General features: G+C 43.3%; 1 protein-coding gene and 1 long non-coding RNA gene across 4 annotated transcripts; one reads left to right on the top strand and one right to left on the bottom strand.

The window, feature by feature from the left end:
- The first annotated feature begins 55479 nt into the window (after positions 1 to 55479).
- On the top strand, positions 55480 to 60010 carry LOC115460488. Its single transcript, XR_003940509.1, has 3 exons — positions 55480 to 55494; positions 56248 to 56256; positions 59927 to 60010. It is a non-coding gene; the product is annotated as an uncharacterized LOC115460488 (long non-coding RNA).
- Positions 60011 to 84265: 24255 nt separating this feature from the next.
- On the bottom strand, positions 84266 to 138532 carry LOC115481433. Of its 3 annotated transcripts, none has more exons than XM_030220545.1 (3): positions 138515 to 138532; positions 100190 to 100367; positions 84266 to 86438 (listed from the first exon to the last, which is right to left on the bottom strand). In XM_030220545.1, the coding sequence occupies exon 3, from the start codon at positions 86428 to 86430 to the stop codon at positions 85141 to 85143; it is 1290 nt and encodes a 429-aa protein (XP_030076405.1). In that variant the 5' UTR covers positions 86431 to 86438; positions 100190 to 100367; positions 138515 to 138532; the 3' UTR covers positions 84266 to 85140. The 3 variants fall into 3 exon arrangements, with proteins under 3 accessions (XP_030076405.1, XP_030076412.1, XP_030076422.1); XM_030220552.1 differs by lacking the exon at positions 138515 to 138532 and adding an exon at positions 127463 to 127857 and having other exon boundaries at positions 84266 to 86440; XM_030220562.1 differs by lacking the exons at positions 100190 to 100367; positions 138515 to 138532 and adding an exon at positions 127463 to 127858.
- Between the last annotated feature and the right edge of the window lie 3264 nt (positions 138533 to 141796).

Here is a 141796-nt window from a genome sequence, read left to right as displayed (position 1 = left end):
AGTTACATAAGTTATCAATTAAAGAGGGGTATTTTTAAATTATGGTTACTGGATTTTAAGGTTTTACACAATTGAAGACCTGCATATTTGTTGAAGAAATTGCAGTTTTCTTGCCAAAGGAGATCTCTGAGATAATCGCAAGATAAATTCTTTAGTAATTCCAGATTGGGATGTTTTTAGGACAGTGATCTGTAGGTCAAAGGCATTTAGAGTAACTATTCCTGAACACTGGAAAATGCTTTTTTAAATTTAATTAAAATTTCTATGTACTGCCCGCATGCTTGCAAGCTGTCAAAACACTGTACATTCAGGAACAGTAGGTATTTTTCAATCCCTGGATGGCTCAGTCTAGATTTGTACCTGAGGCAATGGAGGGTTAAGTTGCCTTTGGAACTGAGATACTGTTCCAAGATGATAGTTTTTAGGAGGATGTGAAGATATTTTTATTTCCAGTGGAATAGTAATTTAGGATATAGTTGAGATTGTACATCTTGTTGGATTTGATAACTTATTCTAATTGTTTTTCTGCTTACTGTTTTACAAATTATAAACCATTTTGAATGATATATATTTATATACCATCTTATCAACAAATAAATAAGTCTGCCTGACAGACATGTAAAAACAATTTTCTCTGCCTGCACTATTTTTCTGGAAAACTGATCTTTCTCTTTCTCCAGCTTACTGGCTGTACATTCTACCTCCACTAGCCCCTCTGTGATAGCACTAAATTATTTGCAAGCCACAAGTATTTGCTGACAACTCCTCCAGAATCCTGAAATTTTTAGTAAGTGTATTTCCCGGAATAGTGGTGATTTCTGTAACACTAAACTCTTCTGTGGAGGCTGGACTACTAATGCTGTAGCCATGGTAATAACCATTAATCAATGTACTTATCACCGAAGAGAGGATTGCAATGAATACCTACATCTGCACATATGCTAACATCCTGGCATGAGGCTTCTGTAGGGAGTAGTGCACAGCCCCGATTCCTTAGTATGTTATTAGGAAAGGAATAAAAAATAAAACAAAGAATGTTATAATGCCTCTGTATAGCTCCTTAGGGCAACCTCACCTTGAGTATTCTGTGCAATTTTGGTTGCTGAATCTCAAAAAGGTACAGGGGAATTAGAAAAGGTACAAAGAAGGACGACCAAATTGATAAAGGGGATGAAATGACACTCATGAGGAAAAGCTAAAGAGGTTTGGGCTCTTCAGCTTGTGGGGGGGGGGGGGGGGGGGAGAGGGGGAGAGGGGCTTTATGATAGAAACAGTATAATGAAAAACAGTTAAGGACCGTATGGTCTGTCCAGTCTTGTCCATCCATGCCATCTACTCTCCCTTCCTTTCCTCTAGAGATCTATGTACCTATCCCAAGCTTTCATAAATTGCTAGTTTTCATTTTTACCTACTCCATCAGGAGGCCGTTTCATGAAATTACCACCCTTTCCGTGAAGAAGTATTTCCTCAGGTTACTTCTGAGTCTGTTCCCTTTCACCTTCATCCTAGGCCCCCTCATTCCAGAGCTTCCTTTCAATTGAGAGAGACTTGCCTCCTGTGCATTTATGCCATGGAGGTACTTAAACATCTCTATCATATCTCCCCTCTCCCACCTTTCTTCCAAAGTATACATATCTTTAAGTCTGTGACATTTTAGTAGCTACTCTCTGGATCAACTCCATCCTGTTTATATCTTTATGAAGGTGCGGTCCCCAGAATTGTATACAATATTCTAAATGAGGTCTCACCAGAGTCTTATATAGGGGCATCATCACCACCTCCTTTTTCCTACTAGCCATTCCTCTCCCTATGCACCCAAACATTTTTAGTTTCATTTATTGGAACTTACTAGACTGCCCTAGATGCTCAGTCAGAACAGAGTGGTGTGCAGGCTAATACAAAAAACATAAAATAAGAAGTGAAAGGAACTCCAATTAATGATAGGAAACAGCAACATTCATTCCAGGAGAAGAAAACACAAAGAGTGATAAGAAGGGAGAACATAACTGTATAGGGAAAACAGGGTAGAAAACAAAACACTGTAAAAACTAGAAACTCTGTAAACTCAGGCTGGCACTTCTTGTCAATATGTCTCTCCAAAGGCTTGTTTTTAAAGAGCCAGGTCTTCAGGTTTGATTTAACATTTTAAAGAGAGAGTTCACTGCAGAGAGAAAGAGAAAGATTATTTCACATGTGGGGGAAAAAGAAAAAGAAAGTGCAGTGCCTGGTGGATTCTAGGTGAGTGAGTCTGGGTCCTGGAAGGACTAAACGGTGGTTATTTAGTGAGCAGAGGACCCTAGAAGGTGTGTACAGAACGGTGAGCCTAGAGAGAGAGACAGGACACCTATTCTGAAAACCTTACAGGTGAGTACTGCTATTTTGTATGTGATCCGTTGCTCTACAGGTAACAATGGTGACATTTACGTAAGAGTTGTGTGATTTAGAGGACAAGCTTGACAGAGTAGTTTTATAGTGGTATTTTGAAGTGTTTGTAACTGATATTGCAATAATCTAATCGAGATTTGAAGACCAAAAGAATAAGAGATTGAAATTGATGATGGTCAAAAAGATGGCAGATGGTTCTTAACTGATAGAGGGTGAAGAAACTGAGTTTTGTCAAGTGCGAAATATGGGGTAGGAAGGAGAGAAAAGAATCAAGAATCACCCTGACATAGGGGAACTGGGGAAACAGGCAATCTGAAGAGCATAATAGGTGAGGAAGGGGCTGGGTAAGAACCCAAAAACCAACAGGGGACAGTCTTGTCAATATTCAATACAAGTTGATGATCAAAAAACCACCTTGAAACTGCATCTAGGCAGATAAAGAAACGTCTACAGAAATTAGGAAAGCTGGCAAATTGGGCAACGCTATAATAGTAACATAGTAGATGACGGCAGAAAAAGACCTGCATGGTCCATCCAGTCTGCCCAAAAAGATAAACTCATATGTGCTACTTTTTGTGTATACCTTACCTTGATTTGTACCTGTCCTTTTCAGGGCACAGACCGTGTAAGTCTGCCCAGCACTATCCCCGCCTCCCAACTACCAGCCCCGCCTCCCACCACTGGCTCTGGCACTGACCGTATAAGTCTGCTCAGCATTATCCCCGCCTCCCGCCACCGGCTGTGCCACCCAATCTCGGCTAAGCTCCTTAGGATCTATTCCTTCTGAACAGGATTCCTTTATGTTTATCCCACGCGTGCTTGAATTCTGTTACCGTTTTCATTTCCACCACCTCCCGCGGGAGGGCATTCCAAGCATCCACTACTCTCTCCGTGAAAAAATACTTCCTGACATTTTTCTTGAGTCTGCCCCCCTTCAATCTCATTTCATGTCCTCTCGTTCTACCTCCTTCGCATCTCCGGAAAAGGTTCATTTGCGGATTAATACTTTTCAAATATTTGAACGTCTGTATCATATCACCCCTGTTTCTCCTTTCTTCCAGAGTATACATGTTCAGTTCATCAAGTCTCTCCTCATACGTCTTGTAACGCAAATCCCTTACCATTCTCGTAGCTTTTCTTTGCACCGCTTCAATTCTTTTTACATCCTTCGCAAGGTACGGCCTCCAAAACTAAACACAATACTCCAGGTGGGGCCTCACCAACGACTTATACAGGGGCATCAACACCCCCTTTCTTCTGCTTGTCACACCTCTCTCTATACAGCCTAACAACCTTCTAGCTACAGCCACCGCCTTGTCATTCAATTTTGCCCCAATATCGACTGGATAAATGCTATATCAGGGAGCTCTAGGGAAGTAAAAAATTTTAGATATGATAACTGCTTCTTGAAGCAGCTGGTCCAAGAACTGACAAGACAAGGTGCTATTTTAGATCTAGTCCTTAGTGGAATGCAGGGCATGGTACGAGAGGTAACAGTGTTGGATACCCAGTGATCATAACATGATCAAATTTGAGCAGATATCTGGAATGAAGTCACTAATAAAATCTTCTGTAGCAGCATTAAATTTTCGAAAGGGTGACTATGGAAAAATGAGGAAAATGTTTCAGAAAGGGTCAGCCACAAAGTTTAGGACTTTAAATAAGGTGTGGACATTGTTTAAAAATACCATCGTGGAAGCCCAGACCAGATGTGTTCCACACATTAACAAACATGGAAAGAAGAGCAAAGACAGCCAGCATGGTTAAAAGGTGAACTGAAGGAGGCTATTAGAGCCAAAAGAGCATCCTTCAAAGATTGAAAAAATGATCCAGATGAAGAAAATAAGAAGCAACATAAGCAGTATCAAGCTAGATGCAAAGAACTGATAAAGAAGGCTAAAAGATAATGTGAAGAAAAACTTGCCGTGGAGACAAAAACTGATGGTGACACCATTTTTTCAGGTACATCAGAAGCAGAAAGCCTGTGAGTGAATCAGTGGAACTATTAGATCAGGAAGGAGCAAAAGGGACTTTCAGGGAGGACAAGGCCATAGTGCAGAGACTGAATGAATTCTTTGCTTCGGTCTTTACGGAACAAAATGTAAGAGATCTACCTGTACCGGAAATGGTTTTCAAGGGTGACAATGCGGAGGAAGTGAAAGAAATATCAGTGAACCTGAAAGACGTACTGAGCCAAATTGACTAGTTAAAGAGTGATAAATCATCTGGACCAGATGACACATACCCCAGGGTACTGAAAGAACTCAAACTTGAAATTGCTGATATGTTGTTGTGTTCTATTACCTGCCATTAAAATTATCTATAGCACCTGGAGATTGGAAGGTGGCCAATGTAATGCCAATTTAAAAAAAAAAAGTTTCAGGAGTGAAATTACAGACTGGTAAGCCTGACTTCAGTGCTGGGGAAAATAGTGGAAACTATTATAAAAAATAAAATTACGGAACACATAGACAAACATGGTTTAATGGGACAGAGTCATCATGGGTTCAGCCAAGGGAAGTCTTGCCTTACCAGTTTGCTTCATTTCTTTGAAGGCGTAAATAAACATGTAGATAAAGATGAGCCAGTTGATGTAGTATATCTGGATTTTCAGAAATGTTTTGACAAAGTTCCTCATGAGAGACTCCTGAGAAAATGAGTAGAAGATGGATAAGGCTAGGGAAATGGAGCAGGAGTACAGAGGATGGGAATGGGGGACTAAGGAAGTTGGTGAAAGATGGAGGGGTAGGAGACTGGTGAAGGAGAGTGACAGAGGGGGGGGCAATGGGAGTTCTGGAGAGGAAATGAAAGGGAGATGGAAAAACTCAGTAGGTAGATGAGAAGTGAAATGAAGGCTAAGGACTAGAGGATGAGAGAAAGGGAGATAAACACAGGGAAGAGAAAAGTGGGGAAAAATATAAAATAAAAGATCAGTGCTAGACAGATGTAGAGAAGGAAATGAAGAAGACCAGAAAAGAGAGAAGAAATGGAAAAGCCAACATGGAAAAGAATTTAGGAGAAGACTGACAAATGGGGAGTGGAAGAGACTGGGACCAGCCCAATCAGAAAAATAAAGTGCTCAGACAACAAAGGTAGAAAAGAAAAAAAAAGGACTGAGATGTGCCTGCTTTGTGAAATGGGGGCAAAATCAAAAAAGCACCAAAGGCCGTCAAGCATGGGATAGTCGAGTCCTTTATTGATGAACCTGACATGGGCTGTGTTTCAGCATGAAATGCCTGCATCAGGAGTCCAACAAATTGGTCAGGGCTCTTGAAAAATTCCAAAATATAGTATCATAGCAATTGGTACCATTTTGTGGTGCCGTTTTGTGGTGGTATGCCTTTGATTCTTCTTATGTCACTTGTCAAAAAGTTCTGGTTCTCAATTGTGTTTGCTCTGATACTATATTTTGGAACTCGTATGATGAAGGCTCATGTGGATTTAGAATATATGCTTGCATTTAACACTACGACAATGCAGGGTCAGGGGTCATTAGAGCACGGCATAATGAGAGAAATTTCCTATGGTGTTGGCTTATTTCAGTTAATAAATAAATAAATGCTGACTTCATATTCAGCTCTGGAATGATGGACTGGCGGTAAGGGAGAGTCACCTGGGCCTCAGAGGGAAACTCCCTGGTTTCCCCCTTATGCTCTTTCCCCATGCCTGAGGAAAACATCAGAGCCCTCCTTACTACGTCCTCACATCAAGTCGCCATCTTGGTTCTTTGAAGATGCACCCTCAGTGTGTAATTAAACTTTGGAATTCGTTGCCAGAGAATGTGGTAAAAGCAGTTAGGTTAGCAGGGTTTAAACAGGTTTGGATAACTTCCTGGAAAAAAAAGTCCATAAGCCATTATTAAGATGGACTTGCGAAAATCCACTGCTTATTTCTAGGATAAGTAGCATAAAATCTGTTATACTGTTCTGGGATCTTGCCAGCTACTTGTGACCTGGATTTTCCACTGTTAGAAACAGGACACTGGGCTGGATGGACCTTTCTTACATGGCAGTATATTGGGAAGGCAGAATTCTCTTGCCTTCACTGATGCAAGATCCACAGTTTCTCTTTGAAATTAAGAGCACACTTCACAGTTTACAGATGCAAAAGTGCCTGCAGGCCTTCCATAGGCAATATCGGGAGGGGGTGTGTGTGCATGAGAAAATATACAAAATCTTCATCTAGTAGTAACTTCTCATTCTTCTACTTTTGATCTTCACTCTCTTGCTAGTCAGTTGGTGTCCTGGTCTGATCATTCTATGATCTGCTTTACTATACATGTTCCTATTTTGTACCATGTACCTTCAGTATCTTTGCATTTAACTAAACTCTCTATTCCAAAAGTTCTTTCAACTCCTTCCCTCTTTGGATTCTCATTTTGCATTGGAGATCACTACTTTACATTTTCTGACTAGGTTTCACTGTGGCACTCGACTCTATCCACGGCTTATGATGAATTTGCTCCTCTGGTTACTGTGGCTAAGGTGAAATCTTGTAGGCAGCCTTGGTATCACAGTGGTCTTAGGTTATTTAAACATCAGTTTTGGCAAGCTGAACATCGGTGGAGAAAATCAAAATTGCCATCTGATCTTTACCTTTGTCATGTTAGGCACCGAGTCTAATTATATAAGAACCTAAGAGTAGTCATACTGGGTCAGACCAAAGGTCCATCTAACTCAGTATCCTGTTTCCAACAGTGGCCAAGCCAGGTCATAAGTACCTGGCAGAAACCCAAATCGTGATAATATTCCATGCTACCAATCCCAGGGCAAGCAGTTGCTTCCCCATGTCTGTCTCAATAGGCTATGGACTTTTCCTCCAGGAACTTGTCCAAACCTTTTTTAAACCCAGATATGCTAACTGCTGTTACTACATCCTCCAACAAAGAGTTCCAGAGCTTAACTATTCGTTGAGTGAAAAAATATTTCCTCCTATTTGTTTTAAAAGTATTTCCATGTAACTTCCTTGAGTGTCCCCTGGTCTTTGTAGTTTTGGAATTAGTAAAAAATTGATTTACTTCTATTCGTTCTACACCACTCAGGATTTTGTAGACCTCAATCATATCTCCCCTCATCCATCTCTTTTCCAAGCTGAAGGGCCCAACCTCTTTAGCCATTCCTCATATGAGAGGAGTTTCATACCCTTTATCATTTTGGTCACTCTTGTTTGAACCTTTTCTAATTCCACTATCAGGCTTATTTTCGAAAGAGAAAGGCGCCCATCTCTCGACACAAATCGGGAGATGGGCATCCTTCTCCCAGGGTCGCCCAAATCGGCATAATTGAAAGCCGATTTTGGGCGTCCTCAACTGCTTTCCATCGTGGGGACGACCAAAGTTCCCGGGGCGTGTTGGAAGCATAGCGAAGGCGGGATTGGGGTGTGCTTAACACATAGGCGTTCTCAGCCAATAATGGAAAAAAGAAGAGCATCCCTGACGAGCACTTGGCCGACTTTACTTGGTCCATTTTTTTCTTGCGACCAAGCCTCAAAAAGGTGCCCAAACTGACCAGATGACCACCGTAGGGAATCGGGGATGACCTCCCCTTATTCCCCCAGTGGCCACCAACCCCCTCCCACCCTAAAAAAAACTTTAAAAATATTTGTTGCCAGCCTCAAATGTCATACCCAGCTCCCTGACAGCAGTATGCAAGTCCCTGGAGCAGTTTTAGTGGGTGCAGTGCACTTCAGACAGGCGGACACAGGCCCATCCCCCCCTACCTGTTACACTTGTGGTGGTAAATGTGAGCCCTTCAAAACCCACCAGACACCCACTGTACCCACATGTAGGTGCCCCCTTCATCCCTAAGGGCTATGGTAGTGGTGTACAGTTGGCGGTAGTGGGTTTTGGGGGCTCAGCACACAAGGTAAGGGAGCAATGTACCTGTGAGCATTTTATGAAGTCCACTGCAGTGCCCCCTAGGGTGCCCCATTTTCGTCCTGGCATGTCAGGGGGACCAGTGTACTACAAATGCTGGCTCCTCCCACATCCAAATGGCTTGCATTTGGACAATTTAGGCTTGGACGTCTTTGGTTTTGACAATCGCCGAAAATCAAAGATGTCCAAATCTAAGGATGTCCTTGGTATTTTCGAAACAAAAGATGGATATCCATCTTTTTTGGAAAATGACCTTTTCCCCAACTTCGAATTTGGACGTTTTACAAAGACATCCAAATTCCAACTCAGACGTTTCTTTTGAAAATTCCCCTCTATATCATTTATAAATACATTAAATAGCACTGGTCCCAGTACTGATCCCTGCACCTTCCTCTATTGAGAGAAATGACCAATTACCATCTCTGGAAAGCAAAACGAACTTATTTTATGGCCAGGGTTATTAAATCTAGTAACACAGCAAGATAACTTCATTCTATTTTTGTTTCCCTTGTTCACAATGATTCTGCTGGACCAGATTCAGCACTTCTCCCTTCTCCAACTTCATTAGCGGATGTTTTTGATGATAAGTATAAGAATTACGTTGTTCTTTACGCATTCTTTCTGCTATACTGCCTTCCTGCTCGGATGGAGTGGATTCTTCTATCCCAATTAGCTACTTGTCCTTCTTCAAAAGTATTTGTTTCATCCTCAGACATTGGTTTTGACCTCTATAAAAGTTACTTTCTGTTCCTTAGATCCGTTTCCGTCATCCCGGATCAAATTATCTAACTTACATGTATCTCCTTATTAACTGGCATTACTACATTCTAGTTTAACACTTGGTCATGTCCCTTTAGAGTAGTTTAACAGTAGCTACTTTCCAATCTTGAAAAAACCCACACTAGATTCATCTCTTCCTATGAATTACAGGCCTATCTCAAATCTGTGTTTTATATCAAAGGCAGTTGAGAAAGTTGTTTTCCTTCAGCTCAGCCAATTTGTAGTGCTAAAGCTAGTGTTACTTGCTAGGCAGTCAGGCTTTAGGGCAGCCTGCAGTACAGAAATTATTCTGGTTTCCATTCTCAGAGATATTAGGTTTAGTTTAGACACAATATCTTATTTTAGCTGTTCCATTAGATCTTTCTGCAGTCTTTGATTTGGTGGATCACTCTTTACTATTTTCACAGTTAGAATCTCGGGATTTCTGGTTCTGTTCTGCAATTGTCCCATTCATTTCTCACAATTTGTTCCTTTCATGATACATTCAATCACTCTACTTCTCCTGATAAACCCCTAGTGTGTGGGGTTCTGCTAGGCTCTATTTTTTCTCCCCTTTTGTTTAATATTTATTTAAGTCATTTAGGGGCCCTTTTACTAAGCCGTGTAGGTGTCTACATGCGCCCAACACGTGTGCCAATTCAGAACTACTGCCCAGTTACCGCAAGGCCCGGGTGGTAATTTCATTTTTACACTCGTCCACTATGCGCGCTGGAAATATATATTTCATTTTCCGGTGTGTGGCGCTAATCGGGTGGTAATCGGTATTGCATGCACACTGATGATTACCACCCAGTTAACACATGAGACCTTATCGCTAAGTGAATGTGGCGGTAAGGTCTTAGGCCCCAAATGGACGCAGACCAATTTTCATTTTGCCGCACATCCATTTTCGGCCAAAAGTAAAAAGGCCTTTTTTGCAGGGGCATTGAAAATGGACCTGCGTGCATCCATGACACACGTCTACACCAGCGCAGGCCACTTTTTGGCACACCTTAGTAAAAGGACCCTTTAGCCGCTCTTATTCAAGAGTTCTGTATCTCTTTTCACCTATATGCTGATCACATTTTATGGCTTTAGAAGGTCTCCCTTAGCCTTGATTTGCTGCCCCTTCAACGCTGCTCGCGTGCCGTTGTCCAGTGGCTCTCAGACCATTTGTGCTAAATCCTGACAAGACAGTGGCCTGTTGGTTGACTGGTCATCTTTCAATCCCTTCTGCCCTATGTCTTTCTATCTGATACTCTGATTTATGCTGTAATCAGCTTTCACTATTTAGGTGTTCTTCTCAACTCTACTCTTTCCTTTGAGCCTCGAGTATCTGCATTATGTAAAGCTCAATTTTTTCTTTTACACCAGCTGAGATTAGTTCGTCCTTTAATTGATCAAGATACTTTCCATTTAATTCTTTCTTTTTTTATGACTCGTTTGGATTATTGTAATGTTGTTTATTTAGGTATTTCTAATTCACTACTCAAAAGATTACAGACATTACAAAATACAATCATCCATCTTCTTTGTCACCTACAGAAATTTGGCCATGTCACACTTGCTTTGAAAGATCAGTATTGGTTGCAGGTTTTGTATCATATTCAATTCAAAATTTCGTATCTGTCTTTTAAGGCTTTTTGTCAGGGTACATCTTTATATCTTTCCTCGCTGACCATTCCATACTCCTCGCCACATGTATTGGGCTCCATTAATGACCATCGTATGGTCATACCAGGAACTCACTTAGCTCAATCGGAATGTACGCATCATAGTGCTTTTTTTTGCGGCTCCATACTTATGGAATTCCATACCATTGTCCATACATAGTAAATCTAATCTAAAGAAATCTAAGGCGCTATTGAAGGCATGGTTGTTCCAGTAAGGATATTCAATTGAGTGAGATGGCTCTTTTGGACTCCAGAATTTGGGAGAGAGTGTATATAACTGCCAGTTTTCCTGGGTGTTATTTTAATTGTGTGGTATCCTTGTATGCATGTTTTACTTTCCTTTTGATTATTGCAATTCTTTTCTTTGCTTTTTGTTTTATTTGTAAACCGCTTTGATCTGTCTGTCAGTTAAAGTGGTATATCAAACCATGAATCAATCATTCAATACATCATAGTATTTACCATAGGTTAACAGCAGCTGTTAGCAACATTTTGCTAACAATGCAAATGACCTCTGTGATCATCTGTGTGATAATGTTATGAGAAATTGTAATTGCATTGCAGGCTATCCAGCTTATTTTCGAAAGAGAAAGACGCCCATATTTCGACCCAAATCGGGAGATGGGCGTCTTTCTCCTGTGGACGAACAAATTGGTATAATCGAAAGCCGATTTTTGTCGTCTTCAACTGCACTCCGTCGCAGGAATGAACAAAGTTAACGGGGACGTGTCAGAGGCGTGGTGAAGGCGGGACTGGGGCGTGGTTATCGGCCGAGGAGAGATGGGCGTCTTTAGCTGATAATCGAAAAAAGAAGGGCGTTTTTGACGAGAATTTGGTCCGCTTTATTTGGACCCCTTTTTTTCAGGTCCAAGTCCCAAAAAAGTGCCCCAACTGACCACATGACCACTGGAGGGAATCGGGGATCACCTCCCCTGACTCCCCCAGTGGTCACTAACCCCCTCCCACCAAAAAAAACCCACTTTACAAACTTTTTTTCCAGCCTCTATGCCAGCCTCAAATACCGTACCCACCTCCATGACAGCAGAATGTGTTCTATCCTCTGACAGCCTTTCCCTGGTTCTGATGTGGCTCTCGGGTGAGTGTAACACCTTTTCTGTTATGCGCACTGCAGAGTCACATCAACAATGCATTGTGGTGGGTGTAGGGTATTGGGCTCCGTGATTCCACTAGCTTGTGTTACATGCTCACGATGTTGGTAGTTGGTAGGCTCTACTCCCATGGTGCTTTTCCCCCAGCTTACTGGGTCAGAGTGTGCCCTGTTTTGTTTCCGGTAGTCCATGAGGTAGTGGCCATTTTTGTAAGCCAGTTTTAGATCCTGTTAGCCACGTTACAGAACTTAGTTCTTACCTTGAATGTTGCTGAAAGAGGGCATTGTACAGTATTCTGCCAGCTCTGACCTACTGCTGATCTCAGTACCAGGGAGACTCTTTGCCAGTGGGGTACAACCTCTGATCTGCAGTTAACTGTGAGTAAACGTGCTTATTCCAATAAAGGACGTTTTCGGAGACATTAGTCAAAAGGTGTCAACTGGTGTGCCAAGGTTATACAGCAGCAACAAGTCCTAGAGGCCTGCGTGTATGCAGGTCCCTGGAGCACTTTTAGAGGGTACCGCAGTGCACTTCAGGCAGGTGGACCCAGGCCCATTCTCCCTACTTGTAACACTTGTGCTGGTAAATGGGAGGCCTCCAAAACCCACTGTACCCACATATAGGTGCCCCCTTCACCCCTAAGAGCTATGGTAGTATTGTACATTTGTGGGTAGTGGGTTTTGGGGGAGGGGGGTTAGGGGCTCAGCACCCGTGGTAAGGGACCTATGCATGTGGTAGCGTTGTCTGAAGTCCACCGCACTGACCTCTAGGGTGTCCAGTAGGTGTCCTGGCATGTCAGGGGGGCGAGTGTACTACGAATCCTGGCCTCTCCCACGACCAAATGGCTTGGATTGGGACGTTTTTGAGCTGGGCATTTTTAGTTTCCATTATCGCTAAAACAAACAAACGCCCAGCTCGGAAATGACTAAATCCATGGCATAATGGACGCACATTTTTTTCGAAAATAGGTCTGTCCCACCCCTTCACGTACCCGTTCTCAGACATAGATGCCCATGGAGATGGGCGTTCGCATTCGATTATGGACCTCTATGTGAACTTCAATTTTCTTACCATTTCTTTGGGCTTGGCTGCCATTTTTTTAAAGGGGTTGCATAGCCCCTATGACAGTCTCTCCCATTCAAGGCATAAGAGCTATAGAAGATAATGGAGGAACAATGGATTCAGGACCCCCCAGCCTCAGGCTGGCTCAAATGCTTAAGAAAAGTTCTTGGGTATCAAGTCTGGTTACCCTTGAAAAATGCAGCGAACCCCCACCCAAAAGAGAAATCTTACCACAGATTTGTAGGCCCGTAGGCGCAGGAGTGATTACCACTTGCTTCTGCTCTGCCAATGCTACATTGCAAAATGGTGCTGGCTGGTCCACCAGGATTTCGAGCTTAGGGGTTGCTGTCTCAGGGTGTGGACCCTCTTTAAAATATAGCTGTCACATGCAAAGGGAAGATCTTATATGTGTAAACGTTTTCTACAAAAGAACTTGATTTTTGTGAATTTTTTACACAGTAATAAACACCCTCCCAAAAAAACCCAGAACTTAAGAGTTTTTTTCAAGTACTAAGAAACTATTGTGCATTTTAGAATGCAAAGCCCCTTCTGAAAAAAGCAAAACAAAATGGTAATATTTTAGTACATCTTTAGCTACATTTGAAAATCAAATCTGTGAATGAATTTTAGCAATGTTCTGCAAGTGCTTAATGGCCTCCAAAAATTGTCAAGTTCTTTTAGGAATGGAAGACTCAGTTTATGGAGGGAGAGGTTTCATCTGTGCAAGTGACTGACTTTTTCAAATCCAGGTGTGCTCTTTTGAGAAGATGCTTCTAGCATCGCTTGTCTATAGGATCTTCTGCTTTTACTCTTCATTCTGTCAGTATTCAGAGCCTGCAATATCCAACAGGGGTGCCTTGGTCTGTAGTGGCAAAACTGACACAGAAGATGACTGCACCTTATGGACTAACAGTGATCTTCACTATTTTTAAAGCAGTGGCCACTTTGGCAAAAACTGAGGGACAGGACCATCACTATGCAAAAGAGCTGATGCCCTGGCCAGTGGGGCAATAGAGGGTCATGCGTATCCACAGCAGTGTGAGTAACTGAAGCAAAGCCTGCTTCCCCTAACTCATTTCACTCAGCACATTCTCTTCCTAAAAACATTCTCAGTTGCTATCCCCTCATGTTCTGTTCACCAGTCTCATTCCATTCATTGTTGTCTCTCACCTGCCTGTATCATCCTACTCCCACCCTCTCCAAATTGTCTTTCTCTCCTTTTAATTTCCCCATCATCTTTGCCAGAGACTTTCTGACTATACTATCTGTTAGACAGCTGTTCCTTTTTCTTTTGGTGCCATGTATTTCTTGGTGAATGTAAGAGAATAGCCTAGGAATTTGGGCACCAACTGGCTCTAATTCAACAGGAAAAATAAATGTTCCAGAGGCAAATGCTGGATTCAAGCCTCAGGATAAGGCCTGCTGGAGAATGTACACTGGGGTGAGAGAGTTAGGGAGCTACACTTAAGTTTGATGAGAGTAAACTATTGGCCCTGAACCACAGTTTTTTGTGTCTGAACTTTTGCAGGTGGCTATGCCTTCTTCATAGATTTTTGTGGGGCTGTGCAAAGCTGATTGCAGTTTCCATAAGGGCTGAGCACCTGTGCGTTTTGGTCCTCATGATTGTTGTTATGTGGGACATTTTGCAAGAAGTCTTGGATTTTTTTCAACGTCCCTTGAAATTTTGCTTGCAAAACCCCTTTTCCTTTTCTCTCTGTAGAGTGTGTTGCAAGATGTATTTAAGAAATTTTGTCAACTTATTGGTAATAGCTTTGCCATTTTTATAAGTGAAATTTATGTGTGATTGCTTTCATTAAGTTGGAAATGCTATATGTTTTTAGTGGTGTTATGCCTCTTTCACAGATTCCTTTTCCAGACTTTTGAATTGGTAACCACTGAGGATGACTCCAAAGGAAGGTTTTTTTTGTTGTAGTTGAAGATGTCTGATATTGATCAGATCTTGGACTGCATGACCCTCTTTGAGTATCAGAAGATTGTTCAGCATCAGTTTCTCTCCCTTTGTCATCCTTAGCCCTTATGCAAACTATTGTTCCAAACTGGCCTCTGAAATACTTTGAATTCAGATGTTCATTCAGAGGATGGATGGCTTTTGTCCTTCTCTTTACCACTGCAGCTGTCTGGGGATGGTCTTCACCTAGAGGTGCTCTATTAATTGAGTGTCTCATTTCAGTCCAGGTTTCAGGATGCTCCATACTAGAGTTGGAAGGAGGACTCTGACGTTTTGCAGCACTAACAGACTTCTGTACGTGGAGTAGTTTGTAAAGTGGAACATTTTTAATGGAAGCTATTTTTATTGGATGTTTCATTGACATCTTTGACCTATCTATTTCTTTTCTACTTTCTGTCTTTAATTTCTTCTTATCTATGGGACTCTGCAGGATGCATTTAGGAAGCTGCACACTTTGATTAGTGATGACTTTGCCACTTGTATCACTGCTTAATTCACTTGTTAATCTGGAAGTTATTAAAGAAGAATTAGTATCTGACTCATTATTTATAATAAAAGTTGAGATTTTTGACTGATAGTTGAATTTTTGTAGTGTTCCTTCTGTGTTATAGATTTGGTTCCTAAACTCCTGTTTAGGTAACCACTGAAGATAACTCCCAGTACAATGATTTTGAAGTGTACTTAAATGTGCATGAGACTGGTCAGACCTTGGACTACATGATCCCAACTGAGTACTGGAAGATTCTTCAGCATCAGTTTCTCTTTCATTATCATCCTCACCCCATTTGCAAACTATTGTTCCAAACTGACCTCTGAAGTATTTTGAATGCAGTGGTTCTTTCAGGGGATGATGGATGGCTTTTGTCCTTCTCTTTACCACTGCAGCTGTCTGGGGATGGTCTTCACCTAGAGGTGCTCTATTAATTGAGTGTCTCATTTCAGTCCAGGTTTCAGGATGCTCCATACTAGAGTTGGAAGGAGGACTCTGATAGCTGAATTTTTGTAGTGTCCCTTCTGTGTTATAGATTTGGTTCCTAAACTCCTGTTTAGGTAACCACTGAAGATAACTCCCAGTACAATGATTTTGAAGTGTACTTAAATGTGCATGAGACTGGTCAGACCTTGGACTACATGATCCCAACTGAGTACTGGAAGATTCTTCAGCATCAGTTTCTCTTTCATTATCATCCTCACCCCATTTGCAAACTATTGTTCCAAACTGACCTCTGAAGTATTTTGAATGCAGTGGTTCTTTCAGGGGATGATGGATGGCTTTTGTCCTCTTTTTCACTGCAGCTGTTTGGGGTTGTTCTTCATCCAGAGGTGCTCTATTAATAGACTGTCCGATTTCAGTCCAGGTTTCAGGATGCTCCATACTAGAGCTAGAAGGAGATCTCTGAATTTCTGTGGCAGTAACAGACTTCTGCACACAGAGTAGTTTTTGAAATTGAACTTTTTTAGTGGAAATTATTTTTGTTGTACACTTCTTTGACTTTTTATCTGATCTGTCCACTTGGTCATCATTCTTTACATTGGTTTTCACATTGACTCCTTTTGTCTGTTTGACAGTTACTGAATGAGAATCAGCAGGGATTTTGGTTTGAATATATCTCCACTTTTCAGAATTTGTCTGATGTGACACAGTTTCACCATGTTTTTCATTTTCTAGCTTAGATAATAATTTTGCCACTTCTCCTTTTATCTTATTCTCCCAAGTGGAAGTTGGACTGGGGTTGGTCAGTGTTTCTTCTTTCACTGGGAATTCACTAGTCCTGTTTAGTGGAATTGCAGGGTCAGTTGACTTCCTAGAACAGAACTGAAATAGATCTTGGGTTTGGGATGCATTCTTCTTAGAAACAGGGCAAAGAATTCTTCCTGGTGGTTCAATGAGGATGGAGTTGCTCAGTGACATCTGCATGTTTCTTAGAAGTTGATATTTTTTATTTTTTATCATACTTTCCATGTGAGCCTCCAGATCTTTTTTAATATCATTCTTAAGAACATCTAGATTGGCTAAATTGACTCTAACTTCTACTTTTGCTAAAATAGTTGCCTTGGTTGGAAGCGACCTTGGAGGTGGAGGTATGAAAGCTTTCCATGAGCTTTGAATCATTGCAGGTAGTGTCCATTCATGTTGCAATGTCTTCTTCCTCACATGCAATTCAAGACTTTCTCTTACTTCATTCGTTAAAGTAGGTGTTTTGATTTCAGCAAATTCTAGTGCAGATATATGAGATCGGATCATTGCTGGCTGAGGAGGACCTTTGAAGGTCATTGTGGTCACTGATTTGCTATATGGACAAGGAAGCCCAAACAGGAAAGTCAGATGTTTGTATCTAATGTTCTTTTCTATACATCCAAGACAACATTGTTCAAAATATGGCACAGATTTCACTCGGTTTCTTGGGCAGCATTGTGCAGGAAGGATGGATTTACTAAACAGTGGAGTTAGGGAAAGATTCACAGTTTTCAGAGACTTCCTCACAATAAAAGGAACCATCTCTGTCAAAGTCTCTACACACTTCTTGGTGATATGCATTTGTAATTTATTTATCTTTATAGATTCAAAAGACTGACAAGCACCTCTGAGAGTTGAGGGAGTGTCTGTGTTTTGTGATTTATGTATATTGAATGTTGAAGTAGGGCCTATGTTCTTAGCACTACATATAGCGGGCAGTGAGAGAATGCCTGTCTTTTGGATATTGCATGTAATGAATGGCGAGCTAAGTCCGGGGTTCTTGGTATTAAGTAGAACGAGCAGTTGCAGAGTGCCTGTGTTCTTTGGACTATGTGTAACGAATGGTGAGGTAGCACCTATGATCTTAGGGTTACATGTGAAGAATGGTAAGATAATATCTTTGTACTTGGGATTACATACAATGGATATAAAAGTTCTGAGTATCTTTCCTACACTATATCTAGTAAGATCTTCCTCGCTGGTGCCACAGGGCTGATTATATTCAGGAATAAAAGAGAGAGTGGGCTCCAAGAAAGTCTGGATCATATTGGGTAGCTTCAAATTCTGCTGCATGATTTTCTTTCTCTTACAAAATTTAACATGTTTTTGAATATCTTGGTCAATGAATGACATCTTTGAGAAAAGCACAAGAATGCCAATTTCTGTAAACGACTTTGTCTTAAATGTGGGAAGCACAGGGGCTGCAGATAGAAACATTTTCAGAGATCTTGTTGCTTTCCTTGGTGCACCCCACTCATGCTGTATTCTTCTCCTCTTGAAGTACAGCTTCCTCGCTAGGATAAGAATGTAACTGATACTCTGCTGCAAGATCTGAGCATGTTTCTCACTGATTTGCATTATGGATGTTTGAACTTTTTGAATGTTGATGGCTTTGCAACCTGTATAAATTGAAAATAATCCCCAGAAAGATAGCCAATACTTCTGCTTTATTTTATGTTCTGTAAGATTAACAATATGCTGTTCAATAAATGAAGAAAATACAATCTTGGTTTTTGTATTCATTTCTATAAGATGACCAAGGTTTATAACTGTTTCCCCTTTTATAAAAAAACTAAATTTCCAACAAATATGCTTCACTGATGGTGCTAAATTCATGAATATTTCTGTGCTTTTCTTGTCTGTCCTGATCAGGCATTCTTCCTTCACTCTAGGCTTAAGGTTCATGGAATTTGACATAAGCAGCAAGTGAGCAGTCCTCATGCCTCCTGAGTAGACGGTTTTGGTACTAATGTGAAAAGACTGTTTGCTTATTGATAAAGCTTTAGAAATAAACATCTGTTCAGGTTTCTCAGCATTTTTGGGTACCTCCCATTCCTGTTGAAAACATTTATTCTTTGAGAAAACGAGTTTGTAAAGAGGTAATTGATGCTGCAGAACCCAGTTGACCGTTTCAGAATAGTTATTTATCCATGAAATTATCTCCAATTCAGTATCTAAATATTTCTTCATTATCTGGGACCATAGTTTCTGAATGATTTTCAGCTGAATATCATTTGCATAAACATATATCCTCATTAAGCTACTGGTTTTTATTAGTACACAAGTACAATCTGAGGATGGTAGGTGGGGAGCTGCCACTTCTTTCCAGATGAGGCTGGAATGCTGTTCATCCTGCCTTGAGTCTGGAGGGACAGGTGTCATTGGTGATTCTTGTAATGTTGGGGAGATGTTCCAATTTATCTGGAAGATGTGTTCTGTCAGGTTCAGTTCTAGGTACGTCTTTATGGTTTTACTTATTAAAGAGATTTTAGGTGTTATGACAAGCTGAACTTCTTGAAGGCACTTATTTGTTTCAAACTGGGGAGGCAGTAGTCTTAAACTCCTAAGTGAGTTCTTTCTTTTACATGATAAGCTCCACTGTAATGGAAGGAGGTTAACATGGTTTGGGAAAAAGGAATTTTTAAGCTCATTAAGCTGAATTTTAGGTCCTGTGATCATATTCTCCAATGAAGGCAAATCAGGGGCCCAAGGGAAATCATGAAGATTGACCGGGACATCAACTGCTACTATCTTCTTCACTGTACTGTTATTCAAATGAGACTTCTTGACATTTTTTACTTCTTTCACTTTTTGTGGGTATTTATCAGAGCTTGGTAAATTCATAACTTGCCCCTCATGAAATAATGTATTGGTCTGAGAATGAGAGGAGATCATACATGTTTCTTGTCTGTCTTTATAATGAGGCAGGTCAAGCAATGAATAATTATTAGCAAAATGTTTCTTACGGTACTGTAGTGCTGAAATATCTGAAATTCTACCTGGCAATATTTTACTTGAATATGAACGCTGGGAGACATATGTTCCTTGTGCAGTGGGAACCAAACACTTAAATCTGCTTCCAAATTTGTTAGCAAAAGTGGAGATAACCTGATTTTTGGAAACATCTAAGGATGGAACACATGGTGTTGCTGCTTCCACTGGTGATTTTTGACCACACATTGTGGCACCAGATTCTGGTAGAATGTATGTTTGATTTGGAAATAGACGACCTATACATCCTGAAAAATTAGAGCCGTTTCTTACAGTACTGCGGGTTAATGCAGGAGCCTTACTCTTTTTGGTGGAAGCACCATTAGAAGCAACTCTAGGAGAAGCAATCCAGGAATTTGGCTCACCAGTGAATGATGAATAGGAAGATAGATAAGGAGAGCCATCCAAAGAGCATAATTCATCAGTAAATGAGGAACAGGTAGAAAGGTCAGGAGAGTTATTCTGGGACCTCAGTTCATCGGTAGATGAGGAGCAAGTAGAAAGGTCAGAAGGAGAGTCATTCCAGAGTCTCAGTTCATCAGCAGATGAGGAACAGGTAGAAAGGTTAAGGAACTCATTCCGTGGATTCAGTTTATCCATGGATGAAGACCAAAAGCCAGCATCACACATTGCTGAATGCTTTGAAGTTTCATTATTTCTCATCTGTTTAATCCCAAAATTGGTGGTGTTACTGAGCTTGCAGAAATCATTGAAACACTCTGTCCTGATGGCAGGGTTGTTACAGACAGAATGGCAATCTTCACATAACAGCTTCTTTTTCATTTTTTGGTGTTCTTCAAACGTCCTGTGGTATATCTTCTTTCTGTAACTGAGAAATCAGAAAACAGAAGTGTCATGCAATAGATTTTGCTTTAATTCCAGTTTCTCTTTATGAGGTTCTCATTGTGAGGAATTTAATGTGGACAGATGCACATAGGGAAAAATAATACTAACTGTAGGTACCTAATGCTAAGCTCCATATTAGGAATTAGCACCCAGGAAAAGGATCTAGGCATCCATGTGACAAATACATTAAAATCATTTACCTAGTGTGTGGCAGCGATCAGAAAAGCAAACAGAATGTTAGAAATTATTAGGAAAGAAATAGAGAATGTCATAATACACCTGGAAGATGTAATAGGCCAAACAAATAAGCTAAAGAACAGACGATATACTTCCCAGGGTACTGAAAGAACTCAAAAATGAAATTGCAGATTTACTATTAATAATCTGTAACCTATCATTAAAATCATCCAAGGTACCTGAAGATTGAAAAATGACCAATATGATACCAATTTTTTAAAAACCATAGATGCTAGTGTTGGGCAAAATGGAAAAAACTATTATAAAGAATAAAATTAGTGATACCTAGAGAAACATGGTTTAATGGGACAATAAACATGGATTTAGCCAAGAGAAATCATGCCTCACAAAATCTGTTATATTTTTTGAAGGTGTGAATAAACATATGGATAAAGGTGAGCCAGCTGGTTTTCAGAAAGCTTTTGACAAAGTTCCTCATCAGAGACTCCTGAGAAAGTTAATCAATAGAAATAAAACAAAATAAAACATGGTTTTGATTACCTTTAAAAGTGGACTAACACGGCTACCACACCGCTCTACTGAGAAAGCTAAAAAGCCATGGGAATAGGAGGTAATGTTCTATTGTGAATTGGGAACTGGTTAAAAGATAGATAATAGAGAATAGGATTAAATGGCCAGTTTACTCAATGGAGGGAAGTAAATAGTGGAGTCTCACAGAGATGATCTAGAAAGGGGAATAGTTAGTGAAGTGATCAAATTTGTAGATGTATTTTTTTCGCTCTTTGTTTAATGTGTTGTGTTATGGATGTTTGTAATCTGCTATGAACAAATGTACGTTTGTGGTGGCTAAACTCAAAAGAACTTTGCATCTCACTTTGACTTCATTAGACTTGGTATTTTGTGGCAAATCATACACATTAGCTGATTGGCTAGCATCATTTATTCAATTCTGTGACAATCAAGTGGGTATTCCTCTCTTCAACAGAGTCAAAGCCTGGCAGGTCATTGCTGCCAGACTCTAGAGTAACTCTCTTGAAATCTTCACTAGCATTTATCTGGTTCTTCCTTCATTCTTTCACGTCATGCTACTGCCCAAACCAGTCTTCCAGGACAGTGTCTTCATCAAGAAGTACTAGCAATCTATCTATATTATTTCTTTGCATGTATTAGGTGCTTCTTTCAACAAAGCTTAAGGCACTGTCCAATAAGTAACACAAAATACAGTAGGGCACTTTTAGGATCCTGCCAGGATTGGCTACTGTTGGAAATAGGATAGTGGCTGTACACAGTAATCTAAATGGGTCTCACAAGAGGCTTGTATAGAGTCACTATATAACGTCACTTTTCCTTCTGGCCACTCCTCTCCCTGTGCACCCAAGCATCCTTCTGGCTTTTGCTGTCATCTTTTCTGCCTGTTTGGACGCCTTAAAAATCATCTGATATGATCACCACCAAGTCCTGCTCTTATTTTGTGCACAGAGTACAATACAATACAATATAATATGCATATTTACATTCCACCCACTCCCCATCTCAGCCCAAGGCAGGTTACAAAAGAGAAACCAGTACAGTATACCGGTAAATACAAACATTTCAAATAATAGAAGTCAACAAAGAAAAGCAAATATGTGTTTTAAGAAAAAAAAATTATGAAATAAAAATGTTTTTAGTTGATGATGAAAAACCAGGTAAGAAGGTTGAGAATAGAGATCTCTAGGTAGACTATACCAAATAGACACTTGTTAAGCAAAGAAACTTTCCAATACTTTCTCATAACATAAATCGTGTACTGATTGAAAAAGCAGAGTCACACTATTTTTGTCCTCAGTTTTTAAACTAATGTTGGAAATGACAAAAGGTCGATAAGACTAACCATTAGGCTACTCTCCTCTTCTTCCTCTCCATGTGGTACTTTTAAAGATACATCCAAGTTTCTATCAAAAATAGTTACACTCTTCCAAATTAAAAAGAAATAGTATTCTCTACCTTCTATCCTAAGCTTCAAATAAGCATCAGAATAAGACTTGTACCTTCAGAAATCTTGTATATTAAACATGCCACTTTGAATATGACTCTTGCCTGAAACAGTAGCCAACATAACTGAATCAGTAAAGGTGTGACGATCACATTTACAAGACTTATAGATCAATTTAGCAGCAGTATTTTAAATAGTTGGAGTCTAGAATGTAGTTCTACAGAGAGGTCAGAATATAACACATTACAGTAGTCCAAATGCAAAAGAATTAATGCCTGAGTATAAGAAGTCAAAAGTGATCCTCATTAAAGAATAAACAAATTGAATGTAATTAATGTAGTCTGAAAAGAAACCTACTGCATTTACCTATGAGTTCTATGTACGCGTTATATCAAGGATGACTCCTAATACTTTAGTTGATTTTTCTACTGGTAAATGAAGATCTGAAGAAGGGGAAATAGAATCTGGCATAGAATCTATAAAGCAGCTCAGTCTTGGCCATGTTAAATGTCATATGGCGATGCAACATCCAGGCTGCAATATCAGACAAACAGGTTGAGATTTCAGACTGGTTTCCTGATGAAATTTCTGGTTTAGAGAGGTAGACCTGGGAGTCATCAGCATACAGATGTTACTGAAAGCCATGAGAGGAGATTAGAGCACTAAGGGAACAAATATAGAGAGAGAAGAGAAGAAGTTCAAACGGAGCATAGGCCTAGTGTCCTACCTTTTGTTACCATGCTTCTTCCTCTCTTCTTCTCCATGATATTCTTGGGTGCCTTTGAGAGCTGCAAGAGTGAATAAGGGAGCAAGGATTAATTGTTGCTTTTTTAAAGTCTCATTTTCTATAATTTTAAGATTGATAGATTAGAAAGAAGCAGAGTAGTAATACCAGTAGTCCTGTCTGTGGAGGGTAACATTTTTCATACATAGAACATAGTAGCATAGCAAATGACAGCAGATAAAGACCTGCTTAGTCCATTCAGTCTGACCAACACTTAATTCATTATCAAGCTATTATTGAGCCAATAATCCCATAGTATTATTACATTTTACTTGCTAAGTTCCACTATACAATGTCTTCTCCTCCCCTACTGAGATATACAAGACCTACACTCATATGATATGAATGTGGTATAAAATACGCATACTTGATCCGATTTAACCCTGCCATTTTCAGGGCTCAGACCGCAAAATGTCTGGTCTACACTGGCCCCAGCTACTGGATTTGCTGTTAAAACCCACTTCAGCCCATCCTGATCTGTCTTGCTATATACGGGACACAGACTGTAGAAGTCCATCCGACATTGGCCTCACGTTCCCACTGCTGGAACTGCCATTTAAGCACTACTCCTACACATCATAAATAAGTACATAAGTATTGCCATACTGGGACAGACCAAAGGTCCATCAAGCCCAGCATCCTGTTTCCAACAGTGGCCAATCCAGGTTACAAGTACCTGACAAGATCCAATATATTTTATGCTGCTTATCCCTATGAGGAAAGGCTGAAGTGGCTAGGGCTCTTCAGCTTGGAGAAAAGATGGCTGAGGGGAAATTTGATAGGGGTTTATAAAATAATCAGCGATGTGGAACGGGTAGACATAAATCGCTATCGCTTGTTTATTCTTTCCAAAAATACTTAGGACTAGGGGGCATGCAATGAAGCTACAAAGTAGTACATTTAAAACAAATCGGAGAAATATTTCTTCACTCAACATGTAATTAAACTCTGGAATTTGTTAGTTTAGTGGGTTTAAAAAAAAGCTTTGGATAGCTTCCTAAAAGAAAAGTCCATAAGCCATTATTAAGATGGAATTGGGGAAAAATCCACTGCTTCTTTCTAGGATAAGAAGCATAAAATGTTTTGTACTTTTTTGGGATCTTGCCAGATACTTGTAACCTGGATTGGCCACTGTTGGAAACAGGATTCTGGGCTTGATGGATCTTTGGTCTGTCCCAGTTTGGCAACACTTATGTTCTTATATTTACATTTCCTATATGTTAAAAAATCATCTACACACTCTCTGCCAGTGTTTGTCTAGATGCTATCTGTCTGTCTGCGCTGCTCAGCTTACTCGCGTGCAATGCTGTCAACTTCACCAAAATGTTAATTATCAGTTAAAGAAAGTAAAAAGGGAATTCATTACTAAGAAGTTTCTGACTTCTAATCTCTCTAAAGACCTTTTATCTATTTACAAGCAGACTACAACTCAAAAGGTTAACACTACTGTGGATAAATCTCCTTTGACTGAAGCTCTATGTTTTTTCTCAATAAGATAGATTCTTTGGTGTTTGTTCCCAGTTGTACTTATTTTGTCTGCAGCCCCCCCCCCCCTCCCCCCCATGCATTCTCAGGCTGGTACCTCCCAATGGTCTTCATTTGATGCGCCAACCCTTTTTTCCCTACAGAAAACTTTATTCTATGAAGATTGCGTACTGCCCATGTGATCCTCTTCCTGGTTAAGGGTACCAGAGTTAGGCTTGCTTCCAATTTTGTTATCTCTGATTAGCCATAGCTTATCTTTAGGCCAGGTTCATGACCTGTGGAAATGGGCCATAGTTCGACCTATTTTGAAAAAAAACACTCTTGACTCGACTGCTCTTAGCCATTACCGTCCTGTTTCCAATCTCTATTTTATGTCTAAAGTTCTAGAAAAAATTGTACTTAATCAGCTTACTTCCTTTTCAGAAAAAAAATTAGCTCTTCATCCTCGGCAATCTGAATTTAGCAGTGGCATATCCAGACCTGACATTTTGGGTGGGCCCAGAGCTAATATGGGTGGGCATTGTGTACATAGGTATAAGTAGCAGAAGCATAATAAAGTGGCCCTTTTACTAAAGCTTAGCACCCCCACCTTCACAATCTACATCAGCTATTCTCAACTATAATGTTCATGTAGGTAAAACACTGAACGCTGCAGTCTGTGACACAACAAAAAAAAGAGCCCAAATATCATTTATGTTGTTAAAAATAAGACATGAGGGAAATATAAAGTCCTCTTAACAGAATTTACTTTTATTTCAACATCAATTAATTTACCCCAGTTAATAAACTTACATTTTTCAGAATGGTTAACCTTTGTCTACTCTTCAACAAATCAAAAACTGTATGAAACAAAGCCCCAGATTTCTAACTAATGAAATAAGAAAAATCGCTGTCAACATCAAGATTTGTTTGTACCTACTGTGGAATCTGTAGCATACAGAACATAGCTAGAATGTTTTTCCTTGCAGCTTTCTGTAGGAACAATGTCTTGAAATTCTGGTAGCACCTCACTAATAGAAACAAAAAATCCCTTCACTGCCAGGTACATAAGTACATAAGCATCGCCATGCTGGGACAGACCAAGGGTCCATCGAGCCCAGCACCCTGTCACCGACAGCGGCCAAAAGAACAAGCAATTTGTCCCGCCCATCCTAGAAATACTGTATTGCCTCATCCATTCAATAACATTCTATGGCTTTTTCCTCCAGGAAGCCGTCCAACCCTTTTTTGAAGTCCGCTAAGTTAACTGCCTTAACCACCTTTTCCGGCAGCAAATTCCAGAGTCTAACTATGCGTTGAGTGAAGAAACATTTCCTCCAATTTGTTTTAAATTTACCACACTGCAGCTTCATCGCATGCCCCCTTGTCCTAGTATTTTTGGAAAGCGTAAACAGATGCTCCACATCGACCCGCTCCATTCCACTCATTATCTTATAGACCTCTATCATATCTCCCCTCAGCCGCCTTTTCTCCAAGCTGAAGAGCCTCAGCCTCTTCAGCCTATCCTGATAGGGAAGCCGTCCCAACCCCTGTATCATCTTTGTCGCCCTTCTCTGCACCTTTTCCAATTCCACTATGTCTTTTTTGAGGTGCGGTGACCAGAATTGAACACAATACTTGAGGTGCGGTCGCACCATGGAGCGATACAATAGCAGAATAATATCCTTATTTTTGTTTTCCATATCTTTCCTAATGATACCCAACATTCTATTTGTTTTCCTAGCCGCAGCAGCACATTGAGCAGAAGTAACTAGCGAGGTAATTATATTTGCTGATGACACAAAGTTATTCAAAGTCGTTAACTCGCGACAGGATTGTGAAAAATTACAAGAGGACCTTACGAGACTGGGAGACTGGGCGGCTAAATGGCAGATGACGTTTAATGTGAGCAAGTGCAAGGTGATGCATGTGGGAAAAAAGAACCTGAATTATAGCTACGTCATGCAAGGTTCCACGTTAGGAGTTACGGACCAAGAAAGGGATCTGGGTGTCGTCGTCGATAACACACTGAAACCTTCTGCTCAGTGTGCTGCTGCGGCTAGGAAAGCGAATAGAATGTTGGGTATTATTAGGAAAGGTATGGAAAACAGGTGTGAGGATGTTATAATGCCATTGTATCGCTCCATGGTGCGACCGCACCTTGAGTATTGTGTTCAATTCTGGTCGCCGCATCTCAAGAAAGATATAGTAGAATTGCTCATCTGTCTTCTCTGGGAATTTTGGGTACAGTCCTATCCTGGTTCACTTCTTATCTCATCACTCTTTTCAAGTTATACTCAATGATGCTGTCTCTGAACAAAAGGATCTCTGCCATGGGGTGCCCCAGGGCTCAATTCTTTCTTCTCTTTTAAATATCTTTTTGAGTCCTCTTGCTGTTCTTTTTCAGTCTTTTGGTATTTCGGTGCATTTCTATGCAGATGACATTCTTTTATTAAATCCCACTTCCCCATCCTCTTCTTCTCTTGCTCCACTCCATAATTGCCTTGAGTCAGTTGCCAGCTGTCTCAGTTAGTGTTGAATACTGATAAAACAGTTGCATGTTGGTTCTTGGGCACCCCTTTGCTCTTCCTTCTCCGGATACTCTTTTTGGGACATCTATCATTCCAGTCTCCAGTTTTCGTTATTTAGGCATTATTCTTGATGCTTCTCTTTCTTTTCTCCCACAAATTTCACATTTAACAAAGACCAGCGCTAGTCTTATGAAAACCGCTGTAGCGGTAGTCTCCTGCATTCGGCCGAATGCAGGAGACTACCGCTACAGCGGTTTTCATAAGACTAGCGCTATCTAAGCCCTGAAGCAGTTTTTTACGAAACGCTGGCCACGTTGGCTTGGAGCGCCTTAAGAAGAGTGTTTGAAGTCTTCTAGTGTTATAGATAAGTGTTTATTTTACACTTAGTTCCAATATTTTGTGGGGCAACAATTGAATGGAACCATTATATTTGTCACTATTGTGGAAATACTAATTTGGAGGTTTTTTCAGAGCCAATGATGAACAGAGGATCAATTTAAGATCCGTTTTAGCTCTAATAGACAGCTATATTGTCCAGGAGCTCTGTGAGGCTCTTTTTCCTCCATATTATAATCCCAGTATAACACACTGATTTTTCTGTATCATTCTAGTGCAAGGAAAGTGTAGTATTTTGATATATCCTTTCCTATGTTGACATGGAGTTATTTTTGTAAGTGTGATTGTGATGCTTTTCTATGCTTTAATGGAGTTCTTTTCTCTCTTTAGTTTAGCCTGTACACCGCTCTGCTCTGCTGGTCAGTTAGAGTGGTATAGAAAGTTTTGGAAATAAATAAATAAAATAAATACTTTTGCAGTTTTCAGCAGCATAGAAATTTGAAGCATTGGGGCAGGATTTACTGATAGTAGTCTATAACAATTCTGATCTCCCAGTTGTCTATAAGCTTCTTCCAGATATTGGATCTTAAATAATAAGATAATCAGTCCACCCTTACCTGCTCTAATCAACAATTCTGGATGGTCTTGTACTTGTTTCAAAACATTATACTCCTCTCTTGACATGTTATAAAACTTATTTTTTTCTCTTTAATAGATCTCGCTCAATTTTATTAAGGTCTTGTAACACCAAATTCAAAAAGTAAGAATAACAGGATACATAGGACCAGGAGGATGCCAATGTTATTTAGAAGAGACAATAGATCTATCCTTAACATCAATCCGTGAACAAAAAAATTCTTTTAACTGTAATTTTCTTACAAATCTATAAAGAGAAATGTGGGCTCCAAATGGATCATATTGTGAAAAAGAGACAAACTCTAAGCCCAAATTCAAAACCTGCTCCTGAAATGTTGTTAAAGAAAAATAGGAAATATTAATTCTGCGATCTGGTGTAAGGTCTGCCAGATTGGGGGGAACCATACGCTGCTCTGCGATTACCTCGACCCACTCTGCTCATTTGTCTGTGTTGGGATAAAAAAAATCATGCTTGCCTCTCACTGCTGATGAAAGTGAAGGAGTATCATCTTCACTATGTTCTGAATCAGAAGAGGAATCATCAAATGGTGTACCGGAGGATTTATCTGGATTCTCCAAAATTCCAGGAATAACATGTATAGAATGTTTGTACGTTTGGGAAGCTTGCCAGGTGCCCTTGGCCTGGATTGGCCGCTGTCGTGGACAGGATGCTGGGCTCGATGGACCCTTGGTCTTTTCCCAGTATGGCATTACTTATGTACTTATATTTCTTCTGTATTTGTGTATTTTATACTGTTTCAAGGATGCATGAAAATCTGATATTTTTTGTTGTAACTTAGTTACCTGCTTATCATATTCTTCATCAACCGTGTTGTTTTTTAATTGTTGTTGTAATTCCATTATTGATGACTGGATCTCGTCTTCCACAGATGTAGTAGTTTCCACAATAAGTAGCATTAGATCTAAGCTAAATAGGATTCCATTTCTCTAAAAAATCTGATCATACTTAAATAGTTTTGGAGCACTCTAAATGTGTAAACCCCGTGGAAAGTATAGATTTTTAATATACTGCGCTGTACTGCTACCATGTAATTGAGCCTGAAGCAATCTCCGATGCAAATCGTGAAGTTCAGACCAAGAAATGGATGTCTTATGATCTTGTACATCATCTAGTAGGGTCATCCGCTTTGTTATAGCAGCAAGTTGTTCTTCAGTATAACTGAAGACATCTTTATCTTGTGCCATACTACCACCATGAATCCCAATAATTGGAACAACAAAAAAAATTACCCTAGCCCTTTAAACATGAAAAACAGTTTTTTTGGGGGGGACCATCAGAGAGCAAGACGGAGTATAAATAACCTCATATGCCAATGCTTCCATTCCTCATCGGTCTGTATTTTTAAAATAATTTTATTCAGCTCAGTTCTATAAGTACTTGTCTGAACTTCTGTCAAATCTTCCACTTAAAACACAGGAAAATATATCAGCTCCTCTCATATCTTCCACATATGCACAGGGGAGCTTCCGACATCGCACTATGTTTCGCATCGCTTCATCAGGGAAACATTCTCTGCAGCAGAAACTTTCAGGCATCAGACACAATGTCTTGCAATATCAAAACAAAAACATAGATGATCCACAGTAGGCCTAGTGGTTAGGGTGGTGGACTTTGGTCCTGGGGAACTGAGTTCAATTCTCGGCACAGGCAGCTCCTTGTGACTCTGGGCAAGTCACTTAACCCTCCGTTGCCTGCCACATTGAGCCTGCCATGAGTGGGAAAGAGCGGGGTACAAATATAACAAAAATAAAAAAATATATATGTCCTTTTGGTAAAGACTTAATAGGCACCTGGTGCAGGCAATTATTTGTCAAAACATGTTGAGCTTTTGTTAACATAAGACAGGACTACACAAGGACTATTTTATCAAAGGACTTTCTGTTTTATGAAAGGTTGCTTTTAATAAACTTAATTTGGCTGTTTGACTACTGGTTGGTCCCTTTTGGCTTTTTTTCTTCTATTTCTTAGTTTTGTGTGTTCCGTGACAGCAAAGCATCTCATTCATAAGCCAAAATATGTGGATTATGATCTCAGTCTCTCAAATTACTGCTAACGTTTGCCACAGTACTTACATTGTGCCAAAGGGAGCTTCCTTCTGGAGATCATAAGGTGTAACAGGTATAGGCAACTTATTCCCAGTAACAATCTTAGATGGCTAAAATTTGCATTTGGTAAAATGTGGACTTGTAGCTGCATTGAGGGAAGATTATTTTCAGAGAGCTGATTTAAATGCGTAAAAATTTTTTAAAAATATTTCCTTTTCTGTCTGCATAGTTCACTGTTCACATGTATTGAAGCAGAATCACTGAATTGCTATACTGGGTCAGACCAAAGGTCTATCAAGCCCAGTATTGTGTTTCCAAAAGTGATCAAGTCATATCATGAGTACTTGGTAGAAACCTCAAAAGCAGCAAGATTACATGCTACCGACTCCAGGGATAAGTAGTAACTCTCTCCACGTCTACTTTAATGCCTATGGACTGTTTCTCCAGTAATATATCCAAACATCTTTTAAACAAAACTAAATTAACTGCATTTACCACATCCAACAATCAGTTCCAGAGCTTAACTATACGTTGAGTGAGTAAAATATATTTTCTCCAATTTGTTTTAAACATATTACTGTGTAACTTCATGGCATGCCCCCTAGTCTTTGTACTTTTTGAAAAAGTAAGCAATTGATTTGGGTTCATCTATTCCACTCCTCTCAGGATTTTACAGAGCTCTATCATCTCCCCTCAGTTGTCTCTTCTCTAAGCAGAAGAGCACTAACCTCTGTAGCGTTTCCTCATATACAATTTATTACATCCCATTTATCATTTTGGACACTCTTCTCTGTACCTTTTCTGATTCTGTAATATCTTTTTTAAGATGCGGTGATCAGAATTACACATAACACCACCATGGAAAGATACTGTGATATTCTTTGTTTTATTTTCTATTCCTTTTCTAATAATTCCTAGCATTCTGTTTGATTTTTTGGTTGCTGCCACACATGAGCATTATCCACAAGGATGTTAGTTCCTTTTTCCTGTGTGGTGACTCCTAATGTGAAACCTAGTATCATGTAGCTATAATTTGGGTTATTCTTCCCAAAGTGCATCACTTTGCACTTGTTTATATTAAACTTCATCTTTCATTTCCTCAATCTAACTTGGTCCTCCTGCAATTTCTCCACCTACATTTGATTTAACAACATTGAATATTTTTCTGCTATCTGCAGATTTGATCACCTCACTTGTTTTTCCTAGTTTTAAACATTTTAGAAAGCACAGATCCCCGCGGTACTCCAGTATTCACACTTGTCTATTGAGGAAATTGATCATTTAACCTTTTTCTCTCTTTTCTATTTTTTAACCAGTTCCCAATCCACAACAGAACATTACCCATTATCCCATGGCTTTTTAATTTCCTCAAGAGTCTCTTATGAAGGACTTGTCAAACGCTTTCTGAAAATCTAGATACACTATATCAAGTGTTTTACCTCTATTCAGATATTTATTCATACCTTCAAAAAATGTAGCAGATTTCGTGAGGCAAAACTTTCGAGTTTCTAGTTGTTTGTTTTTCATTTGAAATACTGCCCTTCAGTGATGTTATCTAAGCAGTTGGCTAAATCCGTTCTGGCTTTGCCCCATGAAACTATGTGTTTATTTGTGTTCAATAATGCTGTTTTTTTACAATAATTTCTGCCATTAATTGTGAAGAGGTTGTGAGAGAGCTCTTGGGAAGACTTGGCATGGTCTTTTGAGAACACTAGAGACGCTTGTGACTCTTCAGAAGCTTGAGCACACACAACAAGTATGAGTTAGTTTTCTTTTTGAAGTTCATCCTGGCCACTTTGTTATTATCTACATAATTCATTCATTAATTTTTGCATTAATAGGACTCAGAAAACCTCAGCTCACCTTTGGCTGCATTTCTACTGCACCTTTCTGGATGCTTCCACTGATGAAAAATCTATTTTTAGAGATTTAGAAAAATAGAAGTAGATATTACAAAGAAGTAACTTGCAATAATATAGACCGAAGATACCCAGTAAATGTCAGCAGATAAAGACCTGCATGGTCCATCTAGTCTGCCCAGAGCTGAACCTGCCACTCTGTGTGAGCCACAGTCACCCATGTGTAAACACTGGCAAGTCTCCACTATAGAAAGAAATGTTTTGAGAACATTACATTTTGCATTTATATTCCATAATTACCTAAAAGTTCAATGTGAATAACAGTAAAAAAAAAAAAAAAAAACCCAAAAAGAAACAGTCAATCAGACTGGGAAATTATATACAAAAACATCCAGCACATTAGATTATTATAAAATACAATGGAAAAACATTCAATTCCCAAAAAATGAGTGAATAAACCGAGTCCAGTCCCATGTGGTTGCAGCTTGTTGTGCTACTGCTGCTGCTCATCTAGAAAAGCAGTGGTGGCAACGACAGGGATGGGTGTGTGAGGGAAACGGGGACAGAGAGGAGGCATATGCTAGATTGAGGGGGGGGGAGAAACAAAGAGGGGGCTTAGGCTGGATGGAAGGGGGAGCATGAGGGAGGGCAGAGGCTGGATGAAAGTGGAGAGAGAAGGAGGACAAAGGCTGAATGAAAGTGGGGAGAGAAGGAGGACAAAGGCTGAATGAAAGTGGGGAGAGAAGGAGGACAAAGGCTGGATAAAAGTGGGGAGAGAAGGAGGACAAAGGCTGAATGAAAGTGGGGAGAGAAGGAGGACAAAGGCTGGATAAAAGTGGGGAGAGAGGGAGGACAAAGGCTGGATGAAAGTGGGAAAAGAGGGAGGGCAGAGGCTGGGTGAAAGTGGGGAGAGAGGGAGGGATGGAAAGGAAAGAGGAGGAAAGCAGATGCTGGATGAAAGGGGGAGAGAGGGAAGGCAGAGGCTGGATGGAGAGGAGAGAAGGAGGGCAGATGCTGGATGAAAGGGGGAGAGAAGGAGGGTAGATGCTGGATGAAGGAGGGTAGATGCTGGATGGAAGAGGGGAGAGAAGAAGAGCTTACATGGGAATGCAGGTGTTGGTGGCTAAAGCATGCTACTGATTTGCTTGTGCAAGCAGTATGGAGGCTTGGATCTTGGGCAGTGGGGCTTGGGCATCCCCACCAGCAAAGGTAGGGCTCAATGATTTTGGGGGTGGGGGCAGGGTGGGACTTGAGAAGAAATGTGTAGCTTAGGGGCAGAATGACCTGGGAAAGTTTGGGAGCCACTGGTTTAAATAATGATCTTGCCTCCATAGGAAGCCAATGTACAATTTTCCAAGAAACAATATTGACACACTGAAATGTGGCTATAACTCTGTATAGCAGTGGTTCCCAAACCTGTCCTGGGGGCTCCCCAGCTAGTCAGGTTTTCAGGATATCCATAATGAATATTCATGCAAGACATCTGCACACAGTGGAGGCAGTGCATGCAAATCTTTCTCATGACTGTTCATTGTGGATATCCTGAAAAACTGATTGGCTATGGACAGGTTTTGGAACCACTGCTTGAGGCAAGAGATAAGATGGTGCCCCCCATCCCGGTTACCAAGAACAGGGAGGGGGATGTTCCTCCTCAGATCTACAGTCATAGACATCTGCACACAGTGGAGGCAGTGCATGCAAATCTTTCTCATGACTGTTCATTGTGGATATCCTGAAAAACTGATTGGCTATGGACAGGTTTTGGAACCACTGCTTGAGGCAAGAGATAAGATGGTGCCCCCCATCCCGGTTACCAAGAACAGGGAGGGGGATGTTCCTCCTCAGATCTACAGTCATAGACAACAAACAGTTGTTTGTTTTGTGCCAGTTTTCTATCAATAAATCATGAAATTAGAAACAGAGAAAATAATGGCAGATAAGAACCACATGGCCCATCTGAGGCAGAGAAAGGGATAGTATGGATGGGCAGATCCAAAATGTTTGTCCCATGCCCTCTTGAATTCAAATACAAGCTTCATCTTCACCACCTCTGCCAGAACGCAGTTCCATGTTTCCACCACCCTTTTCATAAAAAGTATTTCCTTAGAGTACTCCTGAATGTATCCCCTTTCCACCTTCATGATATGTCCTCTCATTCCTCTCCTCTGACAACTTTCTTCCAAAGTATACATATTGAGATCTTTGACTTTCCCTATATGCTTTATGACAAAGGCCATTAACCATTTTAGTATTCACCCTCTGTTTTATATCTTTTTGCAAGTGCAGTCTCCACAGTTGCATACAGCACTCTAAATGGGGTCTTAGAACGTTACAAAGAACCACCATTCTTTTACTAGTCATATGCTGCAGGGATTGGTTTTTTTTAAACATTTTTGTCAGTGCTAAGGGCTGTATCTGGCAAGGTACAAACTCTGATGTCAAATCAACGATAACAACAAACTTAAGAACTCAAACTGCACCAACCCTATCTACAAACATTGAGAGAACAAGACGGGTGGCCTCTTCGAGGGCAGGAACAAGCCCCATTCTTTCCTTCCCACTGCTGCTGCTCTGGGTCAGTGCCCCTGCTTCTTTGAGGTAGCCACTGATACTTCCTGTGGCAGGTTCACAAGATTGCCGCTCAAGATCTCGGTGGCCATTTTGGAGGGCAGGTGTGCTGGCCCAGAGCAGCAGTGGCAGGCAGGAAGGGGCGGGGTTCTTTCCTGCCCCCGGAGAGGTCACTAGACCACCAGAGTGTTAAAATAGATCAGGGGAGGGCCCACCAAGGTTCGGGAGCAGGGCAGCAAGTGTGTGTGTGTGTGTGGGGGGGGGGGGGGGCAGCCAGCCACCAGTGCTCCTACGGTAGATTCTGCAGGGAAAAAGACAAATTCTGCACAGAATTCCAGCAGGTGTAAAGGGCTGAGGACGAGGTTGCCCACTCCTGCTCGACCTCTTCTTTCTCTCCTTGGTACCCACTTTGTACAATTCCCTTGGAGTAACCTATGAACATATTAGGCCCTAAAACACCAACATACCTACTTAATCAGTAACAAAACATTTATAAATTCAATGTTAACATTTTTCTACCTTTATTGTCTGGATGTTTTATTTTTCCATTATGTTGGTCACAGTTTTTCTTTGCTGAATTTCTCTATGCCTTCTGCCTCTCTCCTCCCTTCCTTTCAGCCTTTGTGCATTCCAATTTCACCCTCTCACTCTATTCATTTTCAGCTTTCACCTACTTATCAAATTTCAGTCTGCATAGTTCTTCCATTTCCCATCCCACTGCTTCACCAGCGTCCTTTTACATTTGATATTTTTAATCTACTTCCCTTACCACATTTCTACTTTCTGTACTCACTACCTTCCTCTCGTTCATCTTAGACAACCCTTCCTCTCCCACATGGTTCCACAATTTGACAACTCCTAGTACTGCATGTCACGCACACACACCCCCTCTCCCAATACTGCATCTCACTCACATAGTGTCCCCCTCCCAAAACTGCATCTCACTCACACTCCCCCAGTACTGCACACACTCACTCACACACATACACACCCCCTCCCTCCCAGTACTGCATCTCACTCATGCCCCCTCTCCCATTACTGCATCTTATTTTCTCTCATCCCGATATTGTATTTCACTCTTATCCTCTGCCCCCCCCCCCCACACAGTACTGCATCTCACTCAGAACCCTCCTCTCCCCTCCCAGTACTGCTTCTTTTTCATGCCCCCCCCCCCCCCCCCAGCCTCATCAGTCAATTTCTGGTTCCACTGGCCTTCCACCTCTTAATTGTCCAAGAATTGGTCCCCGGCTCCTGGGTCAGTCTTCTCTGAGTGTGCGGTGTCCCATTCTGTGATGTGACTTCCTGTTTCCTCAGGGGTGGGAGCCAGACTGACGCCGGAGCCAGCAGCAGCCTACAGGAATCAGCAGCCGACGACCTCTAGAGGCTAAAGGAAGGAGATTTACTGGACTGGAAGGGGGGTAAGGGAAGAAGGCCTGTTGTGCCATGGGGGCAGGGTCTAAGGGATATCTACTGCACCATGAGGGGGACGGGTAAGGAAAGGAGACCTGAAGCACCATGGGGGGGGGGGGGGGGAAGAAAAAGTGAAAGGAGTGTTAGCTGCCAGTGGAAGCAGTGCCATCACGGCTGGCAGCTAGCAAGGGATAGAACAAGATATGTGGAGTGGGCTGCAGGATACTCGCAGGCAGAAGCAGAAGGCAGTGGTTTGCTGTTGGGGCCGGCAGGAAGTGGTCCTCGGGCCAGGGCCCAGAGGAAAAGTGCTCATGCTATATGGGGGATGGGTAGCAGGGGCGGCGGCAGCAGCAGTACAAGCAGCCAGTGGTGCTGGTAGGCAAGCTAGAGTGGAGCAGTGAACAACAACTGCATATACATGTGTTGCATCTCACTCTTGCTCTTTGCTTGCTTCTCTTTTATAGGGCTGTTGTCTTTGCCATGGGTGTGGGAATTTCTCTCATTCTAATTGGTAGGTTTGCCTATAATGTCATTCCTCAAATCTGCTGCCTGAGGCCAAGGCCTCAGTTGGTCTCATTATGTGGCTGCTCCTGACTGCTATACAGGATACATTGTACTCAAACTTAGCCACATTCCTGGGGGCAGGACAGCAGCAGGTATACATAGAATTTCTAAAACCACACATGCTTCTTCGCCCCTTGTACTGTTCTAGGTAAGTATACTGCTGTAGGCAAAGTATAGTGTAACTTAAACAGCCAGCATAAACCATCCCCAAGCAGAAGCTTCACCAGTAGACTCACAATTCTTAAGCAAATCTGCTTTATTGTAGTACTCAGCATAAACAAAGAAATCCCAACTTACAATTCAGTTACTTAGAAGACAATTGTTGCTTTCTGCATATAGAGTCTGAATCTAGCCACCCCATTGGCATGGAGATGGTCAGAACCAGTGGCGTAGCGACAGGTGGGCCTTGGACTCAGGCCCACCCAAAATTGTGACACTGTTATGATCGTGGTCATAACCCCTCTCAAACTTACCTTTTTCCTGGTGGTCAGCTTTGCTGGCTTCTGTTTCTTTTGTCTGTCCTTTCTGAGCTGGCTCTCTCTCTCTCTCTCTGTGCTGGCAGCTTCTAGCAGCATGGGGCTAATTGTTTCACTTTACTACAGCTGTGTGTGTGGACTGAGTTAGCTCTACCTCTCTTTGGGTGTACTGGCTTCAAGTGCTTCACGGTACTGCATTGGTGTGGGTTGGGCCTCTATGGGTTTCAGTGTGCTCTCTGTGTTTCAGTGTGCTGTCTGGGTCTAGGGAGTGTGACATCATCAGGGAGGGCCTTGATAAGGAAGTGGTGTTCTTTCCTTCAGAGCCTTTGCGACGGTTGTGTTTGCTTTAGGTAGGGTGGTGCAGTGTGCACTTCTGACTTTGTGCCTAGTTTCCCTGCTTGCTTTTGCTAAGGTCCAGGTTAGTGTTAGCATAGTGTGCACTGGTGTCTGTGTGTTTGCTTTCCTGCTTTTCCCTTGTGGTTCCCCTGCTTTTCCATCTTGGTGGTTTTGGACGCAGTGCTGTGTGTAGGGCTTTGGAAGCTCTGTTGCTGTTAGAAGTACTTCTGGGTTTGGTGGTGTTAGGAACACTGCAGTTTGCTGTTAGAAGTACTTCTGGTTTTGGTGCTGTAGGAAGCACTGCTAGTTTGCTGTTAGAAGTTCTTCTGGTTTTGGGTGCTGTAGGAAGCACTTCAGTTTGCTGTTAGAAGTACTTCTGGGTTTGGTGCTGTTAGAGGCACTTCAGTTCGCTGTGAGAAGTACTCCAGTAGCTTGTGGGTTAGGTTAGTGCGGTGGTGCACTGCTGTAGCATGGGGGCTTAGGAAGCTCCTTTGCTAGCTTGTGTATTTAGTTCCATGCTCTGTTAGGTTAGGGCTTAGGAAGTCCCTTTGTTGAGCAGGGCTTAGGAGCTCCTGTTTAGTATAGGGCTTAGGAAGTCCTTTTGTCAGTTTACTGTTAGGAACACTCCTGCTGGTTTAGGGCTTGGGAGCACTTAGATCAGTTTAGGTTTAGTAATACTTCTGTTTCCAGTCCTGGTCGCTGTGTCATCCGGTATCCGGTAAGTCCTGCCGGCCACTCGAACCCAAGGACTCAACCCTTGGGGGGGAGGGTAGTGGCCAAGCGCAGGTGAAGCTGTACGGACCAGTCCAGTGTGCTCCAGTCCAGTGTGTTCCGGTCTGGTGTGTGTTCCAGTCTGGTGCGCTCCAGTCCAGTGTGTTCCGGTCCGGTGTGTGTTCCAGCCCTGTGTCCTCCAGTCCGGGGGATTCCAGTCCGTGTGTTCCGGCTCGCTGGGCGGTGCCTGCAGTCCCTGCTGGTGCTGGTGTGCTTGCCCAGCGTTGGTTGGTGGGTTTTGCCTGCTGCTGTCGCTCCTTGTCAGCAGCCCAAGGGCTCACGTTTGCTCCAGAGCCTGGCCCCGCGGGCTCTGAACCTGAGAACCTGACAGACACTCTTGCTGTGGCTGGTGGGGATCCTCAAACCTTGCCAGCTGAAAATCTTCCCTCCTTGGGCAGCCAGCGCTCTTCCAAATGTCAGCCAACAGCACTTGCATTGAGCTGGCGCTGAGACCGGCCCTTCTGCACATGCTCAGTTTTCACACATGCAAAAGAACTGAGCATGCACAGCCTGGACAGCAGCATCAGTGTGAGGCAAGTGCTGCTGGCTGCCGTTTGGAAGTGTGCTGGCTGCTCGAGGAGGAGGAGGAAATCTTTAGCTGGCAGGGTTTTGGGATCCCCGCCAGCTCAAGTATTTAATATTTGGTGTTTGTGAACAGGTAGGGGTGGAGAGAGGAGCAAGAGCAAACCGGAGGGGGGGGGCCGGGGCAGGGCAAATTGCATGCCCACCCACCTTGGGCTCAGGCCCACCCAAAATTAGTCATCTGGCTACGCCCCTGGTCAGAACCTCAGCCCAACTGAGAGGAAAAGCTATAACACTCAAGAAAAATAAGGGGAAGAACTCAGAGAAAATAATGGGGAATGACTTAGGTAAGTCTTGGGAAATGCCTTGAGGAGAGCTTGGAGAAAGATGAAAGACCTTGATGGAATTACAGTAGATTAAAGAGGGCAGGGCCGGTCAAACCCGGTAAGCGGGGTAAGCGCCGCAGGGGGTGCCTACCTTCAAGGGCGCTGCTGCACCGCCATACTGCGCCGCCCTTGGTGCTTTAAATCTTTAATTTACCTCAGTTCCAGCAGCTGCATCATTTGAAAGCCCTGCCCCGTCTCTAGCCTTCCCTCCCTTCGTGGTTCGTTCCACAGTCCTGCCTTCTGACGTCATTTCCTCGAGGGCGGGACTGCAGAATGAACTCATGAAGGGAGGGAAGCCTAGAGACGGGGCAAGGCTTTCAAATGACATGGCTGCTGGAATTGAGGTAAATTAAAGATTTAAAGCACCAAGGGCGGCGGGGGATGGGGGCGAAGGAGAATCGCTGGACAGGGGCAGGGTGGGAGAAGAGAGAAAGGAAATGCTGGGGAGGGGGCAGGGGCGTGCGGGTGCCGGAGGGGTGGCGTGCAGGCGCCAACTCATAGTCTGCAGGGGGCACCATAAACCCTAGGACCGGCCCTGAAAGAGGGATCAGCCGCTAGAACAGCTGCTGATCATAAAAGCATGCTAGCAAGACAGGGCTCTATCACAGCCCACAGAACCAGTGCCTAGGCTCTCTCATAGCCCACAGGAGCAGAGAGGGAGGGCTGGCCCTAGCTCAGAGCTGACAGCCAATAGGGAAAGCTCACAAGGAGTTAATTACAGGATATTGCAAACTATAGGAAAAGCAGTCCTAATACACAGTGCTATCTATTACACAAACAATAATAATCATATTAAATATACACAACAATACACCCTGTCTCCATGTATATGGGGGCAGAACACCCCTGCTTCACCCCCCTGGCTCATTTGGAAAGGAAAAAACAGAAATCGCTTCCTCTTGAGAAATGGTGCAATGTAAGAGTTAGAAAAACCTTGCTCTTACCACACAATGGCCTTTTGCTAAGCTGTGATGAGGGATTGGAAAAGTTCTAAAGTAGCATGGTTAATAAAAACTTGAGACTCCCTCTATTTCAGGAAGCAGGTGAAAGCCTGGCTCTTCTCCTAAGCCTTTAATACATAGGGTGACTAACTATACACCCATTCTGCACCTGGACTAGTTTGCTACACCCTTGTCACCTCTCGTTTAGACTACTGCAATCTGCTTCTTGCTGGCCTCCCACTTAGTCACCTCTCCCCTCTCCAGTCGGTTCAAAACTCTGCTGCCCATCTCGTCTTCCGCCAGGGTCGCTTTACTCATACTACCCCTCTCCTCAAGACCCTTCACTGGCTCCCTATCCGTTTTCGCATCCTGTTCAAACTTCTTCTACTAACCTATAAATGTACTCACTCTGCTGCTCCCCAGTATCTCTCCACACTCGTCCTTCCCTTCCCGTGCACTCCGCTCCATGGATAAATCCTTCTTATCTGTTCCCTTCTCCACTACTGCCAACTCCAGACTTTGCGCCTTCTGTCTCGCTGCACCCTACGCCTGGAATAAACTTCCTGAGCCCCTACGTCTTGCCCCATCCTTGGCCACCTTTAAATCTAGACTGAAAGCCCACCTCTTTAACATTGCTTTTGACTCGTAACCACTTGTAACCACTCGCCTCCACCTACCCTCCTCTCTTCCTTCCCGTTCACATTAATTAATTTGATTTGCTTACTTTATTTATTTTTTGTCTATTAGATTGTAAGCTCTTTGAGCATGGACTGTCTTTCTTCTATGTTTGTGCAGTGCTGCGTACGCCTTGTAGCGCTATAGAAATGCTAAATAGTAGTAGTAGTAGTACATATACTGTAACTTAGGTTAGTTCCTTGTCTCTTGCTTAACTATACAAAGAACTTGCCTCGATTTTAGCTAACCACCAAATAATCCCAACTGACTCTGTACCACGCATCTTATTCCCATCATATATCTGCTCTTGGTCCCCTAGCTATATGGTAGGCTATAGCGTAGAAAATCTTTAGCATCATATCTATGTTAGTTGAATGTTCTACTGCATGCTTATTAGGTGTATCATTAGTATTACACTAACATTGTATTATATCTCTGGTATTTGAATTCCAGTGCTGTTAAAATGTATATATTTTTGATACTGTTTCACAGTAGTTCTATTATTAGGTTTCTATTTACTATTTTAAAGTTTATTCTTGGTTATTTTATTATTGTTATGCTGTTAACAAAATTGTAAGCTTTATGTTAAACTGTACCTGCTGTACACCACCTTGGGTGAATCTCTTCATAAAGGTTGTTAATAAAGCCCAATAAATAAATAAAAAGCAATAATTGCAAAACCTACAATTTGCCTATTGATCACCTTTACAGTGATGTCTACAAGGTTTTTGAAGAAAACTAGGGATAGCCTAACCCTTGTGAGTTTCCTCAATGTAAAGAGGGACATTTTCGATAAAATGTTTGTGATACCCCATGATATGGGTATTACCAAGTCAGCAGTGATAGATTTTTCCAAAGGGCCTGGGGGGAGGGAGGTCCCTGCCAGTGGGCTAGAAAGAACATAAGAGTAGCCATACTGGGTCAGACCAATGGTCTGTCTAGCCCAGTATCCTGTTTCCAACAGTGGCCAAACCAGGTCAAAGTACCTGACAGAAACCCAAATTATGGCAATCATTGGTCAAAAACTCTTCATATGTGCAAATATGTACATATATAAAGCAGGTGTCATGTCCCCTACCTCAACGCAAGCGGCGTCCTAGGGCTGCGCGGGGTCCCGTTGACACGCACACTTGACTGGCACTGCCTGAGCCATGTGTGTGTAGTCCTCTCTGGGTTTGTTCAGAGAGCGGTGGTTGCAGGCTCCTTAATAGCTTTGCTTCCATGCACCTGTTTCTGCTCTCTCTCTCTCTCTCTGCCTGACTTCCAGGCTCCTTGAGTGCTTTGCTTCCACCCACCTGGGTCTGCTCTTCCTCTGCCTGGCTTCCCTTGCTTCTCTCCTATTGGTCTTCCAGTTTCTCCTTCCCCTGCTCTTGTCCTATGGCTGTGCCCCTTCTCCCTGCTGATGTCAGACGCCAGCACTTTCTCAGCTGAGCTCTCCTTGGACTCCATGCTTCGGCTTCTACTTTGGTAGGTGTTTCTAACTCTGTAATAGAGAGCTGCACGGCTTCCGTCCCCGCGGGAATCCCGCGGAACCCGCAGGATTCCCGCGGGGACGGAGGCAGTTCCTGCGGGGTTCCTGCGGGGATGGAAGCAGTTCTGCGGGGTTCCCGCGGGGACGGAGGCAGTTCTTGCGGGGTTCCCGCGGGGATGGAACCAGTTCTGTGGGCTTCCCGTGGAAGTGTAAGCTGCACCTGCACCAGCCTCTCATCTACTGAATACCAATTTATTTGAGTGCTGTCTCCTCCTCCTCTTCTTCCTTGCTTTAACAGCATAAATGTGGAAAGTCTTCCATTAAGGAGGTGGTAGAGTCACAAATGATGACGGAATTCAAAAAGGCGTGGGATGAACACAGAGGATCTCTAGTTAGAAAATGGAAGTTATATAAAAGCTAACCTTAAATGGCTGCATGTGTGTGGATGTGTCAAGTGACGCTTAGATGGCGACTCTGGCTGTGATGAACTAGAGCTGATACCTGGCAGACTTGTATGTTCTGTGTCTCATACATGGCAATCTGGTGTAGGATGGGCTGGAAAGGGCTTAGACAGCAACTTCAGTGGCTGGAACATGAGGACAGTGCTGGACAGACTTTTACGGTCTGTGTCCCACAAATGAGAACATGAATAGGCTGGAGTGGGCTTCGATGGCAACTCCAGCAGTTGGAACATAAGGATGGGGCCAGATAGACTCCTGTGGTCTTTGTTCCAGAAACACGAAAGAAAGACCATAATCAAGTATATAATATCACACTCGTTGATTTAATGATGAATTGATCATGAGTGTGACTATTGGGCAGAGTGGATGGACCGTTCAGGTCTATTTGCTGTCACTTACTTTGTTACTATTAATCCTCTTTGCTCCCAGGCTGGTGCACAGACCTCAGCTCTAACACAGGCACGAGAATCAGATGTCACCTGACCTACTGGCGCGTGCATGTGGCGGCCTCTCAGCACACAATCCCAGTGAATCAGAGACAAATCTTACATGTGCGCACCAGAGTGTTCCAAGTTCCAACTTCCGTTCCGTCCTTGCCTACAGTGCTGTGGCTCAAATCCAGAAAGGGAGCTGACTGGAACTTTCTTTTATGTACTATTAAATTCTTACGGGGATGGGTGGGGATGGGTTAAATTCTTGCGGGGACGGGTGGGGACGGGTTGGGATGGTTTAAATTTTTGCGGGGATGGGTGGGTACGGGTAAGATTTCAGCGGGGATGGGTGGGGACGGGTAAGATTCCAGCAGGGACGGGCGGGGATGGGTAGGATTTCTGTCCCCGTGCAACTCTCTACTCTGTAATCTGCTTCTTATCTACTGTTCCCTCGTTGCTGTACCTGGATTACCCTTCTGCCTGCCACCTGCCTACTGACTTTCACCTGTACCTGGATTACTCTCTTGCCTGCCGCCTGCCTACTGACTTTCACCTGCATCTGGATTACTCTCTTGCCTGCCTACTGACTTTCACCTGCATCTGGATTACTCTCTTACCTGCCACCTGCCTACTGACTTTCACCTGCATCTGGATTACTATCTTGCCTGCCGCCTGCCTACTGACTTTCGCCTGTACCTGGATTACTCTCTTGTCTGCCGCCTGCCTACTGACTTGCCTGTACCTGAATTACTCTCTTGCCTGCCACCTACCTACTGACTGCCGCTTGTACCTGGATTACTCTCTTGACCTGCTGCCTGCCTGGCCAATACATTCATCACCCCGCTTCCAGCTCCGTCCTGTAAGTCCTGCAGGCCACCCGCACCTAGGGGCTCAACCTCTGGGGAACGGCGCGGTCAGCACAGGTTAAACCCAGGGCTGTCCAGCCACCATGCAGAATCTGGTCCAAGTACTGGGCTCAGCAGTGCTCTACTTGGTAAAAGAACTCACAAGTCTGATAGCAGGGGACTTCTTGCTTAGGAAGATAAGTTCCCTGACAGCACTGGCGGAAAACTTTTCATGACTTTTGTTTGTATTAGTTTGCAAGTTGTGTTTGTTGCTACGTTGATGCAAACAAGACTGACAGGTTTTAGTATCAAGGTTTTCAAGCCCAAGCACTTCTTTGCTGTGTGTTATTTCATATTCTTATGGTGACATGTCAAGATTCCTGATGCAAGTCATATAAGCTGAAACACGCCCGTGTTTTTGTCATCTCCACTGTGTTGTTTGTTTGGCATTTTATTGTGGAGTTTGGTTCTTCTGTGTTCTTTTTTGTTTAGGATTGCATCTGCTGCTTGTGCAGGTTATTCCCCCCCCCCCCCCCCCATATGCATTGTTTTGCAATTGTTACTCTGAAGGAGCAAAAGGGGCACTCAGGGAGGACAAGATAGATACACAGAGCACAATAATATATAGCAAATGGTTATTTAAAAAAAATAGATGTTTTTCAGGTTTGAAAATGGCCGTGTTCACTATTGCTGTCTAATTCACGATTCAAATCGATTCGTTTTAGATGAATTGATTCGAATCGATTCATTTTGGAAAAAATAGGGAGTCCCGATTCGGGATTTTCCCACCTCCCTCCTTTCCTCTCATCCGCTGTCACCTAAGCCACTGTTGCTTACTATAGCAGGGCCCAAGGTCTCTCTATTGTTGGTGCAGGCAAGGAAGTCTCTCTATTATTTTTGGCATGCAGCCGGAACAGGAACTGACATCAAGGGGCAGGACCAGCAGCCAAACCAAGCAAGTCAATCAAGGAGGTTTAATAGACAGGATTAGAAGTGAGCCTATCTAGTCCACTGTAAGCAAGGAAGCTAATTTGGTTAATAAGTACATAAGAAATGCCACACTGGGAAAAGACCAAGGGTCCCTTGAGCCCAGCTTCCTGTCCACGACAGCGGCCAATCCAGGCCAAGGGCACCTGGCAAGCTTCCCAAACGTACAAACATTCTATACATGTTATTCCTGGAATTGTGGATTTTTCCCAAGTCCATTTAGTAGTGGTTTATGGACTTGTCTTTTAGGAAACTGTCTAACCCCTTTTAAAACTCTGTCAAGCTAACCGCCTTCACCATGTTCTCCGGCAACGAATTCCAGAGTTTAATTATGCGTTGGGTGAAGAAACATTTTCTCCAATTTGTTTTAAATTTACTACACTGTATTTTTGGAAAGCATGAACAGACGCTTCACATCCACCTGTTCCACTCCACTCATTATTTTATATACCTCTATCATGTCTCCCCTCAGCCATCTCTTCTCCAAGCTGAAAAGCCCTAGCCTCCTTAGTCTTTCTTCATAGGGAAGTCGTCCCATCCCCGCTATCATTTTAGTCGCCCTTCGCTGCACCTTTTCCAATTCTGCTATATCTTTCTTGAGATGCGGCGACCACAATTGAACACAATACTCAAGTTGCGGATGCACCATGGAGCGATATAACGACATTATGACATCCTCACACCTGTTTTCCATACCTTTCCTAATAATACCCAACATTCTATTTGCTTTCCTAGCCACAGTAGCACACTAAGCAGAAGGTTTCAGTGTATTATCGACGACGACACCCAGATCCCTTTCTTGGTCCGTAACTCCTAACGTGGAGCCTTGCATGACGTAGCTATAATTCGGGTTCTTTTTTCCCACATGCATCACCTTGCACTTGCTCACATTAAATGTCATCTGCCATTTAGCCGCCCAGTCTCCCAGTCTCGTAAGGTCCTTCTTTTATTTTTTCACAATCCTGTTGCGAGTTAACGACTTTGAATAACTTTGTGTCATCAGCAAATTTAATTACCTCGCTAGTTACTCCCATCTCTAAATCATTTATAAATATATTAAAAAGCAGCGGTCCTAGCACAGACCCCTGAGGAACCCCACTAACTACCCTTCCCCATTGTGAATACTTCCCATTTAACCCTACTCTCTGTTTCCTATCCTTCAACCAGTTTTTAATCCACAATAGGACATTTCCTCCTATCCCATGACCCTCCAATTTCCTCTGTAGCTTTTCATGAGGTACCTTGTCAAACGCCTTTTGAAAATCCAGATACACAATATCAACCGGTTCCCCTTTGTCCACATGTCCACATGTTTGTTTACTCCTTCAAAGAATTGAAGTAAATTGGTCAGGCAAGGTTTCCCCACACAAAAGCCGTGCTGACTTGGTCTTAGTAATCCATGTTCTTGGATGTGCTCTGTAATTTTGTTATTAATAATAGCCTCTACCATTTCCCCCGGCACCGACGTCAGACTCACTGGTCTATAATTTCCCGGATCTCCCCTGGAACCTTTTTTAAAAATCGGCGTTACATTGGCCACCCTCTAATCTTCCGGTACCACTCTCGATTTTAAGGATAAATTGCATATCACTAGCAGTAGTTCCGCAAGCTCATTTTTCAGTTCTATCAGTACTCTAGGATGAATACCATCCGGTCCAGGAGATTTGCTACTCTTCAGTTTGCTGAACTGCCCCATTACGTCCTCCAGGTTTACCGTGAAGTCAGTAAGTTTCTCCGACTCGTCCGCTTGAAATACCATTTCCGACACCGGTATCCCACCCAAATCTTCCTCCGTGAAGACCGAAGCAAAGAATTCATTCAATCTCTCCGCTACGTCATTGTCTTCTTTGATCACCCCTTTTACCCCTTAGTCATCCAGTGGCCCAACCCATTCTTTTGCCGGCTTCCTGCTTTTAATATACCAAAAAAATTTTTTACTATGTTTTTTTGCCTCTAATGCTATCTTTTTTTCGTAATCCCTCTTGGCCTTCTTTATCTGTGCCTTGCATTTGCTTTGACACTCCTTATGCTGTTTCTTGTTATTTTCAGATGGTTCCTTCTTCCATTTTCTGAAGGTGTTTCTTTTAGCCTTAATAGCTTCCTTCACCTCACTTTTCAACCACGCTGGCTGTCTTTTGGACTTCCGTCTTTCTTTTCTAATTTGCGGAATATGTTTGGCCTGGGCTCCAGGATGATATTTTTGAATAGCGTCCATGCCTGTTGTACAGTTTTTACCCTCTCAGTTGCCCCTCTAAGTTTTTTTTTCACCGTTCTTCTCATTTTATCATAGTCTCCTTTTTTAAAGTTAAACGCTAACATATTTGATTTCCTGTGTATAGTTACTTCAATGTTGATATCAAAACTGATCATATTATGATCACTGTTATCAAGCGGCCCCAGTACCATAACGTCCCTCACCAGATCATGCGCTCCACTAAGGACCAAGTCTAGAATTTTTCCTTCTCTTGTCGGCTCCTGCACCAGCTGCTCCATAAAGCTGTCCTTGATTTCATCAAGGAATTGTACCTCTCTAGCGTGTCCCGATGTTACATTTACCTAGTCTATATTTGGGTAATTGAAGTCACCCATTATTATTGCATTGCCTATTTTGTTTGCGTCTCTGATTTCTTTTATCATTTCTGCATCTACCTGCTCATCCTGGCGAGGCGGACGGTAGTACACTCCTATCACTGTCCTTTTCCATTTTATACATGGAATTTCAACCCACAATGATTCAAAGGTGTGATTTGTGTCCTGCTGAATTTGTAATCTATCTGAGTCAAGGCTCTCGTTAATATACAATGCTACCCCTCCACCAGTCCGGTCCACCTTATCACTACGATATACTTTATACCCTGGTATAACAGTGTCCCACTGGTTAGCCTCCTTCCACCAGGTCTCCGTAATGCCTATTATATCCAATTTTTCATTTAGTGCAATATATTCCAACTCTCCCATCTTATTTCTTAGACTCCTAGCATTTGCATATAGACATTTCAGAGTATGTTTGTTGTTCCTATTTGCATGATGCTTAGTACTTGACACTATTGATTTGCCATCTTTGATCTCTGTTTCCACTCCCCTGCGCAGCCATAATTGTCATACACTCAAAACAAAGCAAGCAAACCTGTGTGCTGCTGCTTCCATGTTGTCGTTCTTTATTGTTGGTCCATCGTAACAAGTCTAAAGCTGTTTCAGTTGGACAGGCAGTGCCTTAAAAGGTGGAGGAGAAAAGAAATAACAATTGAATATCACTAAAACAGCTTCACAAATTAATATAGCTGGTAGAAACAGCAATTATAAACTCTGTAGTTTGTGCCCATTTTTCTTCACTGTTCTTCTATATAATACAGATGGCCAGATTTCAGTGAGAATATTCTGTTTACTGATGGGTTCATCTTAACTGTTGCTGTAATCTGCCTTGGGAAACCTGCTGTTATAAAGAAAGATGATGGAAAATATTGAAATTAAATGGAAGTAGAATTAAACTCTCCTTTCATTGGGGCACATAGAATTACGTCTCCAACTGTTTTGTAGAAGTTAACCTTTTAGATACAGAAATAGATTGTTCTATTTTGAACACGTTTCATGGGCAAGCAACCCATTGGTTTATCTCTGAGCAGCAGCAATAAAATGTCAAAGAAAGGTACACCTGCTGAACGTGACTAAGATCTTGCCCAAACACTCCAATGAAACACTCCAATGAAATCATGCAAAGTCTACATATCATGAATTCCTGGGCAGATGCATTTCAGCTGAAACTTAACGCAGAGAAAACCCAATGTCTGGTACTCACCTTGCAATACAACAAGAATAAATTTATCACCATCAACACACCGAAGCTAAATCTACCAGTTTCGGACACCCTAAAAATTCTTGGAGTCACCATTGATTGACACCTAACACTTGAGAATCATGCGAAAAGCATAACTAAAAAGATGTTTCATTCAATGTGGAAACTAAAAAGATTTAGACCATTTTTTCCAAGGAGTGTCTTCCGCAATCTGGTACAGTCACTGGTACTCAGTCATCTGGACTATTGTAACTCACTCTACGCCGGTTGCAAAGAGCAAATACTTAAAAAACTCCAGACAGCCCAGAACACGGCAGCCAGACTAATATTCGGCACATCAAAATACGAAAGCGCGAAACCCCTACGAGAGAAACTACACTGGCACCCACTAAAAGAACGCATCACGTTCAAACTTTGCACCCTAGTCCATAAAATCATCCGTGGTAACGCCCCAGCCTACATGTCAGCCCTAATAGAACTACCACCCAGGAACGCAAAAGAATCTTCTCACACATTCCTTAATCTTCATCCTCCCAAGTGTAATGGTCTGAAATACAAAGTAATGCACGCACCTACCTTTTCCTATACGAGCATGCAACTCTGGAATGCGTTGCCACGTAACCTGAAAACGGTCTATGAACTGACCAATTTCCGTAAACTACTGAAAACCTATCTCTTCGACAAGATATATCACAAAGATCAACATGTGTAACTGTATAATCTTTAAAACTTCTAGAATTGTCTCATAATGTCTTTTGCTTTAACACTATCATGTATTTCACCACCATGTAACACATAACCCTCTGTAAAACCAAATGTATATTCTCTTCTATTTCCAGTACCCATGTTGAATTGTAAGCCACATTGAGCCTACAAAGAGGTGGGATAATGTGGGATACAAATGCAATAAATAAAAAAATAAATTGATGGTTTGCAGGCTTTTGAGGAAGCCACAACAGTTGCATCTGGAGAACAGTATATTACTATGTCTGTTGTCCATCCGCTGGTTGAACACCTGATTAATTCAATCGATACAACACATGAAGATCCTTTGGAAACGGGCGGTGATGTTTTTTGTTTCTTTGTACGCCAGCCACCTTTGTGCCCTCAGAAAGAATTTTTTCTGCTGCTGGACAAATTATAGCTGTAAGACGCAGTTGTCTGAAGCCAGCCAAAGTGGACAAAATGATTTTTCTTAATAAAAACTGGAAGATGTGGGACTTGAGAGCACTTTTCACATGATGTACCACTGCGTGGCATGCTCACACTAAACTTTGCCTTTGTTCAATTGCTGCTGCCTGTTTTTTTTAAACTGTGTGTTATAGCATGTGGGCCTCACTATTTCAATCAAGTTAAATCGAATCAAATTGAATCTAAAAACTAATGTTTTTGAAAATTTTTTGATTGAATCTGACAGCACTAATGTTCACTAATGGAGTTCTGCCGTTTTGTGTAAAATGTCAAAATTTGGATTTAGATGTCATATCGAAAATGGCCCTCCAGATATCACAGCATGTTTGTCATTATCTCCTTCTGAGTATTTTAAAGGCATTTTAGGTGTTTTAAATAGATTCTAATATTAATTTGGAATGTTATTATATATATACTAGTAAAAAAGGCCAGTTTCTGACACATATGAAACGGGCGCTAGCAAGGTTTTCCTCGGAGTGTGTATGTTTGGGAGAGTGTATGTGAGAGTGACTGTGTGTGAGAGAAAGAGTGAAAGTGCGAGTGTGTGTGTGTGTGAGAGAGAGAGTCTGGGTGTGAGTGTGTCTGTGAGAGCGTGTATGTGTGAGAATGAGAGTGTGTGCAAGTGCGTATGTGAGGCACAGTGTGAGAGAGAGTGTGTTTCACACAGATTCAGTGTGTGCGAGAGAGAGAGTGTGTGTGATACACAGATGCTCTGTGAGACTGAGTGTATGAAACCAAGCGAGTGTGTGAGTGATTGTGTGACACAGAGAGTGAATGTGATACACTGTGAGACATAGAGTGTGTGAGAGTGAGAGACAGAAAGACATTGTCTGTGAGAGAGAGAGTGTGTGAGAGAGTGTGTGTGTGACAGAGATACCACCCTCCCTCTCTCTCTCTGGTGTCAGGCCCCCCCTCTCTCTCTGGTACCTGAGATTCCCGCCGCTGCGCCCAAGCAATTGGTGTGCGAGTGTGTGTGTGTGTGTGTGGGGGGGGGGGGGGTAGGTGGGGTTCAGGAACCGCTGCCAGATGAGAGAGTGAGTGAGTGTGTGTGTGTGTGTATGGGGTTTCAGGAAGCGCTACCAGATGAGTGAGTGAGTGAGTGTGTGTGTTGGGGGGGGGCGGTTTATCAAGCATTGCCAGATGAGTGTGTGTGTGTGTGTATTTGGGGCGTGGGTTCAGGAAGCACTTGCAGAAGAGAGAGTGAGTGTGTGGGGGGGGGAGGGTTGAGGTAACGGGGCCAAATGAGAGTGAGTGAGTAGGTGTGTGTTTTGGGGGGGGGGGGGTAGGAACGGCTGCCAGATTAGTGAGTGAGTGTGTGTGTGTACGGGGTTTCAGGAAGCGCTGCCAGATGAGAGAGAGTGAGTGGGGGGAGGGGGGTTCAGGAAGCGCTGCCAGAGTGAGAGAGAGTGTGTGTGTGTGTGTGTTGGAGGGGTGTGGGGGTGTGTGTGTTGGGGGTTTCAGCAGGGAAGAAGAGGGGTGTGGGGGGGGGGGGTATGGAAGCGCTGCCAGTTGAGTGAGTGTGTGTGTGTGTGTGTGTGTGTGTGTGTGTAGGGGGGGGGGTTATTGAGCGTTTCCACATGAGAGTGAGTGTGTGTGTGGGGGGGGGGGGTTCAGTAAGCGCTGCCAGATGAGAGAGTGAGTGAGTGTGTGTGTGTGTGTGTGTGGTGGTGGTGGGGGAGTTCAGGAAGTGTGGCCAAATGAGAGTAAGTGTGTGTGTGTGTGTGGGGGGGGGGGGGTTCAGGAATCACTGCCAGATGAGTGAGTGTGTGTGTGGGGCGCAGTGGTTTCAGGAAGCGCTGCCAGATGAGAGAATGAGTGAGTGAGTGTGTGTGTGGGGGGGGGGGGGGCAGGGATTTCAGGAAGCACTGCCAGATGAGAGAGTGAGTGTGTGTGTGTGTTGGGGGCATTGAGGAAGTGTGGCCAAATGAGAGTGAGTAAGTGTGCGTTTGGGGGGGTGGGGCAGGAAAGGCTGCTAGATGAGTGAGTGAGTGTGTGTGGGGGGGGGGGCAGGAGTTTCAGGAAGCGCTGGCAGATGAGAGAGTGAGTGAGTGTGTGTGTGTGTGTGGTGGTGGGGGGTTGCCAGATGAGTGAGTGAGTGTGTGTGGGGGGGGGGCAGGGATTTAAGGAAGCGCTGCCAGATGAGAGAGTGAGTGTGTGTGTGTGTTTGTGGTGGTGGGGGGGCATTGAGGAAGTGTGGCCAATTGAGAGTGAGTAAGTGTTTGTGTGTGTTTGGGGGGGGGGGTTCAGGAACCGCTGCCAGATGAGTGAGTGTGTGTGGGGGGGGGGGGGCAGGGGTTTCAGGAAGCGCTGCCAGTTGAGAGAGTGTGTGTGTGTTGTATAGTTCAGTTGGGGGGGATTATACGTTGAAGAAGAACGAAGGAAGCGCAGGCTGATTTCAGGGGTGTTTCTTGTGTGCCGTCACCGCCGCCGCGCGATGCACCCCCCTCCCGCCGCCATCCCACCCTACCGTCACGTAGTTTTCCTGGCGGGGGACCCAAAATCCTGCCAGCAGAAGTCCTCTGTTGTGTGCTGTGCTGACTCCGGCGTGATCTTCAGCATTGCTAGCCTGTGCAGAGCGGGGTTCTGTGCATCTGACGTCCTGCATGTGCAGGACGTCAGACGCACAGAAGCCCTGCCTGCAGAGGCTACCAATGCTGAAGATCACGCCGGAGTGAGAAGACAGGACTTATGCTGGTGGGGTTTCGGGTTCCCCGCCGGCAAAGCTACGTGACGGCGGGTGGGTAGGGGTGGGGTGGGTGTTGCTTCTTCTGCATTTTGAATCGGGGCTTCTTTTTTTCTGCGGATTTTCGTGGGTGGCTTGGGGGGGGCAACGCGGGGGGGGGGGGGGGGTTGCGCCTCCAGCATTTTGAAGCGGGGCTTCTGTTTTTCTTAGGTTTTTCTTGGTTGGCCTGCGTGTTTCCCTACTCCTCCCCCTGCTTGGTTGCGATTCGTTCGTTGACTTTTTTGTATGTTTTCCGCCCTCGACGTCATGATGTTTCACGCGAGGGCGGGGCACAGAGTCATAGTCAGTGGGATGGCTTCACCACCATGAACTTACAAACCCTTTATCATTGTGCTGTGAGTTCAGACCCTTTGTCCTCAGAACGTTCAGGGTGCGTTTTATTATAGTAGATATATATATACACACACACACACACACACACATACACATACGTATAAGCTTTATAGGTTATATTGTTTTCTTGGTCTGTATTAACATTTAGGGGGTCTTTTACTAAAGGTTAGCTTGAGTTATCTGCAGCAGGTCCCATTTTATTCCTATGGGTCCTGCTGCAGATAACTTGAGCTAATCTTTAGTAAAAGACCCCCCTCATTTTGTTATTATCTGGACCCCTGAGGCAGGCAATTATGCTGAAACACGGTCCCATGTTGGGTCCTAGCTGTTTTGGTTTTAGCCAGCGGTTTCAAAACCTGGTCCTGGAGGCACCCCAGCAAGTCAGATTTTCAGCATATCCACAATGAATATTCATGAGGGATTTGCATGCAGTGGAGGCTGTTGCTTCAATAAACATTTGGCGCTGAGACATCCAGGCAGCAATGTCAGACAGGCAGGCTGATACTTTGGCCTGGATTTTGGCTGAGATTTCTGATGTGGAGAAGTAGATTTGGGAGTCATCAGTGTAAAGTGAACCGAGCTACTCCTCTTTCCCACTAAACCTGCCTCTCCTCTCCCCCCGTTCTCTATTTCGGTAGATAACACTCTCATCCTCCCTGTCCCGTCTGCGCGCAACCTTGGAGTCATCTTTGACTCCGCTCTCTCCTTCTCTGCTCATATTCATCAGATTGCTAAAACCTGTCGTTTCTTTCTCTATAATATTAACAAAATTTGCCCTTTCCTCTCCGAGGACGCTACCAAAACCCTTACCCACACCCTTATCACCTCTTGCCTAGACTACTGCAATTTGCTTCTCGCTGGTCTCCCGCTCAGCCATCTATCTCCTCTTCAATCTGTCCAAAACTCTGCTGCACGTCTTATATTCCGCCAGAGTCGCTATACTCACGTTAGCCCTCTCCTCAAGTCGCTTCACTGGCTCCCTATCCGCTTCCGCATACGGTTCAAACTTTTCCTTTTGACCTACAAGTGCATCCACTCTGCAGCTCCTCAGTACCTTTCCGCTCTCATCTCTCCCTACACTCCTCCCCGTGAACTCCGTTCGCTGGGTAAATGTCTCCTGTCATCCCCCTTCTCACCCACTGCTAGCTCCCGGCTCCGTTCCTTCTGTCTCGCTGCTCCCTATGCCTGGAATAGACTCCCTGAGCCAGTACGTCAGGCTCAGTCTCTGGCTGTCTTCAAGTCTAGGCTTAAAGCCCACCTCTTTGCTACTGCTTTCGACTCCTAACCATGACTCTCTTACTCAACACCCTCACTTATCACCCCTACCACTGCAATTTCCCCACTCCTAGCTGTCTGTTCGTCTGTCCAATTTAGATTGTAAGCTCGGTTGAGCAGGGACTGTCTTTTCATGTTAATTTGTACAGCGCTGCGTAAGTCTAGTAGATCTATAGAAATGTTTAATAGTAGTAATAGTAGTAAAGATGATATTGAAAACCATGGGATGAGATCAGAGTATCAAGGGAAGAAGTATAGATGGAGAAGAGAAGAGGTCCCAGGACAGATCCCTGAGGTACACCAACTGACAGTGGGATAGAAGTAGAAGAGGATCCACTAGAGTATACACTAAAGGTACGCTGGGAGAGATAAGAAGAAAACCAGGAAAGAACAGAGCCCTGAAATCCAAGTGAGGACAGTGTATTAAGGAGTAGGCTGTGATCAACAGTGTCAAAAGCAGCACATAGATCGAGAAGGATGAGGATAGAATAGAGACCTTTGGATCTGGCCAGGAACAGATCATTGGAGACTTTAGCAAGCGCTGTTTCAGCTGAATGAAGGGGGCGAAAGCCAGATTGAAGTGGATCAAGAATAGATTGAGATGAAAGAAAGCCAAGGCAACGGCGGTGAACAGCACGTTCAAGTATCTTGGATAGGAAAGGGAGGAGGGAGATGGGTGATAGTTGGAAGGACAGGTAGGGTCCAATGAAGGTTTTATACGGAGTGGTGTGACTACGGCATGTTTGAAGGCATCAGGAACAGTCGCAGTGGACAGTGAAAGATTGAGGATATGACAGATAAACGGGATGACAGTAGGAGAGATAGTGTTAAGTAGGTGGGTGGGAATAGGATCAGAGGAACAGGTAGTTAGTTTCGAGGAGGAAAGAAGATGTGTAGTTTCCTCTTCAGTGATTTCAGAAAGGAAGAAAAGGAGGCAGGGGTTGGAGGGTTGAGAGAATGGACTAAGGGAAGGAGAGGTGGAGGTGACCTGGTTGAGAATTCAAGTTTAATCTTGTGAACCTTATCATGAAAGAACTCAGCCAGAGTCTGGGGGGAAAGTGAAGGGGGGGTTGGAGGTGAAGGCACTTTGAGGAGAGAGTTCAGTGTGGCAAAGAGACGTCGAGGGTTTGAGCCAAGAGAATTTGTCAACTGGATGTAATAGTCCTGTTTGGCAAGTAAAAGAGCAGATTGGAAGGAGGTCAGCAAGAATTTGAAATGTATGAAGTCAGCATGGGCACGGGATTTCAGCCAAAGGCGTTTGGCAGAGCGGGCACAGGAACGTAGGTAGCGAATTCTAGAGGTCAGCCAAGGTTGGGATTTGGTATGTTTTACAGAACGGGGAATGAGAGGAGCGAGAGTATCCAGAGCAGAGGAGAGAATTTTATTTTTTTATTACGTTTGTACCCCGTGCTTTCCCACTCATGGCAGGCTCAATGTGGCTTACATGGGGCAATGGAGGATTAAGTAACTTGCCCAGAGTCACAAGTAGCTGCCTGTGCCTGAAGTGGGAATTGAACTCAGTTCCTCAGGACCAAAGTCCACCACCCTAACCACTAGGCCACTAGGCTAGTATTATAGGAAGAGACAGCCGGCTCAAGAAGACTATTCCAGGCATATGGTTCAGCAAGATAAAAGGTACAGAGTCTGGAATTAGCAGTGAAGGAGAAGGGTGCAGATAAGAGAGATTTACCCAGTGAACGGAGTTCCCGGGGAGGAGTGTAGGGAGAGATGAGAGTGGAGAGGTACTGAAGAGCTGCAATGTTGAAGGAATTCAGAAAGACCATTCTGGCAAGATTCAACAAATACAGGAGAATGTGAAGGTACTCCAGGATTTTCAAATAATCATGACAAAAGATAGACTTTTAGTTCAAAGGAAAATCAAACAAATTGAGAATTATAACAGAAGGCTTAATATCTCTGTTTGTTAAATTTTATGGTTTATCCAGCTATGCGCTCCCAGGATTTGTTTAAAAAATACCTTTTGTAAACTTTAAAAATTCTTTAATCCTCTATTCCACCTCTAAATAAAATTTATTATTTACTTGTTGCCTTGAAAGATTCCCAGGCTGCGGTAACAGTTGAAGGGGTTCAAAATGCTCAAGTGGATTTATACTATATTTCCACAATTCTAGAAGACTCTTCAATGTCTGAAATACCACAGCGGGCCACGGTTAGCTTTGTTTTTCAGCAAGATTTAAATGTAGTGATGAAACTTTACTTTCAAACCTCTAAAGCATTATTTTGTGGTCAGAAAATCTGGATGTACCCTGATGGTGCTAAGACTACACAAGAGAGAAGGAAGGCATTCTTGGCGTTACAAGAAACGAAGAATCTGAGAGCCACATTCTTTCTTGCATACCCTTGCAAATGTTTAGTCAAGCTAGGTGGGACTAAATACATTTTCTTCGTCCCAGAGCAGCTTAAAGCTTTCATTGACTTGGAGAAGATTATATAACTTGGGTTTAAGTATATTTTTTGTGGATATATTCATGTTAAGCTTTTTCCTTTATTGTTACTTTTTTAAAATCTCCTTATCCTTGCTTGAGTACTGCCCCTACATCTAAGGAGGACTGAGTCTGTTACAACTGAGGGATCATGGAGCCCATGGCGCCATTTGCCATAGAAGACATGGTCTGTGCGGTGCACGTGAGCATGAGGGATGCGGCAGTCATCTCTAAACTTCCTTCCTCTTGAGGGTGTGCGTGCATGCTTTCTCTCCTCTCTGGCACTATCTTTATGCTAGTGGCTCTCCATGCCATCGGAGTGTGTGGCTCCTCCCTGCGGGGACAGTTTCTCTTCTGACGTCAGACGCCTTCACCTCTTAGGGAGGGTCGACCCTGTTCTCGGGGCCTCAGGTCTGTCTGAACTTGATGCTGTCTTATGCTTGCCACCTGCCTGAACCTTAAGCTTGATCTTGATACTGTCTTCTACTGGTTGTCTGCCTGAACCTTGAGCCTGAGTTTGATACTGCCATCTGCTTGCTGCCTGCCCAAGCCTTGAGCCTGATCTTGTCACTGTCTTCTGCTGGAAATCTATCTGTATCCTTAGCCTGTTCTTGTTACTGTTAACAGCTGTTTCTTCAGTGCCCAGACCCCCTCCAAGTCCTGTCAGCCACCAGCACTCAGGGGCTCAACCGCTGGGGAATGGCGGTCATCACAGGTGAAGCACTGGGCTTTCCAACTGCTAGTCCTGGAAGAGAATTCTACTACTACTACTACTACTACTATTTAGCATTTCTATAGCGCTACAAGGCATACGCAGCGCTGCACAAACATAGAAGAAAGACAGTCCCTGCTCAAAGAGCTTACAATCTAATAGACAAAAAATAAATAAAGTAAGCAAATCAAATCAATTAATGTGAACGGGAAGGAAGAGAGGAGGGTAGGTGGAGGCGAGTGGTTACAAGTGGTTATGAGTCAAAAGCAATGTTAAAGAGGTGGGCTTTCAGTCTAGATTTAAAGGTGGCCAAGGATGGGGCAAGACGTAGGGGCTCAGGAAGTTTATTCCAGGCGTAGGGTGCAGCGAGACAGAAGGCGCGAAGTCTGGAGTTGGCAGTAGTGGAGAAGGGAACAGATAAGAAGGATTTATCCATGGAGCGGAGTGCACGGGAAGGGGTGTAGGGATGGACGAGTGTGGAGAGATACTGGGGAGCAGCAGAGTGAGTACATTTATAGGTTAGTAGAAGAAGTTTGAACAGGATGCGAAAACGGATAGGGAGCCAGTGAAGGGTCTTGAGGAGAGGGGTAGTATGAGTAAAGCGACCCTGGCGGAAGACGAGATGGGCAGCAGAGTTTTGAACCGACTGGAGAGGGGAGAGGTGACTAAGTGGGAGGCCAGCAAGAAGCAGATTGCAGTAGTCTAAACGAGAGGTGATAAGGGTGTGGATGAGGGTTTTGGTAGAGTGCTCGGAAAGAAAGGGGTGGATTTTACGGATGTTGTAAAGAAAGAAACGACAGGTCTTGGCAATCTGCTGGATATGAGCAGAGAAGGAGAGAGAAGAGTCAAAGATGACCCCAAGGTTTCGAGCTGAGGAGACAGGGAGAATGAGAGAGCCATCAACAGAAATAGAAAATGGGTACAGCTATTATGAAGTTTATGTGCTGGTAGCAGGATCCCTATAACAACAGTGATGAACAGCTGTGTTACATCTCGGTATTCAGCCTTTTGTGTACCTCCTTAATGCTGGCGGGGAAACGCCATTATAGTTAACAATAGAAGTACTCTAAGGAGCTATTAACTGCTGCAGTTGTCAAAGTTAATCGGTGATTTGTTCATGTCACTCTTCCTTGCTAGCAGACCACAGTCAGCACGAGAAACACTCCAGGGACCACCAACTGCTGCATATGTTAAAAGCATTACAGCGATCTATACATGCTATTCTGCCCTGCAGCAAACAGTATTCAAGTGCACAGCTTTATGAAGTTTGTATGCTGGTAGCCCGATCGCTATAACAACATGAAAGATACATAGAAAGAAATAAAAAGTACCTTGTGTTGTATTTATTCAATGTTAATAATAGAAGGAAAAAAACTCTTTAGGACTTCAGTGGAGAGTGTGGATTCAGCGAACGTCAATTGGGCTAGGAGCAATTTCTTCAAGATAAGTTGCCAGGGCTTTGGGAGTAGTGGTATTATTTATGGTGACTCTCATTTTAGCTGGGTATAACATTCCATATCTGGCATTGATTTGCTTCAGCTTAGGTCTGAATGCTAGGAGCTGTTTGCGAGCCTGAACAGTAGTTTTGCAGAGATCTGGTAGAAATTGTAGTTCCTGACCTTCATACTTCACAGGGGCTCGTAGTCGAACACGTTGAAAGATTTCAGAAACTTGTGGAAAGCGGAGAACTTTCATTATAATTGGTCTTGGATATCTATCTTTTGGACTTCGTTGTGTTGGGATCCTGTGGGCTCTTTCCAGCTCGAATAGTCTGTTAAATTGAATACCCAACATATCAGGGATGAATTTCTCCAAAAATTGAATCGGATCAGATCCTTCAAGATTTTCAGGTAAGCCAAGGAGTCTGATGTTATTCCTTCTTGATCTGTTGTTATTTTCTTCAATTTCCTTTTCAAGTGTATTTATCTTTTTAATTTGTTTTTTGATTGTTTTTATCTGTTCTTCTGTCGCTTCCACTTTCTGTTCCATTGTTAGAATCTTGGAGTTGAGTAGTGACAGATCTGAGCGAATAAGAGAGATGTCTTCTTTTATTTCAGTAAAACCATCTTTGGTTTCTGTCAATATATCTTTTAGTGCATGGATCTCTTCCAGTATGGCTGCTGTACTCGGATTTTCCATCTTTTCAGTTGAAGCTTTTTGAGGAGAAGGAGGTTCTCCTCTTTGCCTTTTTGAGTTTTTCCCTGATGCCATAAGTTCTTATATATGATAGCTTAATGTTGGTTTAGTTTTAATAACTTATTTTCACAATTAAACAGATTACTTTCAGGAGTCTGAGAGAGAGCTCAGTGATTATGCTGCCATCACGCTGAGAAGCTCGGTTTTCGTCATATTTAATTTCAGGTGGCGTTGAGACATCCAGGCAGCAATGTCAGACAAGCACGCTGAAACTTTGGTTTGGATGCAAGGTGAGATATCAGGGGTAGAAAGGTAGATTTGGGAGTCATCAGCATAGAGATGGTAGGAAAAGCCATGGGATAAGATTAATGAACCAAGGGAAGAAGTGTAGATAGAAAAGAGGAGGGGACCAAGAACAGAACCCTGAGGTACGCCGACAGGCAGAGGGATAGAAGTAGAAGAGGATCCACCAGAGTGAACACTAAAGGTGTGGAGGGAGAGGTAGGAAGAGAACCAGGAAAGGACAGAGCCCTGGAATCCAAGTGAGGACAGGGTATCGAGAAGTATGCTGTGATCGACAGTGTCAAAAGCAGCGGAAAGATCAAGAAGAATGAGGATGGAATATTGACCTCTGGATTTAGCCCTCAGCTTGTTTATTGCTGGTCCCGAAACAGCACAAAGGCTCACAAGTCGTGACAGAGTCTTTTTTCTTGATTATTTAATTGGTTCAATTGATGCGTAGCCCTATGTTATGTGGTCTGTATTTCTAGAGCAAGTGGATACTTGTGTGATGTATTATAAAAATTGCATAAATAAAGAATAAAAAGAAGACAACACTAATTTAAGGTTTAAAGTTGAAACATTAGAAAATCAGGCTAGGTCTTGAATTTACAAGTTATTAATTTTCCAAACATGCCTTTAAGATCACCATGAGAAGTGATTATCAGATATTTAACAAATTTTGAAGTTGCCAAAAAAGTCATTACCACCTATGATGCAAATATATTATTTACCATTATCTAAGAAGAATTTAGCAAATGAAAAACAGTCTGATATGGGAGCAGGAGTTTTAAAATGTTTCACAGATTTTGGAAACTTCTGATACAGAATTGAAAGAGCTAACAATACTGATGGTGACCTTCATTTTAAACATTGATAAATTATGTATTTTCTTTAAATACAAGGAAGATTTGTTCATGGACATTAAATTAAGGCTATATCCAGATGTCTTGAGAGAGACCCCCCCCAAAAAAATTAAGGATATATCCAGACGTCTTAAGAGAGACCCAAAAACGTAGAAAAGACTTCTTGTTGATGAGACCTGCAGTGCTCCAGTTAAGAGCTCTTTCCTTCTTAAAATGTCCTTGCAATGTGTTGTAAAGTTCAGGTCTATTAAGTATGTTTTTTTTCTATCCTGCTCAGTTATCCAGTCTCCTGGCTGTTAATAAAAAGGTTGGATCTACGTAGAGCAGATCATTTCTAGTTGTAGTATAAATCTTAGCCTTATAAGATTAATTCTAATTCAATCTTATATAGTCTTTGAATATTTCTGTATATCTTAACACTACACTGAAATGTAATCATTCTATAACATTTTGAAACAATTTGCATGTTTTTGACATCAGATTATTGTAAAATACATTATATTTAATTGCAGTCAACTATTTGTATCTGTAAGTCACATTGATCCTAAACGTTATTTGGGAAAATGCGGAATATAAATATCAAAATGAATAAATAGGTAGATAAATAAATTACTTAGATTGCTGCACTCATCCACTTTGTCTTTTTCTTTAATAGAAACATTTCTGTAGCTTAAGTGATGAACCTCACACCCACATATCGTGGACTTTAGTGGTTGAAAATATAGGTTCTAGAGTTTTCTGGGCGTTTTTTTCCTTTATCTTTTTCTGTTTTTGTATGGATTTAATCAATTTTCTGTACAAGTGGGATATGCTTGTTGTTTGTGTTTGTATTCATAACTATATAACAAATTTAAAAAAATTGGTTTAGAGCAGGCTTGTCCAAGCTATGGCCCACAGGCCAGAATCTAGCCCACTAAGTGCTTTTTTCTGGCCTTTGGAAGTTTGGCAATTCATGTGCTAATTACAATGGGATTCCTGCTTCCCCACTGCGCCAGCTCTCTGTAAGCTTGAGCCAAGTGGTGCTGAATGTTTGGCTTGATCTTGCTGGGTTTGGAGTTGTGCAAGACAAACCTGACCTGGGTTGACATGGCTCAAGCTTGCAGAGAGCTGTGTAAGTGGGGAAACAGGAATCCTGCTGTTTCTTGCTGGTGAGGTGAATCCTGCTGGTTAGGGGAAAGAGACTAGGGGCAAGATGCACTAAAGTCGTCCTTAGAGCTGTTCCATACTGAATTCCATAGCGAATCGGTAGGGAACGGCTATGCATCAGGAAAAGGGAATGCAAATGAGCTGCTCGTTGCAGCTCACTTGCATTCTCTAACCCTTCGTAAAACCGTTGGATAATCGGCCGGTAGAGCATGCGCAGAGCAGCCAAGCATTATGCTGGCTGCTCTGTGCATGTCAAATACGCGTTTCAAATATGCATGTCAATACGCTGCCCAAAGACGCCGCGCCGCTCACCCTCGTTTTTCAATCAGCTGATATCGGAGAGTGTAGTTGAAAGCGTCCTTCACAAAAATAGCCTTCCATTTTTGCCATTATTCACACCCAAATAATAAAAACGTCTTTTTTGGCCATGCATCAGTCAGCTAAGAGACCTGGAAGCCTCTGAGCCAATCACAGCGTGAATGCGCTGTGATTGGCTCAGAGACTTCCAGGTCTCTCAACTGAGTGAAGCATGGCCAAAAAGGAAGTTTTTATTATTTGGGTGTGAATAATGGCCAAAATGGAAGGCTATTTTTGTGATGGATGCTTTCAACTGCACTGTCCGATATCAGCTGATTGAAAACCCGGCCAAAATGGAAGGCTATTTTTGTGATGGACGCTTTCAACTGCACGCTCTGATATCAGCTGATTGAAAAACAGGGAGGTGAGCGGCACGGCATCTTCGGGCGGCGTATATGTCGGGCGGCGTATATGACATGCGTATTTGACAGTTTTTCAATCCAGCACAACCCCAACGAGAGGTACAACCTCTCGTTAGATTTTCTGGCGATTTCCACCGTTAAGGCAATCAGAAAAGGTTAGTGCATCTCATTACAATAGGGTTTCTGCACAATTTGCTCATCTGCATTCCGTTTTCGTTAGCTGCTACTGCCGTCAAAAATGGCTTTTAGTGCATGCCACGGTTTACTACTTGCTCGTTAAGGGCTCGTTAAGTTTATTGCATCTTGCCGTAGGTGAAGACTGGGGGAGGGACGGTACATGAGAGAGAGAGAGAGAGACTGGGTGGACTGGTGGGGGGGATGGTACATGAGAGAGAGAGACTGGGTGAAGGCTGGGGAGGGGACAATGCACCATCATATTTTGTCACTATTTGACAAAACATGTGGCAAAATACAACAGTGCGTGTTTTGGCCCTCCAAATGTTAGAAAATATAAAATATGGACCCCAATAGAAAAAGGTTGGACAACTGTGGTATATAGAGGAATGTGTGGGGTTTGTGCCAGAAAAAAAATGTATATACATACTGTAGAGAAGAAGAGGGACAGGAAAGATATGATACAAATATTTGAATCCTTGAAGATATCAATGAACCAACAAACCTTTTCCAAAAATGGAGAGGCTATGGAACTAGAGGACATGAAGAAGGGAAACTCAAAAACAACATTAGGAAATACTTTTTCAAAGAGGGGATTGTGGATGCCTGGAATTATCTTCTGCATGTGGTGGTGGCACAAAAAGCAGTGACAGAATTCAAAAAGACATGGGATAAACACAGAGGATTCCTATATAGCAAGAGGGTGAAATAGATGTATAGATCATTTAATGATTTTTATGCTTTAAAAAAGGAATAGAGGGGCATAACCTGCATTGAGCGGTGGTTATAATCTTAAAAACAAAAGAGAGGGGAGGGGTAACCTATATGGAGCAAGAAGTTCAATCCCAGCCACCTTTCTAGGCATATTGGATGGGCCATGCTGGTCTTTATCTGTCATCATTTTCTCTTACTATGTTACTTTGACTTTGTTAGACTGGGAGACTGAGCAGCCAAGTGACAGATGAAATTTAATGTGGACAAGAGCAAATGATGCATTAGTCTCTTGGAGTTCATTTTCTCTTCTTTTCATATTTAATTATCAGTTGTCACCTTGCTGAGATTTGATCAAAGAGTATTCAGATGTAACCACATGAAGGAACTCAGTAAGACTTACCAAAATAAATATACTTTTAAATGATTCTCTGCCTCTTAGACATTCCTATGTACCTTATTCAGTCTCGCTACTTACAGATGTTCTATTCCAGATGTTGTGTAGTAGAATTGATACGATAATGGCAGAAATGAGAAGAGGTAGACTCAAGTCCCAGCACAGGAAATCCATACTGTTAATGCCATTAATCAGAATTCTACCAATGCTTCTAGCAACTCCAGTTCTAATTGGTGGTGTAACAAGAGATGGAATCTACATTCATTCTTTGATGTCATTGGTTGTATGGGATGGAATTTCATGTGCACATTGGCTTCTCTGTGTTATCACTGCCTCTTAATATGAACACAGATACCTTCTACCAGATCAGTGTTCAGCTAGTGTGGCAAGTGGTGCCATTCATGGATAAACAGTGCATTACCTGGGGAATTGCCATCTTTATAGATCACCCTCGCTATTTAAGAGCAAAAGTAGTGGGGATGTGCAGTCACCCGAAAAGATGTAGGACATTGTCAGTAACATAGGTTTAATATCATTTTATAATGGAACAATAGACCACCACCCCTCTCCCTGTTTTGTGGTTTGTTTGTTTTTTGTTGTCATCAAAAGCATGAACTGAGTATAACAGTGTGAGCTGTATAGGACATCCTTGAACCCAAATCATAATTCACAGAGTAAACAACATTCACTTTAACTTAAACCCCAAAAATGTTTTAAGTATATTTGGTGTGCTCATAGATCTTCAAGGGCCATCACAGACCACACAAGTCTACCAGCTCGTCCTTTGGTTTTCAATCATCGCACAACCTTTTCTCTTTTTCTTTATTCTGTCAAAAGTGCTCAAACTTGAAGTACAGTCACAAATTTAAAATGATTCAAACATTTTTTTTGTCACTTTCTTGGATCCTGACATGGGCCAGGTTTCGCATATTGCTTTTTCAAGTCACCCAAACATTAGCTCTTTGTGTCTGTGTGTGTATTGTAAAAGGGTCCGCTTCCTCCACTCAGTGGCGTACCAAGGGGGGGGGGGGCGATCTGCCCCGGGTGCACGCCGCTGGGGGGTGCTGCGGTGCGCGCCTGGCTCCGAGTTTGCTATCTTTGCTCATTCGCTGCAGCTCCCTCTGCCCCGGAACAGGTTACTTCCTGTTCCGGGGCAGAGGGAGCTGCAGCGAATGAGTGAAGTTAGCGAACTTTTCGGAGTCGACAGGCGCGCACCGCGGCACCCCCCCAGCGGCGTGCACCCAGAGGGGGTGTCATTTCACCAGGGGGGGGGGTGTGCTGCACCCGGGGGGGGGGGGGGCGCATTGGCGATCCGCCCCGAGTGCCATCCTGGCTAGGAACGCCACTGCCTGCACTCTGGGTTGGGGCCAGCAGCTCGGTTAGGCTCACAGGTTTCCAGCAAAGAACCAGACTGCCATACGGACTTAGGACTAAAGTGCTTTATTCTCAATTCAGTTCCACTCTTAAAATTGAAATGCAGTTCACAAACAGGGTTCAGGCCAGGTTCACAATTCCAGCCAACATTCAGTTCCTTAACAGTTCAGGCCCACTTCCTTTGCACTACCTCCCCTCTCCCTCAGAAGGGCTCAGTCAAAGTTCAGCCTGCTGTTCTATACATCCCAATAATTCAACCCTTTCACAAACAGTCTCTTCAAAGGAAACCACTACTTAATGCCCCTGTCCTCTTCACACCCCCCCGGAGGACCCTGTACCAAACAGGGCTGGCAGCTTTCCTCCTACCTCACAGCACCACACCCCTGTGGCCTCTCACACTGCCTTCATGTGCTAGACAGGGCTACCTTTACATTCTCACGCTCCATGGCAGCTTACTCTCCCCCTCCCCCCCCAGGGAAGCTCCAGTGGCAGGCCCTTTCCATCCTCCACCTACTCCATGGCAGCTTCTCTCTCAATCAGTTTCCTCTCCCTCCTGGTGGCTGGGAGCCACCCAGAAATCTCTCCTCCTCTCACAGCTGGAGGGAATTATATACCGGGGATGCAGCTAAGGGACTGAGTTTCACCTCCCCTTCTCCCTCTAGTGGGGAAGGGAGTAACTGGCTCCCCTAGCACTGAGCTACTGCTCCCCCTGCTGGGGTTGGAAATCCGTTCCACCCTTTTGGGGCTACCCTCCACTCTCCTGCTTGCAAGAGCTTCTGGGGACCGTAGTTCAGGGATTTGCTACTTCTCTGTGGAGCCCCGAGTGCTAGCTTTGCCACAGTATCCCTAAAGTTAAAACAAATTAACAATATTAGCCATAATGAAAATCTTTCTTTCATAACTTTTTAAACAATATTCACAGCAGCTCATAGTAAAAACAGGAAGGACACAATACCTCAGTGCTTCAAACGAGGGACGCCAAACTAAACTGGAAATGACCTCAACCCTTTTTAACTATGAAATTACAGAGCACATCCGAGGACATGGATTACTGAGACCAAGTCAGCATGGCTTTTGTGTGGGGAAATCTTGCCTGACCAATTTACTTCAATTCTTTGAAGGAGTGAACAAACATGTGGACAAAGGGGAGTCGGTTGATATTGTGTATCTGGATTTTCAAAAGGCGTTTGACAAGGTACCTCATGAAAGGCTACAGAGGAAATTGGAGGGTCATGGGATAGGAGGAAATGTCCTATTGTGGATTAAAAACTGGTTGAAGGATAGGATACAGAGAGTGGGGTTAAATGGGCAGTATTCACAATGGAGAAGGGTAGTTAGTGGGGTTCCTCAGGGGTCCGTGCTAGGACCGCTGCTTTTTAATATATTTATAAATGATTTAGAGATGGGAGTAACTAGCGAGGTAATTAAATTTGCTGATGACACAAAGTTATTCAAAGTTGTTAAATCGCGACAGGATTGTGAAAAATTACAAGAGGACCTTACGAGACTGGGAGACTGGGCGGCTAAATGGCAGATGATGTTTAATGTTAGCAAGTGCAAGGTGATGCATGTGGGAAAAAAGAACCCGAATTATAGATACATCATGCAAGGTTCCACGTTAGGTGTTACGGACCAAGAAAGGGATCTGGGTGTCGTCGTCAATAACACACTGAAACCTTCTGCTCAGTGTGCTGCTGCGGCTAAGAAAGCGAATAGAATGTTGGGTATTATTAGGAAAGGTATGGAAAACAGGTGTGAGGATGTTATAATGCCGTTGTATCGCTCCATGGTGCGACCGCACCTTGAGATTTGTGTTCAATTCTGGTCGCCGCATCTCAAGAAAGATATAGTAGAATTGGAAAAGGTGCAGCGAAGGGCGACTAAAATGATAGCGGGGATGGGACGACTTCCCTATGAAGAAAGACTAAGGAGGCTAGGGCTTTTCAGCTTGGAGAAGAGACAGCTGAGGGGAGACATGATAGAGGTATATAAAATAATGAGTGGAGTGGAACAGGTGGATGTGAAGCGTCTGTTCACGCGTCCCAAAAATACTAGGACTAGGGGGCATGCGATGAAACTACAGTGTAGTAAATTTAAAACAAATCGGAGAAAATTTTCTTCACCCAACGTGTAATTAAACTCTGGAATTCGTTGCCGGAGAAAGTGGTGAAGGCAGTTAGCTTAGCAGAGTTTAAAAAGGGGTTGGACGGTTTCCTAAAGGACAAGTCCATAAACCGCTACTAAACGGACTTGGAAAAATCCCAAATTCCAGGAATAACATGTATAGAATGTTTGTACGTTTGGGAAGCTTGCCAGGTGCCCTTGGCCTGGATTGGCCGCTGTCGTGGACAGGATGCTGGGCTCGATGGACCCTTGGTCTTTTCCCAGTATGGCATTACTTATGTACTTATGTACTTATAAATTCAAGGCTGTGTCATACTTACACTCCATTGGTTCAATCTTACCCAATCAGCTTTCCAAAAATCATAGAAATGCACTCCACTTCTTGGTTTAAACCCTTCAGTTCAATTGTGTCCCACTTGAAAATCCATTTTTGCTCTAATCTCCAAAGTAATTTTGCCTCCTCACCTCCCCTTGGAATAATTGGAGCCTCTAGCTCAACAAAATGCAAATCTTCCATAGCATGCGCTGATGTCAACCATTGTCGTACCAGTGGTGCTTCACCATTACCACTTCTTATATGACTGAGATGTTCTATAATTCTTTTGTGAACTGATCTTATAGTCTATCCAATATACATTTTTTGACACAGGCACATAATCAAATTAACAGTTCCTGTTGTTGAACAATTTGTCTGACGCTGCAATTGAACTTTCCTGTGTAATATTGGATGCAACGCTTCCTGAGTAACTATTGCATTTGGGCAGATTTTACAATGACCGCAGGCTGTATGCCCTCTGTAACCCCCTGTTAAATTGGGATTACTAAGAAGAGTGAGTCACTGAGGAGAGTGACTGGGAGGTCCCTGGGTGGGAGGAAGCCAACCCCATGGGAGTAGCTTGGAAATAAAATGCAGAGAAAGAATGACCTAGGACTGAAGAATGACAGGGGGAGGAGATTGGAAGGAGATAAACTACAGTTATGCCCTTTTTTTTTGGGGGGGGGGGGGGGGGGAGCTTTGGTTGCCTGCAGTTTTAAGCTGCCTGCTAGTTCCCTGTCACTGACCTGGAGGAGAAAGGGAAATCCCATTTGAGAAACCATTGGTTGCAAAGGAGAGTTGTGGCACAGCAAAGCAGCAACTGTATAGAGGAGAGCTCTACTGGTGTGGGTAGAGAAGAAACCCAATCCGGGAGCATGGGAGTGAAGCCAGGGAGTGCCCATCCCAGGATCAGAGTGGTGCCAATGCAAAGGACCTTTCTGCAGGGAGGTCAGACCACAAGGGGTCTGGACCTGGAAAGCAGTGAGGAATATAGTCTTTGGGTTTGATGTCTCTGGAATAGGCATGGAGAGGAGCACTTGTCTATATATAAATAGCAGTGTAAATATCCCCCAGGAAGTACAGTTGTAAAGGTGTTCCTCATGGAACAACAGAAGTCTGAACTTAAATTATATAACAGTTATACAAATGACTATGATGAGAATTAATTCAAGTTGCTATCTGCCAGTTGCAGAAGTTCATTAAAAGTTGCATTGTTCAAGCCTCTTGAGTGCAGCGTGGTTCCTAGACTGAACAGCAGAGTGGAACCCTGAATGATAAGGTGCCTTCCAAACTTCCAGATCACTTTTCCAGACCATTGACCCACTCCCAAGCTCGACTGCATGTGTGCTGGAACAGATGAGTGTGGGAAGATTGGCCCTGGATGTAAGACTGAATTGAGAGATTTTCTTTTGTGACCCGGGTCCGGAGCTAGAATGGGGTGAGACCTGGGTTACAATTGGAAGGTTCAAAGTTTGTAACAATGTTATTTAGAAAAGAAACTGACCGAAACACTCTACTACATTATTCAAGTTTCTATCCACAACATTTGTGGAATAATTTGCCAGTGGGACAATTTCTACGGCTGGTGCGTTTATGCTCAAGATATTAACAAGAAGAAATGTTCTCCTGGTTTTGGAGTGTGGATACCCAGCAAAAATAATGAAGAAATCATATAAAAGAGTGTGCTATGCTGACAGGGATCTCTTACTGCAATCTCCCAGGAGAGAAACAGAATTGAGATTATTGTGTGTACTTCCTTATTCTGAGCAAGCATTCAAGATCAAACATATTATATTGCAACACTGGCATGTGTTACAAAACATGAAGTGTTTGCAAATAGTCCAAGATTCGCATTTGTTTGAGGCAGAAATTTCAAGGACCAATTTACTAAGTCTTATTTTATGAAGAATGTTGAAAGCAGCGTTCACGCAGGTAGAGGGCATACAGCTTGCGGTCGTTGTAAAGTCTACCCAAATGCAATAGTTACTCAGGAAGTGTTGCATCCAACATTACACAGGAAAGTTCAATTGAAGCGTCAGATAAACGAGAGTTGTTTATTTTGATTATATGCCCATGTCAAAAAATGTACATTGGGTACACTATGATCAGTTAAATTTGAATCATTTTGAAGTTCTGACTGTACCAAGTTTGAGCACATTTGATAGGAAAAAGGAAAAAGACAAAAGGTTGTGTGATGATTGAAAACCAAAGGACGAGTTCGTAGACTTGTGTGGTCTGTGATGGTCCTTGAAGATCTATGAGCACATCAAATATACATTCAAAAACATTTTTTTTGTTTAAAGTTAAGATGAATGTTGTTTAATCTGTGGGATTATGATTTGGGTTCAATGAAGTATATTTTCCCATCAAAGCAAAAACTAGTTTCTCCTGTGGTGTTTTTTTTTTTGGTTTGAGCTATATAGGAGGAACATATAAGCAGCCCCAATTTACACAGGTCATGTAGGCTGGAAAATAAATGTGGATGTGTAAATATCCATCAAAACAAACAGAGAAAAATTTAGGCAGAAAAAGACCGTAAGGCCTATCCAGTCTACCCATCCATGCCATCTACTTTCCCTATCACTCCCATAGAGTTTCTATGTACTTGTCCCAAGTTCTCTTGAATTCAGATACTGTTTTCATCTGCACCACTTCCATTGGGAGGCTGGTCCATAACTTTACAACACTGTGCTTGAAGAAGTATTTCCTCAGGTTACTTCTGAATCTATCCCTTTTCATCTTTATCCTATACCCCTTGTTTCAGAGCTTCCTTTCAATTGAAAGAGATTTGCCTCCTGTGCATTTATGCTGCATAGGTATGGCATTTAAATGTCTCTATCATATCCCCTCTCCCATCTTTCTTCCAAAGAATACATATTGAGCTCTTCAAGTCTGTCCCCATACGCTTTGTGATGAAGACCACTGACCATTTTAGTAGCTACCCTCTGGACCAACTCTACCCTGTTTATATCTTTTTTAAGGTGTGGTCTCCAGAATTGTTCACAATATTCTAAATAAGGTCTCACCAGAGTCCTATACAGGGACATCAACACCCTTTTTCGTACTGGTCATTCCTCTCCCTATGCACCACAGCATCCTTCTAGTTTTCGCTGTTGCCCTTTTTAATTGTTCGGCCAACTTAAGATCATCACATATCATTACACCCAAGTCCTGTTCCTCTTTCATACTCAAAAGTTCTTCACCCACTAAACTGTACCATTCCCTTGGGTTTTTGTAGCCCAAATGCATGGTCCTGCATTTTTTAGCATTAAATCTTAGCTGTCAAATTCCAGACCATTCCTCTAATTTCACTATGTCCTTCCTCATGTTATCCAAACCATCAGGGGTGTCTACCCTATTGCAGATTTTGGTATCATCCGCAAAGAGGAAAACCTTATAAGACAGCCCTTCAGGAATATCACTTACAAAAATGTTGAAAAGAACCTGCCCAAGATCCAAACTTTGCAGCGCACCACTGTAACATCCTCAGAATGAACTCCATTTACCGCTACCCTCTGTTGTCTTCCACTCAACCAGTTCCAAACCTAGTCACTTTAGAGCCTATACTGAGGGCACTCAGTTTTTTATAGCACTCTCCCTCGATCCAACTCTCTGGCCAACCAGTCAAAGAAATTTAATCATATTTGTCCGACAAGACCTGCCTCAAGTGAAACCATGTTGCCTCGGATACTGTAATCCATTGGATTCCAAAAACTTTTACTATTTTCTGTTTTAAAAGCATTTCCATTAATTTCTTACCACAGAAGTCAAACTTACTGGCCTGTAGTTTCCAACGTCTCCCTTACTTCCACATTTGTGGAGAAGAGACCACATCTACTCTTCTCCAGTCCTCCAGGATGAGTCCTGACTCTAGAGAAGCATTGAAAAAGTCAGCCAGTGGAACTTTTCTAAGTTCCTTCAGTATCCTCAGATGTGAAAGCCCCCCTGCGGGTGAGTTTAATGAAGAATAAAGAGAGAGAAGAAATCCTGGTAAAGTGCTTTTAAAAACATAAACAAGTTTATTCTTTCTAACGTGAACTGCCAGTTTGCTTGTCTTAGTAGAACTGCCCAGAAATGTGCTGAAATTTGTTACATTTTGCAGTTTGTTTTAAATTTACTAAGTAATGTCTTTGCATGCCCCCTAGTCCTAGTATTTTGGAAAGAGTAAACAAGTAATTCACCGCTACAATCAGTATTTTATAAACCTCTGTCATATCTCCCCTCAGCTCTCTCTTTTCCAAGCTGAAGAGCCCTAGCAGCTTTTTTCAGAATTTGTTCTTTCAGTGCTGGCTGCATGAACATTGCATGAATATTTGGAAGTGTTGAAGCTTATCTATACTCACTGCTCTGAGGAATTTATTACTTTCTTGTATGTGCAAACATTAGCACACAGCCATTATTGAAATAAAAAGTTTGGTTTTTATTGCTGCGGTAAAAATTGCCTTAGGTGTGGGAATGACCTGCATAAGAGCATAGGCGCCCAGTATAAGAGGCTTGGGGAGGCTACGCCTCCCCTGCTGCAGCAGGATGGATCAGCTATGGAGTCCCGCTGCTCTGGGGGGGGGGGGGGGATTTACCTCCATCCTCACAGCAGGAGCTGCAGTGAAAGCCTTGTGTAACCAGTTGTAGAAATTGGTTTATGGTTTAATTTGTTTACCTTACTGCTGGGAGAGCAGGGGGGGTTGGCTGGAGGTGTCCTGGGTTGCCAGGGAGATATTTAACGAGGATGACTTCCTGACCTGCACATGAGAGACTTGCACTGACACCTGAGGACAGATAGCAGCAGAATCGGATACTGGGCTGTCAGGTCTCTCGGGGAAATGTGAGCCCTTGGGCCGCTGTCACGGAGGTGGCAGCAGCAGGCAAAACCACCCAACAGGAGACAGGCAACCCTAAGACGGCTGAAGTAGACAGGACTGGAGTGGCTGGGCTGGAGCTGAAGAGGCAAGCAACAAGGAATCCAGGAACAACGTCCTACAGCAGGGTACAGGCAGAAGGCCTGGAAGCCCACAGATAAAAGGGATATACACAGATAGACTGGAGGCCCTCAGAGCAATGGGCACAGAAAGGATGAAAGCCCACAGAACAATAGACACAGAAGGGCTGAAAGCCCACAGAGCAATAATACCCAGAGCAGGAAAGCAAGAAGCCCACAGGTAAGTAATAGACTAGGCAGAAAGCCTACGAGCAATAATACCCTGAGCCAGAAGGCAAGGCCCACAGGTGATAGTAACTAGCAAAGCAGAAGGACTGGAAGCCCACAAGAAAAGACAAGGAACGCTAACTGTGCAAACAGCACACTAACCTTGGGACCTAAGGCACTGCGTAGGCATTTGGCAATGCAAAGGCACTGAAGACCAGAACACCAGTTCCTTAAGAAGGCCCTGACAGATGAGGTCACCCCTTCAGGCCACAGGCAAGGAGCATACAGAAGCCCAGAGAGACCTAACCCACACAGGTGTAGTCTATTGAGGTAATTAGTGTCAGGCTAGAAGCAGCCAGCCCACCCAGCTTGAGACAGAGCTACCTCAGGAACAGCCCACTGAAGTACAGAGAGGCCCAATACACACAAGTGTAGAGTAGTGAAGCCATTAGAGCAGCCAGCCCACAGAGACAGAGATAGAGCTAACTCAGGAACAGTAAACAGAAACCAGCACAGACACTGATTCCCAGAAATAGGGTAAGTCTGAGGGTGGTCACGACCACAGACGTGACATGGGCTAGCATGATCAGAAAAAGTCACCAGACAACAAAGGTAGAAAAGATCATTTTATTTTCATTATAGTGTTTGGAATATGTCCACTTTGAGAATCAGGTGCTCAACATTAAAAGTTTATATTTATTTACTTATTTATGGCATTTTATCACACATTAAACATGAATTAGGGTGTTTTGTGGCTCTACATGAGAACTGTGATGATATGATCCCTTGTTTCATATTGTTGACGGTCTGCATTTTCCATATGGATGGTATATTGGTGTATTAGGTTCTGCCCAGTGCAATATTTATGGTACAGTAAGGTTCTGAGTGTGTTTTTGCACAAAGTTGTGCATAGTGTTTTGCAGCTGAGCGATTGTGGTTAGAATATGCTTTGAGCAGCCACTTTATTCTTTGACATATGATACATATCTAATATCTAAATTTAATAAAAGGTATTAATTGTGACTTTTATTTATTTATTTTTTCTGTGTGTTATCAGACAATTATGGATTTAAGATCAGAAATATATTGTCAGTAACAGTTGTATTTTTCTCCATATGCTAATAAAGATATTTAAAAAAAAAGAAGCAAGAAGCTGGTAAAAAATTCAGTTGGACCACTAGATGACCAAGGGGTAAAAGGGGCACTCAGGGAAAACAAGGCAATAGTGGAGAGATTAAATTAATTCTTTGCTTCAGTCTTCACCGTGGAAGATGTGGGGGGAGATACCAGTGCTAGAAATGGTATTCAATGCTGATGAGTCAGAGAAACTAAAACAAATGCCTGTAAAAGTGGAAGATGTAATGGGGCTATTTGACACATTGAAAAGTAGCAAATGAAGCTAGATGCAAAGTATTGATAAAGAAATCTAAAAGAGAATATGAAGAGAAACTTGCCGCAGAGGCAAAAACTCACAGTAACCTTTTTCAGGTACATCAGAAGCAGAAAGCCTATGAGGGAATCTATGGGACTGTTAGATCACGAAGGAGCAAAATGGGCACTCATGGAAGGCAAGGCCATTGCGGAGAAACTGAATGAATTCTTTGCATCAGTCTTTATGGAAGAAGATGTAAGAGATCTACCTGTAGCACAAAGATAGTGGAAAAAGAACAATGTTCCAGGAGAATCAGACACAAATAAAGTCCAAGCTTCTAAAAGTCCTTATTCTCTAATAGTGCAGCAACAAATTCTAAAACACAAGAACGTAAGAACATAAGAGTAGCCATACTGGGTCAGACCAATGGTTCATCTAGCCCAGTATCCTGTTTCCAACAGTGGCCAAGCCAGGTCACAATTACCTGGCAGAAACCCAAATCATGCCAACATTCCATGCTGCCAATCCCAGGGCAAGCAGTGGCTTCCCCATGTCTGTCTCAATAGCAGACTATGCATTTTCCCTCCAGGAACTTGTCCAAACCTTTTTTTAAATCCAGATATGCTAACCACTGTTACTATATCCTCTGGCAAAGAAGAGCTTAACTATTCATTGAGTGAAAAAATATTCCTCCTATTTGTTTTAAAAGTATTTCCATGTAACTTCCTTGAGTGTCCCCTAATCTTTGTACTTTTGGAATGAGTAACAAATTGATTTACTTCTACTCATTCTGTACCACTCAGGATTTTGTAGACCTCAATCATATCTCCCCTCATCTGTCTCTTTTCCAAGCAAAAGATCCCTAAACTGTTTAGCCTTTCCTCATATGAGAGGCATTTCATTCCCTTTATCATTTTGGTCACTCTTCTTTGAACCTTTTCTAATTTGGCTATATCTTTTTTGAGATACAGCAACCAGAATTGAACATAATACTCAAGGTGAGGTCTCACCATGGAGCGATACAGAGGCATTATAGCAGCTAATCTGGGAGAGGAGACTCGTGGAGTCTTTTTAAAGGAGTTTGGATTTGACTAAGTCTGGATTTCATTACTATAAGTTTGACAACTAGTCTTTCTGGCGATCCCTGAAGAAGGCATTACGCCAAAACATGGCCCATGTAGGGTCTTGTGTGTTTATACTTCTGGTGGACCTAGATTTTATATTGCTGGTGAACTGTTGGAGTTTTTAGATTTTGTTGCTGCACTGTTGGAGAATAAAGGACTTTCAGAAGCTTTGACTTCATTTGTGTCTGATTCTCCACCTTCTTTGTGCTCTTTGACTTTCTGTGGAAGTTTTTTGCCCTGATTTTGTTTGAGAGATCTACCTGTACCAGAAATGACTTTCAAGGGTAATGGTGCAGAGGAAGTTTAATAATATTGATTAGATGGCGACCAGAACGGACTCCTGAAACGGGAGCTCCGCCGAATATCGGCAAGATCGCCCAAAGACCGCGATCCAAGTGGCCCTGCTGGTAACGAGGAGGTGGAATACCTCCTTAATGTGGGGACCACCGAAGATAGGAAACCGGAATCCAAAGTAGTGACCCACCGGGACATCATAGGGCACTACAAACCAGCAGCCCTGCGACGAGCTCCCAGACCAGAGCGAACCTCGCGGATCCCGAGTCCGCTGAGGACTCTGAGGCCGAGAAACCGAGGCTGTGGAAAGTCGGGAGAGACGCCACCTTGGCTAGACTCGGCAGGCCGGGCCACGACCGTGAACGGAGCGAGACGAGAGAGAAACGCACTAAACCAAGGCCAGAACCTACCTCGGAGCTGGCCTGGGGTGCGGAAAGGCTGTGAGCCTGTCGAGCGCACGAGAGTGTCCCGTCCAATTGGGCCTGGGCAGACCGAGCGTGACCCGGGCGTCGGACCCGAAGAAGGGCGGTGACGTGGACTCTTGATGCGGCACGGCGGTGCGCTAGCCCCTTACGCGCAGTAGGTGCACACTACTGGCGCCTGGGTAAACTGGAGAACGCTGCAGCGGACGATCGCCCCGACCGAGACACCCACGGATTTCCGAGGCGGTGTGAGGTGCGCCTACCCCTTGCACGCCGAGCGCTGCAGAATTAACCGGCTGGGGAAAGCTACAACGGATGACTGCCGATCGGAGACACTCACGGAGACTAACTGCCTTTCATCGTAGACGAACCACATGGGAACCCAGGACCACGTGATGAAGGCCAAAAAAATAAATAACTACTAAAAAACTACTAAAATTACCTGTTTGCTTTGCCTCACTGCATGCACCGATGTCAGCTAGGATTTACAGCTTATACTCTGCTTTGCTAGCACTAAATAGAAGGTAAAGAGCTGCTGTGCCACAATAGTACCACTTTCTGTTATGTCCTTCTTTGTTTATTTTGTACAGCGCTGCGTAACCCCAGTAGCGCTCTAGGAATGTTAAGTAGTAGTAGTAGTATTTAATGCAGATGCTTTAAATATCTTAAATATTGTACATAGAAGGCAACTAAGCTGCTTAGCCAAATAATACTATCTTCTATAATGATTTAATTACTATTGCCTTGCCTCGATCTAAATACAAGGCAAGTGAACAGCCTTGTTCAATTGTAAAACAAAGAAAAATTGTAACTTGCACCGCTACAGCTTTAACCTAGATGTAATTATCTCACTCTGCTTGCTTAAGACCTCCAGACAAATGAGCCACCTTGCACAGTGAGATAATTGGATCAACATATAACACTCACTGTTATGCTTTAATTGTAAATACAGGCGTGCTTGCTCTGATTAACCAAGCATGATTAGCATGAAATGTTGCCAAGCTTAAATGCAACTACAGGCCTGCTTCGCTTTGAATATAAACTTGCAGATTGCTTGCTACAGCGCCTTAAACACTGATATGAATACCAGTAAAACACTCCTAACCATTTTCTGCATCACCCTACTTTCTCACGCAAACATTACCTACGACCCAGACAACAATAACACCATAACCCACAAATTGCACAGCACTCACACACACACACAATGCCCACCCTGAAGAGCATCGATAACAAGCCAACCACAATACACCAACTCCACGCACAACCAATGAACAACTTAACAAACCAAAACAACATAGACAACAACAACCCCATTACTTACAAATCATACAACACTCACACAGACACAATGAACACCCCAAACAGCACCCATAATAACTCACCACCAACCCACCAATCATATGCACAACCTTTTGACAACCCACCAAACCAAAGACACAATAACCAATCAAGAGGAATAGCCTCCGGAAACGAGCACAATCGACAAAATGAGGAAAACAATAACAACAACAAATTCAACCACCGAAGGAACAGACAACTAATAAAAATAAACACGTCAAACCCTCCCTTGGAACCATATCGCTCAATTCATCTAGGATACATCAATGCAAGATCAGCAGTAAGGAACTCAGTAGACATACTAGACTGGATCATCGCAGATAAACTAGACCTCCTATTTATCACAGAAACCTGGCTCCATAGTCCTACAGATGCAGCCATCTTAGAAATATGCCCACCAGAATACAAAATCACCCACTGGACAAGGAATGGAATAAAAAGAGGAGGCGGAATAGCTATAATTTACAAACCCGAATTCACCATCACAATCACGGGTGAATCTACCTCCCCACAACTCGAAATTGCATCGACAAGAATCAACCATCCAAATCTAACAGGCCACCTCAACACAATCCTATTCTACAGACCTCCAGGGAAATGGCAAGACTCCCAAACACAACTCATGGATTTCATCTCGAATTCCTGCGTATCTTCCTGAAACATCCTCATACTAGGAGACATCAACTTACACCTAGAAGATGACACCTCACCAAGCACACGAGAGTTCAAAGAATTCCTAAAACTTTGGGTTCTGCAAGCACCTTACATGCAACCGACTCACGAAAAAGGACACACACTAGATATCATAACGAACAAATTTGAATCGGATTCAACTATCATGATCACGGACACAAGTTGGACACCTACACTATGGTCAGACCACCATAAAGCAAATGTCACTCTCTGCTGGCGAAAAACACACTTAAACACGACCAATAAACCCGAGCGAACAACATACACAACGAGAGGAAAAATAGACTCCACAACATTCTGGCAACAGATCTACCAGTACGAATGGACAACAAACGCTGACACCATCCAATTCCTCCAAGAATGGGATGAGCTATGTACAACAACATTAGACAAAATCGCCCCAACCCAAACCAGAACATCACACAGGAAAAAAGCAAACCCATGGTTCACCGAAGAGCTGAAAAAACTTAAAACACAAGTCAGGAAACTAGAACGAGCTTGGAACAAAAAGAAAGACAAACAAACACTAAACGACTGGAAATTACTTCGGAGAAAATACAAATACACCATAAAACAGACAAAAAGACAACACTACAAAACAATAATAGGACCAAATTACAAAGACACACATAAACTCTTCAGCCTCGTGAACAAACTGCTAGATACCACACCAGTTACAAATAACGGTAAAAACATACCAGACGTCGACAGCCTTGCGAAGTACTTCAAGGAGAAAATCATACTATTACGACACAAAATACCCGCCAGTCCCATAGACTACGCCACTCTTCTAGACTGTCTGGACCCAGAAGAAGGAGCACACCCAGCAGACAGAACCTGGACCGAGTTCGAACCACTACCAGAAGACCTCATCTCTAAAACTCTCAAAAAATATGCCAAATCCAACTGCAAACTAGACGCATGCCCAAACAGCCTCATGAAATCAGCCCCTCAACAATTCACAATTGACCTAACGAATCATGTAAATTACATGCTACAAAATGGACTCTTCCCAAAAAAAAAAAGGAAAAATCTTACTCACCCCAATTCCTAAAGATACAAAGAAAAACTTGAGCGAAATTACCAACAACAGACCAGTAGCATCCATACCACTAATAACCAAGTTAACCGAAGGGATGGTAACCAAACAACTCACAAACTATCTAAACAAACACTCAATACTGCATGATGCCCAATCCGGATTCCGGTCGAACCATAGCACAGAAACAGTACTAGTCACCCTTATGACCAAATTTAAACAAATAATAGCAACCGGGAACAATATACTCCTCCTACAATTTGACATGTCAAGCGCCTTCGACATGGTCGACCACGAAATCCTACTACACATACTTGAATACTTCGGCATTGGAGGAAATGTCCTAAGCTGGTTCAAGGGGTTCCTAACCCTGCGCTCGTATCAAGTCACATCACACTCAACCACGTCTAAGGCATGGATACCTGAATGTAGAGTTCCACAAGGATCACCCCTCTCACCAACTATTTTCAACCTAATGATGATCCCTCTAGCAAAACTCCTATCAAACCACAACCTCAATCCACATATATACGCTGATGATGTGACAATATATATCCCTTTCAAACAAGACATCAAAGAAATCTCCAACGAAATCAATCAAAGCCTACACATCATGAACACATGGGCAGACACATTCCGTCTGAAATTAAATGCAGAAAAAACTCAATGCCTGGTACTCACCTCCCAATACAACACTAACGAATTCAATGCGATAAATACACCAAACCTAAACCTTCCAATCTCAGAAATGCTAAAAATCCTTGGAGTCACTATCGACCGCCACATAACACTTGAAACCCACGCAAACAACACAACTAAGAAGATGTTCTACTGCATGTGGAAACTGAAAAGGATAAGACCACTCTTCCCAAGATTCGTCCTCCGTAACCTAGTGCAATCCCTCGTCCTCAGCCATCTGGATTTCTGCAACTCATTATACGCAGGCTGCAAAGAGCAAACACTGAGGAAACTTCAAACAGCCCAGAACACAGCAGCCAGACTCATCTTCGGAAAACCAAAATATGAAAGGGCAACACCACTACGAGAGAAACTACACTGGCTTCCACTGAAGGAACGCATCACCTTTAAGGTATGCACACTAGTCCACAAGATCATTCACGGCGAAGCCCCAGCCTACATGTCCGAGTTGATTGACCTACCACCCAGAAATGCAAGGAGATCTTCCCGAACATACCTCAACCTCCATTTCCCTACTTTCAAGGGCGTGAAATACAACACGCTACACGCGTCAACCTTTTCTCACACGAGCACGCAGCTTTGGAACACACTGCCATGCAACTTAAGAGCGATCCACGAACAAGCATCCTTCCGCAGATTACTGAAGACCCATCTGTTTGAGACAATTTACGGAAAAAAACAAAACACATAGAGTCCACACTCACTTACATCAATGCATCACACATCCACTTATGATCGCTCATCCCCCCTAATTCCACATTACCCATACATATACTTACAGGAATATGTACACCATGTGCCTCTGTGTCTTAACACTGCCCTTAAGCTTCCCATTGTCTCCTCCCAAAGTCTCCCTGTTGATGTCCCATTGAGATATTCCTAATGATAATTCGATTATCTCGCATAACTTGTACAATGTAACCCATAACCAATTTGTAACAACTGTTTTCTCATTATTCATATCTTATTGTAAGCCACATTGAGCCCACAAAGAGGTGGGAAAATGTGGGATACAAATGCAAACAATAAATAAATAAATAAATAAATAAATAAATAAGTGAAAGAACTCTCTGTGAACCTGGAAGATGTATTGAGCAAAATCAACCAATTAAAGATTAGTCTATCACCTGGGCTATGTGGCATGCACCCAAGGTGTTGAAAGAACTCAAACATGAAATTGCTAACCTGCTGTTAGTAATCTGTAACCTGTCATTAAAGTAGTCTCTGGTACCTGAAGATTGGAGGGTTGCCAATGTGACGCTGATTTTTAAAAAGGGTTCTCGGAGTGATCTGGGAAATTACAGACTGATAAGCCTGACGTCAGTGCCAGGTAAAATACTAGAAACTATTATAAAGAATAAAATTACGGAACACATTTAATGGTTCAGAGTCAGCATGGGTTCAGCCAAGAGAAGTCTTGCCTCACCAATTTGCTTCATTTCTTTGAAGGCATAAATAAACATGTGGATAAAAGTGAGCTGCTTGATGTAGTGTATCTAGATTTTCAGAAAGCTTTTGACAAAGTTCCTCATGAGAGACTCCCAAGAAAATTTATGTCACAGGATAGAAGGCAATGTTCTGTTGTGGATTAGGAATTGGTTATTGGACAGAAAGCAGAGGGTAGGATTAAATGGCCATTTCTCTCAATGGAGGAGGGTGAATAGTAGAGTGCTGCAGGGATCTGTACTGGGACCTGTGCTATTTAACATATTTATAAATGATCTGCAAATCGTTTGCTCAGTGTGCGGCGGCAGCCAAAAAAGCAAAAAGGATGTTAAGAATTATTAGGAAAGTGATGGTAAATAAGACCGAGAATACTATAATGCATTTGTATTGCTCTATGGTGCAACCTCACCTTGAGTATTGCATTCAGTTCTGGTTATCGTATCTCAAAAATGATATAGCAGAATTAGAAAAGGTTCAAGGAAGAGCCACCAAAATGATAAAGGGAATGGATCTCCTCTCATATGAGGAAATGCTAAAGAGGTTAGGACTCTTCAGCTTTGAAAAGAGATGGCTAGGGGGTCCACAAAATCCTGAGTGGTGCAGAATGAGTAGAAGTAAATCAATTTGTTACTCATTCCAAAAGTACAAAGACTAGGGGACACTCAAGGACGTTACATGGAAATACTTTTAAATAAAGTAGAAGGAAATATTTTTTCACTCAATGAATAGTTAAGCTCTGGAATTCTTTGCCAGAGGATGTAGTAACAGCAGCGTATCTGGGTTTAAAACAGTTTTGGACAAGTTCTTGGAGGAAAAATGCATAGTCTGCTATTGAGACAGACATGGGGAAGCCACTGGATTCTGGGCTAGATGGACCATTGGTCTGACTCAGTATGGCTATTCTTATGTTCCTAAATCACCTGGACCAGATGGTTTACATCCCAGAATACTGATAGAATTGAAAAATGACTTGCAGAGCTATTGTTAGTAATATTTAATGTATCTTTAAAACACAGCATGGTATCGGAAGATTGGAGAGCGACCAATGTAACACCAATTTTTTAAAAGGGTTCCAGAGGAGATCTGGGAAATTATGGTGAGCCTGACATCGGTGCCGGGCAAAATGGTTATGAAAAACAAAATTACAGAGCATATACATAAGCATGGATTAATGAGACAAAGCCAACACAGATTTAGTGAAGGGTAATCTTGCCTCACCAATCTACTATATTTCTTTGAAGGGATGAATGAAGATGTGGATAAAGCTGAACCAGTTGATATTGTATATCTGGATTTTCAAAAGGCATTTGACAAAGTACTCATGAAAGGCTCCTGATGAAATTAGAAAATCATGAGATAGGAGGTAATGGCTTATTGCGGATTAAGAACTAGTTATAAGATAGAAAACAGAGAGTAGGGTTAAATGGTTAGTATTCTCAGTGTGAGAAGGGTAGATAGTGGGGTTCCCCAGGGGTCTGTGCTGGGACCATGCTTTTTAACATATTTATAGATGATCTAGAGATGGGAATAACTAGTGAAGTAATTAAATTTGCTGATGTCACAAAGTTATTCATAGTAACATAGTGACAGCAGGTAAAGATCTAAGTGGTCTATCCAGTCTGCTCAACAGTCATTCATTATCAATTCAAGATTAAATCAACAATTAATGTGATATTATATACTTGATCATGGTCTTTCTTTGGTGTTTCTGGGACATAGACCGTAGAAGTGTGCCCGGCTCTGTCCTTATGTTCTAACTACTGGAGTTGCCGTCAAAGCCCACTCTAGCCGATCTGAATCTGTCTTGTCATTTGTAGGACACAGACTGTAAAAGTCTGCCTGTCACAGATACAAGATGTTGAGCCCTTGGACTGCATCTGGAGCTGTGGCAGACAAGTCCCCTGGACTGGCACATGGCAAGAGTCAGGCAAGAACCAGAACAGGACAAGACAAGACAGTACAGGGCTAGACAGGACAAAGCTAGGCAAGGCAGACCAGGACAGGATAAGGCCAGGGAGGGCAAGGCAGAACTAGACAGAACTGGATCCAGATGAGGCAAGGAAAAGCAGGGCAACGGGCCTAGAACTGGAACCCAGGCAGAACAAGGCAAGACACAGAAACTAGGCTAAAACTGAGTCCAGAAATGGCATGACAAGGGCAAGGCAAGAACTGGATCCGGACAGGACTGGACAAGGCAACACACAAGAGAGACAAGACAGGAACTAGATGCTAGTGCATTGTGGGATTTTTTTCCTTCTCTTAGTGGGACTTCATTACATAGTGGGACTTTCCATCACATTTCATGGCGTGGTGAACGCTTAAGAAAGAAATTCTGCCTGTTCTATCTAAGCCCTCGATCCATAATGAAGTCAAAACAGATATGTGATGTTATTGAATATTTTGCTGACTGCGCTTACAGCTCCCGATGAAGGATAATGAAACGGGGTATCTCGTAGAGCTGCAGTCCATTGAAATAACGCCAAAGCTAAGATACAGAATGATTTGAAAATTAAGTATATATTAGAATGATTTTGTTTGGGCTCATAAGTTCTACACGTATTGCTTTATGGACAAAAATATCCACATTATTATTATGTACACACTTTATTCTTTATTATTTGTTCACAAAAGAAGTCACGGTGATGTGTGAACACTGTCATCATTATTAGTGGAAGTAGCTTACAGCTCTGTTTCGCATTTCTGTCACACTTCTTGTGTGCATGGTGATACACTGAGTGATTTCTTTATACATGGAAAGCGCTCTAGCAGGTACAGCCTCCGGCATGTGGCAAATGGTTTCTTTCAATAGCAGCTATCGAGGAAGTTACCATTAAAGAAAGGAGCCTGAACCTCTAAAGTGCAGACTTGGCATTTTATTGAATAAATCAATAAAAGCAGAACTTACAGCATGTTATTAAGATGATTAAATATCTTTAACAGAGCTGAGTCTAACAAAATACTTGTATAAATTCAGCAGTGGTGTTACAAAATAAAATAGCACAGCAGAAGATCTTTACTACTGGAGGATGAACAGAGCAATACAGGGAAACGTACTACAGCTACAGGGGTAACACAATACTACATGACAAACGCTATAACTACAGGGGTAACACAACTCTACAGAACAAATGCTACAGCTATGGGGTAACACAATGCTACAGTGACACAAGACAAACCTTTTAACTACAGGGGTAACATAACACTACAGGGCAAACGTTATAAGTACAGGGATAAAACAATGCTGCAGTGACATAGGACAAACCCATTAACTACAGGAGTAACACAAAACTACTGGCATAACATTACAGGACAAACACTACAGCTACAGGGGTAATACAAAGCGGTAGTGACACAGGACAAACCCTATAACTATAGGGGCAACACAAAACTACAAGACAACACTACAGGACAATGGTACAGCTACAGGGGTAACACAATTCTGCAGTAACACAGGGCAAACTTCACAGCTACAGACAGAGCAACACAGTGACACAGGGAAATACAATGACACAAGTTAGACTCTGCAGCTGCCAGTTGAGCAGCACAATACCACAGCAACACAGAGTCCATGGATAAAAGGTGACAAAAGACAACTTCTATATTTACAGTGACCACAGCAACTAAGGACAAACTCTAGCACTTAACAGCTCGAAGCAACTGAACAATCTCTACAGCTACAGAAAGAGCAGCAGTGATGCAGAAAACCTAGAACGTGCAGGTTATACCGACTGGCCTAGCAATATGGTTGCTGTTCTCTACAAAATGGCTGCACTCTGATGATGATTCTGGCTCTCCGATGCATGCTCTCCACGAATGCCCGCCGAATATATCTCTCTGGTAAATCTACATTATCTGGGATCAGCACTTGAGCGATGGAGGTGCTTGTTCCTGGCCTGCGTTGTTCATTGATCTGTATCTGGTAGTTACGGTGTCGGATGCCTCCTGTATTTGTGAAGCCCTGAAGATCAAGGCGTAGGTGACCCTCATCACTTATTAAAATTTGTGATCTGGATTGGGGTAATAGAAGACCATTATTCCAGTGGGCAATCATGAGCTGAGCTTCATATTCAAAAGAACCTGCTTCAATTAAGTCATCTGTGTTATCTACAAGAAAATGTGTTTCTCTCTGGTTCCCAGTGTCATGACAGATAAGTACAAATTCAGAAATTGCTCTTTTCCTTGTTGACACTCTTTCATAGGCGCATTCATTTTCCTCCACTGGGCCACAGTAATCCCAAGAGTCATCAGTATAACACCAGTAATAGCTTTGGCCATGCAAGTCACAGGAGTGGTCAGCTCGGCAGGGCACATTTTTGTATGTGACATCAGGCAGAGGTGAGCATTTATCCCACCCCCTCACTGTCTCACACCAGAAATAGTCTGTTCCTTCTTTCCTGCACTCACCCAGGCAGATGGCTCCGTATTTGCTGGTCCTATGTGATACAATCTTAAGTTCAACTAGTCCACACTTATCCCAACTTCCCTTTTCTAGGTGACACCAGGTATAACTTTCACCATATTTTCCACAAGGATGGTCTGATTTACACCTTTCTCCTTTATAATCAACATTCTGTGCAGGTGAGCAGTAATCCCATTTCTTACCAGTTTCACACCAGAAATACATGTCATTCCTTTTGGAGCACTCATCTTTGCAAGGTAAGCTATAGGTTGAGGTAATATGATTAAAATCATCTCTTATAAATCCACAGTATCCCCAACTATTCAGAGGTGACCCATCCTTTACATAACACCAGAAGTAATTTAATCCATGCTTATCACAGGGGTGATCGACTTTACATGCCCGTCCCTGGTAGTCAACGCCTTGTTGTGGGGAGCAGTAATGATAGTTAAATTGGTCATCCGACTTGATTTCGCACTTGAACTGACTGCCAGATATCATGCACTTGTCAATGCAATTTTCCCCTAAGTAGGAAATGAAAGTTTTTCCATTTGCTGATTGCAGATTCAGAGCAATTGTAAGAGTTAGCATGAGAACCAATCCGGACCTCATACCCAGCTCCATAGTTCAGTCTGTAGTGTAGAAAAAGATAATGAAGACAGGTTAGTAATGTTAAGAATGGACAGAGAGATCCAAACACCTTGGAGTCTAATAACATTTAAAAAACACACTGATTAATCACCCCAGGAGATCCCTGATATTAGGATTATTCAAACCAAGAACCCCTTGACATAAGGATTATTCACACTAGTGACCCCTGATATGAGGATAATTCATCCCAGAAAACCAAAGATTATTCACCCTAGAAGCCCCCTGATATGAAGATTATTCATTCCAGAAACCATTAACATGAGGATTATTCACCCCAGAAACCCCGTGACATGAGGATTAATCACTGTGGGACCCCCTGAGAATTATTGATACCAAAAACCTCATGACATGAGCATTATTTATCCCATAAACCCCTTGACATGAGGATTATTCACCCCAAAACCCCTGACATGAGGATTATTTACCCAAGAAACCCCCTGACATGAAGACTATTCATTCCATAAACCATTGACATGCAGATTATTCACCCCAGATACCCCCTGACATCAGGATTATTCACACAGAAACATCCTGACATGAGGATTATTCACCCAAAAAACCTCTGACATGAGGAGTATTCACAGCAATAACCCTTGATATAAGGATTATTTGCCCCAGAAACCCCCTGACATGAGGACTATTTACCCCATAGCCACATGACATAAGGATTATTCACACTAATAACCCCTGAAATAAGGGGAAATGGGACTTCATATACCACCTTTCTGAGGTTTTTGCAACTACATGCAAAGCGGTTTACATATATTCAGGTACTTATTTTGTATCAGGGGCAATGGAGGGTTAAGTGACTTGCCCAGAGTCACAAGGAGTTGCAGGGGGAATTGAACTCAGTTCCCCAGGATCAAAGTCCACTGTGCTAACCACTAGGCTACTCCTCCACTCATAAGGGTAAGGATAAGGATTATTCACCCCCAAAACAACCCTGAAATGAGGAATATTCACACAGAAATACCCTGACATGAGGATTATTCACTCTAGAAACCCCCTGAAATGAGGATTATTCACCCGACAAACCCCCTGATATGAAGATTATTCATTGCAGATACCATTAACATGAGGATTATTCAACCCAGAAACCCACTTACGTGAGAATTATTCACCTCAGGACCCCCTAACATGAGAACTATTGACCCCAGAAACCCCCTGACATGAGCATTATTCATCCCAGAAACCCATTGACATGAAGATTATTTACTCCAGAACCCCTGACATCAAGATTATTTACACAAATAACCCCAGTCATAAAGATTATTCACCCAAGAATCCCCCTGACATGAGGACTATTCACTCTAGGGTCCCCTGACCTGGTATTCATTCCAGAAACCATTGACATGAGGATTATTTACCCCAGAAACCCCCTGATATGAAGATTATTCATTCCAGAAAGCATTGACATGAGGATTATTCATCACAGAATCATCCTGAAATGATGACTATTCATAGCAGAAACCTCCTGACATGAGGATTATTCACCCAGGAAACCCCCTGACATGAGGATTATTTATCTAGAAACTCCTTGACATGAAGATTACTAATTTCAGAAACCATTGACAAGAGGATTTTTCACATCAATAACCCCTGCAATAAAGATTATTCATCCCAGAAACTCCCTGACATAAGGATTATTCACACTAATAACCCCAGATGTAAGGATTATTCACCCCAGATATCCCCTTACTTGAAGACTATTCATCCCAAGGCCCCCTGGCATAAGGATTATTCACATAAATATCCCCAGAAAACCCTGACATTAGGATTATTCATTCCAAGAATCCCTGATATGAGGAATGTACACCACAGAAACCCCTTGAAATGAAGATTAATCTGTCCAGAAACTCTGACATGAGGATTATTCATCCCAGAACCTATGACATGAGTATTCTTCACTCTAATAACCCCTGACATAAGGATTGTTCACCCCCAAACCCCCTGACATAAGTATTATTCACTACAGGAATCCCTGGCATGAGGATTGCTCACAAAAGTAACCCTTGACATGAGGATTATTCACCCCAGAAACTGCAGATATGGGGATTATTCACTTGTGGAACTTCCTGACAAGAGGGATTATTTTCCCCAGAAATCCTTGACATGAGGATTATTTACCACAGGACCCCCCAAAATAAGGATAATTCACCCCAGATTTCCCTGACATGAAGATTATTCATACTATTGGCCCATGACATAATGATTATTCACCCCAGAAGCCCCTTAACATGATATTTCCTCCATAAACCTCCTGACAAGAGGAATTATTTACCCCAGAAACTCCTGACATGCGGATTATTCACCCCAGGAATCCCTGACATTTTCACAACAGGAAACCTCTGATTTGAGAAATATTCACACTAGAGACCACAGACCGGAGGACTATTTACATCAGAATCCCCTGACCCTGACATGAGGATTATTCCCCCAGAAACCTCCTGGCATGAGGATTATTCCCCCAGGACCCCCTGACATGAATTATTGACTTCAGAAACCCCCTAACATAAGCATTATTCACCCCAGAAACCCATTGACATGAAGATTATTTACTCCAGAACCCCTGACATGTGGATTATTTAAACCAATAACCCCAGAAACCCCCTGACATGAGGACTATTCACCCCAGGGGCCTCTGACATGAAGATTATTCATTCCGGAAACCAATGACATGAGGATTATTTACCCCAGAAATCTCCTGACATAAGGATTATTCACCTGAGAAACCCCTTTGCATGAAGATTGTTCACCAAAGAAACCCCGTGACAAGAGGGATTATTTACCTAGCAACTCCTGACATGAGCAATATTGAAACCAGAAACCTGGCAAGAGGATTATTCCCCCTTGAAACCCCTGACATGAGGATTGTTCACACTAGTGAACTCTGACATAAGGATTATTCACACTAGTAACCCTTGACATGAGGATTATTCACTAAAGAAACCACAGATATGAGGATTATTCACCACTGCAACCCCTGAAAGGAGGATTATTCTCCCAGCAACTCCTGACATAAGCGTTATTGACATCAGAAAATCTGGCATGAGGATTATTCCCCCTAGAAACCCCTGACAAATGTTGGATCTATAATATAAATAATGGTTGCTGCCCCAGTTAATTACATTTCCTAAAGTTCGTTATGCCTCATGCTTTGGATCTTTATTAAGACTGGGTAGTCCTTCTGTATCTCAGGTTCACTATAAACGCATTTGTGAAAGTTTGTTTTACTATCAGTCTAGTAGGGTTTGAAATTCTATTCCAGTTCAAATACAGATACTTCCTAATTACATGATGTTTAGGAAAATGCTAAAAACTTACATATTTAGCAAATATATGGAAGATTAGTAGTACATGCTTGTTAATTAGTTGGTTTTTTTGGATGTAACCTGCCTTGATTCCAGGTTGATTTAGGTGAGATATAAATAACAAGGATGTATATGAGGAATATTCACCCCTGGAACCCCCTGGCAAGACAAATTATTTATCCCAGGAACCCCTTCACATGAGGATTATTCACACAGTGACTCCCGACACAGTGCCGTAGCGAGGGTGGCTGCCACCCGGGATGGTTTGCCGCTGCGCACCCCCCCCCCCCCGGGTGCAGCACGGCGTCCCCCCCCTTAACGTCCTCATTCAGTTGTGTTCCTCTGCACCCACTCACCAAAATGGCCACTGTCTCGACCTTATCCTCTCCTCTAACTGCTTTCCCTCCAGTTTCTGTTCCTTAGATCTCCCCCTTTCTGACCATCACCTATTAACCTTCACACTTAAGCACTCCCCTCCCCGATCACACCCAATCTCAATCCCCACATCTAGAAATCTTTAGGCTATTGACCCCCTTACTCTATCCTCTTGTGTCTCTAACCTTTTTCTGTACTACTCTATCTAAATCTGTCAATGAAGCTGTTTCCTCCTCTGATACTATTCTCTCCTCTGCACTGGACATTCTTGCCCCTCCCATGCCCCGTCCTACTAGATGTACCAAACCCCAGCCTTGACTGACATCTAAAATCTGCTACTTTTGTTCCTGTGCCCACTCTGCTGAATGTTCTTGGCTTAAATCCCACACCCTTGCCGACTTCATTCATTTCAAATTCATGCTTAACTTCTTCCAGTCTGCCCTTTCACTTGCCAAACAGGATTACTTCACCCAATTAACAAATTCCCTTGGCTCCAACCCTCGACTTCTCTTCACCACACTGAACTCTCTTCTTAAGGTACCTCCATCCCCAATTCCCCCATCTCTTTCTCCTCAGACCCTAGCTGAGCACTTCCACAATAAAATCCATAAGATTAACCTTGAATTTTCATCCAAACCCTCCCCACCTCTCTCTCCCTTAGGCCTCACCCCCTACTCTCCTTCTTCTCCTTCTTTTTCCTCCTTCTCAGACGTTTCTACTGAGGAAACTGCCCTTCTTCTTTCCTCCTCTAAATGTACTACCTGTTCCTCTGATCCCATCCCCACTCATCTACTTAACACTATCCAGCTTATTTTCGAAAGAGAAAGACGCCCATATTTTGACCCAAATCGGGAGATGGGCGTCTTTCTCCTGTGGGCAAACAAATCGGTATAATCGAAAGCCGATTTTGGTCGTCTTCAACTGCACTCCGTCGCAGGAACGAACAAAGTGGATGGGGGTGTGTCTGAGGCATGGTGAAGGCGGGACTGGGGCGTGGTTATCAGCCGAGGAGAGATGGGTGTCTTTAGCTGATAATTGAAACAAGAAGGACGTTTTGGACGAGAATTTGGTCCGCTTTATTTGGACCCTTTTTTTTCAGGTCAAAAGTCCCAAAAAAGTGTCCCAACTGACCAGATGACCACTGGAGGGAATTGGGGATCACCTCCCCTGACTCCCCCAGTGGTCACTAACCCCTCCCACCAAAAGAAACCCACTTTACAAACTTTTTTTTCCAGCCTCTATGCCAACCTCAAATGCCGTACCCACCTCCATGACAGCAGAATGCATTCTATCCTCTGACAGCCTTTCCCTGGTTCTGATGTGCCTCTCAGGTGAGTGTGACACCTTTTCTGTTATGTGCACTGCAGAGTCATATCAGCAATGCATTGTGGTGGGTGTAGGGTATTGGGCTCCGTGATTCCACTAGCTTGTGTTAAATGCTCACGATGTTGGTAGTTGGTAGGCTGTACTCCCATGGTGCTTTTCCCTCTGTTTACTGGGTCAGAGTGTGCCCTGTTTTGTTTCCGGTAGTCCATGAGGTAGTGGCCATTTTTGTAAGCCAGTTTTAGCTCCCTTTTATGTGTTACCCACGTTACTGAAAGTGGGCATTGTACCGCATTCTGCCAGCTCTGACCTACTGCTAATCTCAGTACCAGGGAGACTCTTTGCCAGTGGGGCACAACCTCTGATCTGCAGTTAACTGTGAGTAAATGTGCTTATTCGAATAAAGGACGTTTTCGCAGACATTAGTCTTCAGGTGTCAACTGGTGTGCCAAAGTTCTACAGCAGCAACAAGTCCTAGAGGCCTGGAGCACTTTTAGTGGGTACCGCAGTGCATTTCAGGCAGGCGGACCCAGGCCCATCCCCCCTACCTGTAACACTTGTGCTGGTAAATGGGAGGTCTCCAAAACCTACTGTACCCACATGTAGGTGCCCCCTTCACCCCTAAGAGCTACGGTAGTGTTGTACATTTGTGGGTAGTGGGTTTTGGGGGAGGGGGTTGGGGCTCAGCACCCGTGGTAAGGGAGCTATGCATGTGGGAGCTGTTTCGGAAGTCCACTGCACTGACCTCTAGGGTGCCCAGTTGGTGTCCTGGCATGTCAGGGGGGCCAGTGTACTATGAATCTTGGCCCTTCCCACGACCAAATGGCTCGGATTAGGACGTTTGTGAGCTGGCCGGTTTTAGTTTCCATTATCGCAAAAAAAAAACAAAAAACCGCCCAGCTCAGAAACGAACAAATCCATGGCATTTGGTCCGTAGAAACCGTACTTTCAAAACAAAACAAAGACGTCCATTTTTTTTGACAATACGGTCTGTCCCTCCTCTTCACGTGCCCATTTTCGGACATAGACGCTCATGGAGATAGGCGTTCATGTTCGATTATGCCCCTCTATCTCTCCTACTATCATCCCAGTCATCTGTCACATCATTAATCTTTCACTCTCCACTGCAACTGTCTGTATGGCCTTCAAACATGCTGTTGTCACTCCACTCCTTAAAAAACCCTCACTTGACCCTACCTGTCCCTCTAACTATCTCCCCATCTCCCTTCTCCCTTTCCTCTCCAAATTACTTGAACGTGCCGTTCACCGCTGTTGTCTTGACTTTCTTTCTTCACAACCTATTCTTGACCCACTTCAATCTGGTTTTCGCCCTCTTCACTCTACTGAAATTGCACTTACCGAAGTCTCTAATGACCTGCTACTAGCTAAATCCAGAGGTCTCTATTCTATCCTTATCCTTCTTGACCTATCTGCTGCTTTCGACACTGTTGACCACACTATACTTCTGGATACGCTATCCTCACTTGGATTCCAGGGCCCTGTTCTTTCCTGGTTCTCCTCTTACCTCTCACTTCGTTCTTTCAGTGTTCACTCTGGTGGATCCTCTTCAACTTCCATCCCGCTTTCTGTTGATGTGCCTCAAGGTTCTGTCCTTGGACCCCTCCTTTTCTCCATCTATACCTCTTTCCTTGGTACCCTGATTTCATCCCATTGCTTTCAATACCATCTTTATGCTGATGACTCTCAGATCTACATCTCCACCCCTGAAATCTCAACCTCAATCCAGGACAAAATCTCAGCCTGCTTGTCCAACATTGCTGCTTGGATGTCTCAACGTCATCTAAAGCTTAACATGACCAAAACTGACCTTCTCATTTTTCCCCCTAAACCCACCTCCCCTCTTCCCCCTTTCTCTATCTCTGTTAATGACTCTCACATCCTCCCTGTCTCCTCGGCTCTTAACCGTGGAGTTATCTTTGATTCCTCTCTTTCTTTCTCTGCACATATTCAACAGATCGCCAAAACCTGTCGTTTCTTTATCTACAACATTAGCAAAATTCACCCGTTCCTTTCTGAATACGCTACCAGAACCCTTATCCACACCCTTGTCAACTCTCGCTTGGACTATTGCAATTTACTTCTTACTGGTCTTCCACTCAGCCATCTCTCTCTCTCCAATCTTTCCAAAATTCTGCGGCACAACTTATTTTCCGCCAGAATCGTTATACCCATACTAACCCACTCCTCAAGTCACTTCTCTGGCTCCCTGTCCGCTTCCGCATTGTGAGAAGTAAGAGGTTGCTAGGACTGGGGAGAGTCCTGGGGGTGGCAACAGGTGTAGGAGGTTATGGGCTGGGTCCTGTTTAGCTATTAACCACTATACCCCACCTGAGTTGTGAAAGGAAGAGAAGTGAGCTGGCAGCAGAAGAAGAGAGATCCCCCTGGAAGATACTGGCTAACCTTATGGACTTGTGGTGGACTGGGTGTCCAAAGGAGACAAGCAGGCTGAAAATCCTGGGGTAAGAAGCCCTAAAGCATTAGTGAAGGACTGTGTGTCCCCAGTACTTGTAAGGAACTGTGTGTTCAAAGGAAGGGCTGTGTGTCCCAAGTACTGGTAAAGAACTGTGTGTTCAAAGGGAGGACTGTGTGTCCAAAGTACTGAGAGAAGCAGGCTGCAAAACCTGGGGTTGGGAGTCCCCAAAGTATTGAAGCTAGTACTGAGCCCATGTATCTGTGTGGGGAGGCTCAGTGTGAAGACCTATGAAAGCATAAAGTATTAAGCTAGAAGAAGTGTGCCCAGGGGCTGGAATAAAGAGTTGCCTGAGAAATATGCAGTTGGTGAGACCTGTTTAATATACTTAGTGGGAACCAGGTCACCCTGAGCGAGAAGGGGTAGCACACTAATTTGCATATGATCTGCATATTGAGAACCAGGTCACCCTGAGTGAGAAGGGGGTATCACAGCATACAGTTTAAACTTCTCGTACTGACCTTTAAGTGCATCCACTCTGCAGCCCCCCCATTACCTCTCCACTCTCGTCTCTCCCTACATTCCTCCCTGTGAACTCTGCTCACTGGACAAATCTCTCTTGTTGTCCCCCTTCTCCTCCATTGCTAACTCCAGACTTCGTTCCTTTTCTTTCGTGGCACTTTATGCCTGGAATAGACTTCCTGGACCTATATGTCTAGCTCCATCTCTACCTGTTTTCAAATTTATGCTGAAAACCCACCTTTTCACTACTGCTTTTAGCTCCTAGCCATTACTCAATTGCCCTCCCCTTGTCCCTTCCTTCCTTCTCACTCATTACTTCCCTCACCCGTAACTGTCTTGTCTGTCTGTATTATTTAGATTGTAAGCTCTTTTGAGCAGGGACTGTCTCTTTATGTCAGGTGTTCAGCGCTGCGTGCGTCTAGAAGCACTATACAAATGCTAATAATAATAATTATTATTATTATTAAAACCAGAAAACCTAGCATGAGGTTTATTCATTCCAGAAAATCATGACGTGAAGATTATTCACACCAGAAACCACTGACATTAGGATTATTCTCCTCAGATACCCCTGTCATAAGGATTATTCAGCCCAGAAACCCCTTGACATGAGGATTATCCAGTCTAGAAAACCCTGACATGAGGAAAATGTATCCCAGTGGCCCTCTGACATGTGGATTATTCATCCTAGAAACCCCCTGATACAAAGATTATTTGCCTCAGAAACCACAGATATGATGATTATTCACCCCAGATACCCCTGACATGAGCATTATTCACCCCAGAAACCCATTGGCATGAAGATTATTTACTCCAGAACTCCTGACATGAGGATTATTTACACTAATAACCCCAGACATAAAGATTATTCACCCCAGAAACCCCCTGACACAAGGGCTATTCTCCCTGAGTCCCCTGACATGAAGATTATTCATTCCAGAAACCATTGACATGAGGATTATTTACCTCAGAATCCCTCTGACATAAGGATTATTCACCCGCGAAACCCCCTGGCATGAAGATTATTCACCCAAGAAACCCCTGATAAGAGGGTTTATTTACCTTGCAACTCCTGACTTGAGCATTATTGAAACCAGAAACCTGACATGAGGATTGTTCACACTAGTAAATTCTGACATGAGGATTATTCACCCAAGAAATCACAGATATGAGGATTATTCACACTAGTAACCCTTGACATGAGGATTATTCACTGAGGAAACCACAGATATGAGGATTATTTACCACTGGAACCCCCTGACAAAGATTTAACCCAGGAACCCCTGACATGAGGATTATTTACCACAGGAACCCTCCAAGAAAGCACAAAGGCAGACGGTCTGCAAGCTCCAAGATGGAAAATGTACAAAGCAGATCGTTAAGAACGTAATTTATTAATACAATTCAAAAAAATACACATAAATACATATATAAAAAATAGCCCGACACAGGCCGTGTTTCGCCCAGCAGGGGCTGCTTCAGGGGCTACACAAAAATCCTCTATAGTTCAAATTGGAAAAATTATATTTGATAATTCCAAAAATATAATATGCAAGCGATCTCAGTTTGAAAAAAACAGCTCTCCGAAAGGGGCCAAAACGACATAACATTCCGTCTATCTGGTGTCTCTTGTCTCTGGAGAAACATGAGGATTATTCATCCTGAATAAACCCTGATATGAGGATTATTTACACTAGTAACCCTTAACATGAAGATTGTTCAGCCCAGAAACCCCTGACATAAAGATTAGACACATTACTGACACCTGACTGAGGATTATTCACTCCAGAAATCCTTTCACATGAGAATTATTCAATCTAGAAAACCCAGACAAGAGGGATTATTTACCTCAAGTGCCTCTGACATGAGGATTATTCATCATAATAACTCCCCATATGAGGATTATTCACCCCAGAAACCCACTAACATGAGGGAAATTTACGCCAGTGACCCCTGACATGTGGATTATTCACCCTAGAAGCCTCCTGACAAGATGATTATTTGCATCAGAAACCACAGATATGAGGATTATTCACCCCAGATACCCCTGACATGAGGATTATTTACCCCAGAAACCCCCTGACATTAGGATTATTCATTCCAGTACCCACATGAGCATTATTTATCCTAGAATCCACCTCACATGAAGATTATTCACCACAAGAATCCCTGGCATGAGGATTACTCACACTAGTAACTCTTGACATGAGGATTATTTACTCCTAAAACCCCTTGACAAAATGGATTATTTACCCCCAATATGAGGATTTTCACTCCAGAAACCGCTGACATGAGGATTGTTCGCAATAGTGACCCCTGAAATGAGGATTATTGAGCCCAGAAACCCCTGACATAAGGATTAGTCACACTAGTGACCCTGACATGTGGATTATACACCCCTAAAACCCCTTGACATGAGGAATATTCAGTCCACAATCCCCCTGACATGAGGATTATGCACCCCAGATACCCATGAAATGAGGATTATTTACCCTAGAAACCCCCTGACACGAGGATTATTCACTCCAGAAACTCCTTACATAAGTACATAAGTAATGCCATACTGGGAAAAGACCAAGGGTCCATCGAGCCCAGCATCCTGTCCACGACAGCGGCCAATCCAGGCCAAGGGCACCTGGCAAGCTTCCCAAACGTACAAACATTCTATACATGTTATTCCTGGAATTTTGGATTTTTCCAAGTCCGTTTAGTAGCGGTTTATGGACTTGTCCTTTAGGAAACCGTCCAACCCCTTTTTAAACTCTGCTAAGCTAACCGCCTTCACCACTTTCTCCGGCAACGAATTCCAGAGTTTAATTACACGTTGGGTGAAGAAAAACTTTCTCCGATTTGTTTTAAATTTACTACACTGTAGTTTCATCGCATGCCCCCTAGTCCTAGTATTTTTGGAAAGCGTGAACAGACGCTTCACATCCACCTGTTCCACTCCACTCATTATTTTATATACCTCTATCATGTCTCCCCTCAGCCGTCTCTTCTCCAAGCTGTATAGCCCTAGCCTCCTTAGTCTTTCTTCATAGGGAAGTCGTCCCATCCCCGCTATCATTTTAGTCGCCCTTCGCTGCACCTTTTCCAATTCTACTATATCTTTCTTGAGATGCGGCGACCAGAATTGAACACAATACTCAAGGTGCGGTCGCACCATGGAGCAATACAACGGCATTATAACATCCTCACACCTGTTTTCCATACCTTTCCTAATAATACCCAACATTCTATTCGCTTTCTTAGCCGCAGCAGCACACTGAGCAGAAGGTTTCAGTGTGTTATCGACGACGACACCCAGATCCCTTTCTTGGTCCGTAACTCCTAACGTGGAACCTTGCATGACGTAGCTATAATTCGGGTTCTTTTTTCCCACATGCATCACCTTGCACTTGCTCACATTAAACATCATCTGCCATTTAGCCGCCCAGTCTCGTAAGGTCCTCTTGTAATTTTTCACAATCCTGTCGCGATTTAACGACTTTGAATAACTTTGTGTCATCAGCAAATTTAATTACCTCGCTAGTTACTCCCATCTCTAAATCATTTATAAATATATTAAAAAGCAGCGGTCCTAGCACGGACCCCTGAGGAACCCCACTAACTACCCTTCTCCATTGTGAATACTGCCCATTTAACCCCACTCTCTGTTTCCTATCCTTCAACCAGTTTTTAATCCACAATAGGACATTTCCTCCTATCCCATGACCCTCCAATTTCCTCTGTAGCCTTTCATGAGGTACCTTGTCAAACGCCTTTTGAAAATCCAGATACACAATATCAACCGACTCCCCTTTGTCCACATGTTTGTTCACTCCTTCAAAGAATTGAAGTAAATTGGTCAGGCAAGATTTCCCCACACAAAAGCCATGCTGACTTGGTCTCAGTAATCCATGTCCTCGGATGTGCTCTGTAATTTTGTTTTTAATAATAGCCTCTACCATTTTCCCAGGCACCGACGTCAGACTCACCGGTGTATAATTTCCCGGATCTCCCCTGGAGCCTTTTTTAAAAATGGGCGTTACATTGGCCACCCTCCAATCTTCCGGTACCACGCTCGATTTTAAGGATAAGTTGCATATCACTAGCAGTAGCTCCGCAAGCTCGTTTTTCAGTTCTATCAGTACTCTAGGTTGAATACCATCCGGTCCAGTAGATTTGCTGCTCTTCAGTTTGCCGAACTGCCCCATTACGTCATCCAGGTTTACCGTGAAGTCAGTAAGTTTCTCCGACTCGTCCGCTTGAAATACCATTTCTGACACCGGTATCCCACCCAAATCTTCCTCGGTGAAGACCGAAGCAAAGAATTCATTCAGTCTCTCCGCTACGTCTTTGTCTTCCTTGATCGCCCCTTTTACCCCTCGGTCATCCAGCGGCCCAACCGATTCTTTTGCCGGCTTCCTGCTTTTAATATACCGAAAAAATTTTTTACTATGTTTGTTTGCCTCTAATGCTATCTTTTTTTCATACTCCCTCTTGGCCTTCTTAATCTGCGCCTTGCATTTGTTTTGACACTCCTTATGCTGTTTCTGGTTATTTTCAGATGGTTCCTTCTTCCATTTTCTGAAGGCGTTTCTTTTAGCCCTAATAGCTTCCTTCACCTCACTTTTCAACCAGGCCGGGTGTCTTTTGGACTTCCGTCTTTCTTTTCTAATTTGCGGAATATGTATGGCCTGGGCCTCCAGGATGGTATTTTTGAACAGCGTCCACGCCTGTTGTACAGTTTTTACTCTCTCAGTTGCCCCCCTAAGTTTTTTTTTTTACCGTTCTTCTCATTTTATCATAGTCTCCTTTTTTAAAGTTAAACGCTAACGTATTTGACTTTCTGTGTACAGTTACTTCAAGGTCGATGTCAAAACTGATCATATTATGGTCACTGTTATCAAGCGGCCCCAGTACCATAACGTCCCTCACCAGATCATGCGCTCCACTAAGGACCAAGTCTAGAATTTTTCCTTCTCTCGTCGGCTCCTGCACCAGTTGCTCCATAAAGCTGTCCTTGATTTCATCAAGGAATTGTATCATGGGTTAATGTCTCAATATAGATACTTAAAAGAAATTACCCCTTACAGCTATAAATTTGATGCATAGATTTTGAACATGTTTATTTGGTTAGTTTGAATTTGTGTTTTCTTAGGTGGGTATGAGCTCATCTGATGAAGTGAACTCTGGCTCTTGAATTCTCAGACAGAAAAAATTAGTTTTTGTTTATAGTTCCAACAACCTCTGTTAGGAGTAGCCTAGTGGTTAGTGCAGTGGACTTTGATCCTGACAAACTGAGTTCAATTCCCACTACAGCTCCTTGTGACTCTGGGCAAGTCACTTAACCCTCCGTTGCCCCTGGTACAAAAAAAAATAAGTACCTGAATATATGTAAACCACTTTGAATGTAGTTGCAAAAACCTCAGAAAGGCTGTCTATCAAGTCCCTTTCCCTTATAATTTATTCTCATAACTCTTAAACATATACATAGAATATGAATTTTTCTATTTTAATTGTTGTAGGGAATATGCAATTTATACCCTGTGTAAGAAATGTGAGATTTGATTATTATGAATTAAAATTACGCTACAATTTTGTTTTTCTATTAATGCTCCTAATGAATTTTATGCTGTTTACATAGAGGAAGTACTTAATACTATGAAGAATTAGAAAAATGGAAACTGTGCAGTTTGTGGATATCTACAGGCACAAATGTTTAAAATTAACCATAACCCCGACACTTTCCAAGGATTCAGTGCTATCATTACATCGCCCATATTACCACTTTGGTGAGGTTCTCTCTCTCTTCAGCTTCTGGTCCTATCACACTTTATCCAGCACGTAGGTAGCAGGAAATTCGTGCTTCATGTGTATCAGCAGTGGGGTCTGGCAGTGGAATCTGTATTCAGAACTCTGGTCTCTTCTTTTATAACCCACAAGCATGAATATTCATTATAAGCCTATGAATATACATTTAAGTGCAGGAATTTAATCAACACAAATAGATGATCGGACAGTCCAGCAATTTTCCAAAGAAACCAGGTTCATTGAATGGTCAGCGTGGGATGGTGAGCTCATGGTGGCTGGAATGTCTTAGTGATAAGAAAATAACCACTGATTCGTTGCCAACCATTCTCTGGAGAAGGACCAAAATGTACAGTTTATAGCAGCAGAACCAAAACAGTATTAGTTTTCAGAGTTCTTTTCAAGCATCCCAGGAGCCTTTAGGCCCTTCTCCCATTTCTATAGGTGATCTGAACACACACCTGTTTACTAAGGTGCGCTAGCATTTTTAGCACGTGCTAATGCTAGTGACACCCATATATTCCTAAAATTTAAAACAAATCAGAGAAAATGTTTCTTCACCCAACGCATAATTAAACTCTGGAATTCGTTGCCGGAGAACGTGGTGAAGGCGGTTAGCTTAGAAGAGTTTAAAAAGGGGTTAGATGGTTTCCTAAAGGACAAGTCCATAAAGCACTACTAAATGGACTTGGGAGAAATCCACAATTCCAGGAATAACATGTATAGAATGTTTGTACGTTTGGGAAGCTCGCCAGGTGCCCTTGGCCTGGATTGGCCGCTGTCGTGGACAGGATGCTGGGCTCGATGGACCCTTGGTCTTTTCCCAGTGTGGCATTACTTATGTACTTATGTACTTAACGTTAGCGTCCGCTAAAAACACTAGCATGCCTATAGTTTGGCTTAGTAAACAGGGTCCAAAGTATTCATGCATGTAACATGGGCAGTATTGCTAGACAATTACCTGAAATTTTACATGGAAATATACTTTTGAAGATCTGGTTCTGCTTTTCTATGCTACTTTTTCAGTTACTTTCTTTTTTTTTTTTTTAATGCTTTTTGTGAACATCCAAAAAACATTAGAATGTAGAATATTTCTTACTGTGCAGAGTAAGTAAAACATCAAACTCTACTACCATTGTCCTCCAATCCCACCTCCTCCTAAGGTCCTGTACCAGCAGTGAATGCTAATTTAACTAAAAAAGAGGTAAGGAACACAAAGATCAAATGGGGTCATAGGGGGAGAATCTTTTGACAATCTCTCCCCACTTCTAGGGCATGACTTGATGAAGCTTGTGGTTCCGCTTTTTACCTACTACTCCATTACTATGGAATTCATTCCTAAGGACCATCACACTGAGACCTCTTTACCTGGATTCAAGGCAGGGCTCAAGGCCTACTGTTTCTCCTTTGCTTGTGGAGAGTGACTAGGAGGGGCAGCAGTACCTGTTTCTCCCTTCCTCCTTCCCTGGGTCCAGCAGCAACTTTTCATGTTTATTCCTCCCTCTCCCCCAGGTCCAGCAGGACTTCTCCTTGTCTGTCCCTTCCACCTCCCTCTCCTTCCCAGGTTCAGCAATACCTCTTCTTGCCCATTCCTTCCTCTCGCCCCCTGGGTCAAACAGCACATCTCAAATCCCCCCCCTCAAGATCCAATGCCTGTCTCCCTTCTTCATCCCCCCCCCACCCCCCACCGCACATATAATACGTTCTCCTACCACAGTGATCAAAACAGGCTGCTTTGGGGGCTTCTATATAACATGCTCTGCCACCTCTGATGCCACTTCCGGATTTTGCTCGGGCGGGGCACGTTAACAGAAGGGCCTGAAGCAGCCTGTTTTGATCGCTGTGGTGTTGCTACTAGCAGTGATCGAAGTATGGTAGGACAATGGAGTGTGTGTATGTGTTTGTGGCTGTGTGTGTGTGTGTGTGTGTGTGAAGGAATGAAAGGAGAGGGACACCTGGAGTGGCCTTGACATCAGCAGCCTGGGACAGTGGCTGGAGTAAGGTGGTGGGGGAAGGGGGTAGTATTAATCATGTAACTTGAAGAGATTGGACCTGGGCTTTGGACTGGGGACCTCTCCAAGTCTCTTATATGGGGCACCTACAGTGGTGGAAATAAGTATTTGATCCCTTGCTGATTTTGTAAGTTTGCCCACTGACAAAGACATGAGCAGCCCATAATTGAAGGGTAGGTTATTGGTAACAGTGAGAGATAGCACATCACAAATTAAATCCGGAAAATCACATTGTGGAAAGTATATGAATTTATTTGCATTCTGCAGAGGGAAATAAGTATTTAATCCCTCTGGCAAACAAGACCTAATACTTGGTGGCAAAACCCTTGTTGGCAAGCACAGCAGTCAGACGTCTTCTGTAGTTGATGATGAGGTTTGCACACATGTCAGGAGGAATTTTGGTCCACTCCTCTTTGCAGATCATCTCTAAATCATTAAGAGTTCTGGGCTGTCGCTTGGCAACTCGCAGCTTCAGCTCCCTCCATAAGTTTTCAATGGGATTAAGGTCTGGTGACTGGCTAGGCCACTCCATGACCCTAATGTGCTTCTTCCTGAGCCACTCCTTTGTTGCCTTGGCTGTATGTTTTGGGTCATTGTCGAGCTGGAAGACCCAGCCACGACCCATTTTTAAGGCCCTGGCGGAGGGAAGGAGGTTGTCACTCAGAATTGTACGGTACATGGCCCCATCCATTCTCCCATTGATGCGGTGAAGTAGTCCTGTGCCCTTAGCAGAGAAACACCCCCAAAACATAACATTTCCACCTCCATGCTTGACAGTGGGGACGGTGTTCTTTGGGTCATAGGCAGCATTTCTCTTCCTCCAAACACGGCAAGTTGAGTTCATGCCAAAGAGCTCAATTTTTGTCTCATCTGACCACAGCACCTTCTCCCAATCACTCTCGGCATCATCCAGGTGTTCACTGGCAAACTTCAGACGGGCCGTCACATGTGCCTTCTGGAGCAGGGGGACCTTGCGGGCACTGCAGGATTGCAATCCGTTATGTCGTAATGTGTTACCAATGGTTTTCGTGGTGACAGTGGTCCCAGCTGCCTTGAGATCATTGACAAGTTCCCCCCTTGTAGTTGTAGGCTGATTTCTAACCTTCCTCATGATCAAGGATACCCCACGAGGTGAGATTTTGCGTGGAGCCCCAGATCTTTGTCGATTGACAGTCATTTTGTACTTCTTCCATTTTCTTACTATGGCACCAACAGTTGTCTCCTTCTCGCCCAGCGTCTTACTGATGGTTTTGTAGCCCATTCCAGCCTTGTGCAGGTGTATGATCTTGTCCCTGACATCCTTAGACAGCTCCTTGCTCTTGGCCATTTTGTAGAGGTTAGAGTCTGACTGATTCACTGAGTCTGTGGACAGGTGTCTTTCATACAGGTGACCATTGCCGACAGCTGTCTGTCATGCAGGTAACGAGTTGATTTGGAGCATCTACCTGGTCTGTAGGGGCCAGATCTCTTACTGGTTGGTGGGGGATCAAATACTTATTTCCCTCTGCAGAATGCAAATAAATTCATATACTTTCCACAATGTGATTTTCCGGATTTAATTTGTGATGTGCTATCTCTCACTGTTACCAATAACCTACCCTTCAATTATGGGCTGCTCATGTCTTTGTCAGTGGGCAAACTTACAAAATCAGCAAGGGATCAAATACTTATTTCCACCACTGTATGAGGTCCAGCACTAAAACCCTTCTCCTATATCCATTCCTTAATATCTATTCTCTTTCTCCCATCCCCATCCCTTCTGTTAGCTAGAGGTCTTCTCCTCCAACTTCTCCCAGCCTAGTATGAACCTCTTCTGCCACCATGAGCCCCATTCTTCCACCTTGCCATTGGCTAAATCACCCCCACCCCCCCCAATTAAACGGTAGTGTCAGCAGCTGGCTTAAAAACCGTAGAACAGAGACACCATCACAAAGTTTACAAAGAAATCGACAGGTAGCAAAACAGAGTGAGGGTAAGACAGAGAGGGAGGCAATGTGAACAGCCACAACAGGCAGCACATACAGAGGAGAAGCTCAGGAAAAACTTGTTGCATGGTCAGAGCACCTCCTGCATATGTCGCTGCATTTTCTCACCCTGTACCAGCCAATTTAAAGGAAAAACGGGCATATCATAATTAGATAACTGGCCTGACCAACAGAAGCACTGTTTGACTGGACATTACAGTCTCTAATTATCCTCCCACCGCACCTTCAGAGTTCACTCTCATGGATCTTCCTCCACCCCTATCCCCCTATCTGTTGGTGTTCCCCAGGGATCTGTCCTTGGACCCCTTCTCTTCTCAATCTACACCTCTTCCCTGGGCTCCCTGATCTCATCTCATGGTTTCCAGTATCATCTGTATGCTGATGACACCCAGCTGTATCTCTCCACACCAGACATCACCGCAGAGACCCAGGCAAAGGTATCAGCCTGCTTATCCGACATTGCTGCCTGGATGTCCAACCGCCACCTGAAACTGAACAAAACCGAGCTCCTCGTCTTTCCACCAAAACCCACGTCTCCTCTTCCTCCACTTTCTATCTCAGTTGATAACACCCTCATCCTCCCCGTCTCATCTGCCCGCCATCACAATTCCTCATGTACAGCCACAAAACAACCTTTTAGGGTGGATAGTGTTCACAATGAGCTCCTTTTATTAATGACCAGTTAGAGATAAGAGTTTTCAATTTTGGCACAGTATAAGTCATCACAAGGACAAAATATAAGAAAACCAATGGACTGCATTAGGGGCTTATAGCCCATTTAGTTATGTTCAAACAAAAGAGATGCCTTTTGTTGTTTAGCCTTCTTTCTTAATACATGGAATATAACTTGCCTGGTCTTCCAGTATGGTATTTTTGAAGAACATCCATGCCTGATGTAAATGTTTGACCTTTGCAGCTGCTCCTCATTTTTTTTCATCATTCTTCTCATTTTATCATAGTCTCCTTTTGGAAAGTTGATTGCTATTGTATTTGATTTCCTGTGTGTACTTACTCCAGAGCTGATATCAAATCTGATGATATTATAATCACTGTTATCAAGCAGTCCCAGCACCATTACCTCCTGAACCAGATCATGTGCTCCACTAAGGACTAGGTCTAGAATTTTTCCTCCTCTTGTTGGCTCCTGTACCAGCTGCTCCATAAAGCAGTCCTTCATTTCGTCAAGGAATTTTACTTCCCAAGCAGATGTCACATTTACCCAGTTAATATTGGGGTAGTTGAAATCACCCATTATTATTGTATTGCCCAGCTTGTTAGCCTATAACATTTATACCTCTGTTGGGCTCATTTTCGAAAGAGAAGGATGCCCATCTTTTGACATAAATCGGAAGATGGACGTCCTTCTCACAGAAACATCCAAATCGGTATAATCGAAAACCAATTTTGGACATCCCCAACTGCACTCTGTCGCAGGGATGGCCAAAGTTCAAGGGAGCATGTCGGAAGCATAACAAAGGCAGGACTTGGGCGTGCCTAACACTTGGACGTCCTTGACCCATAATCGAAAAAAAGAAGGACGTCCCTGACGAGCACTTGGACGTTTTCACCCGGACCTGTTTTTATTACGACTAAGGCACAAAAAGGTGCCTAAAATGACCAGATGACAACCGAAGAGAATCGGGGATAACCTCATGTTACTCCCCCAGTGGTCACTAACCCCCTCCCATCCTCAAAAAACATCTGTAAAAATATGTTGTGCCAGCCTCTAGGCCAGCCTCAGATGTCATACTCAGGTACATGACAGCAGTATGCAGGTCCCTGGAGCAGTTTTAGTGGGTGCAGTGCACTTCAGACAGGCAGACCCAGCACCATACCCCCCCCCCCTCCCCCCACACCTGTTACGTTTGTGGAAGAAACAGCGAGCCCTCCAAAAACCCACCAGAAACCCACTGTACCCACATCTAGGTGCCCCCTTCACCCGTAAAGGCTATGGTAGTGGTGTACAGTTGGGGGTAGTGAGTTTTGGGGACTCAGCACACAAGGTAAGGGAGCTATGTTCCTGGGAACATTTTATGAAGTCCAATGCAGTGCCCCCTAGGGTGCCTGGTTGGTGTTCTGGCATGTCAGGGGGACCAGTGCACTACAAATGCTGGCTCCTCCCACGCCCAAATGGCTTGCATTTGGTCGTTTCTGAGATGGACGTCTTTGGTTTTGAAAATCGACGAAAATCAGAAACGTCCATGTCTAGGGATGTCCAAATCTTGGGATGGCGAAATTTAAGGATTTGGACGTCCCTGATGGTATTTTCAAAACGAAAGATGGACATCAATCTTGTTTCGAAAATATGGGTTTCCCTGCCCCTGGATTGGGACATTTTGCAAGGATGTCCAAATTGAAACTTGAATGTCCCTTTCGAAAATGCCCCTCCACGTGTTCATCCTGGCCAAGTGGACAGTAGTACACTCCTATCACTATCCTTTTCCCCTTTACATATGGAATTTGAATCCATAGGGATTCCAAGATGTTTCCTGCTATGTGTTCCTGTGTTTTTTTGTCCATTTGATTTAAGACCCTCCTTAGCATACAATGCTACCCCTCCACCAATTCAATCCACTCGATCACTACGAAATAATTAGTACCCTGGTATGACAGTGTTCCACTGGTTATCTTCCTCCCACAAGCTCTCAGAGGTGCCTATTATATCTAATTTTTCATTTAGTGCAATATGTTATCTCTCCCATCTCATTTCTTAGGCTTCCGGCATTTGCTTATAGACATTTCAAACTATGTTTGCTGTTCCTATTTACACCTTGCTCAGCAGCTAACTGTGATAATTTGCAATCTTGAAAATCTAACTGCTTTTTATTTAAAGTCACCTGGTCTACTATGGTCTCTACTGCAACCTCACTAATGAGATACCCTATCGTCCCTCTTTTGGTGAGTCTTTGAAAAATACTTTGTTCCAAACCATACGCTTTTGAACAGTGGTGTTCCGACCCTAGCTGACACCCTGGGCGGAACGCCGATGCGCCCCCCCCCCCCCCCCGGGTGCAGCGCGACCCCCCCCCCCCCGACGAAATGACACCTCTTTCCCCCCCCCTGATGAAATGACACCTCCCTCGGGTGCACGCCACTGGGGGGGGGGTGCTGCGGCGCGCGCCTGTTGCCTTGTCTCCGAGTTCGCAATCAGCATGTGTTCACTGCTCCCTCTGAGTCTGCCCCGGAACAGGAAGTAATCTGTTCCAGGGCAGACTCAGAGAGAGCAGTGAACACATGCAAATTGCAAACTCGGACTGAGACAGGGCAACAGGCGTGTGCCGCGGCACCCCCCCCCCCCCCAGTGGCGTGCACCCGGGGCGGACCCCCCCCCCTTGGTACGCCACTGCTTTTGAACAACTGTTGGCCTTCTCCCAGTTTCTAGTTTAAAAGCTGCTCTATTTCCTTTTTAAATGCAGATGCCAGCAGCCCGATCCCACCCTGGTTAAGGTGGAGCCCATCATTCCGGAATAGGTTCCCCCTTCCCCAGAATGTTGCCCTGTTCCTAATAAATCTAAAACCCTCCTCCTTACACCATCGCCTCATCCATGCATTGAGACACCGGAGCTCTGCCTGTTTCTTGCCCTGTGCGTGGAACTGGGAGCACTTCTGAATTACCCTAGAGGTTCTGGATTTGAGCTTTCTACCTAAATTTGGCTTCCAGAACCTCCCTCCTACATTTTCCTGTGTCATTGGTACCCACATGTGTACAAGACAGATGGCTGCTCCCCAGCAGTATCTAAAATCCTATCTAGCTGACGTGAGGTCTAAAACAACGCACAGAGATTTTAGAAATGCCCATGACCTGCCCATTCCACAACCATGGTCATGCCCCCTTTCAACTATGTGATTTAGAATTTACATGCAGCACGCTATAGAATATGCTTAGACAATTTTTCATGTAAATTTTAATTAATGCCAGTGTCAATTGCTTATTAATTGGCAATTATCAGCATTGATTGGCATGTTAATCAAGTTATGTGCATTGTTATGGAATATGCTTTAATTTCCATGTGAAAATCTAGGGGACACACACATATATAATCCAGAAGTTAGTGGCTATCTGCTATCCATGGATATTCAGCGGGAAATAACTCGTTATCTCCTGCTGATTATTGCCAGTTAGGCGCTAAAATGCTATTTAGCTAGTCACCAGAGGTTCCTGACTAGTTAGATAGTGCTGAATATTGAGGGAAGGGGGTGGTGGTAAGTGAACAATGCAGATGCCTGGAACAGCAACTTCTGAAAGTCAAACCAAAACAGATCCTAACAAGAAGACAACCGAAGCAATAGTGCACACTTTTACCCATAGGCAAGGTGAATAATTTTCAAACAGAACATTTTTACTCACAGGCAACGTGGATAATTTTCAAATAGATCACTTTTACAGAAAAGGGAAGGTGCACAATTTTCAAATACAACACTTTTAGCCACAGGTAAGGTGGATAATTTTCAAATAGAATACTTTTATGCATAGGCATGGTGGAGAATTTTCAGATACAGCACTTTTACCAGTAGGAAAGGTGAATAATTTTTTTTTAAATAAAACACTTATACGTAAAGACAAGGTGGATTATTTTTAAAATATTACACTTTACCCAGTGGAAAGTTGGATTATTTTCAAATAGAGTAGAGGCTGACCATAGACTAAACCAACTCGGGAGATGATGTATAAAAACACTTTATTGAATACTAGCCGTTCAGCCCGTAAAAACGGGCTAGTATAGGAGGGGGGGTTGAAAGGCCCCCCACCCCGCCGCCGACTTCGCTGCTGCCGCTCCCCCTCCGAGTTCGTCCCCCCCCCCGGAGCCGTCGCCACCCACCCTCCACCCGGTCGGGCCCTCGCTCCGCTATTGAAACAGCGAGGGCACGTGTCGCAGCACACAGCTCTACTGCTGAGCTGCCGTGGCCTTCCTTCTTCTCTGCCTGTGTCCCGCCCTCGTGTGACGTAACGTCGTCGAGAGCGGGACACAGGCAGAGAAGAAGAAGGAAGGCCGACGGCAGCTCAGCAGAGCTGTGTGCCCTCGCTGTTTCAATAGCGGAGCGAGGGCCCGACCGGGTGGAAGGTGGGTGGCGGCAGCGACTCCGGGTGGGAGGAGCGTTAGCGACGGCGGTGTCCCTCGCAAATGCGCAGTAGAGACCCTCTCTGTTCCGCCCTCATCATCACGTATTGATGCGGGGGCGGGGCAGAGAGGGTCTCTACTGCGCATTTGCGAGTGAGTACGACACTCGCCATTTATATATATTGATTCCCTTGAATATTCAATAAAGTGTTTTTATACATCATCTCCTGAGTTGGTTTAGTCTATGGTCAGCCTCTACTCCCTTTGCATTGTGCGGATTCGTCGTAGAAGTTTTTCCTGTTTTGCTGTTCCTGATCCTTATTTTCAAATAGAACACATTTACCCACAACCAATGTGGATAATTTTTAAACAGAACACTTTTACTCACAGGGTAGGTGGATAATTTTCAAATAGGAACCCTCCAAAATGTACTTTCTACTAACTGCTTGAATTTACTTTTGGGTAGAGGAAAGACTTCATTGTTTATAAATAGCTGCTATTGTTTGTATCACCAGCCAGAAAACCTCTCCCTCCTCCTAATTTTCACCTTGTTGATTTCATATACTTTTTATATTTTTCCTTGTGATTTTATATAACTTCCTAGTTACTTAATTACCATTTAAAACTTTTAGTCCATTCAGTCATTAGATTTAAACCTTTTGGTTCCATAGTGTTAAGCGTATGTATCCATCTCTATTCCTTTTTTAAATTCTTTATTTATATTTTCAAAATATACATTTACATAAAATAAATGTTGGAAAAACAGGAAAATATAAAGGAAATTCTTATGTCCTTTACTTACAAGGATCACATGAAAATAGCATTGTTACTTAGTCCACACAAAATGATCAAGATACAAGGAAATTGTTTAAGGAATTAAGAGTAAAAACTCTCAAAACAAAATACAAATGTGAGGAGAGAGATCATACCCTGCTAGCGGTTTTAGCTCCCTCCGGGAGCATCCAGAACTCCTTCACCGCCACTTTCTTTAGCAATTATAAACTGTCTCAATTTTTTCTGGTTCAAAAAACACGTGGAGGGGCATAATCGAACAGAAACGCCTATCTCCATGGGGTTTATCTCCGAGAACGGGTCCGTGAAGGGGCGGGCCGAACCGTATTTTCGAAAAAATCGATGCTTTTGAGCTCGGTGTTTGTTTTTTTAGCGATAATGGAAACTAAAAACGCCCAGCTCAAAAATGTCCTAATCCAAGCCATTTGGCCTTGGGAGGGGCCAGGATTCGTAGTACACTCGCCCCCCTGATATGCCAGGACACCAACTGGGCACTCTAGGTCAGTGTGGTGGACTTCAGAAAAAGCTCCCACATGCATAGCTCACTTACCACGGGTGCTGAGCTCCCAACCCCCTCCCCCAAAACCCACTACCCACAAATGTACAACACTACCATAGCTCTTAGGGGTGAAGGGGGCACCTACATGTGGGTACAGTGGGTTTTGGAGGCCTCCCATTTACCAGCACAAGTGTTACAGGTGGGAGGGGGATGTGCCTGGGTCTGCCTGCCTGAAGGGCACTGCGGTACCCACTAAAAGTGCTCCAGGGACCTGCATACACGCAGGCCTCTAGGACTTGTTACTGCTGTATAATATTGGCACACCAGTTTACACCTGAAGACTAATCTCTCCGAAAACGTCCTTTATTGGAATAAGCACGCTTACTCACAGTTAACTGCAGATCAGAGGTTCTGCCCCACCACTGGCAACGAGTCTCCCTGGTAGTGAGATTAGCAGGTCAGAGCTGGCAGAATGCTGTACAATGCCCTCTTTCAGCCACATTCAAGGTAAGAACTAAGTTCTCTAACGTGGCTAACACATGGAAGGAATCTAAAACTGGCTTACAAAAATGGCCACTACCTCATGGACTACCGGAAACACAACAGGGCACACTCTGACCCAGTAGGCAGGGGGAAAAGCACCATGGGAGAAGAGCCTACCAACTACCAACATTGTGAGACTGTAACTCAAGCTAATGAAATCACGGAGCCCAATACCCTACACCCACCACAATGCAATGCTGATGTGACCCTGTAGTGCACCCGATAGCCACATCTGACCCAGGGAAAGGCTGTGAGAGGATCGAACATATTCTGCTGTCATGGAGGTGGGTACGGCATTTGAGGCTGGCATAGAGGCTGGAAAAAAAGTTTTTTAAGTGGGTTTTTTGGTGGGAAGGGGTTAGTGACCACTGGGGGAGTCCAGGGAGGTCATCCTCGATTCCCTCCAGTGGTCATCTGGTCAGTTGGGGCACTTTTTTGGGACTTGTTCGTGAAAAAAAAGGGTAAAAAAAAGTGATCCAAAATCACGGTAAAAACGCGTTTTTTTTCGATTATCAGCTAAAGACGCCCATCTCTCCTCGGTTGCTAACCATGCCCCAGTCCCGCCTCCAACACACCCCCATCAACTTTATTCAATTCCGCGACAGAGTGCAGTTGGAAACGCCCAAAATCGGCTTTCGATTATACCGATTTGGGCACCTTTGCCAGAATAACGCCCATCTCCCGATTTGGGTCGAAATATAGGCGTTTTTCTCTTTCGATTATAAGCTGGATAATAAGCTGAGTTCAAGGAAATAAGACATCTACATGCAAATTTCAATTTAAAGGTACCACCTAAAGAGAGAACCCGGGGCCTAAACCCCAGGAATTCTTTTCTCCTTCTTTGAGTAGATTTACTAAGATCAGGAAAGATTTGTATTTTTGATCCGAAGAATTGAGCTGAGATAAATCTGAAGTAAAGTCTGAAAACATGATTCCTATCAGTTTCGAATGCAAAGGAAGCAAGAAGAGTCGTACGTTCTGTAATAGTTTCTAAGGATGATTCTAGAAATTGGGTTAAATTCAATTCCGAAGCCTCCACATGTGCTGTTTTAGCTCCTGTAATGTAGTAGGCTTTTATAATTGGAGGTAAAGTTTCTTTAGGAATTCCAAGAACTTCAGAGAAGTATTTTTTTTTAACATTTCCAATGGAGATATCAATGGAGTCTTAGGAAAATTTAAAAATCTCAGGTTATTACACCTGAGTTGATTGTCAAAGAATTCAATTTTCCTTTGTACCGTATCTTTTTCTGTTACTATATTACCAACAATAGTTTGTAACTTTGTTATTTCTTGCAAATTTAACTCACTTTTTCCTTCCTGCTCCTTGACCTTCGATTCCACGATTTGATACTGTGATTTTAAATCCTTTACTTCAGTATTAAAGGAATTAGTAGCTTGACGTAGAGATGAATTAAGATTCTGGATTGCGTCCCAAAGGACCTCAAGGGTAACGACTGCCGGTCTAGACCTCACACCGAGTCCAATATGCGGAGTCACCTGGATGGGGGAAGGCAAGGAGTCAATTCCTCCCGCCCTACGTCCTGATGCCAAACCATCCGGGGTCGAGTACCCAAAAGGGCCGCCGCTAACCTCCAAGACCTCCGCCTGAGGTTCTTCCATCGGTCCCGCCTCTCCACACAGTCTCGGCGGGGCAGTCTTGGGTGGCTGACTCAAAGACGCCGCTTCCACGCTAAGCCCCCCCCCCCCCTCGGATGTTCTGGGGTTCCAACCAGGGCAGAGATCTGGGCTCCTAGCGTTTGAAGGCCGAACGTTTCCAAGGTCGGCTGGCGCAGGGTTGGAATACCGCCAGGGCTCGCAGTGGCTTTAGCCCCAACTTTCCCCTTTCGTTTCACCATATCTCAGGCGAAAGAAAGTAAAACGCAGAGCTTGGTGTTCGGGAGCCTTCAGACAGCTCTTCCTCACATGCTCTATTATTTTTGTAATAATAATTTTCCCCTGTCCCCCACCCCCTCTTGCTCTTTCTTGAACTTGATCTATAACAAAGCACCTCAATTGCTCAAATTGATGATTTTCTTTCATACAATGAAAAACTATTGGAGCCTCCTATTTTTGATGAGTAATGCAAAATCTGTGTTTTTTCATTCTAGTGTGAAAAGATCTAATAGTTTTTCCCACATACCATCTTCCACATGGGCACTCAATTATATATATCACAAATTTGCCGTCAGATAAAAATGTTATCATTACTAGAATAGATGAGGGAGGAGCCATAGTTATTATGGACATCAAGAAATATGAGAAAGAAATATATCATCAATTAAATGCTACAGATACCTATGAGTTTATCTCAGAAGATCCTACATAAAAAATACAAGAAGAAATTAGAAATCTTACTAATGATGCTTACAATGAAGGATATTTGATGAAAGCAGAGTTTCAATTTATAAACAAACTATATCCTATTACAGCAGAATTTTATATTGTACCTAAAATACATAAGAGTTTACAAGATCCACCAGGGAAGACCAATTGTGTCATCCCAAAATTCAGTGTTGGAACCTGTTGCAAAATATATTGACATTAAAAAAAAAACATTAATACAAAGAAGTAAAACTTATATTAAGGATACAACTCATTTTTTTGATATGTTAGCTGAAATACCATGATTGGAAATTCCATATACTATAGTCACATTAGATATTGTTTCATTACACACTTCCCTCCTACAGGTCAAATGTTTGGAAGTTTTAACATGGGTTCCAGTGGCGTAGCCGCAGGTGGGCCTGGGTGGGCCAGGGTCCATCCACTTTGGGCTCAGGCCCACCCAACAGGAGCACACATTTAGCAGTAGCTGGTGGAGATCCCATGCTCTACCAGCTGAAGACTTCCCCCTGATGCTAATGAAAACGCTACTGTCCACGATACTGGCACCTGCGCATGTTCAGTTTTCAGCGCATGCCTGCTGCAGACTGCCAAGGTGGAAAGATGTATTTTCCTGCCAGCTGAGATGTCTTTTGGTGGTGGGAGGGGAGAACATTTGGTGTCCACCCACTTCTTGCCTAGGCCCACCCAAAATCTGTTGTCTGGTTACGCCCCTGATGGGTTCTTGAACAGAGAGATAGACCCAAAACAGTTCCTACAGTTCCTACAGAATTTATATTAAAATTAGCAGGCATATCTTTAAAAGAAAATTTATTTCATTTAAAGACCAGCTTTATCTCCAAAAAATGGCATAGCTATGGCGTAGCTATGGGGGCATCATGTGCTCCCTCGATAGCTTGCCTATATGTTAAAATGTGAAAAAACTTGGATATTGGAAAGTGACTAGAGGACTCAGATTGTTAAATGGAATTGTTACATTGATGATGTGTTTTGTTTGTGGAATGGGAGTGATCAACAATTGCATGCATTTCTAATACGGCTGAATTCAAGAAATGTTAACATCAAATTTATGATGGAATTTTCTACTAACAGAGTTAATTTTTTGGATGTTATGGTATGGAAAACAGGTGTGAGGATGTTATAATGCCATTATATTGCTCCATGGTGCGACCGCACGTTGAGTATTGTGTTCAATTCTAGTCGCCGCATCTCAAGAAAGATATAGTGGAATTTGAAAAGGTGCAGCGAAGGGCGACGAAAATGATAGCGGGGATAGGACGACTTCTCTATGAAGAAAGACTAAGGAGGCTAAGGCTTTTCTGCTTGGAGAAGAGATGGCTGAGGGGAGACATGATAGAGGTATATAAAATAACGAGTGGAGTGGAACAGGTGGATGTGAAGCGTCTGTTCACGCTTTCCAAAAATACTAGGACTAGGGGGCATGCGATGAAACTACAGTGTAGTAAATTTAAAACAAATTGGAGAAAAGTTTTCTTCACCCAACACATAATTAAACTCTGGAATTCATTGCCGGAGAACGTGGTGAAAGCGGTTAGCTTGGCAGAGTTTTAAAAAAGGGTTAGACGGTTTCCTAAAGGACAAGTCCATAAACCTCTACTAAATGGACTTTGGAAAAATCCACAATTCCAGGAATAACATGTATAGAATGTTTGTACGTTTGGGAAGCTTGCCGGGTGCCCTTGGCCTGGATTGGCCGCTGTCGTGGACAGGATGCTGGGCTCGATGGACCCTTGGTCTTTTCCCAGTGTGGCATTACTTATGTACTTATGTACTTAACAAACTATAGAAGGAAAATTTTCAACTACAGTTTTCACTAAACCTACTGATAGAAAATCTTTGTTGCATTTCTCCAGTAGTCATACTTTCAGGCTTATTGTCGAAAGAGAAGGGTGGCCATCTTCCGACACAAATCGGGAAATGGCCGCCCATCTCTCAAGTCTGGCGAAATTGGTGTAATCGAAAGCCGATTTTGGCCGGCCTCAACTGCTTTCCGTCGTGGAGCCGGCCAAACTTCAAGGGGGCATGTTGGAGGCGTAGCGAAGGCGGGATGTGGGCGTGCTTACGAGATGGCCGGCTTCAGCTGATAATGGAAAAAAGAAAGCTGGCCCCGACGAGAATTTGGTCCGCTTTATTTGGACCCTTTTGTTTTAGGTCCAAGTCCCAAAAAAGTGCCCGAACTGCCCAGATGACCACCAGAGGGAATCGGGGATGGCCTCCCCTGTCTCCCCCAGTGGTCACTAACCTCCTCCCAGCAAACAAAAACAACTTTAAAAACTTTTTTTGCCAGCCTCTATGCCAGCCTCAAATGTCATACTCCGGTCCATCGCAGCAGTATGCAGGTCCTTGGAGCAGTTTTAGTGGGTGCAGAGGACTTCAGGCAGGCAGACCCAGGCCCATCCCCCCCTACCTGTTACACTTATGGTGCAAAATGTGAGCCCTTCAAAACCCACCCGAAACCCACTGTACCCACATGTAGGTGCCCCCCTTCACCCCTTAGGTCTATGGTAGTGGTGGATAGTTGTGGGGAGTGGGTTTTGGGGGGCTCAGCACCCAAGGTAAGGGAGCTATGTACCTGGGAGCAATTATTGAAGTTCACTGCAGTGCCCCCTAGGGTGCCTGGTTGGTGTCCTGGCATGTAAGGGGGACCAGTGCACTATGAATCTTGGCCCCTCCCACGACCAAAGGACTTGGATTAGGTCAGATTTGAGATGGCCGGCTTCAGTTTCCATTATGGCTAAAAATCGAGGCCAGCCATCTCTAAGTGCGGTGATCTCAACGTTTCGACTAAATGTTGAGATTTGGCCGGCCCCAACCGTATTATCGAAACGAAAGATGGCCGCCCCTCTCGTTCGATAATACGGTTCGTCCCGCCCCTTCGTGGAGATGGCCGCCCCTTAGACATGGCCGGTCTCGTTCGAAAATGCCCCTCTTTGGCTCTTAAGCAGAGTTTACCATTTTCGCAAATGTAGAATCTGCAGTGAAGATACGGATTTTTTAAAAAGCAGCAAAACATTTGGTAAATTACTTACAAAAATGGGGTTATTCTAAGCAATTACTAAGCTGTTGTTATAAAAGGGCTAAATATAACCGTAGAGAACATCTGTTGCAACCAAGGATAAACAACCAGGAAGAATGTACTGTAAACACATTTGTAACCAAATATACTACAGGAGCTAAGCAATTAGCTTAAATATTGTGACGACATTGGAAGACAGTACAAACACATTCTGTATTTGAAAAGAATGTGTTCAGAATGGTTTATTCAAGGGGAAAAAACTTACAGGAGATTTTAAGGTATGGCAAAGGTGAGTGTTGAAGAGAAAGATACTGATAAAGAAAATGGATATTTCAAATGTAAAAAATGCAAAATGTGCGAAATAACGAAAGAAATTAAAGAATTTAGAAATCCAGAAATCAAGCAAATTTATTAATTAAGACAACATACAGATTGCACCAGAAAATTTGTGATATATATAATTGAGTGCCCATGTGGAAGGTGGTATGTAGGAAAAACTATTAGATCTTTTCGCACTAGAATGAACGAATACAGATTATGCATTACTTATCAAAAATGGGACGCTCCAATAGTTTCTCGTTGTATGAAAGAAAATCATCAATTTGAGCAACAGAGATGCTTTGTTATAGATCAAGTTCAAGAAAGAGCAAGAGGGGGTGGGGGACAGGGGAAAATTATTATTACAAAAAGAACAGAGATGGATACATACGCTTAACACTATGGAACCAAAAGGTTTAAATTTAATGAATGAATGGAAAGTATTCATTTAAAAATAAAAACAAGGTTTATTGTCTAGTTCTTAGTAACTGGAAAAGAAGGGGGATTGGTTCTTTAAAAAGGAGGTGCTATGTGAACATTTAATTGGTGAACACTGGACGGTGTCCTAATAAAAAAAAAAAGGGCGCCACATTTGAATGTGTAAACTCATGGATAAAAACACAGAGATGAAGTGTGGTGAGTTTGTTAAATCTACAAAGGCAGTCTGAGCAGTATCCTGTAAATAGCATTGATTTTATATTATACCTTTGTTTGCTTTAGAGAAAATTGAAGACGCCATAGAACGCCAGCAGCTCCTGATGTAGCACATGGATATGAAACGGAGAAGCTCCATAGAGCTTCAGCTGTGCGGGTTGGAATAGTGAACGAACAGTGAATGACTACAGTGCTTTTCAGATAAATTATTGAATTGGACTAAAAGTTTTAAATGATACTCACGTAACAAGGAAGTTATATAAAATCAAAGAAAAAATATAAAAAGTATATGAAATCAACAAGGTGAAAATTAGGAGGAGGGAGAGGTTTTCTGGCTGGTAATGCAAAGAATAGCAGCTATTTATAAACAATAGCCCTATCATGCTGAAGTCTTTCCTCCACCCAAAAGTAAATTCAAGAAGTTAGTAGAAAGTGCATTTTGGGGGGTTGTATTGAAATATATTTATCTACTAGCCAATTTGAATTAATTTTCAAATATCACAGCAAGTGAAATGCCAGGGGCCTGGGGAAGGAAGAAGTGATATAGATCACCTTGAAAAGAAATGATAGAACCTCTGTTGATATGGGTGTTGTCTGCAGACCTCCAACACAATCGGAGGAACTAAATGAAGATCTGGTTACAGATATCTAAAAGCTGGGAAAGAAAAGAGAGGTGCACTTGCTGGGAGTTTTCAACCCATTGGATGCGGATTGGAACGTTGCATCAGTGGAATTGAAAATAAGTAGAGAGATCATGGATGCCTTACAAAGTGCTCTGCTCAGACAAACGGTGATGGAACCCACGAGGGGAGGAGCGATGCTAGATCTAGTGCTTACAAATGGGGAAAGTGTGTCTAATGACTGAGTGGGTGCCCACCAAGGCAGCAGTGATCATCAAACATTTTGGTTTGATATAACAGCTAAAGTGGAGGGCAGCCACTCAGAACTCGGTCCTGGATTTCAAACATGCTGACTTTAGCAAAATGAGGGAATACCTCAAGAAAGAGCTGGCGGGCTGGGAAGACATAAGAGAAGTGGAAAGGCAGTGGTCCAGGCTGAAAATAGGTATAAATATGGCTACTAACCTTTATGTAAGGAGAATAAAAGAAAGAGGAAAAGGAAACTGATATGGTTCTCCAAGCAAGTAGCTGAAGAAAAAAAGGTAAAGAGTTGGTGTTCATGAAATACAGAAAAAACTCATGAATAGGAACTCAGAGAGGAATACTGGATGAAACTGAAAGAAGCCAAGAAAGAGATACATCTGGCAAAAGCACAAATGGAAGAACAAATGGCTAGAAATGTAAGCAGGGGTGACAAGAATTTTTTCAGGAATATCAGTGAAAGGAGGAAGACTAAAGATGGAACTTTGAGACTGAAAGATGCTGTGAACTGCTATGTGGAGAATGATGAAGAAAAATCAAACGTGCTAAACAAATACTTCTGTTCTGTGTTCATGGAAGAAAATCCTGGAGAAGGACCATGATTGACTGGAAAAGGTACATATGAGAATGGAGTGGATATAGCACCATTCACGGAAGAGTGTTTATGAACAACTTGAAATATTGAAGGTGGACAAAGCCATGGGACCAAACAGGATCCATCCCAGGATATTAAGGGAGCTCAGAGAGGTTCTGGTGGGTCGTCTTAAAGATTTGTTTAATAAATCCTTGTAGACAGGGATGGATTGCAGAAGAGCGAAGGTGGTCGCTCTTCACAAAAGTGGTGACATAGAAGAAGCTGGAAACTACGTGCTGGCAAGCCTCACTTCAGTTATTGGAAAAGTAATGGAAGCGATGCTGAAGGAAAGGATAGTGAATTTCCTGAAAGCCAGTAGGTTACAAGATCCGAGACAACATGGTTTTATCAAAAGTAAATCGTGCCAAATAAATCTTATTGAATTCTTTGACTGGGTGACCAGAGAATTGGATTGAGGATGAGCACTAGATGTAATCTACTTAGATTTCAGCATGGGACACAGTTCCTCATAGGAGGCTCTTGAATAAACTTGACAGGCTAAAGTTAAGATCCAAAGTGGTGAACTGGATTAGGAACTAGTTGACAAACAGATACCACAGGGTGATGGTTAATGGAATTCACTCGGAGGAAGAAAAGGTGAGTAGTGGAGTGCCTCAAGGATCAGTGCTGGGGCCGATTCTGTTCAATATATTTGTGAGCGACATTGCCAAAGGTTTAGAAGGTAAGGTCTGTCTTTTTGTGGATGATATCAAGATTTGTAACAGAGTGGACTCCAGAGGGAGCAGAAAACGTGAAAAAGGATCTGCAGAAGTTAGAAGAATGGTCTAATGTTTGGTAATTAAAATTCAATGCAGAGAAATGCAAAATGATGCACTTAGAGTGTACAATTCCAAGGGACACATATGTGCTAGGTGATGAGAGGCTGATATGCACAGACAGGGAGAGGGATCTTGGGGTGATAGTATCTGAGGATCTGAAGGTGATGAACAGTGTGACAAGCCATAGCCACACCCCTAAACTCTGGAATTTGTTGCCAGAGAATGTAGTACAATCAGTTAGCTTAGCGGAGTTTTAAAAAGGTTTGGATGGCTTCCTAAAGGAAAAATCCATAGACTATTATTAAAATGGACTTGGGGAAAATTTACTGCTTATTTCTAGGATAAGCAGCATAAAATGTATTGTACTTTTTTGGGGATCTTGCCAGGTACTTATGACCTGGATTGGCCACTGTTGGAGACAAAATGCTGGGCTTGATGGACCTTTGGTCTTTCCCAGTATGGCAATATTTATGTACTTATGATGCTAGGCTGTATAGAGAGAGGTGTAACCAGTAGAAGAAAGGAAGTGTAGTTGCCTCTGTACAAGTCGTTGGTGAGGCCCCACCTGGAGTATTGTGTTCAGTTTTGGAGGACGTATCTCGCTAAAAATGTAAGAAGACTTCAAGCGGTCCAGAGGTAGGTGACAAGAATGATATGGGGCTTGCACCAAAAGACATATGAGAAGAGACTGAAAGACCTAAATGTGTATACCCAATAGGAAAGGAGGAACAGGGGAAATATGATGTTTAAATACTCAAAAGCAGGGGCGTAGCCAGACCTTGGCAAGAGGGAGGTCCAGAACCTGGGGTGGGGGGCACAGTTTAGCCCACCTTCCCCAGCCGCCGACCCCCCTTCCCACTTTGGACCCCCTGCTGCCGCAGTCGCCGCCAGGCACCTTTGCTGGTGGGGGTCCCCAACCCCTGCCAGCCGAAGTCTTCTTCAGCGCTGGTCGACTCCGGCGCCTTCACTGATGATCTGTTTATAACTCCTGACGTCCTGCGTGCACATCCTGTATGTAGCCCCATGCAGGACGTGCATGCAGGATGTCAGGAGTTAGAAACAGATCATCAGCGCAGGCGCCGGAGTCGACCAGTGCTGAAGAAGACTTTGGCTGGCGGGGGTTGGGGACCCCCGCCACCAAAGGTACATGGCGGCGGCGGCGGCACGGGGGGGGGCTCAGCGGCGGGAAGGGGGGTCCAAAGTGGTGGGGGAGGGTCGGCGGCAGGGGGGGGGTCAAAAATAGAGGGGGCCAGGGCTTAATCTGTGGGGCCCATGCCCCCATGGCCCCACCTAGCTATGCCCCTGCTTGAAAGGTATTAATATAGAAACAAATATTTTCCAGAGAAGGAAAAATAGTAAAACTAGAGAACATGAATTGAGATTGCAGGGTGGTAGACTTAGGATTATTGTCAGAAAATTCTTTTTCACAGAGATGGTGGATGCCTGGAATGATCTCCTGAGGGAGGTGGTTAAAAAAGAAACTGTGGTGGATGAACACAGAGGATCTCTAATTAGAAAATAAATACACAGAGGATCTCTAATTAGAAAATAAATGATATAAAAACAAAACTTGAAGGATTGCATATGTGTTTGCATGTCAAGTGGTGCTTAGATGGCAACTCTGGATACATGCTGGGCTGGCTTGCACGGTCTGAATCCCACATATTGTGATCCAGTTTCGGGTGGGCTGCAGAGAGTTTCGACAGAAACTGCAGTGGTTTGGAATATGAGGACAGTGCCAAGCAGACTTTTACGGTCTTTGTCCCACAAATGACAAGACGGATTTGGATAGGCTGGAGTGGGCTTTGACAGCAACTCCAGTAGTTGGAACGTAAGGACAGAGCCGGGCGGACTTCTATGGTCTGTGTCCCAGAAACAGCAAAGAAAGACCATGAATTAGCGGGTTGTTTAGCAGTATGTTTTGCAGTTGAGAAACAACCCGCTAATTCGTTACACAGTGAGGTCTCCAGAAGAACCTGTAAGTGAAATGGGTCCGTCGCGATCACACTGTTATTTACTTCCTTCCGCTAAGACTGAACGATCGATTATTGGGATACTATTATTATTTATTTATTTTATTTAATACATTTATACCCCACATTTTCCCACTTGGTTATTATAAAGATAAGTGTCTCTTTTCAGTGATTACAGTTTGATTTGCATTCACTTTATTGAACACTAAAGAAGGTTTGTATGTTCATTATTTATGGAACTAGAGTTATGAAGATTGACCTATAATTACTGTTTTAACTTTGTGCATGTTAGTTCACTGAAATAGGGGCCCTTTTACTAAGACGCATAGAGGGGCATAATCGAACGGGGCGCCAAATTTTCCTGAGGACATCCTTGCAAGATGTCCCCGCGAAGGGGCGGAGAGACCCGCATCATCGAAACAAGATGGGCGTCCATCTTTCATTTCGATAATACTGTTGGGGACGCCCAAATCTCAACATTTAGGTCGACCTTAGAGATGGTCATCCTTAGACTTGGTCGTCCCCGATTTTCGGCGATAATGGAAACTGAGGATGCCCATCTCAGAAACGACCAAATCCAAGCCATTTGGTCGTGGGAGGAGCCAGCATTCATAGTGCACTGGTCCCCCTCACATGCAAGGGCACCAACCGGGCACCCTAGGGGGCACTGCAGTGGACTTCAGAAATTGCTCCCAGGTGCATAGCTCCCTTACCTTGTGTGCTGAGCCCCCCAACCTGCCCCCCCAAAAAAACCCACTCCCCACAACTGTACACCACTACCATAGCCCTTAGGGATGAAGGGGGGCACCTAGATGTGGGTACAGTGGGTTTGTGGTGGGTTTTGGAGGGCTCACATTTACCATGACAAGTGTAACAGGTAGGGTGGATGGGCCTGGGTCTGCCTGCCTGAAGTGCACTGCTGCAGTACCCACTAAAACTGCTCCAGGGACCTTCAAACTGCTGTCATGGAGCTGGGTATGATATTTGAGGCTCGCATAGAGGCTGGAAAAAATATTAAATTTTTTTTAGGGTGGGGGGCGGGGGGTTAGTGACCACTGGGGGAGTAAGGGGAGGTCACTCCCGATTCCCTCCGGTGGTCATCTAGTCATTTAGAGCACATTTTTGTGGCTTCGACATTAACTTCAGAAATTTTAGTACAAGAACAGTGCTGGGCAGACTTCTACGGTCTATGCCCTGAAAATGCAAGGACAAATGAAACTCAGGTATACATAAAAAGCATTGCATACCATGTATAATGAGTTTATGTTGTTGGTCAGACTGAATGGATCGTAGAGGTCTTTATCTGCCTTCATTTACTATATTACTATGTATGTGCTGATGAATATTGGTGGTTAGCCACAGACAAATGATATAAGCAGGCAGGAGCCCCTCCTGCTCGCTTTAATCTTTTTGAATATCGGCCAGTTTGTAAATATTATAACATTGCTGAGATGACAACCTAAAGAAAATTATGGAGGAAGGAGAGGTTATGATCACTTCGGACATTCCCATTCCAGTCAATAAAAAGCTGGATGCAAGAACTCAGGACATAGAGATGAAGGAAAAAAATGACATGGACTATGATGATAATAGAGGTGTTAGTTCCAAACTATTATTTTGTGAACTATGTGGAGAGAGAGATCAAGAAAATGTGGCAGAAAGATACAGAAATATTTCCCATCATTTTAGGTACCAAAGGCTCGATTGCAACAAATCTGCAAGCACATCTTGTAGATTGCCTTTGCATGTTACATCTTATGAACTCCAGAAGGAAGCTCTCTTGGCATGATGCAAGTACTATGGTGAGTGTTAGCAGTAAGCTTAGAGACCCATATCCTGGTTTAGGACTGAGGTTCATTACTACTACTACTACTACTTATCAATTATATAGCGCTACTAGACGTATGCAGCGCTGTACACTGGACATGAAGAGACAATCCCTGCTCGAAAGAGCTTACAATCTAACTAGGACAGACAAACAGGACCAATAAGGGATAAGGGAATTACTAAGGTAGGAATGATAAAAATGGGCGAGAAACAAGCGAGTAAGGGTTAGGAGTTAAAAGCAGTATCAAAAAGGTGGGCTTTTAACCTAGATTTGAATACTGCCAGAGATGGACCTTAACGTACTGGCTCCAGGAAGTCTATTCCAGGCATATGGTGGAGCAAGATAAAAGGAACGGAGTCTGGAGTTAGAAGTAGAGGAGAAGGGTGCAGATAAGAGAGATTTACCCAGTGAATGGAGTTCCCAGGGAGGAGTGTAGGGAGAGATAAGCGCGGAGAGGTACTGAGGAGCTGCAGAGTGAATGCACTTGTAAGTCAATAAGAGGAGTTTGAACTGCATGTGGAAACTGTCATGAGAAGTACAAAAATAAGTTGTGCAAACAGAAATAAGGAGGCGTTTCAGCAGAACCCTGTCTGCGTCCAGAGTTAATATCCTTCAAGATCTTTTTAAGGTTTTTCATAAAGGAACCCCTTACACAGGCTCTGATGTTTGAAGAAGTCCTGCTGTCTAGCCACACTTGAAGGATATTAACTCAGGATGCAGGCACGATTCTACCAAAATGCTACCTTACTTCTCTGTTTACACAATATGTATTCCCCTTGTTATTCACCCGGCAGCAGACAGTGCGGTTAGCTGCTGCCACTGTCATTGAACCAGATATTAAATTCTGGGCCATTTCTGGGGACCAACATTGACTATCTGGGGGGGGGGGGGGGGGGCAAGGTTTTAGCTTAACCGGCTATGTAAATATTCAGCGCTGACCAGTTAAATTAATAGTGGGCAATGATAGGACTGAGTCCAATTTGCCCACAAAACTTAGCCGGACAGTGCTTGAATAGTCGCAATATAGCTGGTTATCCACTATGCGCTAATCACTAATATTCAGCGTAGATAACCAGCTATCTGGCCGGTTAAATAGTACTGAATAGTGGCCCTTTGAGAGTGATTTCCACTGATAAAGTGCAAAAATAACCCAAGTAAGGAAATCTGTATGTTCATGTACCTGTGATGGAGGAATCAGAATTGAGAGGAGCAAAGGGCCTTGTCTCTTTATTCCCGGAATTTACTGCATTACTGTCCAGCTTATAATCGAAACTTTTCGCCGGCGATCTTCCGACATAAATTGGGAGATCACCGGCGATTTCACAAAAGCGGCGAAAAGCGTATAATCAAAAGCTGCTTTTTTGACAGCATCACCGCTTTCCTGTCGCCTCGCCGGCGAAAGTTCAAAGGGGCGTGTCAGCGGCAAAGTGAAGGCGGGGCATGGGCGTGGCTACCCAGATGGCTGGCTTGCGCGGATAATGGAAAAAAACCCGGTGTTAAGCAGTATTTCGCCGGGTTTACTTGGTCCTTTTATTTTCACGACCAAGCCTCAAAAAGGTGCTCCAACTCACCAGATGACCACCGGAGGGAATGGGGGATGACCTCCCCATACTCCCCCAGTGGTCACCAACCCCCTCCCATACTAAAAAAATAAAAATAAAAAACTTTTTTGGCAGCCTGTATGCCAGCCTCAAATGCCGTACCCACCTCCATGACAGAAGAATGTGTTCTATCCTCTGACAGTCTTTCTCTGGTTGTTATGTGGCTCTGGGGTGAGTGTGACACCTTTTCTGTTAGGTGCACTGCAGAGTCACATCAGCAACGCATTGTGGTGGGTGTAGGGTATTGGGCTCTACTCCCATGGTGCATTTTCCCCTGCTAACTGGGTCAGAGTGTGCCCTGTTTTGTTTCCTGTAGTCCATGAGGTAGTGGCCATTTTTGTAAGCCAGTTTTAAATCCCTTTCATGTGTTACCCACGTTAGAAAACTTAGTTATTACCTTGAATGTGGCTGAAAGAGGGCATTGTACAGCATTCTGCCAGCTCTGACCTACTGCTAATCTCAGTACCAGGGAGACTCTGCCAGTGGGGCACAACCTCTGATCTGCAGTTAACTGTGAGTAAACATGCTTATTCAAATAAAGGACTTTTTCTAAGAGATTAGTCTTCAGGTGTCAACTGGTGTGCCAAGGTTATACAGCAGCAACAAGTCCTAGAGGCCTGCGTGTATGCAGGTCCCTGGAGCTCTTTTAGTGGGTACCGCAGTGCACTTAAGGCAGGCGGACCCAGACCCACCCCCCTATCTGTAACACTGGTGCTGGTAATGGGAGCCCTCCAAAACCCACTGTACCCACATGTAGTTGCCCCCTTCACCCCTACGAGCTATGGTAGTGGTGTATATTTGTGGGTAGTGGGTTTTGGGGGGGGGAGTTGGGAGACTCAGCACCCAAGTAAGGGAGCTATGCATGTGGGAGCTGTTTCTGAAGTCCACCGCACTGACCCCTAGGGTGCTCAGTTGGTGTCCTGGCATGTGAGGGGGACCAGTGCACTACAAATGCTGACTCCTCCCACGACCAAATGCCTTGGATGTCGTCGGGTTGGAGATCGCCGGCATTTTTTTCCATTATCGCGGAAAAACACACCCGGCGATGTCAAACCCAGCGAAATCCAAGGCATTTCGCCGGGCTAAACCGTATTATCGAAAAAAAAGATGGCCGGCCATCTTTTTCGATAATACGGTTCCGGCCAGCTGTTGCGCCACAGGTAGAATTGATGGCTGGCGATCTATTTCGCCGGCGACGTTCGATTATGCCCCTCCACGTTACCTCATTTACAGGCACAGTATGGGTTTCTGAAGAGTCATGGGTCATGTCCGGGCTCTGGCATTGATATTGCAATGAAAGATCATGTCATCTCAAAAACAAACTATGAACCTTTCCTCTAGGAACTTGTCCAAACCTTTCTTAAAATTTGTAATATCATGTTTTGTTTGTCTGGATTGTTAGCTTTAGACTGACCTTTTAATGGTTTTCCAGTAAATGGGAATGTCATTGACCTGTAGCGATCGATCTAAAGTTAAAGTTAGTTCTGAATGTCTAACAGCTTATTTCCTTTCAGTTTAATGTCCTGTTCCTGCAAGCTGGGAGGAAGTGTCATGAAGCTGTATCTCATAAAAGAATGAGAACAGCAAAAGCATTTTTCCATGCGTAAATACCATCACACCAATCAAACAGATCAGACACAATGGCGTATTCCTTCTATATCCATTTGCAAACTTGTGCATTTCTAGGTGGGGGAATCAGCGGGGAGAGATGTTACAGTGTGTCTCGTGAAGGTGGCAGGGCTGTTGTGTTGTGTGGAAGGGGGCGTGGGGAGGGAGTCTGTATTTGTGTCTATTTTGAGAATGTACTGAAGGATGGTGGGATATGTGAGGATGAAGATAGGGTACCTTTCTATGTGTGTGGGGGAGGAGGCGTAGGATTAGGGGAGGAGATGAAGGGTTTGGCGGTGTGTGTGAGGGAGTAGGTAGGGATGAGGAGTATAGGAATGTGTGTGTATCTGAGGAGTAAGGAGCATGTGGGTATGTATGAGTAAGGGTTGGGAATGAAGATGAGGGTGATGGTGGGGCTGAGAAACATGTATGTGGATGTGTGTGTGTGTGTGGGGGGGGGTTGTATGTGTTAGGGTAAAGGTGGTAGTGAGGGTGTATATATTTGTGGATGGAAGGGTAGGGATGACAGGGTTGGGGTTGAGGTGAGAGGACAGAGCCTATCATATTCATGCACTTTGCCTCTGGCCTCTTTCTCTCTACTCCCCCTCCACCATGCACTCTCACCCCTCTTCTCTATCCCCTACTATCTCCACTCCCCATTCCACCCCCTCCTCACACCTATTTCTAAACTTTTTATTTTTACCTCTATGGCTTCCGTCGTTATTGTGTAGCTTCTCTTCTGGCAGCAGACAAATGAGAACTTTGCCATAGACCAATCACCACCAGCAGAAACTTCAGCTCTTCCAGTCTTCTTGTGCTGCAGGAGTTGAATCTCCACCAGCAGATGTTGCAACTTGCAGGCACTTCAGCTCTTTGCTGCTGTGGTAGCTTTCCCAGGCTTCCTGTGCTGGCAAAGGTTGGGTCCCCACTGGCATAACGCTGCAGCCAATCCAGGTACTTGTGATCTGGATTGGCCACTGTTGGAAGCAGGATACTGGGCTAGATGGACCATTGGTCTGACCCAGTATGGCTATTCTTAAGTTCACTGCTGCCAAGGCTCTCCCAGGCTTCTTGGCTTGTGCTGTGGTTCAATCTCCACTTGCAGATGCTGCAGTAGATTTTCCTGTCAATATGTCCTGAAGGAGTGGCCTAGTGGTTAGGGTGGTGGACTTTGGAACTGAGTTCGATTCCCACTTAAGGCACAGGCAGCTCCTTGTGACTCTGGGCAAGTCACTTAACCCTCCATTGCCCCATGTAAGCTGCATTGAGCCTGCCATGAGTGGGAAAAGCGCGGGGTACAAATGTAACAAAAAAAAACAAAACACATAGGTTTGTTTCTGCATAGTCCTGTTTTAGCAGTTCTTCACCTAGAAAAAAAGCTTTGATTTGGGTGATGCAGAATAAAATGAATAACATAAAATAAATTGGTTAGATCACTGAAAGAAGCAGTGAAAGTCAAACAAGCATCTTTAAGAAAAAAAAAACCTGTACTCTCCAGCCACTGCTCGATTTCAGCTCCCTACCTGGAAGTGTTGTGCAAAAGTGTGCAAAAGTGCCAGTCGATCCACTCTAGTTCTAACTGTGCCCTGGAATAATGTCCCTGCACTAATTTCAAAACTGCCCTAAAATAAAGCAGAAATGAGGAAAATTTTAAAGCAACATTAGGAAATGTTTGGGGGGGTTTTCATGGGAAGGTTGGTGGATGCTTGGAATAGCCTCCCAGTGGAGGTGATTAGAATAGACTCAGAGGATCTCCATTTAGTAAGAGGATTGAATTAAAGTTTACTTGATTTCCAGTCACAGCAAATCATAAATAACTTTCACACCTCAAAAAAGCATAAAGCGGAGTAACCTGCATGGAGAGGCAGTTACAAACCAATCCACATCACTGGGCAGACTGGATGGACTGAGCTGGTCTTTATCTGCTGTCATTTATTAATGTTACTAAAGTAAAACTGGCTTTTTACAACAACGCTGTAGCTGGTTAAAAAACTTTTTCTATGGGCTACACAATAAATGTTCATGTGTAAACAACAGCCATAGCAGTTGAGACTTTTCCCTCATTAGCAATTTAACATCTGCTTTACAAACATTTAAAAAATTTCCCCCACATAGCTAAAATTTCTTGGCAGATAATCACTGTGGTCACAAAATCAGGCAAGCAAAGAAAGGATCAGTTTGGGGCTCGTGGCGTGGATTGTTTGATTTTTCAAATTTGGCATAACATTCAGTGCTAACGGGGTAAGGGCTGAGATCCTGAGGAACTGGCTTCAATTCGCACCGCAGCTCCTTGTGACTCTGGGCAAGTCACTTAACCCTCTATTGCCCCGAGTACAAATAATAGATTGTGAGCCCTTTTGGGACAGAAAGTACCTGTACAGATATTTGTATGTGAACTGCTCTATGCCTTTGTGTAGGCTTGAGCGGTATAACAAATGTGTTCAATAAATAAATAAATAATACAAATTCCCAGTTTAGTGCAAACCAAAAGTCTGCAGACTGACTTTTTGATTGTAGAAATATTCGTTTTGCTTAGATTCTCCAAAACTATGTGCATACCTTTATCAAGGGCTCAAATCAAAGATATCAATGAACATAGCTTTATCCACAGATAGATGGTGCAATTAGCAAAGCCACCACATCTGAGGTGAAAATGCAGAAAAGGCTTTGGTTATTGCTGTCTTTAGATAATATTTGGTTATTTCTGTCTGTAGATTAATATTTCCCTATGTGGTGGCCACACAGGTGGCTGTCCTAAATCTAACCACAGAAGTTTTGTTTTAACCTGAATTTAATAGGGTCAGGGGGTTCATCATTTTCTAGCAACATCTCTGTCTGTTTAGGACTTTGTTAGGGGAGATACAGGTTTATTTTTTCTCTTTCCCTTTCACCCTGTCTGGCAAACAACAGGTAGTGCTGTAATATGGCTGAATAACGTTTGACCTTTTCATAGTCTGTTACTCCGGAACTTAGAAGAATACTGCTCATTTCTTCATTGAGCCTTTGAACGCACCCATTCTAATATTTTCATGGGGTGCCGGAGGATCTCTTAAATAATTGAGCTGCTGGCTAGGGATCAAGTACATCTTTTCAGTGTACTGCATTACCAATAAAGCTTGTAATCAGCGGTAAGGCAAAGCATAGCAATGATCCAATAAAGCCCTCAGACTGCACCCCCAGCTTCTTCTTTGTTTAAAGAGGTATCTTTTTGTCCCCAAGACTCTTTATAACATGCCTTTGTCTTTTCAGGATGCAAATCGGGTGCTGTGATAATGGTATGTTACTTTTCAGAGTATTTAGGGCTATCTCCGCTACAGCCGCTATTAAGTTATCTGAAGCGATACCAAGGATGGCCTATCTCTGGAGGGGCAGAGCCAGAACTAAAAATTTAAAAACTCCATGTTCCTCTTCAGATGGTTAGACATGTTGTTGCCTGTGAGAGTACAATTACAGTATGTGGAAAAAGCCACGGCTTGCCACTTCTTTTTATAAGCGCCTGCTGTTTTCTAACCGTATACGCCCATCAAAGTGGGGGAAAGATGTCCTCAATCTGTAAGCCTCGGGTGTCAACCCCTTCAAATCCATGACAAGATAGCCATACGTTTTTAAGTAGCATCTTCAAAGGCCTCGAGAAAGAAACGCGTCTTGCCTGGATATATTTGTCTGGTGAGAACAGCTATCTGTTGTTTATCTCTTGGATTCTTAAACAATACCATATATTTTGTATTTAAGGTGATTGTGCAACTTGTTCTGCCTTGACAAAAAATTGTACAATATATATAATACTTAAATTTCTGTGATGTGGGTATTTGGTAAAGGCTTTTTCAATCTCATCATTTTTACAACCAGGTTTACTTTATGGGGTGGAAACAACAGATCATCGTTAAATGTTACCAGCAATGAATCCATAAAATGTATCAACGATTTGACAATTCTTCATACATAACATAAGCATTGCTACACTGGGACAGACCAAAGGTCCATCAAGTCCAGCATCCTGTTTCCAACAGCAGCCAATCCAGGTTACAAGTACCTGGAAAGATCCCAAAGCAGTACAATATATTTTATGCCGCTTATTCTAGAAAGTCCATCTTAATAATGGCTTATGGACTTTTAGAAAGTTATCCCAAACCTTTTTTAAACCTCACTAAGTTAACTACTTTTACCACATTCTCTAACAATGAATTCCAGAGTTTAATTACACGTTGAGTGAAGAAATATTTTCTCTGATTTGTTTTAAATTTAGTACTTTGTAGCTTTATTGTGTGCCCCCTAGTATTTTTGGAAAGAGTAAACAAGCAATTCATGTGTACCCATTCCATAGGTTGCCAACAGGTGTAACACCATATGATTTTTTTTTTTTTATATCTTTATTTATACATTACATATATACAGTACCAAGAATACCTCTTGTACAATCAAGGAGAACAGTAAGAACAATTTTACACAAAGAACAATCTCAATCAACATACTCTCCCGCCTCCCCTATTAGTCCACATCTAGGGCCAGGAACCAAGCCACTATTCTGGGAAAAATAAAACCAAAATAAACCCACTCAAAAAAAGGCTCTGAAGGGAGTCATGGAAGGCCATTATAACTGAGGTGGCGATGTAACCACCGCCCCGGGTGCCAGAGAAGGAGTCCCCCTGTCCCCCCGGGAATCCAGGAGCGCTTTCAATTGAACCGGTTCAAAAAACACATATTTTACAGCGTTCAACTTCACCACACATTTACAGGGATAATTGAGCCAAAAAAGGCCCCCCAACTGAAACACAGTGGGGCGCAACTTAAGAAAAGCTTGTCGCCTCCTCTGCGTTACCTTGGTCACATCAGGATACATCCGTACTTGTACATTCAAAAACTTTTCTTTCCGATATTTAAAGAATAACTTCAAAATCCTATCTCTATCTATCTGTGTAACAAATTGCACTATGAGAGTAGCTCGCTCCCGTTGCCCCTCTTCCCCCTCCAACTCCCAAATAAAGTCCAAGGTATCAAACCGCCCAGCAGTCTCCTCGCTAGCAGCCCGCTCTCCTTGAACCCCTCTCTTAAAAGGCTGCAAGTAATAGATCTGCGAGATAGGCGGGCATGCCGGCTCAGACACCTTCAGCACCTCAAAGAGGTATTGTTTAAAAGTCATTATCGGTGCAGTCAACTGTTGTCTAGGAAAATTTATCACTCGCAGAGTATTAGCCCTCTGCCGATTTTCAAGCGCCTCAATCTTCCTATGCAACCATTTATTGTCAGTGATCATAGTAGTTTGAACTGCCTGAACCGATTTAATAGCCAAATCATGGGCCTCCGCTCTTTCTCCCACAGTCCTTATTTGCAAGCCCAACTGAGCAACAGTCTCGGTTGGAAGCTGAGAGGCCTGTGATAATAGTAACATTTTCTGGGACAATGAAGTTTCCAAAGTACGCAGTGCATCCCAAATAGTTTCCAGTGTAAAGTTTGGAGGTTTTGGCAAAAGTGAAGACTTACTCAAAACTTCAGCGCTCCTCTGGGATCCCATAGAGAAACCGGCCTCCTCCTCCATCTGTTGCCCCCCTGGAGCGCCGCCTCCCTGCACGCTGGAACTCCCCCCTTCCGGGGTGTGCTGTGCACTCCTGCCAAGAGCAGGTCCTGACTCTGAGCCGTCCGCCCCCTCCTCGGAGGCCAGGAAGCCCCGTCCACTCTCAGCTCTCACCGTCGCAGGCATGGGAGGCGGTTCCCTCACCTCCTGGCTGAGCTCCGTCTCAGGCAGCAGGGACGCTTCGCCTCTCTCCGCCCCTCCCGGCAGCAAGACTCCCGAGCTCAGCTGACTGCCTCCCACCACCACGAAGCGATCCATCGCGCCTGAAGCAGGTCCCGCGGGCGCCCCAGGACCAGGCACCCGCTTACCCTTACGCTTCGGCATTTTCCAGGTAAACAAAGTTGTAGGAAAAACTCCACCGAGCTACTTCGCCGCGCTCCCCTCAGGCCGCCATCTTGGTTCCCTCCCTCTACAGCTGTAACACCATATGATTTGATTGGGTTTCATGTTGAACGTAACAGTGGCGTGTTCTAACAATTTTTTAACAAATAAACTTTTACCACTATTGGAGGGCCCCCCTGTGATGCATGAGAAGGGGTGGTGAAAGCGAACATCAAACTTGTCAGTAGCCATAGTGAAAATGCAAGCTCCCAACCACCTCCGGATCGTAGTAAATACTGCTTAGGATTTTTTTGTACATGACTTCATAGGGCAGCACATGTTTCAACTCTAGCACTACAGGGTGGGTGGGGAGCCATATAAGGGAGGGTGTAGGATTAGCCACATGTGCATGTTGCACCTCTCTATGTACAAGGGCCTGACTACAGCTGGTTGGGTTGATGGTTTTGCTAAATGAGAGGTAGAGGCAGAGCTTGGAATCCTTGTAAGTTTGATGATGGCTAGGGAAAAAGGGGAGAGGGCCACGCTGGAGCATGCAGACCTAGGCACAGCTCACGGGCTTCTGCATGTAAAACGAGGCTATAGATAGAGAACAAGGTGGGGGCCGGTGGGACAGAAGCAGACAGTGAGAGGTTTGCTTATCTGTAAACTTGTATGTCTTGAAAACAGGAGGGATGGGGTAGAGGAAGGGGGAGTAGGGGGAGGCTACTGCTTAAGTACTCCTTTATCCTCACCTCTTTATTCCTCTACCCGTAATTGTTCTGTCTGTCTCATGTCTTATCTAGATTGTAAGCTCTTTGAGCAGGGACTGTTTTTTTTTGTGTATGGTGTGCAGCGCTGCGTATGCCTTGTAGCGCTATAGAAATGATAAGTAGTAGTAGTAGTAGAAGTATACAGTTCTTGGAAGGAGCAGAGCTGGGACTCCCTATGCTAGGGAAAAGAGGGGGCAGGTGGAGGCTATAGCCCCCTATTGATCTCACACAGTGAACAGTGTATTTACTGGAAAAAGCAAACATCTCAGAGCTAGGATTTTGTTGAAAATCATTGAGAAACCAGGGAAATTGAGCCTGCTTCTTGGAAGGGGCAGAGCTGAGATTCCGCTGTAAGTTTTGTTGCTAGCTAGGGGGAAGGGGAGGGTGTTGCTGGTGATGGCAATAGACCCTATTGATCTCACACAGACAGTGTGAAAAAGCAAACAGCAGGCTGGAGTTCCTGATCTCACACAGACAGAATAGTTTGCTTTGCTCTGCAGTGTGAATGGAATTGAAAACCTAACGAGTTGAATGTGAAACCTAAAATGGCTATCATTCAGTAAAAACAAAAGTAAGCACAAGGTAGCTTTTTGAAAGAAAAATTATAAGAAAAAGAAAACAGAGGGGCATAATCGAACGGGCGCCCAAGTTTTCCTGGGGCCGTCCTTGCAGGATGGCTCCATGAAGGAGCGGGGAAACCTGTATTATTGAAACAAGATGGGCGTCCATCTTTCGTTTCGATAATACTGTCGGGGACGCCCAATTCTCAACATTTAGGTCGACCTTAGAGATGGTCGTCCTTAGGTCATCCTTAGAGATGGTCATCCCCAGTTTTCGGCGATAAAGGAAACCGAGGATGCCCATCTCAGAAACGACCAAATCCAAGCTATTTGGTCGTGGGAGGAGCCAGCATTCGTAGTGCACTGGCCCCCCTCACATACCAGGACACCAACCGGGCACCCTAGGGGACACTGCAGTGGACTTCAGAAATTGCTCCCAGGTGCATAGCTCCCTTCCCTTGGGTGCTGAGCCCCCCAACCCCCCCCCTAAAACCCACTCCCCACAACTGTACATCAATACCATAGCCCTAAGGGGTGAAGAGGGGCACCTACATGTGGGTACAGTGGGTTTCGGTGGGTTTTGAAGGGTTCACATTTACCACCACAAGTGTAACAGGTAGGGGGGGGGGGGATGAACCTGGGTCTGCCTGCCTGAAGTGCACTGCACCCAATAAAACTGCTCCAGGGACCTGCATACTCATGGAGCTGGGTATGACATTTGAGGCTGGCAAAAAAAATTTTTAAAGTTTTATTTTAGGGTAGGAGGGGGTTAGTGACCACTGGGGGAGTAAGGGGAGGTCATCCCCGATTCCCTTCGGTGGTCATCTGGTCAATTCGGGCACCTTTTTGAGGCTTGGTCGTAAGAAAAAATAGACCAAGTAAAGTCGCCCAAGTGCTCATCAGGAACGGCCTTCTTTTTTCCATTATCGGCCGAGGACGCCCATCCCTTAAGCATGCCCCAGTTCCGCCTTCGCTACGCTGCTGACACGCCCCCATGAACTTTGGTCATCCCCGCAATGGAAAGCAGTTGAGGGCGCCCAAAATCGGCTTTCGATTATGCCGATTTGGGCGACCCTGAGAGAAGGACGCCCATCTCCCGATTTGTGTCGGAAGATGGCCGCCCTTCTCTTTCAAAAATAAGTCTGAAAATGTCTCTTTCCCGTAAGAAAAAAAGTTAAGAAACAGCTTTAAAAATAAGCACAAGGTATCCTTTTGAAAGAAAAAAATTATAAGAAAAAGAAAACAAAAATGTCTATTTTCTTTCCTATGAGAAAAAAAAGGTTCAGCTGAACATGCGCAATTAAATTCTGCCAAGGCTGTAGGGGGCGGTGTCAGGTTTTTTTTTACATCAGTTCCCTACACATGATCTCATCCAAGATGGCAGCTAGTAGTGGACAAACAAAGAGAAAAATGACTGTGGCTCTAAAAAATCAAATTAGACAAAAATGTTGAAGAGTCCAGTATTGATGCAAGATATATATTACTAATCTTACTAGCACGAGGAAAAACCTCAATACACCAGAATGCTGACTTGAGTTCTAGCGTCTTTCATTGGGGTTGTGATGATTATCATTGGTCTTAAAACCTCGTAGTATATTTTTTCAAATTTTTTAATCCATTTTTATTTATCAAATTTTAGTCCTTAGTTTAAAATATATATTTGTTTTTTTTATATTTGTTTCAGTTTCTTACTGCAAATAACTTTTATTCATTGTTTATTCCAAAAACACTTATGCTAGTCTTATTTCTAAAAGAAAAAAAGTCGAGCACTTAGCTTGATTTTCTTATGCTTAATGCCAACAATCAAAGGAAGGAGTAAGAAAAAAGGATCTCTTGTTCTTGAGGATCTCTTGAAAGGAAAGACCATCAAGTTTATCAGATATTCTGGGCTGATTCCATTAAACAACAGGACTGGTGCTGAAGTGGCTTCTCCAGAAGGCTGGTACTGTGCAGACTTCTATGGTTTGTGTCCCAAAAATGGCAAAGACAGATCAGGATATGCTGGAGTGGGCATTGAAGGCAACTCCTGTAGTTGGGAAGGAAGGTCAGTGCCAGGCAGACTTCTATGGTCTTTTCTGAAAATGGCAGACAAATCAGGATAGGCTGAAGTGGGGGGGTTCGATGGCAATTCCAGTAGTTGGGTAAGTTGGGAAGTAAGGCCAATGCTGGGCAGACTTCTACAGTAATAGAAGTAATCACGTATTTTATGATACCAGAGATAGGGATATTTTGATTTTGGATTTTGTTAGTGGCCAAAAAGGTCTAAGGCAGGTCAGGGTCAAGTATGCATTTTTTACATCACATTTATGTCATATGCTATGAGTGTGGTTGTTATGTATCTGTATGGGGGAGGGGAAGATATCGTAAGGTTAAAATTAGAGAATGAAATATTGTTAATTAGCAATATGGTTAGATTTTTGGTTTAATTGTTATCATAATAAATGTGATTATGATGAGGCTGTAATAATAAAACCACTCTTTAGACTATCGGCAAGGAGGGACACTTTAGAATGGATGTACAACTCAGAAAATGGATGTCTGAACGTCACATACAGATGTCCATTTCCCATGTACTTTAGAACTGGATCTGTCAACGTACAGCCTGTTCTAAAGTACTTGAGAAATGAACATCCAAGTGCTAGCTTCGTCCAGCATGAACATCCATTTTACAAACCAAAACATCCAAACTATGAATGAGGCAAAACAAGGGACATGGATGTCTGTTGCGATGTATTATGCTTAGTAATACTGCCTTTCCATAGCAGAACAAGGAACTTTCAATCAAAGAATCTTCATTGTAAATGTGACGCCTAATGGGTAGAGCAGCCAGCTATAGAGATCCACAGGTCACAGGTTCAAGTCTCACTATAACTCTGTTATTTTGTCTTTTTTTTTTAATTGTGAGCTTGCCAGGGACAGAAAATTACCTTCTGTGACTTCCCTTACTCCATCCAGTGGTGAATTGTTCAACTAGAGCACCTTTCTATATCATTTGTATGTCCATACATTACAAAAGTCTAAATGCCAGTTTTCAGGCATCCAAAACATGACTAGAGCTTCAAAACTAAACACCATGAATGTAAGAACATAAGCATTGTCATACTAGGACAGACCAAAGGTCCATCAAGCCCAGGATCCTGTTTCCAACAATGGCCAATCCAGGTCACAAGTACCTGGCAAGATCCAAGAACAGTAAAACAGATTTTATGCTGCTTATCCTAGAAATAAGCAATGGATTTTCCCCAAGTCCATTTTAATAATGGCTTATGGACATTTCTTTTAGGAAAGTACCCAAACCTTGTTTAAACCCTGGTAAGCTAACTGCTTTTTCCACATTCTCTGGCAGCGAATTCCAGAGTTTAATTACCCGTTGAGTGAAGAAATATTTTCTCTGATTTGTTTTAAATTTATTACTTAGTAGCTACATTGCATGCCTCTTAGTCCTTGTATATTTGGAAAGAGTAGACAAACAATTCACGTTTACCCATTCCACTCCACTCAGAATTTTATAGATCTCTATCATATCTCCCCTCAACCATCTCTTCTCCAAGCTGAAGAGCCCTAGCCACTTTAGCTTTTCCTCATAGGGAAGTTGTTTCATCCCTTTTCTCATTTTCATCGGTCTTTTCTATACCTTTCCTAATTCCGCTATATCTTTTCTCAGATGGTGGAGACATTGCTTAAAGTTGGGTATACTGACAGCAGCAATGGTATCACATTGCATTAAATAAAATCATGATTTTAATTCTTTGTGGTGTGTTGTGTTGGAACAACTGCAAATGTCTGAACGTCAGGAGAATCTTGGAAGATTCCTTCAGCAGCATGAACAGAAATGGGTGTTTTATTTGGACACATTAATCCCTAGGGTCTTGAATATTATGGTGGAATGATCTGTGTTCTTTTGAGTAAGGGCATCTATAGTCATAATTAGGAGGTATTTATCTGACACCATCATTTTAAATCTCAGTGTTTTTCCTTTTCTCACAACCATTTTTAAGTCACAGCAGTGATATTTCCCCTGATATAGCAAGACGCAAAACAGAGATTCCCTGTCAGGATGTTGTTGATGAAAGTCTGTTGTGGTGACATTAACTAGCAGCTGGTGCATTGTTGAAAAGCTAAGTCATTTGGCTATAAAATAGCCATAAGCCTATTTCAGTTGTTCTGCACCACCCTGTTAAGGATTGAACAACAGTTAAAGAATTTTTCAAATTACTTTTTATTATATACTATCCAACTGATATTCAGCCTGTGACAGTCAGTATTTTTTTAAAAGCTACCTACTTTCAAGAGCTCTGACTACCAGAGCTCATGCGGGTCCTGGCAGATATTCAACTGCTTAAGACAGTTATGTGGGCCCTGACTGAATATAGTCCAGGACCTACATTAAAAATTATGACTTTCCCTCTGATCCCCTCTCCAACACCCCAATGAGATCCATAGGCCCCCTTCCAACCCCCATAATATGGTGCATATCTCCCTGACAACTCCCCCCACAACACCATAACCCCCTCCCATCCTCCCCCACTTACCAGTCAGGGCCCACCTGACATTCCTGGTGGCCTAGTGGGGTAATGGGATAAAAGCAAAGCTCACTCGCTCCTGCCCCTAGCAGCTGCCTTCACAAAATGGCCGCCATGACCTCTCGAGGCAGCTTTGTGATACTACAAAAGTCAGGGGGTGGAAGAGGGGATATTCAAAATATTTTTTATGTGAGTCTCAGCCAAAATTCAGTGCTGGGACCCACATAGCTTACCAGACTATTTAGGACAGCTTTTGAGCTGCCCTAACTTGACTGGATTAACTATGCGGGTCCCAGCATTGAATATTGCCACTACCTGCATAACTGCCAGTTCCTCCCCAAAGCCGCCCCTGACCTGATCAGTTTTAACATGGGCAGTCAGAGACGATATTCAGCGACATTGCCCACTGAATATTGGGGCTTAGGTGGCTCAAAGTGATTTAAGCAGCCAGCAGCTACTTGAACAACTCACCCCCAAGGCAACTACATCAGGGCCGGGCGCTAAAGGAGCATGACCAAGGAACAGATCGTGCTCTTTGTGTGCTCCTTGGTGCGCCTCCTTGGGCACTTCCTTGGCACTTCCCTACCAATCCTCTTGATCTATTCTCTCTGTCTTCTGGTTTGCCCTCTCTCCATCCTCTTCATAGCACCTGCTGTTTACCCTGCCCCCGTTTCTTCCATCCCCGTGCTCCATCATTCTTGCACCACTCCTGCCTTCCGTCTATGTCCTTCCCATCTGTTCTTGACACTTGTCACCTTGGCCTCCTTTTCTCCCTCCGCCCCACTACCATTTCTCCTTCACCACTAAAACGCGACCTGCTGAACACCCACTCTCTTCGGCACAAGAGCCACCTTGTCTCTGATCTTATTACTTCACAAACGCTCAACATTCTCTGCATCATTGAAACCAGACTGCATCCTGGTGACATTTCTACTCTACTTGACTCCTGCCCTCCTCCCGGTTTCCTCTCGCTCCATACGCCCTTCCCTGCTCAGTGCGGCAGCAGCATTGCCTGTCTCTTCTCCTCCCCTCTTTGGGTTGCTCAATATCCATTTAAGCTGCTCTCAGTCTCTGATTCTTCTTCATTTTTCTCTCCCTTCTGCCTCCTTCTATCTGGCCCTTCTCTATTATCCGCCTCCTCCTTGGCCCTTTCTATGGACAAACTCCTCGCCTTTACCTCTGAATGTTCCACCCTCTTCTCTCCCCTTTTACTTTTAAGACCACTGACTTATTTTTTTCTTTGCCACCAATATTGGCCTCTCCCAGCACCTCACCATCCTCACTCATTCTGCTGCAATGTCCAGATCTCATCTTCACCTCTCCAGCCCTCTCTCACATCCCATTTCTATTCTCTGCTCTCCATTCCCCTGGACAGATCACCTCTTCCTCACTTTTACTCTATGTCTTTATGCCCCTGATCCTAGTCCCACTACCCTCCAGCACCCCAATCGCATCCTTAAAGATTCTAATCTTGGTCTCATTACTTTGCATCTCTCCCCTCTTCCTCCTCTTCCCAATCTCTTCCTTCCCAGACCTCATCTCCCCATTTCTCATTTCAATGTATCATTTACCTCCATTCTCCATGTATTTCTTATTCTCTATCCTGCCACCTCAACGAACCTAGGTTTTCTCCAAAGCTTCACCTTCTTAGATTACACCTGAGAAAGTGGTGCAAGTCATGTTCATCAACCTCCCTCTCACATTACCAAGCATGCCAAATTCAATTCCACACAGAAGTCAAGAAAGATCAGCATGAATAGTTTAGAAAATGGATAGTTGCTTCCACAAGTCATCCCAGGCCCTCTTTGTAAATTCTTGAGAAACTTATCCTCTATCAACTCAATGCCTTCCTTGAGAAACCAATGCACTACATCCATTCCAAGCTGGTTTCCACTGAAACCACAGCACAGAATCCTTCTAGCCTTCCAAGACTCCATCAACTCCTCATTGGATCATCAGCACTCTGTCATTATTTTCTTCTTTGAACTTTTGTCAGCTCTTGATATTGTTGACCACTTCCATCTGCTTTCTTGTCTTCACTTCCTAGGTATCAATTAACTATCAACAACGATAACAAGCATCTGGGAAGCAGTCTAAGGCTTCTAGTAGCTTGGCTAACATGCTTAAATGAAGTGCAACAAATGAGCTACAACCCTCAGACCATAGATCTTAATATTAAAGTGTGAAACAATTCCTAACCTAGCAGATCTAATCAAAGTCTAGATCTCCCAGTGAAACACCTGTAATCTGTTGGCAGAATACAGATACACTCTTTTTGGGATATTATTGGGGTACCTAACAATTAGTATAAATTCTGAAAGAATGGGTCCCAAACAAGACTACATTAGTAAGTCTGGTGTCAGGTGCAAATGTATTCTCCTTATCCTTAGATCCAAGCCCACTGTACCAAAATAATAGAATGAACTACTAACTCCAAACCCAAGTATTATAAAAATAGGGCAATTTATTTACAATAGCAGCAAACATGGTATAAGAAAGACAGAAATGAAGACAAAGACGGTCTCAATACAGAAATAATTTACAGTAAACACAGATAAATCCCTAGACTCTGACATGCAAAGAGTTGCTCTAACCCACAGCACTAATATAAAGGTACATAGAACATACAACCTGATGAAGTCCTTCAGATGAAAGCATCTCTCTCAGATGTCAGGCAGTCTGATGCAGGTCTGCTGTTCAGCATGAGATGTTCTCTGATAAAAGGCCGTATTTATAGAGAAATCAGAAGCTGCTGATGTACTTCCTGTCCTTGGCTGTCCCAGCCAAGATGTCAATTCTGATAACAGCCTGATTATCCTGGAACATTGGAAATCTTGTCAGTAGTTTCTGTCCCCAAGTACAGTAAACAAATGTTGTTGTGCTTCTGTTAGTCTTGATGTCTCCACATTGTCCTAGAGGCTTTATAGATGAAATGTCTGAGTTTGCATACTGTAATTGGGTTGTTGATGCTGGATCGTGTCATATATTTATGGCCTATATATTTGGCCATGTAGGTACATGCAGGTCTGTACATAGTGATAGTTTTGCCCCACAGCCTGGCATTTGACATATATTGGCAATGTTGAATAAGGGCCAAAAACAATGGGGATTTAAATTGTGACTTATTACTTCATAAGAATTTTGCGCAATGCATTTGTAAATCTTAAAGCTCAAATATCGATAAAATACCATAGTTTAGTACCAGAGCTAGAAATGAACTTTTTTTTAAAAAAACCAACTCAATACTATAGATCACCAACATGGGACTGGGAAAGTAATGGCAGCAACCAT

This window comes from Microcaecilia unicolor, chromosome 1 (genome assembly GCF_901765095.1).
Source record: "Microcaecilia unicolor chromosome 1, aMicUni1.1, whole genome shotgun sequence".
NCBI classification, from domain to species: Eukaryota; Metazoa; Chordata; class Amphibia; order Gymnophiona; family Siphonopidae; genus Microcaecilia; species Microcaecilia unicolor.
Note: the sequence above shows the minus strand (reverse complement) of the source record. Positions and strands in the feature narration are given on the sequence as shown.

Excerpts from the sequence above, each read along its gene's own strand:
- LOC115481433 (XM_030220545.1), bottom strand. The coding sequence starts at position 86,430 with ATGGAGCTGGGTATGAGGTCCGGATTGGTTCTCATGCTAACTCTTACA.